Consider the following 144,179-nt stretch of genomic DNA (forward strand, 5'->3'; position numbering starts at 1 on the left):
CAGACCAAAGATTGTCTACTAGGTCAGCTCGCAATGCGGCATTTACTGCTTCTGACCTCAGCTTCGCCCAACTAACAAGTTTCTCGTCAAATGACCGTGTACATTCAGGCGGTTCAGCGCCTTCTTTGTAATTTTGACAAATCGCATTCCCCCATCCCCCAATATCATATTATGGGGTATGATGCACGTGTACATGATGTCCCTTAATGAATGCCTTGCCCACGAGCATGCCAGTTGTGCAATGATACTCCATCTTCTTTTCAACACTCCAAAGGCACGCTCAATATCTTTCCTAGCCGATTCCTGTTTTTTGTGAAATGTATTCTTTTTTCGTTGTTGGAATATGAGAACACCATCACTAAAGTTGCCCATTGTGAGTAAATCAAGTCGGTAAGATAGTACCCGTGCTTGGGGCTGTAAACGAACTGAACGAACACGAATGAAGCAATGTCCGTGCTCGTTCGTTAAGGAAATGCAAATGTTCGTGAATTGTTCACAAACACATGTTGAACAAAAGTTTATGTTCATGTTCGTTTGTTAACGAATTTCAGTGTTTACCAACAGTTCGTGAACACTTGTAGCGAACACAAACAAACGTAAACTAATGCAAACGAACATTAAACTTAAACTTGAAATTAAAAAAAAACACCATTAACCTTAAACATCCGACAATAGTAGTCAAGACACAAGAAGTCTACTGCAATCACCATACGATAAATCAAGTTTAACTAACTTAAGATATAATTATCTAAAGTTGCCTAGACGTATCTCAAAAAATGTCTTTAGTGTCCAACTTCTTCATATGTTTAGATAAGGGTTAATATTTTACTGATTTTTTAATATAATAATTAATTAATGTTTAGGAGGGAAAGTGAAAAAAGGGGTGAGAGTAAAACATAAGAGGGAAAGTGAAATATTAAAAAAAAAACATTAAAAACTTTTAAGAAATTAATATAAACGAACGAACGAACATGAACGAATGTAAACTAACATATTACCAAACGTTCACGAACGCAGCCAAATGAATGAGACCTTTGTTCATGTTCGTTCATTTAGTTAATCGAACGGAATATCTTGTTCGTATTCATTCATTAGCTAAATGAACAAACATAAACAAACTTCCCGCCAAACGGTGTACGAACTGTTTGCTGAACTTTCGGTTCGTTTACAACCTTACCCGGGCTCGTAATGAGTTCCATTAGCATAGAAAGAAGAGCCTGGTGCAACCCCATTAATCACATCGTGAAATACAGGCGACTACTCAATGACATTAATATCATTATTTGAGCCGACAGTCCAAAATATGCCTACGATATCCAAAGATCATATGACGTTATGACCTGAAGTATTAAGGTCGGGCTATCATGATCATCACGAGTATGTTCACCTTGCCAAGCACTTGCACAAGTAACCCACTTCCAACCTATGAAATCAATACTTCCAAACATTTATGGAAAGTTGTATACACTTTATGTACATTGTTGAATATCACTAAAGGTAGGCTAAATATCGCTTGCCGTATATTGCAATGATACCTTTAATTTGTTAGTAGTAATAAAAAAACATTCTTAGTTAGTAATTACATCAATAATAATATTAATATTAATATTAATAATATGTTGATCAGTTCTATAAGTATGTAATGGAAAACATGTAAATATGATACCAGTTACAGTATTCAGACATGTAGAGATCTAGAAACAGAAGTAGCCATGGAGTTCGACATGTCAATCAGCTGATCTGCTTCCCGTTTAGGATGTATATGATTGATGGTAGTTCCGCATTCGTAAGGGTGAAGAACTCGTGATTATGGAGAGAGGGAGGTCGAGATATTGTGTGATGTTATTACGAGAGTCTTACCTAAAACCCTTTCTAGTCATCTCCTTAAATACCTAAAACCCTTTCTAATTATCTTCTTCAATACACTAAAGGGGAAACCTTTATTAGTTAATAAGGGTAATAAGGTCCATCAACAATTACCAACTAATAGTATAATAAGGTATAATAATATTTTGATCCAATATTACATAAATGATTATAATAGCCACATATATTAAATATAATAAATAAATTTAATCTTACATAACAATAATAATTTCAATAATACCTTCGCAAAAATGGTGAAGACTCTCTCAAGACACATGTATTTGACATTTGAAGATATTCGTCACGAAAAATTGGACGAAACGTTGTGCGTCAGTTGACGAATTGTCGATGTGCATTTTTGTAATGTGGTGAATCCAAGTAAACACCTTGCGTCTTCCCTTTGTTGGAAAATATTAAAGCGCCCCTCTAAGTCGTTAACAATTCCTATAAATAGTTCGTCATTCATACAAAAACGTTGCCGGAATAAATCCGGGTTATATACCAGATTATTAGAAAAGTAATCATTTTACCAAATGAGTGTGAGCACTTGCACGGTCCCTTTCAAGCTTTTGTGCTCTTGTACGTGGTTGTGAACTTTCGCCTTGATAACTTAAAACTCGCATGCCTAGCTTAACGGTTTCAGTAATTATCTCGTCTTCAAGATCGAAATCGGATGAGTCGAATACATCATAACAAAAAATATATAAGTGTTTGGAGATAGAGATGGTGTGAGAGAGATGGAAGAAATGTGAATTGTGTGAAAAAAAGGGAATAGATATTTGAGTTTACATAGGGTAAGATTTAAATTAATTTATTTTTTATCTATAAACGTTCAAGGGATCGTTAGAAAGCATGCATGGCCCATGACTATCTTATCTTCCACGCTGTTCCCACATTCACACCAACCCCAACTCCAACCCCGCCCCTTGCTATGGTGTTCCCCGCCCATTCACGCCGCCAGACCCCATGCCACATGGCATGGGGCGTTGCTCCATGGGAGATGGCCTAGGAAAACAGCGGTTGTGATTTTGGTTGATTTATGGTGATACCATTTGGGTGTTATGGTTGATGATCTAATGGTGACGGTGATGGTGGCGGCAGTGCTGAACTCAACAAAAAACAATGGTTGGTGACGGAAGTGAACAAGAAAAGGGTGAGTATGAAGGTGGAGAGTAGTGATTTTATAGATTATGGACTCATACCTAAGTTCATATGACAATTTCCAATTTTAGCTTGTTTGTTAGCTCTAACATAAGATCAATTGAGATTTGGATATACCTTCTTAAATTTGAAAAAGACTAAGCTGGATAAACCACCAATTGTGCTACATATGTATAAGGTAATAGTACTAGTTTGGCTCTACAAGCTGTTATAAATACATTTATAACTGTTTAAATTTAAGATATGTTATAAAATATATACACTTCTTGCTCTTGACTAGGTTAAGTTACCTACATTTCCAAAAGATTGTACACAAAGATGTGAAGATTGAAAACGTGTTGTTGGACAAAACCAGAAACTTTAAATTTGTTGATTTTAGGGTTGCACGTGTTGAAGCCTCTAATCCAAATGACATGACCGGTAAAAGTTTAGTCGGGTCGGAAAACAAGCCAACACAACTTCAGGTAAAAAACGAGTTATTTTTAGTATCCGTTATATGGTTGAGATTGGGTCAACTTGCAATAATAATTTTCCCATTTTCCGTTTTTATAAATAATATCATTTACATTTTTAGTCTAAATCTTTGAACAATTACCCAAAACATGTTGGAATGATTCAGTTTTTGTTACTTTATAAAATCGTTAGGTTAAACTGACTTACTTTTAACCGACTTTATATTTCGTAATAAAGGTTAAAGAATTAGGATGTCAATTACAAAGTTTATGTTCATTACTAACCTGTTATCTTGATTTACATTTAGGATATTTTTGGTGACTTTCGAATTTGAGTTTATATTTTTTCCCTTTTCCCTTTCAAACAAAAGAACAAAGACGAAATTTTTGTTGATATGGCGAAAACACTTTCAATTGTTCTTATTTCTCTCTTACTTTTTTGCATATGTGCCCATCTCTGCCTACCTTTCTTGCACAATGGACTGTAAACAAAGGATAAAACAGATGTGAGCATCGAGGAACCAAAATGATTTCATATGTTTCTTATTTATTGATCATTCTCGATATGTTCCTTCCTAAGCCCATGTATCACACAGGTGCTAAACCTAGTACTAAAATATAGAAAAATGTAATAACAATTTATTTCATGTAAAACAAAATGAGCTATTTTTAGATAGGCTAAAATTCATGGGGAACACCTATGAATGACCCGCTATAATCATCAAAACCGATTAACCAAAACCGTCATAATCGATCAGTTATGGTTATAGTTATCCATTAACCGATATCGCGGTTATGATTATGGTTTTAGGCCAAAACAAACCCATACACACCCTTATTTGTGAATAACAACTTAAGATAGGATTGATGTTTGTTGTGCTAAATATATTTTCATGAGTAAAAGTTTAAAATTAATGTTTCACTTTAGTTCTTATAATATGTGATTGCCTATGCCAATATAGTCTAGTGGTATCTTAGGTGTGGGATAAGACTTAGGGATCATGAAGTTCTGGATTCGATTCCCACAATGGAGTTTTTCTCAGGTTGAGTTTCTCCTAAATTGGTGTATACGCATTATAAACTAGTGGAGATGGATAATGATCGGGTGATTACGCGGTGACACGATGATACACCAGTGGTCCGTTAGTAATCTGAATTTGTCATTCAAAAATAATATACAAGGTGACCACGGCCGCTTCTCACGTTCTTGTGGGACTTACTTTGAAAGAAGAAGTCGTTTTCCATTTTCCTATTTTAGAAAGAATTATTCAAAATGATGAACTCGTCTTAATTTGTGGAGGATTAATACATCGCTAATTTGCAACAATTTTATTTTTAATTTTGGTGTAAATGCATATCAATCGTTATCCATCTCTATTACACTTTTAATTTTCTTTTCTCCTTTTGTGATCATGTAGTTTTATTGTAAGATAAAGTGTTTTCTAAAAATGGGAACTTGTAATTTTCTTTCTCCTTTTGTGATCATGTAGTTTTATTGTAAAATAAAGTGTTTTCCATCACGTTGAGTGGATAAAGTGTTTTCTCGCTTGGTGGATTTTATTGGCGTGACAACAAAAAAAAAAGATCAAGTGGGCTGTTTGCGAGTGGGTTAGGAAAGGGATTGTGGGTTTTCGTTATAGTGACATTTCGTTATAGTGAATATCTAAACGTAGAGAAAGCACACTTAACAACGATACATTTTGAAAGCACGAAAAGCTATGTTCGTCATTCTTTAAGCAGAAGGAATTCAGTCGGTATCGTTTGGTCCGTACAGTACCAGAATTTGGTGTAGCTGTCGAAAGAGAAGATCAAATGCGGTATCGTCACACCTAGAGCAATCGAAAGAAAAACACAAAAAAAAAAGTCATAATATGACCGAAACGATATCAACGCGCGTTCTGTTCGACTCAACCAAAATAATAAAAACAGAACCGCTGCAACGCACAAACGTAACCTAAAACGTAACTTAATAGCTTGATTAATTAAAATTTTATATATATATATATATATATATATATATATATATATATATATATATATATATATATATATATATATATATATATATATATATAGGGGAAGGTTCAAATGAAAACCACTAGTTATTGTGAAAACTAGAAAACTAACTAAAACCCACTAAAAAGGAGGGAGGGAATACTTTTAATGAAGGAGGGGTAAAATTGGAACAAAAAATATATAACTTTTCAAACATTTCTCATTTCTCCATACGTTATCATTATAAAACAAAAATGGCACCATAAGATCACAAATTTTCTTATCTTTCATTCAAGTATATTCGAGCATATTTTTTATGACATAAAAAAAGATTTATGGTGTCGTCTTGTTTTCAATACTATTATTATAGTAGTGCACATGTGCAATATAACATGTACTACAATGTGCATTACATGCTTAAAATTAGTTTTTTGATTCTAGTTTAGCTTTTAGGGTTAGTTTTTTTGGAGGTTTAAGATTAGGATTAGGTTTTTGGGTGTGGGGGGGAGGGGGGTTTAGGTTTTTGGGGGGTAGGGGTGGGGGGGTTAGGTTTTTTTCGGGTTTATGTTTAGGGTTTAGTTTTAGGTTTTCGGGAGGGTGGGGGTGGGGGGTTTAGGTTTTTTTTTTTTTTTGGGGGGGGGGGGGGGTTAGGCTTTTGGTGGAAGGGTGAATTTAGGTTTTGGGGGGGAGGGGGGTGGGGGGTTTAGGTTTTTGGGGGGTGTCGGTGGGGGGTGGGTTAAGTGGTTTAGGCTTTCCGTATTAGTGCACATGTGCAGTACAACCAAAAAAATTTTTTTTTTTTTTAAATTTTTTTCCATATATAAAAAGTAGCGATTTTTCTAAAAAAATTGTAAAAAAAAAAAAAAAAAAAATTTGTATGTTTTTTAGGTTTTTTTAGGCTTTTTTAGTTAGTTTTCGAGTTTTCACAATAAAAGTGGTTTTCATTTGAACCATCCCCTATATATATATATATATATATATATATATATATATAGTGGAGGGTTCAAATGAGAAGAAATTTTTTGTAAGAATAAAAAAGAACAAACTTCAACCAATAAAAATGTTTTATTTTACTTCATTTAATTTTTGTATTTAATATGGGTGTGAGGGTATATTGGTAAAATTAGGGAGATCATTAATTGTTAGTCTTCCTTTTTAATAGCTAACTAAATTAAATTTGTAACTTATTTTCAAAAAAAATATATATCTTTTCAAAGAAGAAAAAAATTAATTTAATGTGTAGGATAAATTATGAGGTGTGTAGAATGAATTACGAGTCGTGTAGGATAAATTTCAATATGTGTATGATAAATTTCAAAAACGTGTAGGATAAATTTTGATGTGTCTAGGCAAAAATTTTAGTGTGGAGGATGAAAATCTTTATGACTAATTAATTAGTCAAAAAGAATAATAAATGAGATGAGAGAAAACTATTTAATGTTTTACAATTGCACCCTTTGTTCTTTTTCTTCTTAATTTAATTTTCTTCTCAAATGAATCCCCCTATATATATTATAACTATTTCAAGAAATAAATTACAAAAACTTATTTTTTAAACTTTACATGTTTTTCATATATCATCTAAGATAATAGCCGATGTGAGGCTAGCTCATTCGGCTCTTGCTTCTTAGTAAAAGGTCTTGGATTCAATCCCAAGTAAAGAGTAGATTAGGATTTATTTGTAGTAATTTAAGAAGTATATAAGTGTTGTCATTAAAAAAAATCTAACATAATAAATAACCTTCTAATTTAATATTTTCTTAAATGCAAATCAATGTAAACCATAGGGACAAATTTGTAAATGATAAATTGTTTATGTATCAAGACTACCAAATGCAATAATGTTTTTTCTTAAATCTTTTAAAAGTTGAATTAAAATTACATTCTTAGGGGATGGGTGGTCACTAGTGATAGATTTCTATCACTTCTAATATCCAATCAAATCATGCCATGTCATCACTCAATATTCTATCACTAGTGATAGAATTGTAGTGGGGGTGGTATCGCTAGTGATGGGATTCCAATGTACAAGTATTAATATACAATGTACAAGTCATACACATTCATTCATAATATGTTCAACGTGTGTTATTCCTATCACTCGTGACCAACATGGAAGCGGCGGTGTTAGTGATACTATCACTCGTGATGGGAAGTCCATAACGGACCGCCTCCTCCCCCTTATCCCAAAAAGATGTATTATATAGTAGTGTTGAAATATAGATAAAAAAGATGTATTATATAGTAGTGTAGAATTATAGATAGATGATTATTGGGATGTTCAGAAGCCCATTGCTGAAAATGGTTTGGCCCAAAGCCTGATGGTAGAGAAGTAAATAGTTGGGCCTGTAGAACAGAAGCTAAAAGGTGAATTTGATGGTACGTTCTTAGGTTATGGGTTTATTGGGGCAGTGGTATTCATCAAAATAAATGGAACTCCTCAATAGCCTTTTTTTTTCTCCAACTCCCTAAATCTACCAAACTTTGGAGGGTATCCATCAAATAGTGGTGCACAAATCGGGTATTTTTAAAAACCGGGTTTCGGGTAGGATCGGGTTCGGGTAGGATTGGGTTTTACAAAATCGGGTTTTTTTAAAAACCGGGTCGGGTCCGGGTCCGGGTTCTCTACCAAAAACATATACCCTATATACCCGGGTTCGGGTAGGGTTCGGGTCGGGTTTTATAAAACCCGGGTATTATAATACCCTATTTCCGGGTTCGGGTCCGGTTCGGGTATTCATCGGGTAGGGTTCGGGTATGCATCGCGTTGGGAAAAAACCCGCACCGGGTATTAAAAAAACCCGACCAGAACTATGCTTATAAAATGTATCAAACATAACTCTCACACATAGACATCAAATCTATTGATAAACAGAGGCACACTTTATAAACAGAGGCACAATTTATAGTTCTTCATGTGGTTATTCTTGAACTTTATAAACAGAGGCACAATTTATTAAATACAAAAACTAATAATGATATTAAACAAACAAAGAAAATAGAAGGGCCAACATATATTGGCATATTTGTTTCCACTTGTAATGAAATATACTAAATAATTAAGTAGCGGTAGCAAATATCATTAGAAACCTAATAATTAAACAAGATTACATCAAAGTGCATACATAATTTTGTTAAATCATAAGAACTAGAAGTCTTAATGCATACATAATTAAACAAGATTACATCAAAATCGGGTTTTTTTAAAAACCGGTTCCGGGTATTTATAAAACCCGGTTCCGGGTTCGGGTTCGGGTATTTATAAAACCGGGTTTCGGGTATAAACCGGGTATAAAAAAACCCGGTTCCGGGTTCGGGTTTTAGATCAAATATGCATACCCGGTCCCTACCCTACGGGTAGGGTCGGGTTCGGGTTCGGGTATAAAAAACCCGGGTTTTATAATACCCGGTTCCGGGTTTTTTTTTCGGGTCCGGGTTCGGGTTTTTTGTGCACCACTACCATCAAACACCACCAAAAGTAGTCAAAATAAATGGAGCTCGTCAATAGCCTTTTTACGAACAATGTATATTTAAGAATTCTCACAAATTAACACTACGAATATACTATCACATATTAGAAGCAGTCACGATAACTCGCTGGTATAACGATTGTCACACTGCAATTACTGTTACTTAGTCCTGTTACAGGTTAGGGTAACCTTCAGTTAAGCGGGGTTGTGCGTAATGATGTGTGAAAATGTGTATATTAAATTCGAATCAAGTTTAAAATGGAATCGCTAACTAAACCACAAACAATCGGCAAGTGTACTAGTCACAATGCAACAAGTAGGCAAAACCGAATATCAATCCGTGGACACTATGCTGCAACTTTTGATAATAAACCTCTATCAACTCTAAGCCTGTTTTTAAGAACTTGGTTTGTTTCTATCCAACAACTACGAAGGCAGATAAAGAAGAGAGTGGGAGAAATAATGATGGTGGGAAAAACTAGAAATAACTAAATTCGTAGACCTGTCACCTAGGTAAAGAATCCTATTGATAAACTCACAACTCTCAGAAATTGAATATCTGACTGGCTACCGGATCTAAAGATACGACAAACTTAAGCCATTATTGGAATTCATATCACCTCCCGGTCTCTTCGACAAAATCGCAATAGCATACCTAAGAAAGCATGTACAGTTCACCGGTGTAGGGGTTTAGATCTCCTCCCAGACTCACTAAATTGAGAATGATTTGGGTTGCTTACGACCCGTAAACACTTTGAGGGTTACAATCCATAATGAGCCCAATAACAACCCTGCGAACACGCCGGTAAGTTTTCGATGCTTACGGCCCATAAACAATTTGATGTGTATGGCTCGTAAGTGAAAAAATTAGTGCCCAAAACCTTGTATTTAGATTCTCCTCGTCGAGCTACCCCAAATTCATATATTATACGCCCTGTAACTCATTTTCTAACTAAAGATATGGCCTTTTGAAGTTCAGACACTTTTTTTGCGCACTGTTTTTTCTCGTGTGCTCGTTTCTTCATGATTTAGACTCGATTTCCGCTCCTTTTTGCATACAAACACATGCAAAGCATCAATTCACTAAGTACAAGCTATAAATGACCAAAAACGACTTGAAAACTATTAAAAATGGATTCAAAATATAAGGGAAATATGACATGTTTTGCAACACATCAAATATTCCCATGCTTGAACCTTTTTTGTCCTTGAAAATGAGTTATACAATAGAATCACATTCAGATTAATTTGGTTTCAAAACATTAGATTACTTAATTATATAACATTACACATTGACAACGATTATAGGTATATTTGTCCCTTAAACCCAACCACCAATTTCCAGATCCCTAATCATAATTATTTAAGTTCAAATGATTCAATCATCTATGTGTCTCACACTAAGGAAGCCACAACTCCACTTAATCCCGTGTCAAGTTTATAAGGTAAAAATATTTTCCTACCACTTTATGTAGAAACCCAAAATATTTAAAATCAATTTTTTGATGGATGATGGAGACGAGCTTAGACATGTTTTGTGTATGTTTAACTTTGAGGGTATTTCCACCCGAGTCGTCATCCCAGTGAGCAATACCATAAGCTTCAACATATATATTTTTTCTCTAACTTGGCCTAGAGGATATATCTCACCCGAGTAACCATCGCAGTGAGCAATACCATAGGTTTTGTTCTTACACATCTAGCTCAATTAGTGGATAAATGGAATAATTTTTCGGGCCCCACGAATTTTGAATTTAGTCTCCTAAAAAAGAAAAGGCAATTTATAGTGGCACGTTTATACTATTATTGACGGTTTCAGGTTTGCTATTTCTTCTAGGCAAGAACCCACAAGAATCCTGATAATTAAGGTACAATAGTACAATCCTAGGGAATCTTTTTATTGGTTGGTTCATATACTCTACAAATTGCGAGTTAACATGCTGCAATGCGCGTATGTAGTTTAACGTTTTTACGTCTATTTTTTTCGGTTTAACAGCTCTGTCAAAACTCGCGGGTCCTAAGCCGACTTAGTTATGCTTTTCTATGTTTTACTTTTTCAGTCTATCTTTTTTTTTTACGAATTAGCATGTTGTAACGTGTGCATGATTTATCAGTTTTACATTTACTTTTTATCTACCTTAACCGTTCCATCAAAGTCCTTGATACTAGTTTGTTACCATTTTTGCCGTTCAAAAAAAATAGTTTGTTACCATTTTACCATAGACGTAATATGTCCTTTGTCTTCAAAAAGTACAAAAAACGTACTCGATGTTTGCAAACCCTTGCACGTTATGTCCTTTAGCCCTAACCCAGTTATTTTTCATGGTTATTTTTGACCAATTGGACCCCACATGAGGGCATTTTGGTCATTATACCCTAAATAGACAAAAAAATAAATAAAACAATTTTGTTTAAAATATATATACACACACATAAACTCTACACACACTCGCTCAACTCTCTCTAACTACCCCACCAGCCACCATCACCACCTGACCACCAACATTCCCCACCCCCCATAGCCATCACCTGCCACCACAATCAGAACTCAAATCAAATCTCATAATCTTTCCCGTAGGTAGTATTCAAACTTCACTAAGTTAGGATTTACAAAACCTTTCTCACCTGCACAATAATAAACCAAAGTCAAAATCATCACACCTCGATAATCAAAACCAACAGGTAAAATGACCATGGGATATCTCTAGTGTGTGAAGAGAAACTAGAGATATAATCGTCGTCATCTTCATTAATCAACGATATATAATCAAATTCGAGTATTGTGCAGCAGAACTAAAGCACTCAGGCGTTGAAAGGGACAAGATTTGGTGTTTAAAGAGGTTTTACAGTGTGAAGAAAATTAATTAGGGCTAACAACAAGGAGCAAAAACAACAAGATCCGAGCCAGATCTAGTCGTATAAGTAACGCCCCGAACTGAAATCACCATCCAAGATCTGAGTCAGATCTGGTCACAGGCAGTAGTGGTTTCTCGCATGTGGCAAGGGTACTCATAGATGGTGGCGTGGTTGATGTATGCTGGTGTGGCGGAGGTGGATGGTGGTTTGCAGCGGTGATGGATACCGGTGTGGCGGGGGAATAATACGATAATTAACGATATAAAAATAATAAAGATGTGATACGATATGACACGATACGCTATAATACGATATTTAACGACATAACAATAATAAAGATGTGATAGGATACGCCACGATACGCGATAATACGATACTTAACGATAAAAAATAATAAAGATTTCAAACTCATTAAAACAAAAATAACCACTAATAAACAACAATAACAAACCCAAAACACCAAAAACCAAACACAACACACCAAAAATAAACTTCAAAAATCCAGTGCCTTAATACGCATCGTATAGGCCTATACGATGCGTATTCAAAAAGCAAAGTGTGCGGATAGATAATAAGGTGTGCGAATAGAATCTCCCTTATATTTATTTATACAAAAATTATTTCATCCTAAGTTACGCAAGGGTGTTTTCGTCTATAGCTTACAACTACCACAAATCACATGCCGTAAAAGCCGGTTGATGTACCATTTATGTTCGATTTATTTCTTTTAAAATAAGGTAAATTACATTTTTCGTCCTTTATGTTTGTATCGGATTACAATGGATCGCCTTTAACTTTAATAATTACAGTCACAATCCTTTATTTGGAAAACTCATTAAACGTTAGGTCCTTTAGCACTAACCAAGTTAAAATTTTCAGTTAGGTCTGGTCAAATAAGGGTAATTTAGTCATTTTACTAACTTAATTAGTATTCAATATAGTTTTATTAAAAAGAAACAAGTTAACAAACAATATTGTTTCCCTAAAGTGAACACCCTCTTTTTCCCTGAACTAACCTAAACTTCATAAACCATTCCAGTCACCATTCAGCCACCACTGCCACCACCACTCCGGCCACCACCTAACACCCTCACCTGCTTCTGTCCTTTGTCGGAGATTTCGAATGAAAGAAAATCCTTCTCCACTTACATATCACCATCACCACCTGCCACCACACCGCGACCCACCCTCATACCACCCCATCGCAACCACTACACACCGCCATCAAAACAAAGAAAAACGGCAGGGTCTTCAGTGAATTCCGATGCCCTCTCTGCACATCCACAAAACCTTATTATTACTCAAAGCCCAAACAAGTAAATTCAACCGGTAGTGAACCCATTTGATCACACAATTCAACACTGTACGAAGCTGAATACAGTTGAAGAGTTTGTAATCCTTGGTGTCGGCTTCGGTAGCGTATAGTTCAGATCTGTACAAACCTGGATATATCCTTCAAGGTAATTAAGCATTTTGGCACGAGCAAGATGCTTTTGAGCCAAGAATCCAGCATTGTGTAACATCAATTTCTCCACCTCCCTTGGTGACAACTTCATCTTTACATAAACATCACCATGACTGGTTTAAGATGATGATAGAATATATATATATTATACGTATAGTAATACTAATTCGAGAGATAAACTAAATAAACAGAGATTCGAAAACTGGAATGGAATTCTGACCGGCGATTGGAAGTAGACGCTGTGATAATGAGCTTCAGAGTGAAGGATGCGTTGACCTCGTGATATGAATCGAAACTGTTATGATTGAGGTGGGGGCGGTAATAGTGGTGGTGGTGTGTAGCGGTTGCGATGGGGTGGTGTGAGGGTGGGTAGTGGTGTGGTGGCAGCATGGCCGGCCCTGAGGGTGGGCGGGGAGGACCACCGGCCAGGGCCTGATATTTCGAAGGGCACGTTATTTTGAAAACAAAATTGATATGTATATGTAAAAAATAAATTAATAGGGTATACACATACAAACATCAACATAGGCCCACTTACAAAACTATTTTTAAAGTTTAGATTAGTTATTAGCCCATTTTCATTAGGTTTAGACCTCCAAATACCCAATTTCGTTAAGGCCTAAGGGCACGTTTTTTCGAGCTCGAACAGGGTACATGAATTCTCAGAGTCGGCCCTAGGTGGCAGGTTGGGGAAGAAACACTCAAACAAATTTAGGGTTTTTGGTTGGGTGTTCGTTGGGGAAGAAGCATTCAAACAGAGTTACAGAATAGAACTTTTTGTTTTTATATATAGATATATACTTTAAATAAAGAGTAAATTACAAGTTTTGTCCTTTATGTTTGTACCAAATTGCAGGTGGTGTCCTTTACCTTTAAATTTGACGAGTTTTGTTCTTAATGTTTCAAAATTCTGCACGTTATGTCATTTAGGCCTAACTCAGTCAGATTTTTTTGTTAAACATTGTCATGTGCCTTGCACATGAGGGTATTCTTGTAATTTTACCTCTCTATAAATTAATGAGTAAATAACTTACATTAAAGGACTAAATGTGTAAAAAGATTAAAAAATAAAATATTAATTAAAAATCCAGACTCGCTCTCTTCTTCATCTCTACTCTCTCTCTCTCTTCTTCATCTCTTATTCTTATCTTCTCCCAGCAGAGCACCTCCCCTTTAAATGTGCAACCACCGCCCGGACTAAATGTGCAACCACCGTCGTTTCCTCACGTCAAATTAAGTATAAAAGATTCATTAATTCAATTTTACCATCACCAACACCAGAACTAGAAACCAGTAAAGGAGTCCCTGCTTTTGTTTGTCTTGAAAATGCTATCTACAATAATCTTTAACCTAGAACGTATAAGTATAACAAGTTGAGCTAACAAACAAACAAACAAATAGAATCTGCAATAAATGCTAAACGTATGGCTCATAACTTTCCATGATCAAGAAACAAGATAAAAATCAAAACTTTATCTAAAATAAAAAATTAATAATCACTATAAACTTGTTAGTTTGAGTTGTCGTCTCAATGATCAAGAAAGAAACAAGATAATTCTTGAAACACACATCCAAACACTAGAAATTGGGTTAAAATAAAGATAATAAGAACAGTTGCAACTGTAGAAACTGATCAACCAGAAAAGCCCCAATCATCAAATTAGATAAAACCATCAAATGGAATGAATAAACACAAGTAAAGATACTTTAAAAATGGCTGAAAATAGAGGAATAATGAAGCATCCGAGGACCCATTAGCAAGAAAATTGAAGCATATGAAGAAAAGTGCAAAGGAACTTACATGAAAGGAAGCTTGAAAAATGGGTAAACTGTGAACACAGGGAAATATCATCTGAGTGACAGGATTTTGACTTCTGAGCAGAGATAGAAAGAGAGAGGGGTGTGAGTTTTTTGAGCTAAAGTTGAGAATTAAAAAGACAGACAACTGTGTTTTTTAAGTGGTGGCGGAGGCGGGTGGAGGAGGAGGGTGGTGGTCTTGCATTCTAAGTCGACAGGAGAGATGAAGAAGAGAGAGTAGAGATGAAGAAGAGAGAGAAAAAAGAGAGTCTGGATTTTTAATTAATATTTTATTTTTTAATCTTTTTACATATTTAGTCCTTTAATATAAGTTATTTACTCATTAGTCAATGGAGAGGTAAAATTACAAGACTACCCTCATGTGCAAGGCACATGACTATGTTTAACAAAAAAATCTGACTGAGTTAGCGTTAAAGGACATAACGTGCAGGATTTTGAAACGTTAAGGACAAAACTCGTCAAATTTAAAGGTAAAGGACACCGCCTGCAATTTGGTACAAACATAAAGGAGAAAACTTGTAATTTACTCTTAAATAAATAGATAAAAGACAAATTTGCCCTCATGTGAGTTCCACATGACTAGATTTAACTATGAAAATTAACTTGATTAGGGCCAAAGGACGTAGGGTGTAATGAATTTTACAAATAAAGGATTATGACTGTAATTATTAAAGTTATAGGCTATTCATTACAATCCAATACAAACATAAAAGAAGAAAAGTGTAATTCATATTATTAAAGTATACAAAAACAAAGATTCTCATTTTGTAACAATGACGTTAAATTTTATGTTAAGTTAGGTTGTTATAATTATTTTACCCTCAAAGGGGCCATTTTAGTGTAAAAATCTGTCATAGCGCTACCCCTTAACTTTTCGTAGCAATATTTTTCTTTTTTTTTTAACGTTTTTTTATTCCGTTACTCCTAAAAAATATTGTGTTACCCTTCTCATATGGAATAGTTAAAGCGAAAGAGAGAGAGAGATCGGTTTTAAATTCATCGTGTAGAGTTTTTTCTGTTCGGCTTAAGGAGGTCTGCAACAGCAAGGATAGAAGAAGTGAAGGGATTAGATGGCCCACTTATTTTTGTTTTATCTGCCTTTTCATATAACTCCATTTACTAGTATTTTATTTAGATTCAATTATTAATTAATATTTCTTTTCCTTCATGCAACACTCTCTCGCCGATGCATAAAAGACAAGATTTAATATTTTGAATCTATTAAGTTTTTTTCTTTTTAAATTTTATTTACCGTATATCAATATTAATTCAACACTTGTGATTAGTTTTGGACTCTTAATTTCAATTGATATTATGGATTATTTGACTACACTATTTGTTTATATTATGTGATCGATTAAAACATGCCTGGATATCCTTTTGACCGTGCCACGACTTTTATTTTTATGTTTCACTTTGGGTTATTATACCGAATGCCGGTACCGTAATGAACCGAAAGAATGCCGACCAAATTTCCGTCGCGTAGATTTACAAACTTTTAAGGCTTCAGTTTTTTTTCAAACACGTGTTGACATCCATTTGGGCTTATCACGACTTTATCTTTTAATTTTTGTCTTTTGGTTGATATATCGACAATTGCATAATGTACCGAACCAATATGAATGGATTGTTGTTGTTAATGATATTTTTACCATTGTATCTACGTTTCCGTTTAAAATTTGTTGAAAATCGAGTCGTCCTAGCCACGAAGCACGAATGTAACTCACTAGTTTATATATAAAATATTACTGTTAAATAGACTTTTCTATGAAATAAAACAAATATAAATTGTTATCTGCAAGAAGTTTGTAAACAGTCATAATAATATAATGGTAACTCACAAAGTCAGAAGAAACAAGATGTGAACAAATTTTGTAAAGAGCATTTATTGATCCTCACATGTGTCATTAAATGCTATTCTTTTCTTATTGCGTTGGTGAAGACGTGAAGTTATTACTCACCCAAACCCTTCAAAGATTTTGTATATGAACAAAAAAAATCTCCTCTTTTACGGGTCGAAAGCATCCAAACCCTTCAAAGGTTTTGTATAATAACTAAAATATCTCCTCTTTTACGGATCGAAAGAGGGGTCCCGGTTAAGTTTTCGATACAAGCTGGTCATAATGTGGTGTTTTATATCACATCTGATCCGCTTGGTGTCAAGAAACCTGTCTGAGACAATTTACATAGGTGGGCCTAAGGCCCATGGAGTGAAGTCCAAGCCCAAGGTGTTAGAATGGCCCCCCAACCGAAATACTCCGGGTCGAGTCTACTATTAGTCTTTTTTCACCGAAAAAATGGGCTGGAAAGTTCAGGTAGTCGATGGAGGTTTAACCGATATGTATAACAACAGTGTTCTTTTAGACGATCAACAAGTTTCGTTCTTTTGGACACTTTCGAAAAAGTCGATATCCATTACAGCCAGAGGTGAAAAGAAAAGTGGGTATTTTGCAATCGGGTTCGGGTCAAAAATGGTGAACAGTTTCGCTTATGTGGGTTGGGTTGATGCTAACGGCAAGGGCCATGTTAAAACGTATTGGATCGATGGAATGAACGCTCAAAGTTTGCATCCAACGAAAGAACACTTGACATATGTAAGATGCAAATCCGAACGAGGGATCATCACGATGGAATTCACCCGTCCATTGGATCCAAACTGTGATGGAGATAAAAAGATTGAATGTAAAAACATCGTAGACCCCACGTCGCCTTTTCCGATTATTTGGGCCACGGGGGCTTAATGGTCTTCAGACCACATGACCCAAAGCAATATGCATTCAGTAATAAACCAGTTAGAGTTTCGCTTATCTACGGTTCAGCCGAGGTTGAGGAGGATTTACGGCCCGTGTTGGCAGTACACGGGTTTATGATGTTCCTCGCGTGGGGTATGTTTCTTCCCTGTGGGATCTTGGCTGCACATTACATGAAACATGTGGACGGTGATGTTTGGTTCAAGATTCATGTTTACACTCAATGGTCGGGTTTAACAAATACTTTTCTAGGGATTCTTTTTGTTGTTGCCGAGCTTTGGGGTTTACATATAAACTTGCTACATGTAAAAATTGGGATCTTGACTGTAATCTTGGGTTGCATACAACCGATTAACGCATATCTAAGACCTAAAAAAGGCGACATTGGTGAAGAACCGTCGCCCCAACGAATAGTTTGGGGATATATACACGCGTATTGTGGAAGACTTGCGGTTTTTGTTGGCGTTTTTGCTATTTTTAGTGGGATGAAGCATTTAGGGGATAGATATGATGATGAAAACGTTAGGGGACTAATGCGCGCGTTGGTAGTTTGGATTTTAGCGGGTGTTTTGACCGTTTTATATTTGGAATATAGGCGGAAATGGCATTTAAGACAGCGAATTTCGGGTTAGGTAATTGGGTTTTGGGTGATGATGTAGATGAAGAAACTAATCTTTTACGGCGAGACAGAATACATGGAGTAAATGTGGATAAACTCGCGCTTCCTTCAGAAAGATCGGAAATTCAGCTTGAACCTTTGAGCACATAAATTTTAAAAAACCGGGCAATTTTTTTTTTCAAAAAAACATTCGGGCGGTCTTTCAAGAATATTTAAAAAAACGAGCGTTTTACAAGCGATGATGAAGGCTTCTTGAGTCAACTCATGAAGCATAACTGACTTCTGGAGAGATAAAATGATATCTCATCTGCTCCTTCTAGCTGGTACACTTATCATCTTCATGAACATATGCAAGTTCTTTTTATCTGTTGTGAAAACTTAATGTCTTTTATAAACTGAATCAAGAGGTACAAGATTATAAGCAAACAGGAAACAAAACTCGGGTAAAACAACCGATTACAGACAACCAAGAACAGAGCAGATCATCAACTAATGATTCTGCTTAATAAGATCAGCAACAGCAACAGCAACACAGGAGCACTCGAACAGCAGGAGCGAGCCAAAGCTTTGAGACGATGTTCTAGAGAGCAGGTAAGAAAGGCTGCAATTGTCGATGATCCAACTGGAGAGAAGCAAAGGAGATATAAAGGAGGCGAACCATAGAAACGAGCCCAGAGATGAGCGGCCGAGCCCAAGGAGCAGCCCAAAACACGAGCCCAATGAACCTCACAAAAATAGGACAAGAAAAAAAGGAAAGGATATTAGAGAATTGAATTGGAAAAATATAAAGGTTTTATATATTTTAAGACCCCCTCTCAATTCAATATTTGAAACAATCAAACATGTTGAGGAGAGAACAAACCTCTTCATGCGGACCTGTAGATAGGCCTTTTATGAGAATATCGGCAGCTTGATCCTCTGTTTTGATTCCCACCGTTTGAATAATACCTTTAGAGATTTTTTCTCTTAAAAAATAAAGATCTATTTCAAAATGTTTGGTGCGTTCATGAAACACGGGGTTGGCTGCTATTGATATAGCAGCCGTGTTATCACAAAATAACTGAACGGGCAGATTGACATCAACTTTCAATTCCTTTAATAAATTGGAAATCCACATAACTTCACATGTTGCAGCACACATCGAACGATACTCTGCTTCGGCAGAGGATCGAGAAACGGTGGACTGCTTTTTACTTTTCCATGAAACTAGATTGTTTCCTAAGAAAACACAAAACCCAATAATAGACCTTCGAGTCTCCAAACATTTAGCCTAATCTAAGTCAGAGAAGGCCTTCATTCCCAAAGAGTCCCCTTTTGCAAAAAGAATTCCTTTGCCAGGGGCACATTTTAGATATCTTAACAGCCTTATAGCAATTTTAAAGTGAGCTTGAGTGGGAGAATGCATAAACTGACTGAGAAAATGTACAGGATATGCAATATCCGGTCTAGTGTGAGAGATGTAAATTAATTTTCCAACCAGTTTTTGATAAACGGTTATGTTAGTTAAAGGTTGATTATCTTTTTCACACAAATGGTTTAAAACATGATTGGGTTCCATGGGATAACTAACTGGTTTACAACCAGTCATACCAAACTCAGCAAGTAAGTCCAAGCAATATTTTCTTTGAGTTAGACAAACGCCAGCAGTATTTTTAACGACTTCAAGACCCAAAAAATATTGTAGGTTTCCCAAGTCTTTTATTGAAAATTTGGACTTTAGTAACAATTTTATTTCATTAACCTGTTTAGGACAATTACCAGTTATAATAATATCATCTACATAGACAAGAAGAATAGCAAAACTAGAGTCCTTTGTCATAGTAAACATGGAATGATCGCACTTACTTTGTTCAAAACCTAGATTAAGGAGAACGGACATGAGTTTTTCGTTCCACATCCTAGGTGCTTGTTTTAAGCCATAAAGGGACTTTTTTAATCTACAAACTTTAGTCCCATTGGATTGATCATAACCATCGGGCAAACACATATAAACTTCTTCGTTGAGCTCACCATAAAGGAAAACATTATTAATATCAAGTTGGAATATTTCCCAGTCAAAGTGGACCGGTATGGACAAAACACATCTAATAGTGACCATTTTTACGACTGGTGAGAAGGTGTTAAAGAAGTCAATGCCTTCTTTTTGGCTAAAACCTTTAGCGACAAGTCTAGCTTTATATCTTTCTATTTCACCATTAGATTTGTACTTTATTTTATATACCCACTTATATCCAATAGCTTTCCTATTAGGAGATAAGTCAACAAGTTCCCATGTGTTGTTTTTATGTAAAGCTTCTATCTCTAAGTTCTTAGCATCAACCCAGTTACTATCAGTTTTAGCTTCAAAAAGGTTTTTTTGGTTCACAGCTTTTGTTAAGGACAACAGCAAAACACATCCCTTCAGGTGATAATTTAGCATAGTTTAGGACCTTTTCTAGACCATATTTAACCTTCACATCTACCACAAAATCATCAAGTTTAGAAGGACATTTGATATTTCTAGAAGATCTTCTAAGAGTAGTGCTTGGTTGATCCTGAATTCCTCCCTCAGAATTGTTGTTGTCCACATATTCAATGTCATGCTCAGCCCTGTCTTGTCCTGATTCTTCACTACTGGGTTGCTGATTATCAGCCATCCCTAAAGTAGCACTTGAATCAGTCGACTGCTCAGACCCATGTCCTGATGAGGTGCTTGATTGAATATTCTCATCATTGGGAGTTTGGTCAACATTAGGGTTTTGGGTGTAGTTTAAATCGGATAAATCAAAAAAGTTTAGAGTATTAGTCTCAGGACATCAAGATCAATAGACATTTTCTTTTCTTTAAAAGGAAAAACGGTTTCATAGAACCTAACATCCCTAGAATATAAAACATCACTTTTTGAACAAGACTCCAAAGTTTATACCCCTTTTCTCATTTGAATATCCAATCATGACACATTTTTCAGCATGTATGTCAAATTTATCAGGGTTATTTAACACAGTGCTAAAACAAATACACCCTACCACCCTATGTTGACTTAAAATAGGGACAAAACCAAACACTAGTTCATACGGAGACTTCCCATTTAAAACAGACGAAGAGGTCCTGTTAATCAGATAAGCAGCAGTTAGAACACATTCAGACCAGAATTTGAGAGGAAAACCTCCTTGAAAAAGTAATGTTCTAGCAACATTTAATCGATGTCTATGTTTTCTTTCAATAATCCCATTTTGTTGTGGGGTATAAACACATGAAGTTTGATGTAGGATACCATTTTCATAGCAGAAATTATTCATTTGTTTATTAATGAATTCTGTTCCATTGTCACTCCTGAATATTTTAACAGGTTTACTAAATTGAGTTTTTAGCATATTATAAAAGCCTTTAATATAGTAAAAAACTTCATCCTTTGACTTCATGAGATATACCCACACAGCTCTAGTGAAGTCATCCACAATCATAAGAAAGTATCTAAAACCATCCCTACTTGGAACTCTATAGGGACCCCAAACGTCTAGATGAACTAGATCGCCTAAGAATTTTGATTTGTGGTCACTTAAGGGAAATGGTTCTCTATGTTGTTTAGCCCTATGACAAGTTTCACAAGGTGCTAGCTTAGAGTTAGTTTTAATATTTAATTTATTTCTTAAAACATGCAGAACTGGTTGAGCAGGATGTCCTAACCTAGCATGCCAGAGATTAACATCACAATTAGCATTACACACCTTATTCGAAACAGAAGAACTACCACAGAAGTAAAGACCATCAAACTGATTACCAGTCACCAGGACTTTCTTTAAATGAGAATCCTGAATATAACAGTTATTTTCATCAAAAGAAACAATAAGCTTACAATCTCTAGAAAGTTTATGAACAGAGATTAAGTTAACACAATAATTTGGAACAACGAACACATCATAGAGAATGACCTTGTCACTCAATTTTATATCACCAATTTTAGTTACCAAAGCACTTGTGCCATTAGGGTGTTTAACTTTGATGTTGAATTCAGTGACATCTTTTTTATTAATAAGGCAATCATCAGTCATAACCATATGCTGATTAGCACCAGAGTCAATTATCCACCCAACCTTTTCCCCAATGTTTATAAAGTTTGAAAAACAATAGATAGGTTTAAAATCACAAATGGGTTTGGATGTAATAAAGTTATTTAGACATATAGAATTTGCACACATACCAGCAAAGTTGCTATTTTGAGTGTCACCCTTAGGTTTATCATTTAAAAGACTAAGCAACTGAGCTACCTGGTCATTAGTTAATGAACTCGCAACAGAAGATGAATCAGTAGAATCAATGGTGACATTATTACTAACCCTGTTACCCTTGTTCCCACCAGGTTTTGACTTCATCCCAGAGGGATACCCAACAAGTTCAAAACACTTCTCAATAGTGTGTCCAGTCTTATTACAATGAGAACATTTGAGATTAGGGTTAGGAGTTCTATTATTCTTTTTTCTTGAATCAATAACTTGACCAGTTTTAACCAATGTTTTAAAAACCGGTAAATACCGGCCGGTTATACCGGTATTACCGTTTTCGTATGTAAATCCGGTCCGAAACACCCCGGTAAGTAGGAGAAACGGCATAGACTTTGTACCGCCGGTAAAATCCGGTATACCGGTTTGAACCGTTATACCGGTACCGTCTCAAGTCTGTTTTTGGGTTAGGATTTTACTTTTTATCGTCCCATCTCCATGTTTACTCTTTCCTTTAACCTAACAACTTTTAATATTTTATCTCCATCGATCAAAATTCAAAACTTGCTTCATCACTCCATCATTTATGACTTATTCCAGACTAACATTACCCCATCGTTCGTTCCAGATTTCCATTTTAATCCAATTTTGGATTATTTTTTGAGTTAATGTTGTAATTTATGAAATTATACAATTAACTAGTAAACCCGGTTGAACCGCCCGACACAACCCGGTTCAACTGGTTAAACCATTTTTGTGGCTAATCCGGTATGATTAAAAAACCGGATTTTAAAACATTGGTTTTAACAGAAAAACCAACAGGATTATTAGGGGTTTTATCAAAAATATTTTTACAGTGAAGGTGAGATTCTTCTCTAGAGATGACTTAAAAGGCATCCTTCACAGAAGGAAGAGTTTCTCTAGTTAATAAATTTGTTCTCATAGACTGGTAGGAACTATCAAGACCCATTAAGAATGGCATAAGTTTAATAAGATGATTAAAGTCATGAAATTGTTTTGATGCATCACAAGAACAAGCAGGCAAAGCAAGTAACTGGTCTAATTGCTTCCACATACAGTTTAACTTATGATAATATTCAGAAACAGGCATGCCATTTTGACTAAAGGAGTTAATCTTTTGATACAGATTAAACACAATGGACCCATCTATCTTATCATAAGTATCCTTTAAGTCTTTCCACACATCCGAAGCAATTTTAGAATAAACAAGACCAAGATATAATTCCTCAGATATGGAGTTAAGAATCCAAGTAAGCACAATAGAATTGCACCTATCCCATTGCCTACCCAAAACCTCATCAGTTTTAGACCTAAGGCAAGAACCATCAACAAACCCTATCTTATTTTTTACTTGTAAGGCAAGATACATGGCATTGGACCAGATCCTATAGTTTTCTGACCCCTTGAGTTTTACACTGACTATAGATAAATTGGCACTAGGGTGAAGAAAAAGAGGATCACCAGCATCTATTTTGCTAACCAAGGTAGCACTAGGAGGAGTTATAACAGAGTCATCATCACCAGGCATATTGAAAACACAGACAAAACACAATTACCTAAAAAACAGGCAAAGCAAGAACATATAGTGCAAATAAAAACTAAAAAACACAGAGGACAACGAAGCCTGAACAGAGGTCCGATCAGAGGTTCATCACTCAATGGTGCCTCCACAGACGATATTCAGGGAGCTTTGACACACAAACTCAACAAATGCAACAGATAAGCAAATAAGACTCGATCAAGTGCCGGCCCGACTAGTCCGGTAAACAGGGGATGCCTAGACACACTGACTCAGTGATGCACGAAACAAAAAGAAATAAAGGACAGAGATAGAACAATCTCACAGTGGGTGCGTTTAACTCCAGATAATCACACTTGTAACCTTCAATTAGGGTTACAAGTCTTATTTCAAGCAAAGAAGACTAGGACAAACTCTGTTGGTTTGCTCTGAAACAGAGACCAACAAGAGCCCTTTCAGCAGCGATCCGGAGAACTTCCAACCACAACTGTTCCCAAACCCTAGATTTAGGGTTTCAGCCTTCAATCAGAGGTATCTTCAGGCGGATGATCAGGAATCGATGGATTCGAAGTAGCACCAAGATTCCTTAGACCTTTAACCACAACCCTAGATCCGAACGGATCTGTTCGTTCAATAGTAGCAGCAGCGGAAAGAGATGGGTACCAGGGAGCCGATTGGCTCTGATACCATGTGAAAACTTTATGTCTTTTATAAACTGAATCAAGAGGTACAAGATTATAAGCAAACAGGAAACAAAACTCGGTAAAACAACCGATTACAGACAACCAAGAATAGAGCAGATCATCAACTGATGATTCTGCTTAATAAGATTAGCAGCAGCAACACAAGAGCACTCGAACAGCAGGAGAGAGCCAAAGCTTTGAGACGATGTTCTAGAGAGCAGATAAGAGAGGCTGCAATTGTTGATGATCCAACTGGAGAGAAGCGGAGGAGATATAAAGGGGGCGAACCCTAGAAACGAGCCCAGAGATGAGCGGCCGAGCCCAAGGAGCAGCCCAAGACACGAGCCCAATGAACCTCACAAAAATAGGACAAGAAAAAAAGGAAAGGATATTAGAGAATTGAATTGGAAAAATATAAAGGTTTTATATATTTTAACATCTGTCTTTTAGCATTCATAGCTTCAAAACCTTTACTTTTGTTCTATTTTTTTACTGTCTTGCAGTGTAGTGCACATTTTTTCTGTTGCGGGTCAACTTAGTTCTCTAGGTAATATACTCTTTTCGTACGGATGATTTCTTCTATGGAGCAGTATTTATTTCCGTCTATCGGATACTTGATGTTTTATCCTTGCTAGTTTTGATGTAGTAGTCATATGTTGTTAATAAAGATTACCATTATTTTGAATGATCGCGTTCATGTTGCATTTTGCTATAAACTTAACAAGTACAGGGGCTAATGTTGTAATAGTTCATAGTTGAGGAAAATTATGAGCATTGGCAAGGAAAATTCTCACATATTAATATCCTCAAAGTGGCCGAAACTCGAGGCCATATACAATAAGACCAGACATAGTTCCTTCGTAACTTGTGAATTTCAAATTTACAAGAAGACAATCACTTTTAAGTTGATGATTTGAGTTATATTTCCAGACATTAACCTCCATACATCCATCTTCCCTTTGTTGTGGAACCCGAGTAATATCATGTATATTCCATGGGCTTGGGGAGGTAAAATAAATAATTTCAGCCTCTTTGTTTTCTTGCTGGAGTAAATCTCGAACTTTCACCCGATAGTGCAACCCTTGACATGTTTCCGAGAGCTTGAAAACAAGGTAACACACATACTATGTATCCTGTGACAACATTTGACTTTTAATCGTGCAACTGATATGAAATACTTGCTGCGGTAAAAGTTCAATCACTTCTTGAAATCTGCATGTATGATAAATCATGTCATTATATATCTTCGAGACAAAGTAAAACTTCATGACATGGTAAACTATAAACCACATTCAGGGAGTGAAACTTTTTTCAACCATCTATTGATGCATGCATCTTTATTTTAGTAGACAACACAGAATCACAGATAAGTAGCATCTCAAACAATGTACTATTATGGCTATAAATGTGCTAGGAGAAGTAAATGGTTAGACTAAGAAACATAAAGAAGTCGGTTTAAAAAATTAACCTTGACTGGGATGATGGTTTTATTGTAAAAAGCTTCACATTGGAGAAGTTGTACCGAGCTGCCTTAGCCGAAAGCATAAGATGTCTCTTTCCATTAACTTCACTAAGCGCGAACTGTTCATCAAAGGTTTAGAGCGAATTTGTTACAGAAATTTAAGGATTCCTTTTTTTTTTAGTTTTATTGAAGATGCATGTGTTAGAAATTAAAATGTACCTTCCCATCCTCATAGTCTATGGATCTTTTATATGTTTGTTCATAATTAGTAGACAATTGTGGCACCTGCTCATCCAAGTTTGATTTCAAGACTTGTTGGACTTCCAGCACCTTTTTGATTCCTTCATGCTTCATCTGTATAGAAACGGTAAGACCATGTTATATACATTAATATCTATTATATATTAACAAATGAAATTTCGAATGGTAAACAAAGTGTTTCCAAACTTGCATCATCAATTGCTCGAAACTCAAGGCCTTCAACATAGATGGGACAGTCTCCACAATAATATGGCGAGAAGCTCTCCAGTATAAAGTTAAAACCGGAATCATCCAGTCATTGTCTCTCCATGTTGCAAAATACGCATGTAAGGTTTCACTCCCCTTTGTGTACTTAAGGTTCACATACATATGTTTAGCTGACAATTTTCTTGAATCAGAAAATTTGAAGACTAAATAGACCCCATATGTGGTATCTTGGGATGAGAGTCGAGCTCTTGTCTTGATTTTGATCATCAGATTCGAAATATCCAACATCTCCGCTACCTTATTAAACCTGCACACATTAGAAGATGATAAAGCCCAAATTTATTTTTGTCACCTAATAGTAACCAGGTTATTTCACTATTCCACTATGAAAGTTATAATCCCTACACATCCTTAAGTTCGAGGGTTGTTCGGTAAATAATTAATAGATAGTTTATATTGTAATTAGAATAGTATACGAGTGCGAGGACTAGACGTGGCAAAAGCAAAGATTATAACATACAAAATTGATGGAGCGACACATCCCATGGGACGCACCTGTTCCAATCGTCGCCACCATCACAAGATCAAGAAGACGCGATGTTTCGCGAAGAGACTTGTCTTTCACTCGCATCTATTCAATTAGTATAAATAGGCTTGTAGTTTTCAATTGTTTTGTAATCTCTGTACACATACAATCATAGATATATATAGAAGTTCTGGTTAGTTTTCATTCTTATTCTTGTTCTTGTTTCTTGTAATCAATATCAATTGTGAAGATCCGGGGCCAAAATTGGTATCAGAGCGTCAGGCTATTGATATTGATTCACTAAACACAACAATTCGCAAGGCACTAGAGATCGCAGGAGGCATAATCATGCAATTAGGGTTCAATTGTGTGAAGGGTTGTGAGAATTTGAAGATGCGGTCAGATTAGGGTTCGTGGGTGTGTCGAACCAATCTGGAGCACAGAACAGGGCTGTGTTGTGTTCATTTAGAATGCTGCGAATTTCAGAATTCAGGAAATCAAGATTTTTCAATACAAGATTCAATTCAGGTTTGCGTATCTAATCTGACTTTTTAGTTTTTTTGTATTGGGAAGTCATAGTTTAGAAACAAGATATATACGGGAGAAAGAATGAGATCGGGGCTGTTGTGTTTTTCTTTTGGAGTGTTATCTAAATCGAATTTGAAGACCAGCAAATTGCAAGGGAATTGTGATTGTGATTGTGATTATGATTGTGATTGTAATATGTGAAGAAAAGCATTCGAGTGATTTGAAGAAAAGCGGTGATCGCTATTTAGAAAGAAACCTGTGATTTTGTTCGTGATGAACCAAAGAAAGTTAAGTGAAGCGATAGAAGGGTCAAGAGGATTGTTTACGCGTGAGGCAAAGTGAAAGTAAATTTGGAGAACAAATATGTTACCGAGTTTGAGAAACAAACGGGAAAGGAATCTCGTATTATATCCCTTGATCGGGAGTATCACAAAATGGCTGTAGATCTGATCAATATTTTGAGTGATTCACGTCATGATGACTTTGCGAAGAATACTCATATAGAGAAAAGAAAGGAAGTTGGGCTGGTGAAGAAGTCTTATGTGCATATTGGACGGAAATGAATACACAAGATCATATCTGAAGGAGAAAATCATTGTGATGATGATTGTGAATCGGTTATGGGAAAACCAGATGAAATCATGAAATAATGCAATGAGTGCAAGGAAAAATAATGGATAGGTGAGAACAAAGGAAGTCGATTCGTGATGAATCAATGGAATGTCAGAAATCGTGCGATGCGGAGAGAGCACTTGTGAAAACTACGATAAACAGTCGAGTGAGTGGGTCAGTTAAAAGCGAAGAATCCATGTGAGAAGGAATCTTTATGAAGAACCCGTTTTGAGAGACAACCATGAAGAGGATATTGAATCTGTGATAGATCAAGAAGAAGACACGCGTATCCTGTGACTGGGTCAAAAAGTTGTTGTGTGATACAACCGCAAGAGAGATCTGAGTGAGTTAGTTTATCAAAAATCTATGCGAGATGGATTCTGATCATGTGATATGATGGTGGGGAAGTTAATCAAGACCGAGTGGAGTTCGTGTTGAGACAACTACACAAGAAAAGGTTCGTGTGATACAAATCAAGTGCGGTCAAGACAAGTGTGAAGAAAAATGTTCGTGTGAAGCAAGTTTGTGTGAAGAAAGTTCGTGAGGAGCAAGGTTCATGAATAAGAAGATACATGTGAAGCGTTAAATACCGAGGAGATTTGAGAAGATAAAACTGTTCGGAGTTCAAGATCTACAACAACTCAAGGATGTTCGTGATTAGGGGGGTGAATGAAAGTTATAATCCCTACACATCCTTAAGTTCGAGGGTTGTTCGGTAAATAATTAATAGATAGTTTATATTGTAATTAGAATAGTATACGAGTGCGAGGACTAGACGTGGCAAAAGCAAAGATTATAACATACAAAATTGATGGAGCGACACATCCCATGGGACGCACCTGTTCCAATCGTCGCCACCATCACAAGATCAAGAAGACGCGATGTTTCGCGAAGAGACATGTCTTTCACTCGCATCTATTCAATCAGTATAAATAGGCTTGTAGTTTTCAATTGTTTTGTAATCTCTGTACACATACAATCATAGATATATATAGAAGTTCTGGTTAGTTTTCATTCTTATTCTTGTTCTTGTTTCTTGTAATCAATATCAATTGTGAAGATCCGGGGCCAACACACTAAAGTTAAAATTTTCTTACATTATTTTATAAAGATTAACACGTGAGAAAACAAGTCACGGAATGGTAATCTTGTGAGGGTAGACTGCAACACAAACATACATAGAATGTGTTTGTAAGAGAGAGTGAGGACACAAACCTTGATTCCGGAACAGATATCCAGTTATGTGGACTATGGTTTATGTATGAAAACTTTCTTGCCGATATCATTTCATTTCTTTCGCCATTACCTCCTAGTGAAAACCACTGCCATGCAAAACAAACAAATCAAACCCAATGTGTATTAAGCGTGAATGCATGTATGGATTTGGACCATCTATCCCTCATGATAGTGGTGCATTATCTCAAGATACGTTGTAATAACAGATTCACTAAAAACCAAAAGAACCGGGACATAGCATAAATCAATGAAAACCTAAGTTTGTCGTAAGCAAACCGAAGCTAGTTAGAAATGTTGACCCAAAGAATATGAGTGCTATTAAGTAGCCAACAAAAACCAAAAAAGCATAGCCAATTTATATTTAAAAAAAAAAAAGAAACATGGAATGCAGAAAACTTAAAAGAACTGAGATATGAGAAATGGCGGATACCACTTTGTCATCTTGAAGGAGAATTCCCTTGGAGAACATGTTGTAAAGATCTTTCTTCTTTGCGGTAGAGTAGAGTTCTGAAGATTTTGACAATTTGATTATCTCCTCATAGTCTTTAGGAAATTTAGGACCCCATATTTCATAATCCTCCTGTACAAAAATTAAACAATTAAAACTCAATATTTTGATGCTATGCACCAAAAATATATCTACATATTGCAAACTAGCCTTCATTTTCATTTTTATTTTACTATTCACTACTAAATATCCAAAACAAGACTTCCAAACAAAATAGTTAACTTGATATCATTTTATTTTGGTTGTAAAGACTTTTTTTTTGTATTGATACCTTTTGATTTACATATTCTAGTCTTGATGTACATGCATTAAAAGAAAGCCACTTTTGTACAACTATGAAAACTTACTTGAAATTCCAATGCCTTGTTGAGTTGTTGCAACACCTCTTCTGCTCTTGGTCGTTTTCTTTTAACCCTTTTTAGGTGACCCGGGGCGGTAACGTGATGGCCACCGGTCACGCGTGAAAATCAAACGGCACACCGCCGCCGCACAACATATAACGCGTTATATGTTTAACGCGTTAACCACACAACGCGTTGAAAATTTAAAAAATCGACCGTTGGCACATGACCGTTGTTGATGAACGGTAACTTTAATAAAAAAAATAATAATCCATTTTATTTATATATATATCCACATTTTAACCATTTTTTCACACACCAAACTCTATCTTTTAAACCATTTTAAACCCATTTCACACAATTTTTATATCTTTCTCAAATGGAATTCCCTACCGATTCGACGTTTCCGATGTCTAGCGATACCGATACCGAGTCGTCTTCCGACAACAACACGCTAAACTATTTTGTGTCGGTGTATAACGAGCTTGATGCCGAGTCGTCCCGCCCAAAGAAGAAGATGGTCGGCCGTGATCGTATACGTGCCAACGAAGTTTTGATGAACGATTATTTTGTGGAAAACCCGATATACAATGCCGAAACGTTTAGAGATCGTTTTCGTTTACCCAAAGAATTATTTTTAAAGATTGTTGGAGACATCGAGGCAAGCGAGGGATGGTTTCAAGAAGGTTACGATGCGAGGGGCAAACCAAGTTTCACGCCGATTCAAAAATGCACGTCCGCCATTCGCCAACTAGCGACAGGTAACCCACCCGATCAATATGATGAATACCTAGCTATGTCTGAAAGAACTTCACGTGAGTGTTTGCAATTTTTTTGCAATGCGGTCATTAAGTTGTATTCTAACGAGTTTTTACGTAAACCGACGAGCCATGACATTTCACGTATTTACGCCGCACACGAGGCTAGATGGCATTTTCCCGGGATGCTCGGTAGCATCGATTGTACACATATCGAGTGGAAAAATTGTCCAAGAGAGTTGCGAGGGGCGTATGTGAGGGGAGACATCAAAAGACCAACCATCATACTAGAAGCGGTGGCGTCGAATGATTTATGGATTTGGCATTCGTATTTCGGTGTCCCAGGTTCAAACAACGACATCAATGTGTTGCACACGTCGCCGTTGTTCCAAAGCGTAACGAATGGTACCGCACCTTCCTCTCCTTTCTATGTTAACGGTCGACATTACAGACGAGGCTTTTATCTTGTGGATGGTATCTACCCGTCTTGATCTGTTTTTGTGAAAGCTCCCTCATTTCCCGTCGAGGCTAAAGAAAAGGCGTTCAAAAAATTGCAAGAATCGGCAAGAAAAGATGTTGAGAGGGCGTTTGGTGTTTTAAAGGGTAGATGGGGTATACTACACCGATCAGTTCGTTCGATGACCAAGAAAGCAATACATAGCATAGTGTATGCGTGTATCATATTGCACAATATGTTGATCAAACACGACGGACGTGCAATATCCCCGGATTGGGTACCGGATCCTCCTACACAAGTTCAAGTTCCACAAGATATCAATTTACAATTGCGTAACGAAGAAACTCACTTTCGGTTGAGATACGATTTAATCGAACTAGTAGGTTCTCTAGGTTTGGAGTTTCCGGATTCGGACGAGGAGTAGGTTTTTTTTTTTTTAAATTGTATGTTCCTAGTATGTTAAATTCGAGGAGTAGGTTTTTTTTTTTTTTTTTTTTTTTTTTTTTTTTACAAATTGTATGTTTCTAGTATGTGAAATTGAAGTAGTATGTTTTAAAATTAATGAAATTTTTAATTTTAGTGTTTTATTGTTAATTTCTAATTTAAAATAAAAAATTAAAAAAATTGGGAGGGAGTGATAGAATTCCATCACTAGTGATTCCACCCCTCCTACATTTCTATCACTAGTGATGGAAATTAGATTGATGACATGGCATTACTTGATTGGATAGTGGGAGTGATGAAATTCCATCACTAGTGAACCACCCCTAGTCCCCTTAGGCATTGACTAGCAATCACTTGAAATACAGACAATGATTCCGGCGCAATTTGTTCCTTTATACCCTCAAACACGATCAAACCAAGTTTTCCTTCTTCATGGATGTGCTCAAGGGTCTCCCTTACACGTTGCTCATCATAATCCTTTGTATTAGGCACTAATAATTTCCCATAAAAGATTTCAAATAACACCACTCCCAATGAGTAAATGTCAGATTTCTCGGTGAAGAAACCTGTAATCTCATACACAGGATCAACATAGCCAAGTGTACCTACAAGCTTGCTGACGACTTCCTGATTTATTGCAGTTATTGCAGATAACCCAAAATCAGAAATTTTTTCCTTCCAATCAGCATTTAGTAGAATGTTGGCACTTTTGATGTCCCTGTGTATCACCATCTCTTTTGTTGGAGCACCTCCATGAAGAAAGGCTAACCCTCGCGCAACATCGATGCATATTTTGAGTCTTTTAATCCATGTAAGACTTTTGTTGTCTAGACATGGATCGAGACTTCGATTAGACGCATGCTCATAAACAATGATTTTTTCATCATTTTCATTACAATAGCCTTCAAGACCTATGATATTTTCATGTTTATACTCAAAAAGAATTTCCAGCTCTGTCAAGAAATGAAGTTCTCCCTGACCTTGACTCCTATCCTCTTACAAAATGAGAATGAGTACAAGAATATTTTGTATTGAATTGTTTTTTGGATGATTACAATGGACAGAGACAGCCTCTATTTATACTACTCTTACAAGGATCCTATAAGGAAAGAAATAACTGTTGATTGGCTGTCATTGTAAAGAGAAGGAAACCGTGTATTTTGTTCCACTGATTTTGGGATATGATGCAATTGACAGACAATCTTGCTGATCCCCTAAAATAACTTTCTTTCTTTCAACACTCCCCCTCAAGTTGAATTGTAGGATTTCCGAAATTCAACTTGTCCAAACACTTGTGTAGTATCCTTTCATTTACAGCTTTTGTTAAGATATCAGCCAGTTGTTCTTCTGATGGGACAAACGATAATGAAACAATCTCGGCTTCGAACTTTTCTTTAATGAAGTGTCGATCTACCTCTATATGCTTCGTTCGATCATGTTGAACTGGGTTCTCGGATATTTGAATAGCTGCTTTGTTATCAGTTGTAATCTTGCTAGTTTCTTGAGGTGGAAAACCTATTTCAGTAAGGAGCCTCCGTACCCATAGAACTTCAGTTATCCCCTTCGCTATTCCTCTAAATTCAGCTTCAGCACTTGATAGGGCCACCACCTTCTGTTTTTTACTTCTCCAAGTGACGAGGTTTCCACCAACTAAGGTAAAGTAACCTGAGGTTGATCTTCGGTTTCCTTTATCTCCTGCCCAGTCTGCATCGGTGTATAGTTGAGTCCCTAGATGTCCATTCGGTTTGAAAAGGACTCCGTGACCAACCGTTCCCTTTAGATATCTTAAGATTCTGAAGACTGCATCCATGTGAGCGCTTTGAGGTTGATGCATAAACTGACTTATTACTCCTACAGCGTATGCTATATCGGGTCGAGTGTGAGAGAGGTATATTAGTTTCCCCACAATCCGCTGGTACCTTTCTCTGTCAGCTGGCTCTGCTGTTTCTTCTATGTAGAGCTTCTGATTTGCAATCATAGGCGTATCGGCTGGTTTGCAATCAATCAAACCGGTTTCTGCTAGTAGGTCGAGAACATACTTCTTTTGGCACATGAAGATTCCTTGTTTTGACCTCAGAACTTCAATGCCAAGGAAGTATTTAAGTCTCCCTAGATCCTTCATTTCGAATTCTGTGAACAAGTTTTTCTTCAGCTTGGTTATCTCTTCTTTGTCATTACCTGTAATGATCATGTCATCGACATAGATTATTAGACAGGTTATGAGGTTGTTTCTCTGTTTGAGAAACAATGTATGGTCTGAGTTACTTTGTTTAAAACCATAGTTCTTCATGGCCAAGGTGAATCTTCCAAACCATGCTCTAGGAGACTGTTTTAGGCCATACAGGGATTTCTTCAGACGACATACTTCTCTTTCCCCAAAATTAACTGTGAATCCATGCGGAGCTTCCATATAAACTTCTTCTTTTAATTCTCCGTGTAAGAAAGCATTCTTTACATCAAATTGGTGAAGTGGCCACCCTTTATTTGCTGCTACAGAGAATAGAACTCTGATAGTGTTAATCTTTGCAACTGGAGAGAAGGTTTCAGAGTAGTCAATCCCGTATGTTTGAGTGTAGCCTTTAGCTACTAACCTGGCTTTATACCTTTCAATTGTACCATCAGGTTTGTACTTAATCGTAAAAACCCAACGACACCCGACTGTTTTCTTTCCCACCAGCAGGGCACATTTCTCCCACGTATTGTTCTTTGTTAAGGCTTTCATCTCTTCTTCCATTGCCTTTTTCCAGTGTCTTGATTTCAGGGCTTGTTCTGTATTGGTAGGAATTTCTTCTGAATATAAAGACGAAGAGAAGGCCTTGGCTTCCTCGGATAGATTTCCTTTGGCTATGTTAGCCACAGGATACCTACATCCCTGAGATTTCTTTTCTGGAGAATATCTTTTCGGTGGAACTCCCCGGTTGGATCTTGGTGGTAGGACATATCCTCCTTGTGTGTCTTCTTGTGGAGAATGATCCTCTTGCTCATGTTCATTTTGCTCCATTGGTGAAGTGTCTCCTTGTGTGGAAGAACTCATTTGCTCTACTGTTTCATTAGTTGTATTTTCTCGAATTTCAGTAGAATCGTGAACAGAACAAGGGTGAGTATTACTTACCTCGGGTACCAGGTTAGGAGCAACTTCAGGGGCGGCACTGATATTTGGGTTTTCTGTGGAGAAAGGAGCCTCATCGTTGGTACTGTGGCTCACCGCTTCTTCATATGGAACATACTTTAACCAACTCAGTGTGTCTTGACATTCTCTCTCCCCCTGACCACTGTGTTGGGATGTATAGTAATACTTGGTTTCAAGAAAATCACAGTTCATAGTGGTGAACATGTGTCGGGTTGTTGGATTGTAGCATCGGTACCCTTTTTGATTCATTCCATACCCAACAAAGACACATTTTTCGGCGCATGGATCGAGTTTGGTTCTGTTTGTTTTTGGTATGTGGACAAAGGCAGTGCATCCAAAGATGCGTGGTTCAAGTGTGAGATTGGAGGGGGGTTTTTTGAATTCTGAAAGGACTTGTAATGGGGTTTTTAGTTTTAGAACTTGGGTTGGGAGACGGTTAATAAGATAAGTAGCAGTAACAAGGGCTTCTGGCCAAAAAACTTTTGGAACTTGTGATTCTATTAGGAGAGCCCGAGTTATTTCTAACAGAATGCGGTTTTTTCGTTCCGCGACACCATTCTGTTCTGGAGTATGGGGGCAAGTTGTTTGATGAATGATGCCTTTGGTTTGAAAAAAGTGTTTCATACTAGTGTTAACGAATTCACCCCCATTATCTGAGCGGAAAACTTGAATGTTTTTTTGGAACTGGGTTTGGATCATGGTATAAAAGATGGTGAATTTATCGAGAACTTCAGACTTATTTTTTAGTAGGTAAACCCATGTCATTCGTGTACAATCATCCACGAATATAACGAAAAAACGAAGGTGTTGTCCCCCAATGACTGGAGCTGGGCCCCATACATCCGAGTGAATCAATGAAAAAGGTTCATCGACCCTTGTGTTATTTGGTTTAAAAGTTTTCCGATGACTCTTGGCCAACATACAAGTTTCACAATGTGTCTTGCAATTAGAAGGAAATAATTTAGGAAATAAAATATGCAAATAACCCGTGGATGGATGCCCCAATCTCCTATGCCATAACCAAGCTTCTCGTTCTACTGTTCCATGAGAGAGCAATACAGTACCACTTTGAGTCACCTCATCCACATAGTATAACCCTCCTCTTTCAGTGCCACGCCCAATGATCGCTCCCGTCCTGATATCCTGTAAGATACAAAAAGTGGGTTGCATGAGTACCGAACAATTTAATTCCTTTGTTACATGGCTTATTGAAAGGAGTTTGTGTGAAAAAGATGGAACGTAGAGACAGTTTGAGATTTTGAGTGTTGGAGAAATTTCAATAGTTCCTCCGTTTTTTACACTCATTGTCTCTCCATTTGCCGTATGTATATAGGATTTTGTAGGTTTGGTTGATGTGACAAAATCTGATTTCTCGTAGGTCATGGTATCGGTGGCTCCACAATCGAATATCCACGATTGTTCTTTTTCTTTAATCAAGTTTTGAGCCATATTGGCAAAACCACTAAAGTTTGGGTGCTTGTTGCATTTTATGAAACTTTCTATCATAAAAGGAACAACACTCGTGGCTTTTAATATTTCTAATTCTTCAGGGGTTAAAGTGAAAGTTGTTTCAAGATAAGAATGGGGTATTGAGACTTTTCTCTCAACCCCTGTACCTGTGGTTACCGAGAACACATCGTCGGTTTCCCCAATTGCTGCCGCCGCCACCCCCCCAAATCCGGTAGGGTTTCTTCCTTCCCTTGCTGCACCTTCCTGATCGCCGATGGCAGCCGCCGCTGTGCCCTTTTCCGGTCCGGTTGTCTTGCTCTTCTTATGTCCATCGGACCACCAGTCTGGATATCCGACGATCTTGAAGCACTGTGCTTTGGTATGTCTAGTCATACCGCAATGATCGCACTTCAAGTGAGTCTTGTCTTCTTTGTTTGGTGCTCCGTTCTTCTTCCCGTCAAAGCGGCGATGCCCCTTTGTTACGAGCCCTAACCCTTCTGTACCAGTGGCACTTAAGCCTGCCGCTATCCCTTGAGTATCGTCGACGGTTGTTCCCAGAATATTCTGGTGTGCCGCCTCTTTACGGACGGTGGCATAAGCCGCCTCTGCGGATGGAAGCGGATCTAGTCGGAGTATTTCCCTTTTAATTGGGTCATATTTCCGATCTAGAGCATTTAAAAACTGAAAGAGCTTTTGTTCTGACCTGATTCTTAGGTATGTTCTGATATCTTCTGGGCACTTCATGGGATTTGGATCAATCCTGTCGATCTCTCCCCAAACCCCCTGTAATATGATCCAGAAATCTTCAAGTGACTTGTCATTCTGCTTGATTTCGTTGGCTTTGACATGAAGGTTGAACGTCTGCAACTTGTCTCTGCCACTGCTGTAGGTGACCACCAAGGCATCCCACAACGATTTCGCTGTGGGAAACTCGGTAAGGTTGCCGGCCAACACCGGTTCAATGTTCTGTATAAGCCAGGAAAAAACGACTAAGTCGTCTTGTTCCCATTGCTCGTAGGTTTCGTCGTCTTGTTTCGGGGGGTTTGAGGTTAAATGTTTCAGCAGGTTTTTCGATTTGCCACCAATGGCAACCCGAATCATTCGGGTCCAAAGTGCATAATTTTGGCTGTTGAGTTTGAGGTTAATCTGTAGGCTATCGGAAAGTTTGGGACTTTTTGGTTGGGGGTTAACCCCATGTTTGAGCAGGTTGGCGATTTGTAAAGACAACTCATCCTGGTTGCCGTCTCCGGACATGGTGGCCGGTTTTGTGAGCTTGGTAGGTGATGAGCAGGTTGTGGTTAGACTAAACCATGCTCTGCTACCATCTTACAAAATGAGAATGAGTACAAGAATATTTTGTATTGAATTGTTTTTTGGATGATTACAATGGACAGAGACAGCCTCTATTTATACTACTCTTACAAGGATCCTATAAGGAAAGAAATAACTGTTGATTGGCTGTCATTGTAAAGAGAAGGAAACCGTGTATTTTGTTCCACTGATTTTGGGATATGATGTAATTGACAGACAATCTTGCTGATCCCCTAAAATAACTTTCTTTCTTTCAACATATCCAACCTTTTTGCGACAACTGTAGTATGTTGACCACCGTGTGTAACTTCTCCTTTGAATACCTTTCCAAATCCTCCCCTTCCAATAATATTCTCAGGATGGAAGTCTTGTGTGGCCAATTTAATTTCTTCAAATGACATTTGGAGTTTGTCCTTACTGTTTTCCTGTGATTCATTTAACACTCATATTAACTATATAATTCTTGAATATATTTTTATTGTTGTGCTTATATATTTACTTGTTCTTCTGCTCAAAATAAGATCCCAAACTTTGCCAGCCTCTTGGAAGAAAATTCTAAAAATATTTGTTGTATAAATACATGTATCTATTGCTTTAGCTATGATACAAAAGGCGGTTATGTAACCACATAATCACCCCTCTTTCCCTCTATATATCTTAACAAATGCCAAGCGGTTTGTCTACTTGAAAATCGTTTTTGTTATACATATACATGTACATGACTACATGTACATGTATACATATACATACACTCACATTTATATAGAGCGGGGGTGGGGGGACTCGTTCAATGTAGAACCAACCAATTTTAAGTTGCTATATGCGATAACTGCATAAACATTTTACCTATTGCTCTAACAGTGATACATAAGGCAGTTATGTAACCACAAAACCACTTGTCTATCCCTCTCCCACTATATCTTTGGAGACCTATGTACAAGTGCTAATTTGGTTCGTGCATTTCTTTAATCAAATTGGTTTTGGTTATGTAATTAATGTTCCCCTATATATGTGTGTACACACACACACACATATATATATATATAGGGGAAGGTTCAAATGAAAACCACTAGTTATTGTGAAAACTCGAAAACTAATTAAAAAAAGCCAAAAAAACATACAAAAAAATTTTTTTTTTAATTTTTTTTTTCAATCAAAATTTCGCAGGTTTTTTAATATAAAAAAGAAATTTCAAAAAAAAAAAAAAATTTTTTTGTGTAGTGCACATGTGTAATACTGCACATATGTATGTGTACTACACATGTGTATTATTACACATGTGCACTACACAAATTTTTTTTTTTTGAAAAAAGTTTTTTTTTATATATAAAAACTAGCGATTTTTATAAAAAAAATTGAAAAAAAAAAAAAAAATTTTTGTGTGTTTTTTAGGCTTTTTTTAGTTAGTTTTCGAGTTTTCACAATAAAAGTGGTTTTCATTTGAACCATCCCCTATATATATATATATATATATATATATATATATATATATGTTGCACCCAAGTAAGAAAGAATATATTTAACTTACTTGGAATGATAATGCTTTCTCAAGTTCCTGAAGGATATCATTTGCAGTGGGGCGTTCGTCTTGAGCTATTGCCACACATCTATATGCAGCTTCTAAGAATGTTCCCAAAGAATCTTGATTAGGTCCTTTATGTAGGGTGGATTTGAGTTCATCTACTTCTTCCATTATTTTAGGATCTACCATTTCACGTATTGTATTCTCTTCAAAACATCGTCGTGCAACATGTGCAATTCCGTATTCATCCTCCGCAATGTAAGTTGGATCATTGGCAAGCTTCCCGGACAAGATCTCAAATAAAACAACCCCGAAAGAGTAAATATCTATTGCTCTTTTCAACCTTCCAGTCTTCATATATTCTGGACACAAATACTCTTTTGTGCCTGCAACATTCTCTGTATAGAGAGTTTTTGCTTGTTCATTCTTATGGTGGAATCTGGAGAGTCCAAAGTCAGCAATCTTTGCCACCCAATTCTTACCCAACAAAATGTTGCCACTTTTTATGTCACGGTGAACTATCCTTTGTTCATCCTCCACCCTTGTGTGAAGGTAGTTTAGTCCACGTGCAATATCAATGCAAATCTTTATGCGTTGCACCCAGGTAAGGTTAGTCGACTTATTGGTGTATCCCAAATAATTATCAAGACTACTATTAGAAGCATGCTCGTAGACAAGGATCATCTCATTACCTTCATCACAAAAGCCAAGAAGAGAGACTATATTGTCATGCTTACACCTAGTAAGTAATTCAATTTCAGCTATGAACCCTTCTTTTCCATGCTTGTCTTCTCTAATACATTTGATGGCTACAGTTCTCCATTTCTTGGAATGTTCACCTTTCTCTTCTATGGACAGCTCAAGTTCTGCTCTGTACACCCTGCCATATGTGCCTGACCCAAGGTATCTTTTGGTAAAATTCTTGGTGGCCAACACTATATCAGTGAGTGGGATCTTTAAGTGTTCCAAGTTTTCTCCCTGCAACATTCAATTTTAAGTAAAGAAAAAGAAAACTCCTGCAAACTATAAACTATCTGTTCATGGTTTACATAAAAGGGTAAAACAGATATTTTGTACAAGTTATAACTCTAAAACAAACATGCATCCCTCCCTATGAGGAAAACCGTGACGCTCTCATAATCAGTGGACCGTGGAAACAATATCGGTAATTTCTGAAACCCGAGGACGAAAGTTGAAATTTCGGCATACCAGAACGATTTGTGTAATTTACTCTAAATTTTATCTACCTTGATGAACTCAACTAAAAGAAGTTAATTACCTTCCAGGAGTTGGATGGCTTTCCTTCAACTTCTCCAGCAACTATTGACGGCCCCTTTGAGATAATCAATAGCATCAATGGAAATAAATTAATAAAGAGACAATTAAACAGTTATTTTATAAGATGAAAAAAAAAATATATAAATGGACGATCTTACCGGATTTTCTCGTTTCATTTGTTGTACCAACGCTTTCTCAAGGTTTCTGAGAATTTGATCTATGTTGGGACGTTGTGCTCGTTGTTCCTTCAAGCAGTTATATGCTGTTTCTGAGAAAATTTTGAAAGATTCTGGGTCCATCTTATCCCTTAGATATGGATCAATTATATCATCTAGATTTTCCTCATCATAATGGGATCTGGCCAATTGAGCTAATAACTCCGGGTATGGAGCATGCGAGTACTGATCAAGTCCTTTCATGGTAAATAAGGGATTTAGTGCAAAACCCTGTTCCTTTGAGGAGTTTGGTAATTTTATTGGCATTCTGGGCGACATGATTTCACCAAATGAAGACTGCCAACTGTTGGCAAATGAAGTTGGCTCTCTGTCAACAAATGACGTTGGCTGTGCATTGTCTAACGGATGTGGTTCGTTGTCAATTAATGAGTGTGGTTCGTTGTTAAATGACTCTGGTTCGTCTGAATGTACATCGGGGAAAAGGGATAACCATTCCTGTCCATAGCAAAGCGGCGAGGAGGGTACACCGGTAAACGTGGATAACAACCGTGGTACACGGATAAACGAATAGGACTCTACATCGGTAAACGGAGACTGTTGTGTGTCGGTAGATGGTGAGAAGCAGTTAAACAATGACAACCATACGCGGGTAAACAAGGATTGCTGCGCTTGTGCTGACACCGTTGGGGGGTGAGATTGTTTATTGACATCCTCCGCCTTTTCCTCTTTGTTATCTGATTTAGCATATTGAGGTGCACGCTGCTGATCTTGCTCGTTTGGAATAAACGCTTTCCTCCCACACAGCAGTTCAAATAATACAACTCCGAAGGAATAAACATCCGACTTGTGGGTCACAAATCCAGTCTTTTCATATGTTGGATCCATGTAACCTATAGTGCCAATAACTTCAGCAAGGAGAAGACGATGTCTTCTTTCACTTGTATTTCTCATGGCAAGTTCGAAACCAGATAACTTGGGTTCCCAGTTGTCATCTAGTAAAATTTTTGAACTTTTGACATTACGATGTATGACACTGTAATTGCGTTCAGCATCATAATGGATGTAATTTAATGCCCGTGCAATGCCAACACATATTTGCAATCGTTGCAACCATGTGAGGACAGAGCCTTTAAGGTATTTGTCGAGACTTTCATGGGACTCGTGTTTGTTTATGATGATCTTCTCGTCTTTTTCATCACAAAACCCAATAAAAGAAACCAGATTATTATGCTTAAGATCAGAAAGCATCGTAATTTCGGTCCAGAACTCAAGGTCTCCTTGGCCATATTCATAATGCAACCTCCTTGCAGCGATATTGGTCCGCTGTCCTGACACCAAGAGGTTTCCTGTATAAACCTTCCCAAACGCACCTTGGCCGATGAGATTTTCATCAGCAAAGTCATTGGTGGCCTCTTGTATCTCTTCAAGTGAGATTTGTAAGTGAGCAAACTCTTGGTGTGAAGCCATTTTGATCAAGTAAAGTAGATGGCTAATTCGATCTATCGGCAGGGCCGGCTCAACCATTTTGGTGGCCTAAGGCGAAGTAAAATCTTGTGGCCTTTTTCCTAAAAAAAATGTATGTAATTGAAAGTTAAACTTGAAGGGCCCAAGTGTAATTATTTGAAAAATTGTGTTAAAATTTAAAAACAAGAAAAAAAAAATGCTGAACCAAGGATTCGAACCCATGTCTCACCAACATCCGTATATACACAAAACCACTACACTACCAACCATCAATCTTTGTTGATAACCCACACCCTAAATCTTTTATAAATGGACTGTGGTTTCATCAAATTGTGGAGGCCCTATAGTTTTGGTGGCCCAAAGCCCAAGCCTCATTTGGCTTACCCTTGGGCCGGCCCTGTCTATCGGCTACAAGTAACTGTTATGGAAGGAAATAGATATTCAACAGATATATATAGCCAGACTAATTAATTATCTACTTAATATTATTATTAGAGTTAAATGCCATTTTAGTCCCAGTGCTTTGGGTCATTTTGTCAGTTTAGATCAAAGGTTTCATTTTTCGCCTGTCCAAAAAGGTTTCATCGTTGCCATTTTAGTCCACTAGGTTAACTTCATCAATTTTTTATGTTAACGAGAAGGGCAATTCGGTCATTTTATATGTAATTCTGTTAACTAGAAGGGTAATTCGGTCTTATGAAATCACCAAATTGCCCTTCTTGTTAACAGAAAAAATAGATGAAGTTAACCCAGTGGACTAAAATGGCAACGGTGAAACCTTTTTGGACCCACTGACGAAAAATGAAACCTTTGGACTAAAGTGACAAAATGGCCCAAACCTGGCATTTAACTCTTCACTGTTATCTTTATGATGTCTATTTTCATTATCTCCTATATCTCCTTCAATCCACCCCGTGAGATCAAGACCAATTTATCCACAAGTGTTGTTTTCCGTTTAATAGATACTAGCATTCAGTAACCATGCAGCTTGTTACTGACTCCTAAATGTTATAAATTGTTACTAACACAACTACTCAAGGTCATTATTATTCATGAGCACTGCCTAAGACCATGTGTAGTGAAAGGGGAAGATAATGCCCCCACCCTAGGGCGTTTTGCGCCATGTGACGGTTCAGTCAACAAATGGGCATTATGTTAAAAGGGGTGTAGTAGGGACGTGGGTTATGGGGCGTTATGTTAAAAGGGGGTATAAATATAATTAAATAAAAAAAAACTTCAAAAAATGCTATTGGCCAAAAACCTTCGTATAATACCATTTTAGCGTTATTCAAAACACGCCGGGGTTTTTTTGCGAAAACACGCCGGATCACGCCGGAGGGGTGGGGGGAGGGCGTTTTGGGGCGTGTTTGGGGGAGAAAACGCCGGGTCACGGACCACTACGGGTGGTCTAACCAAAACTTATTTGTTGGAAGGTTATCATAAAATTCTATTCTCTACTTGTTACAACTAGGCTAGAGAATCCAAATCATGTTTTTTTTTAAAAAAAAAAAATCTTCCAGATTTTATACATAAAAATCTAACAATTCACCACCCTCTACTTCAGCCCATGCTCATATAGATGAAAATGAAAATAAAGATAACAATGAAAGTATTCTTTTCACAGGTAAATTTGTTAATCAAAGATTGATCAAGATTTATGGTATGAGGTGACAGACATAATCACCTTTAGAAAAAGGCGACGAAATTGTGTCTTATTGAGCAGACGGTTGACTCCACAGCACTGAGTTCTCTCGTTGTAGAAAAGCTGGTGTGCAGTGTTAACTCAGTTGATTGCAGAAAGTCAACTCAGTTGATTGAAGAAGGAAGAGATCGAAGTTGGTAGAAACTGGGAAATAGTTGAAAGGGGAAGATGATAATGATGAGGGAACTTTGAACACAAGTTGGCTTATATTTATACAAAAATATTTCATCCTAAATTACGCAAGGGTGTTTTCGTCTACAGCTTACAACTACCACAAATCACATGCCGTAAAAGCCGGTTGATGTATCATGTATGTTTGACTTATTTCTTTTTAAATATTAATGTATACAAAAACAAAGATTCTCATTTTGTAACAATGGTGAATACACGTTAAATCTATACTATTATAAAAAGGAGAAGTGATGGACAAAATGGTAATTTTATTTGCGTATAAATTTTAAAACATTATGTACAATAGAAAGAAGCCATTTTAAAGGGGCTAAAGGTGTAACTTTTCTAAAATTTTAAGACACCATGGGGGTGTTTTAGGGATTTGAACATGGAATAACAGTGCATTAACTTTTTAGACAATTGAATCGTTTCTCATTGAATATATAACCCTAATCACAGTTTCCTCTCATCTCTTCATCTTCATCACGACTGAATCCTCCATAACCCTAATATCCCTGTAAAGACTGCACACCAATTCATCACAACTCCGTCCACTGCCATACACCTCCGTCCACCGCCATGAGTTTTATCAATTGTGTACTTCGATCACGATTCAGGTACCAATCATCGCCTACCTGGTTTGTTTTTATTTTGTTTCTATGATTATTATAACGGTGTGATCATTAATCTGTTCCAGTTCTGGTGATCTACGCAGCCACCATCACACTTTGCCGTAAACCTTTGTTCGATGGAGCTTTCGGTCGTACCGTAACTACCATTGCGCCATCAGGTAACCAATTAATTCTAATAGATATGCACAACACATTCAATGACGTTGTTTACATCAGTTTTACTAAACTGAACTCATTCGATTAACATAAGTGTTCTTTGTAATCGGACAATTTGAAGTTTAGGTGTGCTCTGTGCTGATAAACATAACGCCACATGAAATTAGTTTGAATTCTGTGATATTCAACACACCTAGCAAGAATTTCAACGACTTAAAGCTCTAAATTGATTCACTAAGAATGGCACTGAAGAGTTCATTGATGATCGTGAATTAGCTCAACAGAAAGCTGAAGCAGCAGGTGCGTTTTTATTATATATACATATAGATTTTTCCACTTTTCAACTATTATATAAAAGAAAAATTTTGTATTGATTTCCCTCCCTTGTTTTGTAACCTTTGTTGTGACGATTGATGCCTATTACTGTGGTTTAATTTTGAAAAATAATAGTTATAACAAAGATACATTAGATTTGGTGTGTGAGTGTGAGGATCTGTTATTAAAGGAGTTTGGATTGTTGAAGAAGAACCCTTGATATAACATCCAGTGGGCGGTGGTCAAGCCTATCCGTGAGCCACATGTAGCTGTCCAGAAAGTTGTTTAGGGTAATCCTAATCCTAGGTATGTAATCATGTTATAATCAGAAAAAAAATGTAAAAATATTTTCATTCATTCTCTTTAGCTGGTGCATGGACCTTTAACAATCTCATAAAAACATGACAATATGGTCAATATAAGTGAGCTTGAAATAACCTGTTTGGTTTTTATACAGGAAACCCGAATCAAAGAACTATTTGAAAAAAATTGAAAAGCTAAGTGTAAAGTTTGATTCAATTGAAAGGCCGAATTTTGAAATGGATAATCCTGGTGAAAACATGTAAACTTTGCAAGCATTTTAACAAAAAACCCCGTTTTTAAAACCAACCCAACCCGAAACCCATTCCGACCTGGATCCGTTTCGACAAAACCCATTCTGACCTGAACTTGTTCCAACCCAAAGAAACGACCTGTTCCAACCTGAATCCGTTTTCACCCACCACCCGACTCGACCTGCCTATTTTGCCAGTATGATGTTATAATGCTTTGAACAAATTCGTATTATGATATTGTAAGAACTCGCTTCAGTCTTCAATTAAGCATGCATTTTATCTATTTTTTTAGGGGATAATTTACGAAGTATTATGTTCAGCCATATATTGAGCAGTCTGTTGTTGGTGGTTCTATGGCTGGAAATGGAGCTTTTGATGCAATTGTGAGTGATGGAACCCACACTTTTTTATGTTTAAGACGCGTTGTTTGTCACTGATGTTATTTAGGTATCTAGAATAAAGCCAAAAGTTACTATTGTTGTTGTTATTATTATTATTATTATTATTATTTGTAAATTGGATTCATATTTTGTATTTCCTTAATGTCGTTTCATATTGTATCAGGTTAGGCTGGCGAACAATACATACGCTTGGATAAGAAGAGTTTGTACAAGTATCACACACACTTCACTGTAATGGTCAGAGCTTATCTTTTATTTGGAGTATGTGGCTATGTGATGAAAATAACAGAATTCTTTCATTTGATTTTTAGACAGAAACAAGTGTCTTGATGTTACCATTTGTAAAAACTTGGATGGTTGAATTTTCCATCATCCTTAAAAATCCTGTACGATCTGAAGATCCAGATGATTGGAGCATTAGAATGGAGGTATTTTTTTAAACATTGTGCACCTAAGCTTCAAGAGGCCTGTGACTTTGATTCGCTCTTCCACGCTGCACTAACGACGGTAAAGGAGTGTTATTTTTTTTCATAACAAATGCCCCGCCGCAACGCGCGGGTCTCCCACTAGTACTATAAAAAGGAGAAGTGATGTACAATATTGTAATTTTACCATGTTTACAAGTTATAAAGCACCCTATACAAGGATGTGTAAGCCATTTTAGAGGGTTTCATCTAAAATTTTAAGACACCAAAGGGGTAAAAAGGGGATTTCAGCCTACATATTGATATTGAATGCTTCCGTTTCTAATGATTCATGTTCTGGTTCCTCATCTGCCATTATGAAAGAAAACCATAAGTCAGAAATCCTACCTTCATCGGCCGTGAAACCATCCATCATCTATCCGGCCACTTTTTCTGATTCCGATGGCTCTGCATATCGCCAAACGCCTCCTCCGCACCCGCGCCACAACCCCTGCCGTCGCGCTTTTCTCAGCCGTTGATCGGAGCTTTTCCTCCACCTCTTCCGATCTGATTCGCGCCACTCTCTTTCCCTGCGCATCAGTCCAAAGATCGCCGAATCCGTCAAACAGGTTCGACTTGTTTTTTGCGGTTTGATTTTTTTGGTCTCCGTCTCTTCTACTCTCTCTGGTGTGTGCCTGGTTTAAGGGGTTTGTTCCTCTCTATTTGCTGAAGATTTTTGATCGATTCTGTCTATTGTAGCAAGGATGCTGGTTACTTATTTTCATCTTTTTAGATTTCAACAAGTTTGTTCCTCATCAACACCTTGAATTGCATATATCGGTTCATCGTTTTATATGTTTGAAATTGAAACAAGTTCCTTTTCAATCGCAGGTTCTAGGTCTTGAAACTGAAATCAGAATGTTGAAATCGCTAATCTTCAGTCACTGGCTAGGCTTCGATGGGTGAGGTTGTGATGTATGTTTCTTGCTAATTAACGTCACATATAGTTGGTTTGGTATTTGTTTGGTTTGATTTGATTTGAATTGATAGATATGTGCTTTTTTTCTCAGTCACTCGGATTAAAATGCAGATTGGAGCATGGCACCTGACCAGAGTGTCGTTTAGTGTTGCTAGGACTGGTGAAAACGCGATACCATCACCAGCAGATTTACGTACGTCTGCCAATTTCTTGGCTAGATCACAATATTCATTTTGTTTTAACAATTGATTAACACCAGCCAGCCTCTCCGAAGCCGGAAAGCTTACATCCGAACGTGTCTGCGGCTGTAAATGGTGTCACTCTTGTTGGAACCCTATCCGACCAATTGTTCTTCGGGTGGCTCGGTGATAAACTGGGTAAGCAGAAGCTTTACGGCATCACACTTATGCTCATGTGTATTTGTTCTATCGCTTAGGGTTTGTTATTTGGTTGTTGCCCGAAATTGGTCATGAGTACGCTTTGTTTCTTTTGGTTTTGGCTCAGGTTCGGGATAGGTGGCGACTACCCCGCTTTCTGCCACCATCATGACCGCAAATTCGATGAAGATACTCAACCTGCAGGTTGGAAGGCTTTTGGAGTTTTGGGTCCTGGGTACGAGTGAAGCCCTTTAACCATACTTCTGTATATCAATTATAATTTATATCTGGCATTTTTTTTAAAATACATGGCAATGGTCTGAGCTGACCAGTTTTGGTGATTTGCCTTCACGAAGAGTTTTTGCAGTTGGTTCACATTTGTAATTGGACAATAAAACATATGCTTGGTGCAGTCTGGTTTAGGACTGAATGGATTCAGGTCAGTCCAGTTTTTGTTCTAATTTGGGTAAGAGGACCAAAAGATTAAACCATATATTATACATTTGACCTGTAGTTGTTACGTGAAAGATTATTACTATTACTATTACTATTACTATTATTTTGTGCAGGCTCTTATCCTGAAATACAATGATTTCAAGCAGCCGGGAGAGAGGTACCAATCATGGGCCCAGACATGTACAACAACTGTTTCACTTTCAATTGTGGTAAATTTTACATTCAATGGTTTCAACAACTGTTGTATCTACATTCAATAGTTAAATTGGGTATAGTATTTTTAGGCAAGAATGGTTTATCTGTTGTATGGTGAAGATGTTATCTGATGCACAGGTTACCCACGAGCTCCGGATCATCTGGATCTCATACTGGTTTCAGGTTCGTTCACCTTCTCTTCTTTGGTCCATTTCAAATAAAGGACGAGTTTTAACGCTGGAGAAAAAACTTGTTTCACATCAGAATGCTCGATCCAGTGAATACAAATTCTGACCCAACCTGATCAGTTGAGCTGGTTCTATGACGGGTTTGGGTCAAAATATGTGATATTTTTTATATGGGTCAGGTTGGGTTGACACGAAACACATTTTACGGTGCCTATCCGTGTCCCATCTAACCGGTTTTCACAAACTTTGCTTATTGAAACCATACTAATTAGATAATTGGGTATTGGAAATTTTGATTATCAAACAAATAAATGACCAAAAATGGCATTTTTGTGAAAATAGGTAATCTTGTGTGATAGGAGTAAATTTTTATAAAATTAGGTTAAAAGAAGGGGTAATTTTCCATGCGGACAGTAACTCAATACGCTTATTTCTATGCAGACCCACACCCATTAAATATTTAACCATGCCTGAAGGAAATATCGCGTTTTTTTAATTTTGGAATCGCGAGTGAGACACCTGAAGAAGCAAGATTTACAATAATTAGCCATGTGGTTTACATGGTGATCAATTGGGATTACGAAGCAATGGGCCGTGAGTTTTCCAAAACGTTTGAGGACTAGATGATGACATCCTCGATGAGGTGAAGCATTAGTTTTAGAAACGGAGATGACACGATTCTGCTATCTAAGTTGTACCCACTAGCTGAAAACGATGAATACAATTTGTATTGCAGTATTGCAAGATTGAGTTAGCAGGACTGCAATTCTAAACACCCAGTTTCTGAGATCATGGATGTTGCTGAAAGTTGCTCCTTAAATATAATCTTGTAAGCTTAAGGTCAGTGACCTTCCATATTTTTTTTTACATATGTAGCGTGACGTTAGCAAATCTAGCTTAAGCATTTTGATTTATTTTTTCATATATTTTTTACTCATTAGTTAGAAGGTCAAATGTTGATTGAATGTCTATTTTTTTTGCGTTCTCATGCATTACTGAATATTGACTGAAGCTTGCCATTTTAAATGACCTTCCATCTAAAATAGTCTGAAAGTGTGCAAACTCTCCATCATCATTAGTTTCTGTTTGCAAGAATGATAACGCAAATGCAGCTTTGTGGATTTGAGAAGCTAATAGTTATTCATCTTGAGCCATTCCATTCGACTTTGAGAGAGACTTGATATCTCGCTGAAGAGGCAGCAGTTGCTAAAATACTACCAGGTATCTTGAATCATTTGATAATCATTTTTATTAAAAATAAAAAATTGGTACAGTTTGACTATGGATTCGCAATTGATTTTGTAGGTGACCCCATTTGTATGCTCTGGTAATTTCTTTATCCTCTTTATATGAGTTTAAATATTAGGGGAGTGTTTGGGTGCATGTCTAATCTAACTATCGCGATGGAGTTGTCGATATTGTGTTTTGAGTGTTAAACATAAATGTGATTTTGATTAGCTAAAACCAAAATAATCGGATTCGAAGTGTGGATTTTCAAGATGCATATAGTTTAACAACTGTTCACATGGCAGCCAAAAAAGGTCACAAAGATGTGGTGATGTTACTGGTTGAGTTTGCTCCTGATCTGGAACACACGAGTGATTGAGAGTCGGATTTCGCTGCATATGGCAGTGGTTGGCGGCAACAAAGATGTGGTGGAGGTGCTGAACATAGACGAGCAAACTTGAATTCAACTTACTTCTTGATAGGTACATTGGCAACAACTGTTCTCTAAAACGCTGCCTATTTGTTCTATCATTGAGAATAAGCAGAATTACATGAGCACTTTAGAAGTTTAGGACATGAGCACTTAATAGTTGGCCAAAATCTTATGGATAATCAGCTTTTTATGTTGAGGTTTTTGTAAACCTACTGTTGTAATCCGTGTGAATATAAAACTGAAATCAAAAAATATCCCTTTTATGTTCATATTGTAAAACTATATTTACAAAAGCTATCATAATTTTAGAACAAATAATTATGTGAGAACAAATGCCAATTATTTATTATATATTTGTTACGATGATGGAATTATATGGGTTTACTTGTTTTTTCAAACCGAGCCGATACCATTTATTTTGAGTAATCGGTTACGAATGCTATAGAGCGTGCCAGTACCATAACGAATTGATACCGATCAAATTCCTGAATAACTAACCCACAAGACATGTCATAACTAACCCAACGTGAAACCCCTAATTCTTTTAAGTGATTCATAACCTAACATAAAACTAATGGAAATTATTTATTCCGCTGCAACGCGCGGGTTCCCCACTAGTTTTATGTTAAGTTAGGTTGTTATAATTATCTTACCCTCAAAGGGGCCATTTAAGTGTAAAAATGCCCCTTAATTTTTCGTAACAATTTTTTTTAATGTTTTTTGTATTACGCTACTCCTAAGTAACAATTTTTTTAATGTTTTTTGTATTACGCTACTCCTAAAAAATATTGTGTTACCCCTTCTCATATGGAATAGTTAAAGCAAAAGAGAGAGATCGGTTTTAAATTTATCATGTAGAGTTTTTTTCCGGTCGGCTTAAGGAGGTTTGCAACTGCCTGGGTAGAAGAAGTGAAGGTATTAGATGACCCACTTAATTTTGTTTTATCTGCCTTTTCATATAACTCCACTTACTAGTATTTTATTCGGATTCAATTATTAATTAATATTTGTTTTCCTTCTTGCAGCACTCTCTCGTAATCCGATGCATAAAAGACAAGATTTAATATTTTGAATCTATTAAGTTTTTTCTTTTTAAATTTTATTTACCGTATACCAATTTAATTCAACAATTGTGATTAGTTTTGGACTTTTAGGGTTGTTTGGTTCGCATAATGATTTGGATATGAAATTGGAATTTGTATAAGAATTAGAATTTCAAGGAATTTTATTTGAAATTTTAACATTCCATTTGGAATTGAAAATCGTTGGAATTAGAATCTCAAATCCATTTTTGTTGTGTTTGGTTGTTAAATTAATTGGAATCAATCACCCCGGCACCCACAACCACCAGTTCGGGTCGAAACAGTACGGGACGAAACAGTTTGTGTCGAAACGGTACGCGTCAAAACAGTTCGATTCAAAAAGGTACGGGTCGAAATGGTTCGCGTTGAAACCGCACGCGTCGAAACGGTTCGGATCGAAACGGTACGGGTTAAAACGGTGCGGGTCGAAACGGTTGAAGATTCCAATGAATTTACTTTAATTCCTTCACATATAGGAAAGATTTTGAATTCCTTTAGTTAAAGGAATTTGAAGGAATTCATGTCTAATTCCAATTCCAATTTTATTGTCAACCAAAGACATGAGGATTAGAATTGGAATTTCAATTCAATCAAATTCTGTTTATTCAAACATCTTAGGAGATGGAATTTGAATTTCAATTCCCTTACATTCCATTGAATTCCTGCGAATCAAACGCTCTTTTAGTTTCACATGATATTATGGATTATTTGACTACATTATTATCTTACTTAATTTATCTATTACTTTATAAAATTTAATATTTATTATTTATATAGTTATTTGTTATAGTGTCAAAAAGATATTTATGTTATGAATACAGATTATATATGTCCTGGTTTCTCTCATCTTCAGTTGTATTATTTTCTGTTACATCTTCCACTACTACATATGTACATGTATATAAAGATAGAGTTGAATAAATAACATGTACACTTCTCATATTTCTCTCATTTTCATATCACGTTATAGCACCTTAGCTCTATATCCACTCTAATTGTTGAAGATATCTCAAGTTCGGCTGTTGTTTTCATCTCCATTTGAGTTTCTGTTTCAACTAAAAATTCACCATACCAGTTAACAATCATTCACGTCTCCTGCCTTTATTTGGTAGATATACAATAGATTCACTAGAATCACAAATATCAACAATTTTTTTTTTTTTTGTGATTCTGTGTTAAATCATTGACGTAAAAACGAGATAGAATGATACATGCTATGTACAGATTATTACAGAGCACAACAGCGTGTATTTTCAGAAAAGAAAAAAATGTTTATCAAGGAAACTGGTCGAAAGATATATGCTCATTTGTTTATACGAAATTATACATAAACATCTTGATATTTTATATAATCTCTACTCTATACATATTATTACCCATCTTGTTTTTATTCAATAGATATATGCCATGTGCATCAACAAAGACATTTCTCTTGTAATCCTTGTTAATATATATATATATGATGTAAATTGTAAAACTGTTACACAAGATAGATGAAGCACCGAATCATAAAATAAGGTTTTATATGGAGTTCATACGTTTTTAGATTTGTACTTTAGGACCAACATCAACAAGCTTTTAGATCATTTTTTTAACAAGAAAAGGGGGGCTCTGCTCCGGTGGTTTCTACCACCATATATTACCTACTTACATGTGAATGCAAGATGAAGATCCCGTTTTGTCGTTGTTTCTGTGCCGGAACCCTAAGTCTTAGGTCGCTAATGAAAACCCATTGCCGGAGATTGTTAATTGCCAATGTCGTTTACCCTGTTCCAAACGGTTTGACATTTTTATACCCCCCATCGATCTCTGCTTTTCATGTTCTGTTTCTCCGGATAGTTTCCGGTAACCCGGTTATCGTTGCCGAACACTACCGATTTTTCCAGCGGCACCATATTCAACGGTGAATTCTCCGTGGTAGTTACAGTCTACACCGATTCAAATCAGAAATAAAAGGAGAGAGATGCGGATTTTGTTGTTGAAATTCTTCAAGTTATTATCTGATTTTCTTTTACTCAATCATTATTATATATTTTTTTTCTTCACTGTCAACGGCTCAGATTGCCTAATAAAATCCAACTAGTTGATGCCCCGCCCGTGTTGCGGGGCGATAGCCGAATAATTCTCAACCAATTAAAAAAACAGTATTATAGTTTTGTTAGGAAAAAAAAATAAAACGATGACAAGACCGTAGTTCTGAGCTCAGGTCAAAACTATAGTTTGTCAGGATTAATGAGCGAATGTTAGGCAGCTCCTTGACATGGAAAAAAATTTAATCCAGTCAACCAATTAAAAAACACTTTTATAGTTTTGCTAAAAAAAACTAAAACGATAGCAATACTGTAATTTGAAGTGAGGGCAAAGTTGTATTTGTTGACTTGGGTAAAATCGTAATTTGCCAAAAGTTAAAGTGATGGTAATGCTATAAATTTGAATCGGAGACAAAATCGTAATATAACTATGCACTAAAGATAAAATCGTAATTTTAAGCTGGGGACAAAACTATATTTTTAATTTAAACTCGGGCAAAATCAAAATTTTGAAATGATGGCAAAATCGTAATTTGAATTGGGGGGCGAAAGCATAGTTTTATTTTGAATCAGTCAAAAACATAAATTTAAACTTAATGCGAAATCATATTTTTTGAAAAGGGCGAAAATGCAAAGTCGTCATTTTTAGTTTGGGCAAAAGCAAAAATTTATTTTTAACCGGGGCCAAAATTGTAGTTGTAATATGGGGAAAATAATAATTTTGAACCGAGGGCAAAATCGTAATTTTGAGCGAGGGACAAAAACGTAATTTCTTTTGAAGTGGGGGCGAAAATATAATTTTATTTTAACCTAAGGACGAAATCGTAATTTTAAAGCGAATATAAAATTTTTAAACCGAGGGCAAAATCGTAATTTTGAGCGAGGGACAAAAACGTAATTTTATTTTGAAGTGGGGGCGAAAATATATTTTTATTTTAAATTAAGGACGAAATCGTAATTTTAAAGCGAATATAAAACAATAAAGCCGTTGGTCCAATAGGGAAGTGCCACACAGCTGTGTGGCAGTATTCCCCCAATCTTCCTTTTGTTATAGTAGAGAATGTTGGATTCAACTAGTTCTAGACCCTTCTATCCTTAATAGTATATTTAAGTTTTATTTTCTGGGGTTGAGATCCTGTACAAACAGTGCTAATTATAAGAACCGTAAGAACAGATCTGAACCATTGTTAATTTAAATCAAGGGTTGATATTGATTATAAATAAAACTCTTATAATTAAAAATTACTACTAACAAATTAGGGGTAATTTTGTAAAATTGCTAGTCATTTGACCATTTTCTATTAAATACAAATTCCACCAAGGTTTTTTAAACTAAAATAACTTTTATATACTTCATTATTTTTTTAAAAAATATATACCATAAAATCAAGTATTTTTTTATCTTTAATATGAGTACCATATTGCTATACCTTTTTGTATTTATAAAAGTGTTTTTTAAAAAAAAGTTAACAAAAGGTGTTTTATATTTGTGCTAATAAGGTGCTGATTATGTGTTAATTACAAAATAATACAAACAAACACCAAAAGTAGATATAATCAGCACATCTGGTGTGCTGATAATGGAGAACGATTGAAGATGTTGTGCTAATGTCGTTTATGTTGATAATGGAGAACGATTCGAGGACGATGTGCTGATAATGAAGAACGATTAATGATGTTGTGCTAATTATATAGTGTTGTGCTGATTATATTTTTTGTAATTATTTTTAATTAGTTATAAATAAATATGGTCAAAAAGTCTAAATTACCCCTAAACTAATTTTTTATTGATGGACACTTGTCAATTATGTATTGGTTCTTATGGTTCTTACAAACTTAAGTGTTTGTATTTGATCACATTCCTTATTTTCTGTGTGTTTTTTTAATAGCAATAGATATGTTTACATATATATTATTATTATATTATTAAACAATTAACAATATTAGTTGAGTATGAATTTTTTTTCTCGGGAACGATCTAGTTATGTGGGCACCAAAAGTTTCATAATTTCAATACATTTTAATTTAACTATATTATTAGTATGTCTGGTATATGATATAGGATACCTTCTATTTATGATTCAACTTTATTTAATATTGAACTAGTCAAATCAAGAAGTTTTTTTTTATAAATTCTATTCTGTATATAATTTATATATATGGTTGATAAGTCATCAGCAAATAAATTATATACATTTTGTTACATAGTAATGTTGAGAAAAAAACATTTTTTTTTCAAAGTTAGATTCTTAATTTTAAAGTTACGGATTTTTTTCTCATCCGTGTAGCTCGTCCTGGTTTACATTTTTTTTACAGACCCGTTTAAGAAACATGAATCTTTTATATCCAGATACCATGTCGAACTTGTCAAATCTTAAATTCACTGCACTTGAAATCTCGGGCAACAACTACCCTTCTTGGACTTTTGATGCTAAAACCCATCTGGAAGCAATGAGTCTGGGGGAGACAATCATTGATGGGAATAAAACGTCCCTTCAAGAAAAAGCTAAAGCTATGGCATTCATTCGCCTTCATCTTCACGAAGACCTAAAAAGGGAAAACCGTACTGTCGAGGACCCTCTCGAGTTATGGAAAAACATTCAAGAAAGATATGACCACCTGAAGTTGGTCTTACTCTCTAAAACTCGCTACAAGTGGGTTCATTTAAGGTTACGAGATCATAAGACTGTTAGTGAGTACAACTCTGCCTTTCTTCGCATCACCTCTAAGCTTAAATTATGTGGTGGACAAATCACCGACAAAGACATGATTGAGCAAACTATCTCAATGTTCCATTTATCAAACATGCTCCTGTCGCAGCAGTACAGGGAACGTAATTTTACAAAATATTCTGAGCTAATATCATGTTTGTTGGTCGCGGAACAAAACAACAAGCTCATATTACATAATCATTAAATGCGTGTTATGTGATGATTTTTTTAGACTATGTGTTTTTTCTTTGTTTGGATTTTATTTCAACTCTAGTGGTATTTTATGTTTTGAACTATTGTTATGGTTTCACTTAAAATCTTTGTGATGTTTGATTCATATTTGTGTGATGTGATTTTTTTATCATGCTCAAGCAAGTAGTTCTTTATATTAATTTATTTTATTATTTCCAGAGGAAATATGTTTACAAACTCCAATAAAGCTATCATTGGTGATGAATGTCTCGTAGATAGTGGTACTACCAACACTATTTTCAAACATAAGAAATTTTTCTCTGAGTTGTCTCCTGTAGAGACACTTGTTGGTACTATTTCTGGTGTATGTGATCTTATAGAAGGCTCTGGAAGAGTAAGCATCATATTACCATCGGGTACTAAACTAATCATAAATGATGCATTATACTCTAGTAAATCAAGACGAAATTTACTTAGTTTTAAAAGTATTCAACAAAATGGTTACCACCTCAAAACAACTTCCGCCAATAATAATGAATACTTACAAATTACTTCAAATGAAAATGGCAAAGATACCATTGTAGAAAAACTAAAAGCTTTATCCTCTGGATTATATTGTACTAATATTACTCCTATTGAATCATACATGGTGGTGAGTAACCAAAAAGTCCTAGATAAAGACACATTCACAATATGGCATGACCGACTAGGTCACCCTGGTAACATAATGATGAGGCGAATAATTAAAAGTGCAAATGGTCACCCTCTTAAGAACTTAAAAGTCTTGTTATCACAAGATGTATCATGTGCGGCATGCTCTCTAGGTAAACTCATTACTCGACCCTCACCAACAAAGTTGACACAAGAAAACCCCTCATTTTTGGAAAGAATCCAAGGGGATATTTGTGGGCCAATACATCCTCCTTGTGGTCCATTCCGCTATTTCTTAGTTTTAATTGATGCCTCATCGCGATGGTCACACGTGAGTCTTTTAGCTACCCGAAATGTAGCGTTTGCCCAACTAAAAGGGTTTTTTGAAAGTGCCCACCCTTAAGTATAAAGTTAGATGACATTATAATCTATTATATATAATAAATGAAAGTTATTTGGGCCACGTGTCAGTAGATGAGGGCTACCTTTGTTCCCTTTTCCCACCCAACAGTACCACACCCCTCTTTTTTCTATCTCATCCCTCATTTACTCATTTATTCTTCCCCACTTTCTCTCTCGCTCTGCTCTGTTCCGATCGATGTTCAGATCAACGCTCCGAATCAAGGTTAGATTATCAATAACTTCCATTCTATAAGTGTCAATTTTTGTTTTCATTGTTCACTCATTCGATCTTCATGCGTCTTTACTTATGGTTGTGCTTTGGCTAGGGTTCTGCTGGGAACTTGATGACGGAGATGATCGGAGGTTGTCGGCTCTGCGGCCTGCAGTTCTCTTGGTTAATTTTTGGTCAGGTTTGCTGTTCAATTTTGATGTTCACTTATCTAATTTTCATTTTATTTTTAGACTTATATGATTTTGAGGTCGATTGAATGGTTATGCTGTAATGGATTTGAGGTTTAGGGTTAGTTATGAATATATTTTTTCTTTTTTCCATCTTGAGTTTTAGGTTAGGGTTTGTTTTATTTTTAGGCTTCTATATGATTTTGAGGTCGATTGTTTGGTGACTTGCTATTGTTGTTTGCTATTGTTTGTTAATTAGGCTGTTGGCATCACCGACCGATTCCAACGACATCGAAAGGTTGTAGGACTATGAGGACCAACTCAAAGATTCAAATGACAAATATCAGGTGTTTGGTTTCATTTTTTCTATGTTTTACTTATTTTCGTATTATGAAATTTGTGAAATAAGGTAAAAATGGCCATTCTAATTATTTGTTAGATGTACAGATTCTACAGAATGTTTTTTGTTTGTTTCTTTGTTCTTTGATTATTTGTTAGATGTACAGATTCTACAGAATGTAGTTAAGAGCCGCACATAAATCTGACCAGTTATGGTTTCGGTAAGTATTGGTAAATTGTCTTTGATTTGTTATTGTTTATTCAGATGCTTGCATTGGTGTACCATGTGATTACGAGTAGATGGATTTTGATATGTTTGTAGTTTTTGTTTTTCACAATCTGTTTTGTTGGTTTATTTACCCATGTTTCATTCATAGATCTCTATAATCCATATTTATGGTTTCAAATCTGTTTCATGAATTATTTACAGTTGTAGCACACCAAATATTTGTTATTTGTATTGAGTTGGTATATTGGGATTAAATACTAAACTGGTGGAATTACAGCAAGTCCAGGTTATGCTTCAAGCTGTCTCGATCTCTTTGGAGGCGGATAGGTGGCTTTAGGAGGTCTGAAAAACAGAATTGATAAATTTAGGGAAAATGGGGTTGAAATATGATAACCCAACAGTTGAGGATCTCATTCTACAGCTTCGATAAATTCAGGGTTATTTTCAAATAATGCTTCCTAGATGTTTGAAGACCGACAAATGTCCAAAGAAGTAGCACTATGGACATTTGTCGGTCTTGATCGGTCTTCAAACATCTAGGAACCATTATTTGAGAATACCCCTGAATTTATCGGAGCTGTAGAATGAGATCCTCCAATGTTGGGTTATCATCTTTCAAACCCATTTTCCCTAAATTTATGGATTCTGTTTTTCAACAGGGATGTAATGTAATGATTCCTCTCAATTGAATAGACGGACACTTGCTTCCTCTCAAAGGGTTATGGAGTGGTTATAACAGCTGATCATGCTAAGGACTATAACTAACCACTGCTCCTTATAAAGACTGATGGACTTAAAGACTGATGAGACCTATCCACTGTTGAAGACAAAGCCCTGTTAAAGACAAGCACTTATGTACCTAAGGTCTGATATTCTACCTTTGTTTATGTTAACAATGTTTATATGTAACAGTATTTATCACATCAGTGTTTTATACTCTGTTAGGTTGTTAGATGTCATATCACTTCAGTGTTTATATGTAACAGTATTTATCACATCAGTGTTTAAAAGTTATCCACTGCTGAAAGACAACCTATGTTTCTTCATTCTTCATGTTGACCACTGACTGAACAAACGTCAGTGTTTCAATCACTGTTGGCTATCCACTGATAGTTTAAAAACAGCAACTGCTCACATTTTTATTGTTGACATCCACTGATATTGACCATCAGTGGTTTCCCTAAAAAACAGCCATTGCTCACATTTTTATTGTTGATGTGGTTAATTAATGATAGAATGAAATTATCAAATGAAAACTATAATTACAATGAAATTACCATTTTATCTAATCGTTACATTCCAATGAGATAAGAGTTCCTCCAACATTGTTTTGGTGATAAAAATTAAAGTTAAAATAAAAAATAAAAAAAACTGTTGATGACAATTTCTTGCATATCAAATCAGTAATTAATGCTAATTTCTTTATCTTTGGACATTGAAAATATGAAAAATGGGAATTTGAAATTGATGGTTATTTTCTCTTAATTAATGTTAAAATAAAAATTAGAAAAGTCATGATGACAATTGCTTTCAAATCAAATCAGTAATTACTGATAATATCAATAACTTTTGAAATTCAAAATATGCAATTGGAAATTTAAAATTGACGTTTTCTTTCTTTTTTTCCTACAAACGCAACATAGATTCATAAGATTAAAATTTATTCATTTATTCATGACATTAAAAGTCCAATAATTACATAACATACTGAACAACTAAACTTTTAAATCTAACAATAACCGTAAGAATTAAGAAACTTTAGCTTCAACTCCATCGATTGCTGAACCTCTCGATGTATGTCCTTCAGCATCGCCATGAACTCCATATCTCTATCCCCGCACTCTATATTACTGACAACACAAAGCTCACGAATGGAAGTTGAAGGCATTCGCATAAGATCTCTGGAAACCTGTTGTCTCGTGAACAGGCCAAGTTGCAATCCATCAAAACATCTCTTCAGCTCTTAAAGAGTAGCCATATCTTGATACACCTGTTCCTCGATTTGCCTGACAAAACGCTGCTTTAAATCATCTGATTTTACAGAAGTGAATGACGCCATTTCAATAAACTATATTACTCGACTTTGTTGAAAGTATGATATCTTCGTAGGAAAACGTGATGAAAAACAGGTGAAGTGGCTATGAGTTTATATACTTAACCAATCAAAACGTGTAGATTTAATATAAACATATTAATGTATATTTCAAAACAGCAGTCTTTAAATGCAAAAACCTTTTCAAACTCCAACTTTTATGGGAAAATTGTAAAATTAAATACCAAGAAACCCAAGGGACAAATTTTCAAAGCTCAAAGAACAAAAGCAGATTATCATAATTACAATTAACCTCTTCATTTACCATGTAGACCGACACTTGTTTCCACTCTAAGGGTTATGGGGTGGTTATAACAGCTGATCATGCTAAGAACTGTTATAACTAACCACTGCTTCTTATAAAGACTGATGGACTTAAACACTGATGAGGCCTATCTACCGTTGAAGACAAAGCCCTGTTAAAGACAAGCACTGATGTACCTAATCACTGATGAGGCCTATCAAACATCTGTTTATGGGTAAACATCTGCTTAAGGTCAAACATTTGTTTAAGGCCAAACATCTGTTTATGGCCAAACATCTGTTTATGGCCAAACATCTGTTTAAGGTCAAACATCTGTTTAAGTCCAAACAACTGATATATAAGGCGAAACATCTGTTTAAGCTCTAATATCTGTTTAAGTCTTCTCATATTTTAACACTTTTGAAAATAGTTTAAAATGATAGTTTTCATTAATCCTTAATAGTCTGTTACAACCACTGTGTTGGTTAAAACATCTGATTGTTAAAAGTTATCCACTGCTGAAAGACAACCTCTGTTTCTACATTGTTCATGTTGACCACTGATTGACCAGAATAAGTGTTTCAATCATTGTTGGCTATCCACTGATAGTTAAAAATCACCCACTGTTTTCATTTCACCACTGTAAACCACTGATATTGATCAGTAGTGGTTTCCTAAACAACTGTCCTCCATTATTCATCGGAGGTTGTCACGTGATGAATCGTCGCCCCAACGAATAGTTTGGGAATATATACACGCGTATTGTGGAAGACTTGCGGTTTTTGTTGGCATTTTTGCTATTTAGTGGGATGAAGCATTTAGGGGATAGATATGATGATGAAAACATTAGGGGGCTAATGCACGCGTTGGTAGTTTGGATTTTAGCGGGTGTTTTGACCGTGTTATATTTGGAATACAGGCGGAAACGACATTTAAGACAGCGAATTTTCGAGTTAGGTAATTGGGTTTTGGGTGATGATGTAGATGAAGAAACTGATCTTTTACGGCGAGACAGAATACATGGAGTAAATGTGGATAAACTCGTGCTTCCTTCAGAAAGATCAGAAATTCAGCTTGAACATTTGAGCACATAAATTTTAAAAAACCGGGCAATTTTTTTCAAAAAAACATCCGGGCGGTCTTTCAAGAATATTTAAAAAAAACGGGCGCTTTTCAAGCGATGAAGGCTTCTTGAGTTAACTCGTGTAGCATAACTGACTTCTGGAGAGATAAAATGATATCTCATGTGCTCTTTCTAGCTGGTACACTTATCACCTTCATGAACATATGCAAGTTCTTTTTATCTGTCTTTTAGCATTCATAGCTTCAAAACCTTTACTTTTGTTCTGTTTTTTTTTTACTGTCTTGCTGTGTAGTGCACATTTTTTCTGTTACGGGTCAACTTAGTTCTCTAGGTAATATACTCTTTTTGTACGGATGATTTCTTCTATGGAGCAGTATTTATTTCCGTCTATCGGATACTTGATGTTTTATCCTTGCTAGTTTTGATGTAGTAGTCATATGTTGTTAATAAAGATTACCATTATTTTGAATGACCGTGTTCATGTTGCATTTTGCTATAAACTTAACAAGTACAGGGGCTAATGTTGTAATCGTTCATAGTTGAGGAAAATTATGAGCATTGGCAAGGAAAATTCTCACATATTAATATCCACTCGAGGTCATATACAATAAGACCAGACATAGTTCCTTCGTAACTTGTGAATTTCAAATTTACTAGAAGACAATCACTTTTAAGTTGATGATTTGAGTTATATTTCCAATATTAATCTTCATACATCCATCTTCCCTTTGTTGTAGAACCCGAGTAATATCATGTATATTCTATGGGCTTGGGGAGGTAAAATAAATAATTTCAGCCTCTTTGTTTTCTTGCTGGAGTAAATCTCTAATTTTTCGGGCCCCACAAGAATCATGATAATTAAGGTGTAATATTACAATCCTAGGGAACCTTTTTATCGACTGGTCCCTATACTTTACAAATTGCGCAACGCGCGCATGTGGTTTAATGTTTTTACGTCCAGTGGCGGATCTAGAAGATCCGCATAGGGGTAACGTTTCAATAAAAAGGGGTAACGAAATCGAAAAAACGTCAATTTTTTCCAAAATTTACACTACCATCGGAGCGTCACCGGATCGTCAAGGAGCAACGGAGGTTACCCCTTCTATCACTCTAGGTCCGCCCCTATTTACGTCTATTATTTTACGGTTTAACAGCCCTATCGAAACTCACGGGTTCTAAGCCGACTTAGTTATTCTTTTCTATGTTTTACTTTTTCAATCTATTTTTTTACGAATGTTGTAACGTGTGTGCATGATTTCTTGTTTTTACATTTACTTTTTGTCTAGTTTGTTACCATTTTACAATATTATGTCAAGTCAATGATGGGTTAATCATAACATTTTTCTAGTTTTCTCAGCGAGATAGTTTACGGTAGAAAAGAATAGTTGATATCCCCCTGACAAATCCGGCCAAAAACGACCAATCCTACACAACTCACGAAGTAGAAAAGCAACAAGAAAAAAAAAACTAAAAACAAAACCTTAAAACCCCATAAAAATAACACGTGTATCCTTGTCATACAAAAATCCGCCGTCGACTGCTAGTCATCTGCTTGTTTTGTCTTCCGAGCAACACAACAGCAGGATATATCGGAGAGTTTGATCCAATTCACACCCAGTATCAACCAAATGGATCCCAACACCACCACTTCATCCTTGGCCAATGCCATCAACCTCAACACTGCTCACCGTCAAGTGATTCCCCTCACACTCTTCGTCGCCGTACTTTGTCTCTGTTTAGTTATCGGACACCTGCTTAACGAGAATCGTTGGGTCAATGAGTCCATCACCGCCATCATCATCGTACACTTCTTCCTTCCTTCCTTCCTTCCTTCCTGTATCTACATGAGATCGGTATCGGCATAGCACAGATTTCGAAACTTAGAGCATTCCGATCTCTTACATTTTTATATTTTTATATTATAAAAAGTGATTATGAGTGATAAAAAGTGATTGTGGGTGAGGATACATAAAATGTTCATCTCTATAATTTTTTATATATTTTGAATGAAAGTGGTTGTTGGTGGAGCAGAAAATAAATATAATGACAAAATATTATTTAATTAAAATGAGAGAGAAAATATAGTTATTTTTAGTGTAATTATAGGGTAGAATTTGATGAAAGAGATGTGAATGCTCTCAGCTAAAACCAAAACCAAATAGACCCGCATAATAGTATAGTATCGATATCAAAATTGTGCTAAATTTAAAACTGAATACCGCACATATATGTTCGGTCGATACATTATTTAAATACCAGCAATACGGTAAGTATTCAGCTAAAAAAACCGAATACCACACCATATATGTTCGGTCAGGTTCCAAATTTTTCACCATTATATGGTACTGTACCGTACCAGTAGTATCATACAGGTACGGTGGTACCATAATACCATATACTAGTATGTTACGATATCTATATTCGGTACAAAATTTCTCATACTTTTATTTAAGGTATTTACATAACTGAATTCAGTTTTCAACTAACTGCAGGGTTGTGTTGTTGGGACGATCATCTTATGTACGAGCAAATGGAAAAGCTCTCAGTTGCTGAGATTTGATGAAGAACTCTTTTTTATATATTTGCTTCCACCTATAATCTTTAATGCAGGGTAACCTTTACTGGTTTTTAAAGAATATTATCATGGTTCTGTTTGTTTTGTGTCAGGTTTTTAATTGTTCATGCTGGGGTTTGGGTTTACTTAAATTATTGCAGATTTTCGGTGAAGAAGAAACAGTTTTTTCATAATTTTTTCCCGATTATGTTGTTTGGAGTTATTGGTGTATTCATATCCACATCCATCGTTGCTGCGGGTAATTATACAATTTTATGGGTATCGTTTCATGTTAATCATTATTTTAATATGATGTTGAAATGGTTTTATGAAGGTTGCTGGTGGCTGTTCCCAAAATTGGGGTTCAAGGGTTTGACTATCAGCGAGTATCTTAGTATGATCGATGATCTTATAATTTTGTGTTTTCTTTCGTACATCATCATAATTGCAATTGTTTGAATAGAAAGGGTTCTGCTTAAGATACACTAGTGATGCTATATTGACGCTAGGCGACATCATCGTACGCGCATATGACTTTGGCAGTGGTCACGTCAGTCATTTCTTTGTCCCTCAAATGACCCATATGACCATTTCCGCTCTGTCATAAAGCCGTATGGCTTGTTGGACTAATTTGTACTGGATCAAGGAAATCAAAAGAAATAAAAAAAAAAATAAAAGATTTGAATCGGGATAAAAAGGAGCCGATAAAGATGAGAATCAAATAGATTAGTTAGAGTTTAAGTTTAAATTTAAATTATTTAAATTATTTTTTTTGGTTAGGATTAGCATAGATTTAACATTAATAGAGGGTTATTGTAATTGTTTTATTTGTGTCGAGTTAACTTTAATAAACATAGAGTTCAGATACGGATTTCGTCTCCAAAATATTATCCGGTTTGTTCTTGGGTTCGCAGCCTGGGACTTCATGACTATCATATGGCCCATTTGATCACTTTTCACCCTATCATACGACTCATATGACACACCAGAGGTGTCAATATAGTGTGTCAGTGGTGTTAGTTTAGCTCTGCCCAATAGAAAACTTACCGTCATCCACCAATTTATGCAGGTATAGGGACCATTTTCTCATCTACAGATACTGTATGTACATTACAGGTTGGTCTTAATATCCATAAACAACAGTCTAGTTAGCTTCTTATAATCTTATCCAAGTCTTTTTATAATCACTGACAAGAACAAATATGCAGGTTTTGCATCAAGATGAGACTCCTTTGCTCTACAGTCTAGTTTTTGGTGAAGGGGTTGTAAATGATGCAACATCAGTTGTTCTCTTCAATGCGGTTCGAAAGATCACTGCAAATACGCTTGGTGTCAAGGCTGCTCTTCGAATCGTATTAGATTTCTTGTATTTATTCTCTACTAGCACTCTTCTCGGAGTTACCGTAAGCAAATCATGTTCCTAAATGAGTCTTCAAATTTCAAACTAACCAATTGGAACCCATTTAACACCCCCCCCCCCCCCCCCCCCGGTTTAATTTTCTGCAGGCCGGGCTTTTGGCATCGTATATTCTCCGAGGTTTGGGCTTTGGCAGGTAAATAGAGAAACCTTAATTTAATTCATGCTTGTAGAGTTTGAAGCTAATTTGTTTATATACGAGTGATAGATTATCAATAGCTGTACATGTTGTGAAGCTACTGTGTTTATATATTATTATTTTAACAGGCATTCAAGCGTACGCGAAATTTCTTTGATGATTTTGATAGCATATTTGTCCTACATGTTAGCGGAGGTAACTAACAACCCATTGGTCGATAACTCTATGAATCTTTGGACATCAAGCGTACGCGAAATTCTTTGATGATTTTGGTTTATGCAGTTATTTGAACTCAGTGGAATATTAACAGTCTTTTTTTCTGGAGTTCTAATGTCGCACTATGCATGGCATAATGTAACCGAGAGCTCGAGAGTTACAACCAAGTATGTGTGGTTCAGATTGTATATTTTTTGTTTACCAAATGATCCACTAAACTCATTTGTATACTCCATTAGTATATTTACTAGGTCGAACTGTCATTGCCTGAATCAAAATTCTACGATTTCAGGCATGCTTTTGCAGCGATGTCTTTTATCGCAGAAACGTTCATATTTCTTTATGTGGGAATGGACGCACTGGACTATGAGAAGTGGAAAATGAGCATATTAAGGTATTATTGGTCTTCCAGTGAAGTTAATCTCCATGACCATGTGCGACGAATCATTTCATTATTAGAATTAAAGATTTTTCTTTATCGTTATTTTTTTGTTGCAGTTTTTGGACTTCAATAGGCATATACAGCACTGTGATGTTTTTGATACTGCTCGGACGAGCTGCTTTTGTGTTTCCTCTTTCTTTAATTGCTAATTACTTGCATAGAAGTGACGATCCTTCATCAAAAATCACAGGACAGCACCAGGTAACCCTGTTTTCTTGGTATTATTATTAGTCCTATTTCCGTTCACAAGAAAATAGTTCTCATAATTAACATGGCCGGAATTCGCATGGGTATACCGGTGAGGATGAGGTTTCCAAATCAAACTTTTTAATAATGTTGGAAATCATGCCCTTGATCGAACACAAAAAAAAACACGATTTGAACAAACTCGTTCGACTCTTTTATTGATTTATCAATGAAGCACACCAATACAATAACCTTAACCCTCTATTTATACTAAAACTCATTCTAATCCTAACCCGACTCAAACTCTATTTAATTAATAGGTGTGTAGACCAACGTTGTTGTTGACCCCCTAAATTATTGTAGGTGGAGTAGTTGTTGTGACACCTTAGGCAAATATAGACATAAAAAATGTCCTGCCTGTGGCACCCAAAAACAAATCAGCTAAGTAGCACTGGAACGGGTACGGGATCAGGGTACGGGGACGATACGGGAACGAGGAACGGCAAAACTCAAAATTCCAAGATACGGGTACGGCAATAAAAAATATAAAAAAATAAAAGTACATTAAACAAATTCCAAAAATACTACATCTTCCAAAGGTAATTAATTATCAATAATCAAATCATTTTCAAATTCCAGTTCATCTAGTGAGAGATCGGCAATCGATAGAGAATTAGAGATGATGAGACTTGAGAGTTTAGAGATTAGAGAAGTCGAATATGATAGGTCTATTTATTTAATGGCTGGTTGTGGAATTTGAAAGGGTAAAAACCCTAAAAATAAATGGAAACGGGTTGGATACTTCTACCAGATACGTCCCCGACATTGGGAACGTTTAGGAAACGTCCCCGACGAGTACCCATAGTGTTTCCGTCCCCGACAAGTACCCGAGACGGGTACGGACACATAAATGGAGTCCCCGTGCTACATAGCAAATCAGTAAGCTACTCGCGGGCAAACCGGATAATATTGGTTGGTATGAGGGTTGGATTTAACATCAAGCAAATGTAAATGTTTCTACTTCCGCAACTATAATGTCAAATGAGTCACTCTTCCTCTGAAGATTGGAAACTTCTTATTGAAATAAAAAATAAATACACCAATTTAAGAAACCAATATATTAGTAACAAATTTATTGTATGTTTTAGGTAGTAATTTGGTGGGCTGGTCTGATGAGAGGTGCTGTCTCTGTAGCTTTGGCATTTAAACAGGTACTTCTTTATATTATACTTTATTCCTATATAATTTTCATGAGTTAACTGTCATTTTCGTCCATATGGTTTGGTGGAAAATGCCACTTCAGTCCAAAAAAAAAATCTGCGCCAGTTCCGTCCTCAACATTTTTGAAACGTGTCACTTCAGTCCAAAAAGATAACGTCTTGCGCCAATTCCGTCCTCAACGTTTTTAACGGCGCGTTATCTTTTTGGACTGAAGTGGCACGTTTCAAAAATGTTGAGGACGGAACTGGCGCAATTTTTTTTTTTTTTTTTTTTTGGGACTGAAGTGTCATTTTCCACCAAACCACAGGGATGAATATTCTAAACTAGCACAATAAGCATCATTTCTATGGTTTTTATTTAGTTTACTCTTTCTGGTGTGACACTCGATCCAATTAACGCCACAATGATCACCACGACTACTGTCATCGTGTTATTCAGTACAGTTGTAAGTATCTATTTCCCTCTACTCACGTGTGTAAACCGATTTATCTTAAAACATTAAAAGAAGCTTTGATTTCAGGTTTTTGGTTTTTTGACAAAACCGCTTATTAGATATCTTCTTCCTACTAATACAAGAAACGCCAGTCTACCTAGATCTACGTCTCCCAAAGAGGATATTACACTTCCGTTACTTTCTTTTGAAGAATCAGCTTCTGAAAATTTCTCTAGAGCAAAAGAGAACATGTCAATGCTAATGGAAAGACCTGTTTACACTATCCACTCCTATTGGAGGAGATTCGATGACACTTATATGCGACCTATATTCGGTGGGGCCCGTAACAGTAACCTTTCGTAGGACAAAGCTCAGTGAAAAAAGGAAGTATACTACATGAAATAGTAGACGCAGCAAAAGGTCAAAGGGAATAACCGATCCAGATTACACATTTCGGTCATGATCAATTTACCGACATACCTTTTGTTCAAAGGTGTGCCACGCTATTGCATATCTTGCTTTTATTATATCGTAGTTAATCGTACTGCAAAAACTAATAAATTTAACATGCGTTTTCGGCATTTCTTCATTGACATAAACAAATACGAATCGTACAAGCTTGAGATTACAACAAGCTAAATGGAGCATAGAAGCTCACTTGATTAAGAACAAATAATATCAATCCAAATAAACAAGGGTGTGACTTAGCATCTTGGTGTAGATTTAACACCACATCTTTTGGGTACAGCCATGGCAGCTTCAGGGTTGGCTCCAAACTTAGCGAGCTGCGGCTTGTAGCGGCACAGACACGGGAGATCAACCCTACGTATTACCTTGCAACACTGGCGGGTAGGTGCTGGTGGGCGGGCGCCGGTGATTGCGGGAAGACATTCCATGAGATCTGTCAATGGGACATTGCAAACAGTGTTGGTGCAGCTAACTGATACAATGAGTGTTATTGTCAACAAACAACTTAGGAAAACATACCCTCTGATTCCTACCATGTTTGTGTGTTTAATTATGGTGTGTGTTTGTGTGTATGGGAATTTATAGAATTATGGGTGGGGTGGTTAAGTTAGCCATGTGGGGTTGGCATGTGAATTTGGTCCGTGGTGTGTGTTGTCTTTTTTAGGAGTCTTGTGAGTGAGACCTATATAGTAACTGGCCCGTGACACTAGGTTAATAAAATATACATATATAGGTTATGTAAATCTGATGTGTGTTCAAAATTGGTGGATGTTTTGCAATATTATTATCAAAAGTTGAGAACTACTTAGGGTGTCACATGAAACGCACTATATGGTTTTTCTTTTTGTTTTTCATCTTGGATGGAAAGGCACTCACCCAACACCTTTTTGTTTTTCATCTTGGATGGAAACGCACTATATACTATATAGGCGGTTGTGATGAGACGTGTTTGGGACAGGTTTATTTCATTCATGTTCTCATACCAGTGGGGGATCCGATAAGACCACCCGTAGTGGTTTAGAAAAATAATGCCCCCACCATGGGGCATTATCCGACACGTGTCATCCCAGTCAGCATCAGGCGTTATTGCAAAAGTGGCGTAGTGGGAATAATGCCTGATGATGCCTCTTCCAATCATTAAACAAAAAAAAAAGCAAACTGTTTTCTCATTGGTGGGTCAAACCCAGTCAAACCTTCCTTCTTCCAATTTAGGCGTTTTAATTATAATGCCGAAATCTTCGTTACTAAATATTTAATATATTTTTTTTATTTCAATCTTGGTTTAAAAAAAAAAAGACAATTTGGCTGGTTATTGTAGTTCACAAGAGCAATCCAGCCCAGTAAGATTAAGATCCATAGTGAAACTAACAGCCCAATCTCAAAATAAGATTTCTTAATTTTAGCCCAAACGCAATCTCAAAACTACGAAACCAGCCTTAAATATCAAGCCCAAAACCCATACCCAGTGACACAACTGAAAAAAACAAATCATTGTCCATAATAGCTATGTATATTTGGTAGATATAATATTTCCATATATGTATTGTAATTAGCCAAAGATAGGGCATTCTACATTGGCTATATATATTTATGAATGAGAAAGAGGAGGCAGTCAAGCCATTCACAATGATCAAACCTTAGTATGGTATCAGAGATCAGGCCTCCAAACAACGACTATCTTGCCGATCTCCCTTTCCACACTGGAATGGTACAATGCGATGACTAACGAATTTGATGCTCTTATTTAAAATGAGACTTGGGATCTTGTGCCTCGTCAGTCAACACATGAACATTATTCGTAGTATGTGGTTATTTAAAGACAAATTCAAGTCGGATGGCACGTTGGAAAGGTACAAAGCACGACTTGTTTGTGACGGTAGATTACAACAAGTAGGCATTGATTGTGGGGAAACATTTAGTCTAGTAGTGGAACCGGCTACTAGTTGCATAGTTTTATTTATTGCTTTGTCACAATCTTGGGCAGTACATCGACTTGATGTGACAAACACATTTTTGAGGGTTTATATTTTATTGAGTGATAATATGTTTACAAGTAGATGAGATTATTTATAAACCAGACTAATTAGAGTTAGACCCTTCTAACTTAATCAACAAGTTAAAACTAGGCCCCTTAGAGTTAGGGTCGGCCGGTCCTTTCTCCTTGTGCACTCTCCTAATCAGCGGGCTGGCCCACAAAGGGACCGAAGCCTACAACTCCAACATTTATATGTATCAACCAATGGGTTTTCGCCACAAAGGTTCTCCCGATCATGTGTGTTGACTTAAAGAGTCTTTATACGGCTTAAAACAAGCTCCAAGTGCGTTGTATCATAGGTTCACGGTTTATGCTTTAACTTTGAGTTTTCAACAAAGCAAATGTGATGCCTCATTATTCACACTTCACCATGGTAAGGATGTAGCTCATTTACTTCTCAATGTGGATGACATTCTTCTTGTACCCTCCACAAATCACTTGCGGCACCAACTCATGGCTCACCTAACTAACGAGTTCGCCATGAAAGACTTTGGCCCTCTTAGTTTCTTCCTTGGCGTCACGGTTAGTCATCAGCATGACACTATGTTTCTTTCTCAATAGTCCTATGCTACTGAAATTATTGCTCGTGCTGGCATGCAATCATGTAATCCGGTTACCACTCCAGTAATCCAGTTAACACACACTCAAAGCTAAGTGCTCTAACAGGTGATGATTTTCATGATTGCACCTTGTACCGCAACCTTGCCAGGGCGCTTCGGTACCTAACTTTTACCCGGCCTGACATCAGTTATGTGGTTTAACAAATTTGTGTGCACATGCATGCGCCAAAAACGGACCATTGGAATGCGTTAAAAATAATTATCCGATACACTGAAGGCACTGATTCGTATGGCCTTACTCTTGGTTCTTCTAAGGATCCCTCTTTACTCGCCTACACTGATACAGATTGGGCCGGTTGCCCCAACACTCACAGCTCTACGAGTGGTTACTTTGTTTACTATGAGGACAATCGTATATATCTTGGTCGTGAAAGCGACAACCAACTATCTCACGTTCTATTGTCGAGCCTGAAAACCCTAGCAGTCCACATAAGTGAGAGTTCCCGGTCCATGACTAGACCTTCCGGTGGATCAAACTTTTTATATTAACAGAAGTCGTTTATTATAATTTAACCACTCAAATTGTTCTCTATAGATAATTGTATAAGTAAAAGATAATAAGGGTGCCCGGTGTGGTGCGGCAAAGGGTGTCGGCAAAGGCTTTTGCCGCGCGGCAACACCGCCGCCGACCCCTTTGCCGCTGCGGTTTCGTTGATCACGCGGTGAAGGGATGTCACTCGGGAATCATGAGAGAGAGGGTAGTGTGAGAGAGAGAGGGTAGTGTGGGGTGGGGTCTATTCCAATCTCAACCAATCACACATTTTTCTTTTTTTTTAAATAGTTTACGACTTCACCAAATGTCTAACCATTGCCAAACACTTTTGAGCATAGTTTATCACTTTGACATGACATACTATCATTGTTTGATTTTTTAGTTTGTCATGTGTTTAACCACTCCTTACACCCTAAAGTATGATAAGTTTTGTTTGGTTGTTGGGAAAATCGTATGTGATACGGGTGGAAGATGGGTGGGTCCTAAAAACATCTAAAGATGATTTTAATGTGTCGTGCAAGCACATGTTCGTGAATGCTGGGCGGTGGCCGGATTGTTTTTTTCTACCCAATGGGGACAATCATTACTAAATTAATTTCCAGATTAATATGGAATATTATTTATAATAATCTTTTGGAGTTAAACATATATTTAGTTTTAAAATAGTAGTCACATCATTTGATCATAAACACAGGACTGTCGGCCAGATCGGATGACTGGACCTACTTCAAAACAATTCATTTTTGGTTTTCATATTTTGTTTACACTTAAAAAGTAGTTTTATATTTTAGAATGAGTTAATAGCCAAAATGGTCCCTGAAGTTTGCTCACTTTTGTCACTTTAGTCTAAAATTCAAATTTTTTATAAATCTGGGTCCCTAAGGTTTGCATTTTGTTGCCATTTTAGTCCAAATTTCAAAAAAGTCAAATTTTGTCAAATTTTTTACTGAAGTTTGTCTTTATCCTTATTTCTCATAAGGGCAGAATTGTCATTATATATTATTATAAACTAATTTATATTAAGAAAATAAAAAAACCCTCTTTAAATTACCCTAATCAATCGATCCAAACACTCACTTTCCCTATCATCTTCTTCGTGGGATTACCCTGGGATTCAACAAACTTTTGTGACAGGTGCCCTAGTGTCCAAATGTCAACAATTACAAGATTCAAATCTTAAACCAGATCATTACCAAGCTCATAATAGAAATCACCAATCCCCAACAGCTCAGCCCAAAAACCCTTATTCGACGCTAGTGGATCCACACCTACTTTAGCACACATCTCATGAAACTGTGATCTAAAAACAGGATTCTTCTTGATATCATTCTGCAGTAACCAGTATCAACAATCAGAAGAAGAAAAAAACATAATCTCTCTTAACTATTCTATCATTACAAAGAAACAATCTCCCACTCAAGCAATAATAACCTAATTATTATTAACCTATTGAAGCAGCAAATCTGAAGAAAATTATAGTAGAACAAGTAAGTACATTGTGTTTGCGAGCAAAGTCTTCTAACTGAGAACGAAAAGTGGAGAGTTGTTCTTTCATAAGATCGGTTAGTAATTTGGCGACATTATCTCCCAATAGTCTGTATTGATCCTGATGTATTGATAGATACATGAGAGAGAGTTATATAATGAATGATACATGTAAAAAGGGGGAATTGAAGTGAACCCTAGCAGCGGCGGCAGTTTGTAAACCGCCAATTCCTGGTCGTCGTCTCATCTCCGATCAACGTTCAATGATGATTTCAATTCAAGCAGATTTCTGTCTGTTGACAGAAGAAGAATTCAGGATTGCAATTTCTATAAATGAGTTAATAGCCAAAATGGATACAGGGTAATTTAAAGAGGGTTTTTTTTTTATTTTCTTAATATAAATTGGTTTATAATAATGTATAATGACAATTCTGCCCTTATGAGAAATGAGGATAAAGACAAACTTCAGTAAAAAAATTGACAAAATTTGACTTTTTTGAAATTTGGACTAAAATGGCAACAAAATGCAAACCTCAGGGACCCAGATTTAAAAAAAGTGGATTTTAGACTAAAGTGGCAAAAGTGAGCAAATCTCAGGGACCATTTTGGCTATTAACTCTTTTAGAATCGATCCGATTGAGATGGGTTGGTAAGACAACTCGTTTATGAAAATAATTTTCTTTTTTTTAACGATAAATTTGGATCACTGAGGGACCACTAGAGTATTATCGTGTCATCAGCGGAACCGTCCGATCATATCCGTCTTCATTAGGCATAATGCCTATACAGCAATTTAGAAGGAAACCCGATAAATATAATTAAAAAAGATTGATGTTGGTTATTATGAATTATTTGTAAAAATAACCTTATTCTTTTAGAAATTCATAAATAACCATACATTAAATGTTCATGAATATGGCCCATGACGCCAAACAAGACCTGCATTTTTCTACCAACTTCCATCAACATTTGTTTTGTATTTATTGTTTCGTGGTTACATGTCACGTTGTAAAATTTTGCAATAAGTTTAGAATTGGGACATCTAATTTGAAACTTTTACATGACTAACTTTAAACTTTAAAATAAATAGTTAATGGCGGTAGGGTAATGTTAATTTAGTAAATTTACATAGTATGTGTCTACTTTGTTTAAAAGTAATCCGGTAATTATTTTATTGATATAGTATCCCTTCTTTAGTAACCTAGTATGTGTCTACTTTGTTTAAAAGTAGTCCGGTAGTTATTTTATTGATATAGTATACCTTCTTTCACTTTGTGTAGAAGATAACACAATAGTTAGGTTAAAAGTTACTATAATTATTATAACTAGGACGCAATTTACCATTTTTTTGAATTAATTATAATTAGGACGCAATTTACCATTTTATTTTGAATATGTCAAAGTTTTGGACGATGAAGTTGGATTGAACCATGGAGTCGAAACAATTTTTTTTTCCTCATTTTTGTTTTTGAAAATGCAAAGGGGTACTTCTATTTAGGGATTCCCATCAAACATATGGGACTCATAGTCACAAAAGTTACTATTTTATGCTAGGAACATTCTCATCCAAGGCCATTGGACTTGAGATATCCATGATGTAACAAACTTTGTCATAATTGTCTTCTTAACAACTACAAATCATGACAGGGAGGACGTGCCTTGCAAACCCCACCACACGCATCATCCTTCATTTGTATTCCCATGATATCGACCGTAATATCTATAAGACTATAATCGACTAATATCATTCAGGTATATTCCCATGCTATCGAGTGTAACATGTATAATCAACTAAGATCTTATGCATGTTTGGCATTTTGTGATGTGAGGCCAATGGGTTAAGCATTCAAGCTCTTAATTCTCTCTATAAATACCAACAAGGGCGGAACGATAGTTATAAGAGCCGTAGCACGGGCTACGGCTCAACTTCGTATTCCTAGTTTTTTTTCCGGTTTTATACAAAGGATGCCCCTAAAAATACGAGGGTACCCCTAACAAAAAAATATACTTGATATTACTAAAATCCCATTTTTCTATAAGCCCAAACATTTTTTACAACCCAAAAACTTGTAGAATAATGCCCGAATGATAAAATAAGCCTATAAATCATAAATGTTTTATGCTTATATAAGTTAAATTTTACAAATAAGTAATAGTTTCTAGTTTTCTTTGTTATTGTTAAACTAGGTACTTGAATTCTTTAAAGTTGAAGGTTGATTACTCGAATTCCTTTATTATTGTGTGATCGAAAAAAAAACTTTTGATAAAGTATAAAACAACGATTTGATGGAACGATTTCAAGCTATGAAAAAAAGAAAATGACATATCTATTAGATATTTGTTTTACTTTATCTATTATCGTTTTTTATTACTGTATGATTGCCGGTAAAAAAATTTCAGGATACCCCTAAATTAATGGGCTAGCTCCGCCACTGTTAACCAACCTCTTTTTTCAAAGGTTATGCATAAAATATATTTAGGAGCTGTTTGACAACTTCTGAATGGTTAAGTGCTGAACCATTAAGTGCTGAACCAGTAAAAGGTCTGAACCATTAAGAGCTAGTATAATGCTTAACCATTCAGAGGCAAATGTCTGACTGTTAAAATGAGGTATTGGTTGTTACTATTACTATTAATTCATACATCAAACTGTTGGGCTTGGTTACAAGTTGTTGGACTTGTTATAAAGTTGTTATTGGGCTCTTGTTATAACCGTATGGGCTCAAGGGCTTATATGTAACTATAAGGGTTATTGTTGTTATTCTGGTGAAAGTGCAAGGTGGTTGTTGTAACAGGTTTCATATCCAGCTATATAATACAAGAGAGAGAAGGAGTTCAATCATTCACTCCAGATATTTCTTAGGGTTTCATCTGTTCATCTCCGTGTTCATCTTGTTCGTTCTACTGATCGGTTTATCAGTTGTTTAGTTCGTCTGGTGCTTGAAGAGTCTTCATTCTCCAGTGTTGTAGATCTCTGTTTAGAGATCATTGTTTGTGTTTGAGATCATATTGATCTCTGTTTCTTTTCTTGTATTTTTTGTATTTGGTTTTCATATTCAACAGATCTAATAATCTGTTGAATCTGTACTTTGTATCATACAGATCTCAGTTACTTGAGATCTAGGGTTTGGTTTGGGTATTTTTCTGGTTTGGGTCAATAATAAGATTTTGTCATGTTTTGTCGCTATATTGCTGTTATTGTTTAGATCTATACCATTTTACATGGTATCAGAGCATATTAGGCTCTGAACATCAGATCTAAGTCTTCCGCTGTTTGTTTCTGGTTGTGATTCTTGTGTACTGATTTAGTTTCTTTGTTGTAGATCTGGTGTTGTCTTTGATCTTGGGAGTATTACGGTGTAGATCTGGTTGTTTGAAGGCTGTGTTGGTCTCTGAACCCAAGAAGGTTCAGGGCAAACTAACCAGTTTAAGGTTTTTGGTATTTGTAACCCTAGAAGGTTACAATATTCTGGAAGCTGTTGCACCCACTGTGAGGATATCTTCTTCTCATTCTTGTTACTGTTTTTCTTGGTTGGTTGATTAGTTGAAGTCGGGGTAGTGAGGACCGGCACATTACTTGTTTTGTGGTTTATCTGTTGTATGCTTGTTATTGTGTTGAGTGTTTGTTTTTCTATCTGTTGTTGGCTATTTGGTGTTTGGTTATTGGTTGTTGAGAGTGTATTGACTTACATAGTTTGGCTCCTGTATTAAGACCTGTCCAGGCACTATAAGTGATGAACCTGGAATCTGGACACTGATACAGCTTCGCCCTAGGTTGTGTGTATATCTGTGATCTTGGTTATTTCTTGTGAGTTTTTTTCTGTGTTTGTTTGTTTGAGTCTATTGTGTGTTTTGCTATCATGGTTCTGCCAGAGCCAAATGCTAGCACGTCTCAGACCTTAATAAGTAAGTTGGATATAGGAGATCCACTGTATCTACATCCTAGTGATTCTAGTGCTCTTACTATTGTTAGTGTTAAATTGAAGGGTACTGAAAACTATTCTGTGTGGTCTACTTCTATGAAATTGGCTTTAGAAGCCAATAATAAGTTTGGTTTTATTGATGGTAAATGTAAAAAATCCACAGAGGATGATGTTCTTGCTAGTCAATGGGATAGATGTAATTCAGTTGTGTTAACTTGGTTATTGAATTCTGTGTCAGAGGAGTTATTTTTGGGACAAGTGTTTTCTACACTTGCCTCAGAGGTTTGGGAGGATCTAAAAGAAACCTATGACAAGATAGATGGTTCTGTGGTTTATGATTTGTTTAAAAAGATCAATTGTATTTCACAAAATGGTTCAACTGTTGCTGAGTATTATAACAGGCTTACTACTATGTGGAAGCAGTTTGATGCTATGCTCAAACTGCCTACATGTTCATGTAAGGCTGCTAAAGACTATAATGATTTTTCAATGTTAATTAAACTAATGCAGTTTCTTATGGGGTTGGATGATGTATATCAACCAGTTAGAACAAATCTTTTAACCAGAGAAGTTTTTCCATCTGTCAAGGTTGTTTTTTCTGTTGTATCTAGAGAGGAGTCTCATAGGATGTCAAGTGGTAGTGGGTCAAAAGGCCAAAGTGTTTCTTTTGTGTCTAAGTCCAATCAGTCTAGTGAATCAAGGAAGAAAGCATCTAATCAAAGGGGACCTAATTCTGTTTTTAAATGTACACATTGTAATATGATAGGTCACACAGTTGATAGATGTTTTGAACTGATAGGTTATCCTCCAAATTTTAAAAAGAAATCTAATAACTCTTCTGGTAAAACAAATATAACTAGTAAATCCAATGCTGCTGTTGGGTCTTCTTCTAGTGTATCTACTGCTGGTTTGCCTTTTACACCTGAACAGATAGCTAAGCTGTTAACCTTAGTTGGGGAAAAGTCAACTAATGTGTCAAGTACTGGGCTGGAGTCTACAAATGTAGGAGGTGAGTCATGTTTTGTTACTAGTGGTGTGAGTTGTTCTAGTTCTATGTTTTTTGAAGGTATAATTAGTTGGATAGTTGACTCTGGGGCTAGTCAACATATGGTTAATAGTGATAAAGAGATGTTTAATGTAGTTGATGTTTCTGATTTTGATCTTAAAGTTGGTCATCCTAATGGAACAAGTGTTAAAGTTTTAAAAATTGGTAATGTCAAATTAATAGATGGTATTATTTTAAAAGATGTGTTCTATGTCCCAGGTTATCATGTTAATCTTATATCTGTTCATAGATTAGCAAAAGATAATAACATTAGTGTTGTGTTTAATGAAGATAGTTGTGTGTTACAGGATTCCAAATCAAGGAAAGTCCTGGTGACTGGTAGTCAAGATAGTGGGTTGTATTTTGTGGGAAAGAATGGTAATTCTGTGAATGTTTGTTTTAATAGTTTTGTTAAATCAAGTCTGTGGCATAGCAGATTGGGTCACCCATCTGATCAAGTTCTAACTGTGTTAAAAGAGATGTTTGGTGTTAAAAGTATAGAACATGGACCTTGTGATGTGTGTCATAGGTCAAAACAGGTTAGGGTTCCATTTCCTATCAGTGAACATAAGTCTAAAACAGTAGGTGAGTTAGTTCATCTAGATCTTTGGGGTCCATATAAAGTTACAAGTTATGAGGGTTTTAAATATTTTTTAACAATTGTGGATGATTTTTCAAGAACAGTTTGGTGTTATTTGTTAACAAATAAAACTGAAGTGTTTGATAACTTGTGTAGCTTTTATGAACTTATGTTAACTCAGTTTGAAAAAAAGATAAAAGTTATAAGAAGTGATAATGGTACTGAGTTTGTAAATAATCAGATGAACTTGTTTTGTAAAAATAAAGGTATATTACATCAGACTTCATGTTCTTATACACCACAGCAAAATGGTGTGGTTGAAAGAAAACATAGACATCTCTTGAACACAGCTAGAGCATTATTGTTTCAGAGTGGTTTACCTCTTAGATATTGGTCTGATTGTATATTGACTGCTGTGTACTTAATTAACAGGTTACCTACTTCTGTGTTAGGAGGTAAATGTCCTTATGAAGTTGTGCATGGTTTTAAACCCTCATTTAGTCACTTAAGGAACTTTGGATGCTTGTGTTTTAGTACTGTTTTAAATGAAACTGATAAGTTTGCTTATCATGCTGATAAGTGTGTTTTTATTGGTTACTCTAATGTGAAAAAAGGATACAAATTGTTAAGTTTAGAAAATAGAAAAGTTTTCTTTTCTAGAGATGTAAAATTTTATGAAAGTGTTTTTCCTTTTAAAACTGTTTTAACTCAAGAACAACTTAATAAAACAGATCTAAACCATATTAATTTTTTTGATTTTACTGAAACACTATTGTCTGAAGTTCTAACTGCTCCCAATGATGAAGAGGGTACTACTGGTGCTCAAGTTCCCTATAGTGAGGGTCAGCAACCAGAGTCTCCCTCTACATCTGCTGCTGCTCAAAGTGTTGAGGATATACAACCTGAAAATGAGCAGTTAGGTAGTAGTAGTATGGGACATAATGGTGGGGCAGGCAACACTGTAGGGTCAAGTGATGATACCAACCAATCTGAGGGACAGAATACAGTTAGGAAATCTTCTAGAAAAGTGTTATTTCCACAAAAGTTTAATGAATATGTTGTTGAGGGTAAAGTTAGGTATGGAATTGAAAAGGTTGTTAATTATGCTAAGTTGTCTTTTGACAATTTTAGTTTTGTTTCATCCTTGAATAAATCTGTTGAACCTAACTCCTTTAATGAGGCTGTTAAAGACCCTAGGTGGGTTGAAGCCATGAATAGTGAAATGGAGGCTTTAAATAGAAATAACACTTGGATTGTTGTTGATTTGCCTAAAGGTAGAAAGCCTATAGGGTGCAAGTGGGTATATAAAATCAAATATAAGGCTAGTGGTGAAGTTGAAAGGTATAAGGCTAGGTTGGTAGCCAAAGGTTTTAATCAAAGAGAAGGGATCGATTTTGGAGAGACTTTTTCTCCAGTTGTTAAAATGGTAACTGTTAGAATTGTTCTTAAACTTGCTGTTAATAATGGCTGGCCTTTGTATCAGTTAGATGTAAATAACGCTTTTCTATATGGGTCTTTGTCTGAAGATGTTTATATGACCTTACCTCAAGGTTATTTTAATAATGAAAAAACTAAGGTGTGTAAGCTTGTAAAGTCTCTCTATGGACTTAAACAAGCTCCTAGACAGTGGAATGAGAAGTTGACTTCTGTTCTTGTTGATATGGGTTTTGTTCAAAGTTTGTGTGATTATTCCTTGTTTGTTATGTGTAAAAATGATGTTTTTTTGGTGTTATTGGTCTATGTTGATGATATTGTTATCACTGGTAATAATATGACTGAAATAACAAAAGTGAAACAAGGGTTAAGTGATAGTTTCAAAATAAAAGACCTAGGGGTGTTAAAGTATTTTTTGGGCATAGAAGTTTTGTATTCTAATGATTCTGTTTGTTTGTCACAAAGGAAGTATTGTTTAGACCTCCTTAGTGAGTTTGGTTATTTAGGGTGTAAGCCTGTTGGAACACCTATTGAACAATCTCATCTTGTTACTAGTAAAACTAGTAAAGATACTAAGTTTTTGGATAATATCACTGGTTTTCAAAAACTTATTGGTAAGTTAATATATTTGTCTTTAACTAGACCAGATATAAGCTACTCTGTTCAATTTTTAAGCCAGTTTATGCATAAACCAACTCAAGTTCACCTGGATATTGCTTTAAGATTGTTGAGATATTTAAAGCAATCTCCTGGGAAAGGTATTATGTTTAGGAAAACAGATAACCTGGATATTACAGGTTATGTTGATTCTGACTGGGGAAAATGTCTTGTGACCAGAAAATCTGTTACTGGGTTTGCAATTTACCTGGGTGGTACACTTGTGTCATGGAAAAGTAAGAAACAGAATGTTGTGTCTAGATCTACAGCTGAGGCTGAGTATAGGGCTATGTGTTCAGCCACATGTGAAATTATGTGGATTAAAAATGTGTTAGAAGAGTTGAAATCAAAGTATGTTTTACCTGTTAAACTCTTTTGTGATAATAAGTCAGCTATTTCTATTTCTTACAATCCAGTTTTCCATGAAAGGACTAAACATTTTGAACTTGATTTACATTTTTTGAGAGAAAAAATTGTAAAAGGCTTAATTGAACCACAGAAAATTGCTTCTGACATTCAGATAGCAGACATTTTTACTAAGGGTCTTAGTGTCAGTCAACACAATGAGATGTGTGGAAAGTTAGGTCTGTTTGACATGTTTAATGTATGAATTATGGGGGGATGTTAAAATGAGGTATTGGTTGTTACTATTACTATTAATTCATACATCAAACTGTTGGGCTTGGTTACAAGTTGTTGGACTTGTTATAAAGTTGTTATTGGGCTCTTGTTATAACCGTATGGGCTCAAGGGCTTATATGTAACTATAAGGGTTATTGTTGTTATTCTGGTGAAAGTGCAAGGTGGTTGTTGTAACAGGTTTCATATCCAGCTATATAATACAAGAGAGAGAAGGAGTTCAATCATTCACTCCAGATATTTCTTAGGGTTTCATCTGTTCATCTCCGTGTTCATCTTGTTCGTTCTACTGATCGGTTTATCAGTTGTTTAGTTCGTCTGGTGCTTGAAGAGTCTTCATTCTCCAGTGTTGTAGATCTCTGTTTAGAGATCATTGTTTGTGTTTGAGATCATATTGATCTCTGTTTCTTTTCTTGTATTTTTTGTATTTGGTTTTCATATTCAACAGATCTAATAATCTGTTGAATCTGTACTTTGTATCATACAGATCTCAGTTACTTGAGATCTAGGGTTTGGTTTGGGTATTTTTCTGGTTTGGGTCAATAATAAGATTTTGTCATGTTTTGTCGCTATATTGCTGTTATTGTTTAGATCTATACCATTTTACACTGACCAATTCAGATTAGAGGTCTTAACCATACAGACTCTGTATAATACTTAATCATTCAGAGGCAAATGTCTAAACCATTCAGACATCTGCTCCCAAAACAAACAGTCTGAACCATTAAGTGTTGAACCACTAAAAAGTCTGAACATTAAGAGGTAAACAAACAACCCCTTAGTGTTTGAAGAAACACTCAACAACATTCTTGTTCATTTCATGATAACAATGCACATCCTCTTACGTACATTGGCGAACCCAAAGAGATGGTGACAAAGCAAATAAGTGTTTTATGTAACAATACTTGAAGTTAAAAGTCAACATTTTCGAGTGAGCAAGACGACAATGTGCTGTGGAAATGCATATGACACTAAGGATACGATTAATTTTGAATCCCACCTGCCTATTAGGATGCACACAAAGAAGAAAGCTGATCCATTGTAGCTAGAACGACGAATTCACCCATTGGCATTTTAATTTCTAAATCACAACCAGGATAAACATCTAGAACAAGAAAAGACTTGCTACAAATTATCTCTACTTCCAAAAGGAATTCTAACCTTCTAATTGTTGCATGTAAATTCTTATAAAATTTTGTGACATGACTAACCACCTCGCGCCAGAAGTAAACAAATTATGAGCTAGAACATTTGTGGACAGTACCTAAAAGACCATGTGGAGTGCCTTGAGTCTCTTCAGTTGTAATTTACAAGGTCAAAACCATAGGTTTTTTGAAGATCAACCTTAATCCTATCATTAATCGATTTTAATAGCTTAACTTCAATAAACAGGAATTTAACGACTTCAACATAGGGTGTTAGTTCTTCATATGGCCATGTTCGTTGTCAAGTGAAACAAAACCACGTCAAATTTTGGTGTTGACGGATAATATGCTGATCAGAGTGCTGAAGTCCAACTCAAAAGTAGAATTGCATATTTTTTTCTACCTTATACTAGATAAGTATATGGTAAGCAAGGCGTAATGTGCACGACGAGCATGTAGAGTTGGTTTTCTAAACTAATTGTGTAAATTAGGCATGAAAATGAAAAAAAGGTTTATTATTTATTAGGAAAAATGAAACACTTTCGGTTTTGTGTTTGATTGCTTGATTGCATAACTTTCCCTGAAAACTCTTAAAAATATTTAGGCCTTGGGCGACAAAAAAAATTAGGCTCAAAATTGTAGTTAAGAGGAAATGAATTAAAAAAGTAAAACCTTAGACCATGTGTAGTGTCCCTTGGGCATTATCCGTCATGTGGTGGTCCAGTCAGCAATGGGGCATTATGTTTTTTTTTCTTTCTAAAATGGGTGTTGTAGGGATGTGGACATTGTGGGGCATTATGTTAAAGGGTAAAGTTCTTGTACAAATAATCTTAACATACTAAACATACAAATTGAAGGAAAACTCAAAAAGACAAGGTGGCATTTTTGTAATTATCAATAACTATCAAAGTTACTCTACAAATATACCTAAAAAAACCTAACCACTCCCCCCACCCCAAAAAAAAACCTAAACCCCCCACCCCCCCCCCCCAAAAAAAAAAAAAACCTAGAAAAACCTACCCCCCCCCACCCCCAAAAACCTAAAAAAACCTAACCCCCCCCCCACCCCCCAAAACCTAAAAAAAACCTAACCCCTCCCCCCCCCCCCCCCTCCCCCCCACCCAAGCTAAAATGCTAAAAACTAAACCCCCAAAAAATCTAAAAAAATAAAAAAAAAACACACAAATTATTTTATTTTATTTTTTAACATTTTTTATTAAAAAATCGCTACTTTTAGTAGCAGCAAAAAAAAAAAAAATTTTTTTTTTTGCTAACGAAATGTAGCGATTTTTTTAATAAAAAATGTTAAAAAAAATTGTGTTTTTTTTAGGTATTTTTGGTTGTAACTTTGATAGTTGGTGGTAATTACAAAAATGTCACCTTGTCTTTTTGGGTTTTCCTTCAATTTGTATGTTTAGTATGTTAAGATTATTTGTATTTGATCTTTTGCCTTATGTTAAAAGGGGTGTAAAGAATTAAATAAATAAAAAAACCATAAAAAAAGGTATTGGGCAAACAAAAAGAAGGATACATGTGATTGGCCAACAAAATCTTCATCAGGCGTTTAATTTTACACGCCCCAATCCATTTTTTTTGAAGAAAAACGCCCCCGGGGCGGTGCGCGGGCGTTTTGGGGTGTTTTTTAGGCAATTCACGCTCAAATACTGCCCCACTACGGGTGATCTTAGTGGCAGAGCAAATACTTGAACTTGAGACCTTTATGTTATCTTGAGATGGTTTTTTCCACTACACCACCAACAATTTTTTTTGCATAATAAAAGGATGAATATACTAAATATATAATTTAATAAATATATAAAAGTTTATAAAGACCCCTTTGAAAATTTTGGTCTAGGACATCAGCACGGATGGCCTGCCCTGCTTGATGGTAAAATTGGGTATTTGATAGAACATTTAATTTGTAAATAGATTTACCTCATATTATTTCAATAATTAACATTAGGTGTGGGGCTGTGGGGTATGAAGAAGCACACAAATTTTCCTTATCCTTTAACTATTGTGAAATTGACACAATTAATTAGAATCCGCGTTCGTGAATTTGATACAGGGAACTAATAAATCCTCACTTGTGGCTTAGTGGTAGGAGACTTGGGTTTTCTAATACAGACTCAAGTTTTCTCAGTTGTGTCATATTAGGGTGGATATTGGACAATGATGGTGACAAATCCACTGAGGGGGGTTCGATCCTGAGCCGCACCCCGGTTTTCATCCGGCTGTTACTTCAGTGAGGCATCTCGTGTGGAAGCAGTACGGTTCCTGGGGAACGTCGTAACCAAGTCTGACCAACCCAGCGTGGGCCCGGTTAAGACAACATAGTCTGGGCAGATCTTGGCTAGAACTGCCGTTTAGGCGGTGTGACATTGGGTCACTAAAAAAGAAAGTCACCGTTCAAAAAAACCCATAAGGGTGTACGGGGTGGGTGCGGCAAGCTCCTTTGCCGCTCGGGGAACACCACCGCCACCTTATTATGCCGCGTGGGGAAGGAGGTAAGCGGGGAAGAGTTGCCGCATGCGGGGTAATGAGAGAGAGGGGTAGTGGTGGGGACCAGTGTCCGCGCAACCAATCATGTTTTTTTTTTAATAAAATGGGTTGGGTGAAACCACCCATATAACTTTTTTTGCACCACGTCACTTTTCTGACACTTGCTAATGTGGCTGCCACATGTCGCATAATGCCCTATTTTCAAACTCTCCCACTCTGTATATTCTAATGGGTCGTAAAATATCAACAAAATGATTAAATTATTATTATTATTATGTCACAAGTACAAAAATTAAGTGGTGATTTTGTATCTCATTGGCAGATCTACTAACGGCATAGAGTCTTGGTGAAATGCAAAATACCCCTTGATGTACGGTAAATTTTTTTCTTTATTTTATGAATGTATGGTAAAAAGATTTTAGATACCTCTGAATTTTTTTTAGACACGCCACTATCCTAATGGTCTAATAATATAGCGTCTCTCTCGTAAAAGTGAAATCGTTGCAAATTTAAGATTACGTAATATTTAAATGTAAAAAATTGACGTTATTTGCATTTTTTTACAAAGTAATGAAATATTATAGGGGCATTGTGGTATATTACGAAAGTCAAGGGTGGCAAGAAGATAAACCAAGCCACTACCCACATCACACGGACCGACCATGGACCATCATGACAATGTGGTTCAAAATAATTCGCCTCAATTTCCTATCAAAAAAGATGCGTGTGCGAATCTTTCAACCAAACCAATTTACCCTTCACACAAAAAAAAAAAAAAAAAAAAAAAAAAAAAAATCCAAACTCCAAGACAGTCGTTTATTTTTTTCTTATATGGCCTGCTCATTCCCACATTCATGGCACCATGGTCCGTAGCCCATACAAAGTCGCCGCTCATTCTTTCCTCACCCTTTGCTCTCTTCACAAGCAAAATATCCCCAAATCTCTCCACTCTTTCCCCAATTTCTCATATACTTTTTTCTTCAATTATCTTCAACTTAATCAATCCAACAGTCAAAACAGAGTCTTTATCTTTAATCACCGGTACGTATTGGTTTAATCTTGTGTTCTAATTGATGGGTTTTGTTTTGATTGAGTTCTTGATTGTTAATCCTATCTTGATTTGCATTTATCCAAATGGGTTTTTTGTAGATTTTATTTTCTGATTAATTTCTTGGAGAAGGAAGTTCAGGGATATGTCTAAATTCGAAGGGGTTCTTGTGTCTGATCATTGGCTTCAAAGCCAGTTTACACAAGTTCAACTTCGTAGTCTTAAATCCAAGGTTTGTTTTCATATCCACATGTTAATCGGTCTTGATTTGGTGTTGTTATTGGAAGATTATATCGAATTTGTTTGATACCCTTTACGATTCAAGATTGATTTCGGTTGTTAATCTGTAGTTTATATCATCAAAGAATCAAAATGGTGAAGTTACAGCTGCAGATTTGCCTGTTTTGCTTGCAAAGTTGAAGCCTTTTAATGAGATGTTTAAGGAGAATGAGATTTCAGATTTGTTGTCTAAATCTGGTTTGGATATGAGTAATGGGATTGACTTTGAAGGATTCTTGAGGGTAAATAATAAGAATTTTACTCGTATTATTACATCGATATGTTATGCATAAGAATTGACTACATAGATTATATATTTACACAGGCTTACTTGAATCTACATTCACAAGCGGCTGCGAAATTGGGTAATTCGAATAACTCGTCTTCGTTTTTAAAAGCCACAACGACGACTCTACTTCACACCATTGATGAATCCGAGAAAGAATCGTATGTTGCGCATATCAATAGTTATCTTAGAGACGATCCGTTTATGAAGCAGTTTCTTCCCATAGACCCAGCTACCAATGCCTTGTTTGAGCTAGCTAGAGATGGAGTTCTTCTATGGTATTTAAACATATTTTATTTAGTTATGTTGTGGATGCACGCGCTTATCGATTACGCTGGTTTTGATATGTTGTTTTCTGTTATGATGTAGTAAACTTATTAATGTTGCGGTGCCTAATACGATAGATGAACGGGCTATTAACACGAAACGAGTGCTCAACCCGTGGGAACGAAATGAAAATCATACTCTTTGCCTTAACTCTGCTAAGGCTATAGGATGTACGGTAGTAAATATTGGCAACCAGGATTTGGTCGAGGGAAGAGTAAGTTATTATTGAAGGTTTATTTAGAGTCATATTCATAATTTCCTGCTTTTTAGTTTTGAGAATCTGACTTCTTGTCGTGTCGATTTTGCAGCCTCATCTTGTTCTTGGCCTAATTTCTCAGATTATAAAGGTGAGTTGTTCATCAAATCATCTTTATGGGCGTTCATTTTAGAACCAATAATACGTTTTGAACCACAAGCATAGTTGATAATAGCGATAAGCCACCTATACGCTACGTGGCGATAGCGATGAAATAGTGGGTGCTATTTTATGTTTAGCGACACACTAGAAGAAAATTTTAGAAATATTTTATATGTATATTATATCCAAATACACTGTTTTATTTGTATATTTAACAAAAAACCTAAAATCCTGCTATTTTATACCTGTAAAATCCCGTTATATATATATTAAAACAGACAAACAAAATAAAACCTAAAATCCTGCTATTTACCTGCCTTGGAGACGCCAAACTCAGATAGCGACACATGAGCACTTCGCTACGCTATTCGCTATGGCGCCTGCTATGAGCGCTATTAACAATTATGACCACGAAAACGGCATAATGTATGTTAACATATCGCTTTGAATTGATACATTATACACGATAGACAAGACGGTTTATGTGACCGGTTCTGTTTCTCTCTCCCACTACTTGAAATTATTTTTTTATGCATAATGCGGTTCTCAACATATTATTGGTTTCAAGACGAAAATACCCCTATATATTTTGGATTATTTGTTTGCTGATCTTAGGTTATTGTTGCTGTTTCTTTAGATACAACTCCTGGCAGATCTCAACCTTAGAAAGACACCTCAGCTTGTGGAATTGGTGGAAGACAACAATGTAATTCTTAATCTCTCATTTAATTTGCAATTTCATTTTATTTGTGAATTATAATAATAATTTAAATTGTTTCTATAATTAATGTGCAGGATGTTGAGGAGCTAATGGGATTAGCACCTGAGAAAGTCCTACTAAAATGGATGAATTTCCATCTTAAAAAAGCAGGTTACAAAAAACCTGTCACCAACTTCTCGTCTGATCTAAAGGTAACCGTGCCCTTACATTTGTGCTCAATGAAATCTAAGTCGTAATATTGGCATGGTTACGTCCCTCAACTTGTTTATATCTAACAAAACTGTGTATCTTCTTAAAAAAGTTGACCCGTAACTGGTCAAACTGTTATTCATTCGGTGGCATGACTTCCGAGGTGTGCAGGAACGCTGACACGGACAGAATGTGCAATTCACTAAGCTGATGTGGATAATATTTTTTTTTAATTTAATAATATTATTATAACGATAATTATGGTACTGTAAAAGGCTAAATGCATTACAAATATCATTTGTAGGATGGAGAAGCATATGCTTACCTGCTTAACGTTCTTGCACCAGAACATTGCAGCCCCGCCACTCTAGACACCAAGGACCCCACCGAAAGGGCAAATCTGGTACTCGAGCATGCTGAAAAAATGGACTGTAAACGTTACTTGGCTCCCAAGGATATCGTTGAAGGCTCCACAAATTTAAATCTTGCATTCGTTGCACAAATATTCCACCAAAGGTTTAAGATCGCATTATCCGTTTTCTGTTATCATAACACTCAAAAAAAATATTATTTTTTTAATTTATGGTATATTTATCTTGCAGAAATGGTTTATCTACTGATAACAAAAAGATATCGTATGCCGAGATGATGACCGATGATGAAGAAATGTCTAGAGACGAGAGATGTTTCCGACTTTGGATTAATAGTCTCGGGATTTCTTCTTACATTAATAATTTGTTTGAGGATGTCCGAAATGGGTAGGTGCAAATGTGTAATTATTGATCTTTTTTTTTTATCAACAGTTTGAATAAAATTATTTATCGGTTGTTCATGTGTTCATGCAGATGGACACTTCTGGAAGCTGTAGATAAGGTTTCTCCAGGATCGGTTAACTGGAAGCATGCAACGAAACCTCCGATCAAGATGCCGTTTAGGAAAGTTGAGAATTGCAATCAAGTTATTAAGATCGGGAAGCAGTTGAAGTTTTCGCTTGTTAATGTAGCGGGAAACGACTTTGTACAAGGGAATAAAAAACTTATACTCGGTAAATTACAGGATTAAACTTGGACTTGTTTTTTATTAGTTTGTTTTCGTTTTAAGAAAAGAATATAATTTTTGTGTGTTCATTTGCAGCTTTCTTGTGGCAGTTGATGAGGTTTAATATGCTTCAACTTTTGAAAAACTTGAGATCGCGTTCTTCACAGGGGAAGGAGATAACAGATGCGGATATTTTGAAATGGGCGAATAAAAAAGTGAAAAACACAGGCCGAATGTCGCAAATGGAGAGTTTTAAGGTTGGAAAACATCTTTTTTTTTTTTTAATCTAGAGTAAAATGCCATTTTACGCATCTGGATCCAAACGTTTTGAAATCTTGCCATTTTCATCCAACTTGTTAACTCCATCCATTTTTAACGTCAAGTCAGGGGTATATTCGTCTTTTTAGACATTTTTTTGTGATGATTAAAGGGTTTGGGTTGGGAGAAAGTTAACAGAGGTGAATCTTTATTTCTTATAGTGTTTTCCGTTTTAATAAAAAATGTCTAAAAAAGACATAAATGCCCCTCATTTAACGGAAAAAATGGATGGAGTTAACGAGTTGGATGAAAATGGCAAGATTTCAAACCTTTTGGATCCAAATGCGGAGAAACAAAGCTTTGGACGAAAGTCGCAAAAGTGGTCAAACCTCAGGGAGGAAATGGCGTTTTACTCTTTAATTTATTAATCATGATTATATACATTATAACCGATTGATTAATGGTTGTGTAGGATAAGAGCCTTTCAAATGGTATTTTCTTTCTTGAGCTTTTGAGTGCGGTGGAGCCCAGGGTGGTCAACTGGAACCTTGTAACCAAGGGTGAAAGCGGTATGTTTTTTTTTTTTTTAATCTTCAAGATTCTGTTAAATCTTCAAATACGAATACGGTATTTGGTTTCTGATTTCGTGATGTAATGGTGCTTACAGACGAGGAGAAGAAGTTGAATGCAACTTACATAATCAGTATTGCGCGAAAGCTTGGGTGCTCAATTTTCTTATTGCCAGAAGACATCATGGAGGTAAATTAAAACGGGTCGATTTGATTATGCTTTATCTCTAACTGGCAAAAACACAAAAATTAGTAGCTAAAAAAGGGTCAAATGGTTCGAATCATGGAATACATCACAAAGTGAATTTTAAAGCATATAACCTTCTAACTTATATAATGTTAATTATTAGACTGTTATATAAACTAGCAGGTACACCGCGCTACGCGGCGGGATGACATCTTTTGTTACGTTGCAGCTGGTTGTCTTTGAACAATTTTATAACTAACGCATGATATAGTAGTATAGATGTAGATTATATTATATAACTTTTTGTAATCATATTTGACACATCAATTATACCTAAAAAGATAAGTAAAAGGTGATTGACAAAAAGTGTTCAGGGTCAACCCAATCTGACCCGTTTCGGCTCACACCTAAAGCACATGTTTTGACCCGTTACTTAGCTTGTCCATGCCCATCTTAACAGGTGAACCAGAAGATGATGCTTATGCTAGCAGCCAGTATAATGTACTGGAGCCTTCTGCAATCTACAGATGACTCGGAATCATCACCTTCATCTGTTGCAGCAACACCAGAAGCATCACCAGCACCGTCTGTTAATGGAGATGCACCATCTGTTAATGGAGATGACGGCTCCGAATTCTCTATGGGTGCTGAAATTGCCAATCTGTCCATTGATGATGCAGCATCTGATACTACAGTCTCTTCAACTCATGAAAACAATGATACTCCTTTACAGTGATATATTCTTTTATTTGTAAGTAACAGAAGAGAAGGCGAGAAGAAGGTATACATAAGTTTTGGTAAGAAAAACTAGGTACAACAATGGGTTATAATTTTTTTTTTTAACTGAAATAAGTTGTACATTTTTCATGCAATTAAAGTTCAGTTAAAAGATATATGTTCTAATTTTTTTATTTGTGATGTATGATTTTCTTTCCATCTTTGAACATTCTGTTATAATTTTGTTTAAAAGTAAACAATAAAAGAATATTAATAACCAGTATATTAATAATGATAATAATAACAATAATAATTATATATATATGTATATTGTAGATGAAGGATGATGAATAGTAACTTTATTTTTATAATAATATATAGCTTTATATTATTTTTTGTTTAATATATTATAATATTTTATTATTATATTTACTTTTAGTAACATATTTGTAATTTTTTTTCCTTTTTTAAAACCATATATTTCCTTTACCATTTTTTTAATAATTCTTTTTTTAGAACATATATTAGTTTATCGATTAATTAGATACTTCTTTAGTAATTTACGTTTATAACTTTTTTCTAAAAACTTAAGTACATAGTTGCGCTTGATTTTTTTCCTGACATTCTGTTATAAGTTTTGTTAAAAACAAAGTTGTACTCAAAATGAAGTATTTATTTTGTATCATAAAACAGTACGATGATAAACTAAACCGTTCTAAAGGCTTGTTTTCTAAAAACTTGCTTTATTTTTAAGTCACGTTTGTTTTACATTATCATTTGCTCGGTTTTGTCGCAACGCGCGACATTAGAAAAACTAGTAATAATAGTAATAGTAAATATATCGTGATATTATAAAAAGAACAAGTTTTAATGTTTAGTGTTGGGAAAATTTGTGTCAGCACATGAGAAAATAGAGACAGAGATTGAGATAGAGAATGGAATGTTAAATCATTATTAACCTAATTTTAATATGTAAATGATCAAGTGAGTTATAATATCATATATAAACTTTGATCCTTTATTAAATTTGTAATTCATTTATTCTTTTATATATTTAAATAGGATCTCATGTTCCGAATTGATCTTGACAGCCGTATTAGAATCATAACATCATTTAAAATTATGGATGTGGAACCATTCATACTTTCACATAATTGACATTTTCCTCTCTTTGCTTTCACACATAATTTTGCCATGTGTCATGAGCTTTTTAAGAATGTTTATTTGCAGAACTGTATGACACTACAACTCATACTTTCACATATTTGACATTTTCCTCTCCTTACTTTCACACATAATTTTGCCATGTGCAATGAGCTTTTTAAGACTGTTTATAAGTAGAAGTGTGAACAACTCAGAAAGAAGGTAACAGAGACTTGAGATGTAGGTAACAAGAAGATGTGACGGAATTGAGAAAATAGTTTGATGGAATGAGATGCAGAGATGTGTATGTATAAAGGGCACACCGTGTAGGAAAGTGGATCATTTTTTATTAAAATAAATAGTAGAAATAAAAACGATACTCTCGTTATTTGTGTGAAGTAGACTCTACAATACAATATACATAAACAAAGGAATATAAAATACTGATTTGTATAATAAAATTGATTCAAACTAGAGCCTTTAAGAGGTTGTGTTTTTGCCTTTGTTCTTGACTGCAACAATAGTTGAACAAATAATCCACTAGCAATGGATAAAGATTCGTGTTCAACACACGTTAAACAAATTTTGTGTCTCCTCATGTACAAACATGTACGTCTCCTAAGCTATAACGAGCTGAGCAATTCTAGTGTGTGGAAAAAGATGAAGTTGTAGAAAAAATTTGAGTTGAAAATGGTTTATGTTTTGTGAAAATATTGTTTTTTTAAGCCATCTCAAAAGTGGACCCTGTCGAATCCCCAAATCCCTGATTACGTTCAAAGGGTCTTCGCTGACGTCGGAATATCCCAGCCTTCGTTTGCTACAAAAAAGGAAACCGTTAGCCTCGTCGCGGAGGGCCCCAGAGGGGGGATCCGTGACTAAGCTCCGGCGTGAGAGTAAGTAAACTTGCCGGAAAGTATGAGAAGCTTATTCCGATGAATATGATCACCGGAATATTCCTCTGTGGTGTGAATCAAGTGTATGTGAATATATTTATTGTGTGAGTATTATGGAAGTAAATGAGAGAATGAAGCATTAAGTGAGATACCTCCGACTTGTTCATTGATCGTTTCCTTACCTTCCTTATATAACCAAGAGGCCTTATCTCTCCTGCGGGATGTTTCCAAGACGATCTAACGGACTCTGATCACCTTTGGGGGACTCAGACACGTGTCTGAGCCCCAACGGGAAGATGGTCGCCTTCATTTAATGATACCGGCTCGGAGGTACTATGCCAGCCGGAGATGCCTTTCATATCATTCATTTAATGCACACTGTCTCCTCTGGTAGTTCCTTTTCCCGTCCGTTTTCATGAGAGAAACCCTAATGGGCAAGTTTTATAATGTTGGGCTTTATCTGTTGGGCCTACATGAGAGCAGCCCAAGACGGGTAAATGGGGCAACCTATGGGCCCGTCGTCAAGTCATCTTTAGTCCCTGGTTTTGAGATTCAAATCTCATGATCCGGGGCTGAATCATAACTGTCCACGGGGGTAGCTCTCTTGGGCTAAGAATGTGGGCCCACCCTTAGCTAATCATCACGCGCCCCTTCTTTTTTCGAGGCTCATTAATCGCCGAATATCAATGGCGGGGGTTTAATCCCCTTAATACACGTGCACGGTCGTTTTAAATTTGAAAGGATGGTGATGTGACAGTTTTCCCCTCTCGTCAGTTACCTTCTTTAAAACCCTCATAGCCTTTTGAATTTCCTTTCATTTCCACCACTTTTCTTCCACACTTTTATTTCACTATAACTTTCCGATCACCATTTCCCTTTTGCCATGAGCCGTACCGGCCGTTCCATGATCCGGTCTGTTCTGACGACGAAGGATTTGGAATCCTTTGTTGAAACCTACAAGATACCCGAGCGCTTTTCCCCCCACTTTACCAGGTCCTGATGACTCGGCGGAGTGCACACCCGACCAAATCGTTCTTTATACTCTGTCGTTTTCCTCTTGTGGTGTTCGTTACCCACTTTCACATTTCAAGATAAACTTGTCACGTCATTTCAAAGTTCATTTCTCTCAATTGCACCCTCTAGGGTTCATGAGGGTGGTGCATTTTGAATTGTCATGTGTGGCGGTTTCCAGCGAGCCGACAATTCCTCTGTTTTGCATGTTTTACAAGTTAATTTCGGATGGGGACTGGTTTACCTTCGCCAAACGGAAGGATAGTGTATCTCAGCCTCGTTACTCCTTTATGCCAACCTCTACCTACCCTAAAGAATGGAAAAGCCGGTTCATTTTTGTTTCTGCCGCCATGATACCAGAATCACCACCGTTGAGGGATGCCAAGGCTGCTATTGATGATAGTGTTCCAATCTTGTCTGCCGACGAGATTGTCCAGTGGAAACGTATGTACAAGAATCCAACGAGAGCTTTCACTTTCTCTGAAGGGATCTTGGCTATGGGAGGACTAAGCCCCTTCTATTCGGTTCGGCCAAAGGCTTTCTTTGGCAAGAAAGGTATTCTCTTGTTCTTGACTTTTTGTACCTATCTTTTTTCTGAAAACTTTTTAGGGATTTGTGTAGTCATCTTTAGTATTTCTTTTGTGTAGAGATGACCCTGTGGGGCTTGCTTCAGGGGGATTCCAGGGATGTTAAATTTGTGGTTGATGATAAAGTTGAACCGGGTTTGAGCCGGGGTGTAGAGACGAGGGTTACTGAGGGATCAGTTCAGGCAGGGGATTCTGCTGCCGGGGAGAAAGATGAGGGGGCTTCTTCTGGTGAGAAAGAGGATTCCCCCGGTTCCCTCCAAGTGAAGAGTTCTAGTGATGGAGACGAGGAAGACCTGGAGAGCCGTTTGGCTCGCAAGCGGAAAGTTATCAGTCCTAAGCAAGTTCCTGCCCCCACGTGGTATCCGGCTGAGACTCCGGAGTGCCAGTGGTCAAAAAACCTTCCCTGCCATAAAAGCTGCTTCCGAACTTCCCCCTACTGGGGTTAAAGGCTCCTTGTCTAAGCTTTTCCGATCTTCCAGTCTTGTGAGTGAGCCTTTGTTGGTAAGTTCTTCACTTATCTTCTGTTTTGGTGCAGCGGGTTCTTGGTCCCTTGTTTCTTTTTTGGATTAACTTTGTTCTGATAGGTTTCTAATATTCCCTCCCCTTTTTTCTTTTTTGTGTTTGGAGCAGGGAAGCTCTCATGCTCCAATTGAGATCCCTACTGCCCCTTCCTCCTCTCGTGTCCGGGACAAGACTCCTGAAGTAAGTGTTGCTCGCATTACCCCAGCTTTTGAGATTTTTCCTCACCATGCCACCGGGACTCGCAAACCTTCTCATTTTGAGGGTTTTGCTTCTCGATCCCCTCTGGCTCCTTTGTTTGCCGACGCCCTTCCAGCTCCATACGTCCCCAAGTGGAAGATCACTCAGTCTTCAGTGGTGGGGACCCCTTAAACTGCCCGGGACTTCTTGACTCATGTTGTTCCTCCCTCCCATAGATTGATGAATTTTGCCCTGAGGGATGATCTTTTCGATGATCAATATAGCATGTCACTTTGCGAAGGGCTTTTCAGGGGTATTGGCATGTTACAACGAGTTGATAATCTGAGGAGGGAGAATGCGGGGCTCAAGAGTGATCTGAAGACTTCTCAAATCGTCGCTGCCGAGCTTCAGTGTCAGGTGGTTGATGTTGAGCGCAAATTGTAGGAGGAGAAGGTGCATAATTCTCCTCCCCCCTCCTTCTTTTTTTATTTAACTTTCTTGGAGTTTTTGTAACATTTTTTCTCAGGGAGCTGGTGTCATGCTAGAGCAGAAGGAACATGCCTGGGCGAGGGAGATGGCAGCTTTGGTTAAGGAAAAGGAGGAGTTGGCCGCCGAGCTGAAGCATCAGAGGGAGCTTGACTCCATTTCTCAAAAAGATCTGGATACTATGTATGCTGAGTATGGGATGACGTCGGATGATAACCAGAGGTTAGCCAAGGAGAAGTACTGGTTGATCACCGAAGGCTTCGGGGCCTTCCTTACTGCTGTCTCCCAGTCGGAGGAATTTAAAAACAGTCTTGAACAGATTTTCAGGGCTTACCGGGACGTGGGATATCAAGCAGGCTTGAAGGATGGGTATGCTTACTCTGCTCAAGGCTTGGGTAGGAAGGAGACCCCTCTTTATAATTCCAAGGCCAAGAAGCGGCTGTCTAAACTGGACAAAGAGTTCGGGGGTAAGACCCTTGCCCTTCTCGAAAAAATCCTTGAGCGCCCCATGATGTCCATTGATGAGCTGAAAGCCTTGCTGACTCCCGCTGGTCCTTCTTCTCCGAAGTCTTTATCTGGGGATGATTCCCAGTAATTTCTGAACATCAACTATTTCGATGTGGTTGTAACTAAACAATTATGCACTCTAAAACACAGTTAACTTTTGGTGTATGGGGGAGGGCCTTTGTGTCGGGGTCCTCCCAGTATCTAACGTATGACCTGCTAGTCATCTTTTGACTGTATATTGTTGATCTGCTTTGTTGCTTTTGGTGTGTTTCCCCCCTTTTTTGCAGGTGTTCTTACCGGGAGTCAGCCTAGTTTCTACCTGGAGACTTTTGGTTATTTGTAGCATGATTACGAAAATTCCGTTAGTCTGTTTACTAGGTTCCCTAGTTTGTTGTTTGTATACTCGTTTTTCTTTTAGGGCTAGCAAGATTCCTTGTTGTATTTATGTATGCTCACTTTGCAGTTTATACACAAAAAGTTTCTTTTTTAGTTTGTGTGCGTTAACTCTTTTTGTAGTTTGCTTACAAAAGTGTGTTTTTTTTATGTTTTGCTTTGTAAACCAAGATTGTCTGTTCGAGGACAATCTTTGGACAAGTCTATAATGTCAGATTATGTTTTCTAGCTTGTTTGTCTGTTTTCTTTGGGCTAGCTAGGCCCTGTTTTGCCCCACAGCCGGGCGTTTGATATGTTGAGTATATCTTTTACACGGCATGCGTCGATAGTCCTCTATTTATACTTGTGGAGGATTGAGGAGGTGATCACTGGTGTCTAGGAGGCTTAGGAGGTGCATACAAGTGTCCTCAAACGTGTCCTAAACTAGTATGCAGCTCAGGGTTTTGAATTTGAGGTGTTTTGGTAGGTTGTGTGGCCTCCAAGCAAAATTTCGTAGCTGGTAGACACTTTCTTTCACTGGCACGCCGTCGCGGTACGCGACGAGAAATGGGGCAAGCTATCGCGGCATGCGACGCCCCTTATAAACTTTTAAAACTTAGCAGATTTAGCCCCTTGACCTCCAAACTCTTATACACTTTCATAATTGGCATAAATAGCCCCACAAGGTAAACATTTGACACACCCGACAGTATGACCGAACATCATTAAGCTCCCGGTTCATTAAAGGGTCACTCAGAGGTATAAATTAACATGTTGACGCCTTTAGTCCTTCCAATAACAAACTTTCACACCAATTCACAAACGGTTCCTCTTGTCCAACAAGCGGCTCAGTTGAGAATACGGACATTGTAAAAGGTTACTCAGAGCATAGTTTCAGCATGTTGATACTTTTAGTCCCTCCACATTCATACTTTCATCATTTGGCAAAAATAGTCCCTCCTAGCCAACACTAGGCATAATTAGGAATATGGACACGTGTCAACATATTACTGGACACGATTTTACGCGGTGTTACAGGCTGCTTATAAAGTTTGGGCTACTTATAAAGTTTAGGCTGCTTTGGATGGCTTAGGGCTCGCGTACAAGGGAATCCTTCACGTATTTATCCCTACCTTGGGATCCTGGCTGAACACACAACCAATCTCCCACATCTATGATGTCTTCATTTTCTCTCTAGAGCATTCATCTCTTAGGGTTTTTTGTCCCTTTGACTGTTCGAGAGATTCTTGGTCTTGTTTTGATCAATACTTTATGCAGATCATCAGTTGATGATATGCCCAGTTTAAGCTATGTTTCAACGGTGGTTTGTACCGTTTTTTGTTCTTTGTTTTGCTTGAAGACTTCTGTATCTACTTGGTTATTTTATAAGAAATTTCCTGTACTTGATATCGTGTTTTTCACACGGTATCAGAGCCTTATGGCTCTTGGGTGATTCATCTTCCGCTGCTGCTTCCGTTGAAGTATATCAATCGTAGATCTGTGTGCGATTCAAGGGATCCGAGGAGTCTTGGTGGTTCTTTTGATTTTGCCGACTCCGGATTGTCTTCGTTGTGCCCGTGGTGTTCGTGAAGATGTGTTTGGGGGTTCTTTCTCAAATCCAGTTGATAATTTTTTGGTGCTCGTGCATCTCAGAAGATTGAAACCCTAATCTAGGGTTTCCACGTGTCTATTGAAGGGGTCTTCGTTGGTCTCTTTTACAGGGCAAACCAATAGAACTTTCGTTGGTATTCTTAGCTTATAATCATGCTTGTAACCCTAAGTGAAGGTTACAAGTCTGGTTACTAGAGCTATATGCACCCACTATGAGATTGTTCTATCTCAGTCTTTTTATTATTTTTTTAATCTTTTTTGCATCACTGAGTCTGTGAGTCTAGGCATATTGATACTGGGTTTAGCACGTCCGGTTTGATTATTGGGATAGAGAGAGGGTCCACTCTGTTGCATTTTTTCTATTTAGTTTGTGTGTCAAAGCTCCCTGAATATTGTCTGCGGATGCACCTTTGAGTGATGAACCTCTAATCGGACCGTTGTTCATGCTCCGCTGGTCTTTGTGTTATTACTAGTGGTTTACTGTCTTGATTGTTTCTTAACTGGTTCTGTCTGCCTTACTTGTGTTTTTTTATTGTTTTTCTGTTTACTCTATTTATGCTATCTGCTTAATCTGTTTTATCTACTATGTCTGGAGATGATACTGTGATTACTACTGATACTATGTCATCCTCTAGTGCTACCCTGGTTAGCAAGATTGATGCTGGTGATCCATTGTTCCTTCACCCTAGTGACTCTACCAATTTATCTATAGTTAGTGTGAAACTTAAAGGGTCAGAGAATTATAGGATTTGGTCCAATGCTTGTATCTTGCCTTACAGGTTAAGATAAGATAGGGTTTATTGATGGTACTTGTCTTAGGTCTAAAACTAATGAGGTTTTGGGTAGACAATGGGATAGATGCAACTCTATTGTTCTCACTTGGATTCTTAACTCTGTGTCTGAGGAATTATATCTTGCTCTGGTTTATTCTAAAATTTCTTCTGATGTATGGAGAGATTTAAAGGAGACTTATGATAAGATAGATGGATCTGTTGTGTTTAATTTGTATTAAAAGATCAACTCTTTTAGTCAAAATGGCATGCATGTCTCAAAATATTATCATAAGTTGAATTATATGTGGAAGCAATTAGATCAATTACTTGCTTTACCTGCCTGTTCTTGTGATGCATCTAAACAGTTTAATGATTTTAATCATCTTATAAAGCTGATGTAGTTCTTAATGGGTCTCGATAGTTCATATCAGTTTGTGAGAACAAATTTGTTAACTAGAGAAACTTTTACTTCTGTGAAGAATGCCTTCTCAGTTATTTCTAGAGAAGAGTTTCATCTACATTCTAAAAATTTTTCTGATAAAACCCCTAATAGTGCCATTGGTTTTGCTGTTAAGGCTAATCAATCTGTTAAGTCAAAGAAAAAGGGTGGAAAACTCCTAACCCTAATCTCAAATGTTCTCATTGCAATAAGACTGGTCATACTATTGAGAAGTGTTTTGAACTTGTTGGCTACCCTTCTTGGATGAAGTCAAAACCTGGTGGGAACAAGGGTAACATGCTTAGTAATAATGTTACTGCTGATACTACTGATACCTCTTCTGTTGTGAGTTCTATAACAAATGATCAGATAGCCCAGTTGCTTAGTCTCTTGTATGATAAACCTAAGGGTGATTCTCAGGGTAGTAGTTTTGCTGGTATGTGTGCTAATTCTATTTGCCTGAATAGTTTTATTAATGTGTCATTGATGTGCACAAAATGCAACATATAAATTACATCAATTGTGACATAAAACTAACCCTTTTTTAGTACTAATGTTGGAAAAAGTGTGTTTTGTCTTCCTTTTGTATTTTCAGGATTAAATGAGCTCAAATAAACAAAAGAACTAAAAAGGCAACTAAATCTAACATAAATACAAGAAAAGGAACAAACGTGGCATGCCCGACCCCCCGACAGCATCTTCCCAAGCAAAACAAGAGAACAGAAGACTGAACACGCCCCGTGCTCAGTGAGCACGGGGGCGTGCCCAAGTGTCAGCAGAAAAGACAAAGTTGTAGAAGCTTCTATCGCCCACCACGGGGCCGTGCTTAGCGGATACGGGGCCGTGGTCAACTATAAGATTCGCAGAATCCAGGCAAATCTTGATAGTATAGATACGCTTCTACACACGGGGTCGTGCTCAGCGGATACGGGGGCGTGGTCAACTAATGCAGACAAACTGCAATTAATGAAGAAAGAGATAAGGATGGACACGGGCCGTGCCCAACGGACACGGGGCCGTGCCCGAGCTTATGTTCAGCCTATAAATAGGAGCGCTTGGATCACTTGCAACTCATCCCTTGGCACACCACCTCTCTCACACTTCACACACCACCATCACAACACCATCATCCACCACCATCATCCATTTTCCATCATAGAGTGTGTGAGTCATCTCGGGATCCAAGATTGATCGTAAGAGTTCTTAACAATCAAAGGCCATGTTTGCCTAAGTCTCTTACATCACTTGGTGAAGACAAGTGTTTAGTGTAATACTTTTTATTTTTAATCTTTTCGCACTTTTTATTTGGTTATGTATTAATGACTTTAATAACTAGTTTCTTATGTTGAAGGTGATTCTTCCTTATCGTTTGTCCGTGGTGTCTTGGCATTATTTTACTGTCTATATAAAATAAAAGATTTTCACCATTCATATCTCCACGGTCTATATGGAGATATGTTGGCTACCTGGTCGGGGGTTAAGGGAACGGTTTGGTAAGAGTCTTGCCATTATTCAGTGTATAGATCCTGCAAAGGACCTGGGTCAAATTTAGTAGGACCTCCTTCAATACCCACCGGTATCGGATGGCGGGGGTCCAAACTCTTTGATCCCTTCATAAGTTAAACTACTATTAAAACATTAACCCGACTACTTAGGACTGTATCCCTGCTGACTCAGACTACTTAGCCGAGGGTAACGTCACATTCAAAAGAGGGGCCTACCACATTATGCATTAATAACTTAATTAATTATCTTTCAATAATCCGATCCTTTAGGATTGTATCCTTGCTGACTCAAACTACTGGGTTAAGGGTAACGTCACCTTCAAAAGAGGGGCCTACTATAATAACTAAGATAATCTCTTAAAATGTGCAAAAGTGCGGAAATAATCAAAGGTTACACTACACACGAGTCGGATCCAAGTGATTCATCTTGTCTATCTGTTTTACTTTTATTTTATTTTCAGCATTTTAGTTAGTTTTGTTTTTCTAGTTTTAAAACCTTTTTTCTAACTTATTGATTTGATTAGATGTTGAGGATAAACCGGTACTAAAAGTTCTTGTGTCCTTGGACGACCTTGTTATCTTACCAACATTATACTACGTCCACGGTGGGTGCACTTGCCCATATGTGTGTTTAGTTGTCACGACCCCCGACCCCACCCTGGACGGAATCGGTAGCCGCGAGCAGTGATGTGTGTAAAATGCAACATATAAATTACATCAAATGAGGCATAAAACTAACCCTTTTTAAGTACTAATGTTGGAAAAAGAGTGTTTTTGTCTTCCTTTTGTATTTTCAGGATTAAATGAGCTCAAATTCACAAAAGAAGCAAAAAGACAGCTAAATCTAACATAAATACAAGAAAAGGAACATAAATGGATTGCCCGACCCCTCAACAGCATCCTCCCAAGCAAAATAGAGAAGGCAGAATACTGAACACGCCCCGTGCTCAGCCAGCACGGGGCCGTGCCCAAGAAGCAGCAGAAAAGACAAACCTATAGAAGCTTCTATTGCCCACCACGGGGCCGTGCCCAGTGAACACGGGGACGTGGCGAAAGTACAGCAGGCGCATTAATTGTAATTGCGAATTACAATTAATGAAGAGAGAGAGTGTCAGACAGGCACGGGGCGGACACGGGGCTGTGCCCAGCCTTCTGTTCAGCCTATAAATAGGAGTGCTTGGTTTCATTGCAACTCATCCCTTGGCACACCACCTCTCTCACACTTCATCCACCACCCACCACCACCATAACACCATCATCCACCACCATCATCCATTGTCCATCATAGAGTGTGTGAGTCGTCTCGGGATCCAAGATTGATCGTAAGAGTTCTTGACAATCAAGGCCATGTTTGCCTAAGTCTCTTACATCACTTGGTGAAGACAAGTGTTTAGTATAATACTTTTTATTTTTAATCTTTTGCACTTTTTATTTGGTTTTGTATTAATGACTTTAATAACTAGTTGCTTATGTTGAAGATGATATTTCCTTATCGTTTGTCCGTGGTGTCTTGGCATTATTTTACTGTCTATATAAAATAAAAGATTTTCACCATTCATATCTCCACGGTCTATATGGAGGTATGTTGGCTACCTGGTCGGGGGTTAAGGGAACGGTTTGGTAAGGGTCTTTCCCTTGTTCATCATTTAGAGGTCCTGCAAGGGACCTGGGTCAAATTTAGTAGGATCTCCTTCAATGCCCATAGGTATTGGATGGCGGGGATCCAAACTCTTTGACCCCCTCATAAGTTAACTACTATTAATACTCTAACCCGGCTATTTAGGACCGTATCCTTGCTGACTCAGACTACTTAGTCGAGGGTAACGTCACCTCCAAAAGAGGGGCCTACCATAATTTGCATTAATAACTTAATTCATTATCTTTCAATAATCCGACCCTTTAGGATTGTATCCTTGCTGACTCAAACTACTGGGTTGAGGGTAACGTCGCCTTCAAAAGAGGGGCCTACTACAATAGCTAAGATAATCTCTTAAACAAGTGCAAAAGTGCGAAAATAATCAAAGGTTATACTAATACACGAGTTGGATCCAAGTGATTCATCTTGTCTATCTGTTTTTATTTTTATTTTGTTTTCAGCATTTAGTTAGTTTTTATTTTCTTAGTTTAAAAATCTTTTCTAACACTTTTTGATTTGATTAGACGTTGAGGATAAACCGGTACTAAAAGCTCTTGTGTCCTTGGACGACCTCGGTATCTTACCAACACTATACTACTTCCACGATGGGTGCACTTGCCCATATGTGTGTTTAGTGTTAGTAAATATCGTGTTTTATAAATTTAAAACTTGGCTAAAAGTGTAAAAAGGGCTTAAATATACATCTAAAATATATTACACTACACACGCATCAAGTTTTTGGCGCCACTGCCGGGGACACAAGGATTTTAAGAAAGTTAGGAAGCAACGGCCTAATCATATTTTTATTTTTCTTTTTAATTTTTTTTAGGATTTTCTTAGTTTTTTCAGCTTCTGCAGAGCTCAGCACGGGCCGTGCCTGGTCGGACACGGGCCGTGCCCAGCGTTGTTACTGGCAGTTTTTAGTTTTCCAAGTTACAGAAGGCTGACCACAGGGCCGTGTCGGTGCAACACGGGGCCGTGTCCAACTCTCCAGTAACTGGGATCTGGAAAACAATCACTGTAACTCCAACCACGGGCCGTGTCCACTGAGCACGGGGCCGTGGTGAACCTTCTGACCAGCATTCTTTTTTTGTTTTTATTGCAGGACTTGGAACCAGACGCCACCCCTACGTAGTGTATGAGCTCCAGTTCTAATAAGGACATAAAAGAACCTATATAAGAACCCGAACGCTTTCTCAGAAAAAGACTAAAAGCCAAAAACCAAGAGAAGGTTTTGGGAAATCCACTTCCAATGGCGGATCAACGTACTCTCATGGATTATCTACGACCCACCGTAGGTAACCTCGGCGCCGCTATCAATGCACCGAATGTTGAAGCCAATAACTTCGAACTTCGACCGCATTTGATACAAATGCTCCAAAACTCCGCAACCTTCCATGGGCTTGCGGACGAGGATCCCCATCTACATATTACTAAGGTAGCGTTTGGTATGAAGGAATGGAAGGTGGAATGGAATGGATCATTCTGATGGAATAAAAAGAAGCATGTTTGGTTATCATGTGGTAATGGAATGGAGCATTCCAAAGGAATGTAACTCCTTCCAAATATAATAATTTCCATTCCTTGGTATGTAGGTGTTTTTTTTCTATTCCTTCAAGGAATGGAAAGAAATATGTTATTATTATTATTATTATTGTACTTATACCTTTATTTGTATTTATATTTATATTTATATTTATTAATATTCATACTAATATTAATATATATCAAAAATCTATTATTAATTTTTTATCATTAATATATTATTATTATTATTATTATTATTATTATTATTATTATTATTATTATTATTATTATTATTGAGGCAATTATATTTTTGCCGTTTTTAATACAGTTGTGTTTCGTTACTTCATCTTTTTTTGTTTATCAAATTGTACAAAGTAATGATTCATTCTATTCACATATGATTAACCAAACATCACAATGGAATGGAATGATCCATTTCATTCCGTTGTCCATTCCATTACCTCGTCCATTTCATTCTCTCATCTATTCCATTACCTCATACCAAACAGACCCTAATTTCCTAGAAATATGTGATACCTTTCGGATCAATGGAGCATCAAATGACGCCATCCGCCTTCGAATGTTTCCTTTTTCACTAAAAGACCGAGCAAAAGCTTGGCTTAACGCCCTCCCAGCTGGATCGGTAAACACCTGGGATGAACTAGCCCAAAAATTTCTATATAAGTATTTCCCTCCCGCTAAAACGGCTAAATTAATGACTGAAATTAATATGTATTCACAAGAGGACGGGGAATCCTTATATGAAACTTGGGAAAGGTTCAAGAAGCTATTGCGAAAGTGTCCACATCACGGCCTTGCGATATGGCAACAAGTATCCACTTTCTATAATGGGTTGTTGCCACACACAAGGCAGACACTTGACTCTAGCTCCGGGGGACTTTTAGGTAATCACCGCCCGCACGAAATATATAACCAAATTGAGGAAATTGCTCAAACCAATTTCCAGTGGCACACTCCCCGAGGCAATAAATCTATTGCCCCGGGCGCCCATAAGGTTGATGAAAACACTTCTTTACAAGCCCAAATCGAGGCCCTTTCTTCAAAAATAAAAAAATTGGAAATGACAAAAATGGTCTCGGTTATGGCTTGTGAAGGGTGTGGTGGGCCACATGAAAATTGGAGTTGTATGAAAGAAACGGACGATCAACAAGAGTCGGTAAGCTACATTGACAATAGACCTAGGCCGTCGGGTCCTCCAACGGGCACTTACAACCAAGGATGGCGGAATCATCCTAACCTTGGTTGGAGAGAACCCGACAATAGTAGTAACCAACAAAACCAACGAAAAAACTTTCAACAACCAAGAAATGAGTCACAAAATTTCACTCAACAACAAAGTGGATGAGAAAGGCTTGAAGATACTGTATCTCGCCTCACCTCCGACACTGAAAAGAAAAACTCGGAAAGATTTCTACAATTAGAATCAAATTTTAGAAATCAACAATCTAGCATTCAAAACATAGAAAAACAATTAAGTCAACTAGCCCAATTTTTTTCCGAGAGACCACCAGGCGCATTACCGAGCAATACCGAAACAAACCCAAAAGCGCAAGTTCATCTCATCACGTTACGAAACCGCACCGTGGGGCCTGCGGAAGCGCCACCACCGACAGAGGAGACTATACCACCGCCTCTGCAAGAAAAGGACTCCCCTCCATCATCAGAGCCTACCAAAGCTCCTCGAGTTCCGTACCCCGGTCGGTTAATTCGTCAAAAGACCAATGAGCAATTCGCAAAATTCGAAAGTCTACTAAAACAATTGCATGTCAACATTCCTTTTATTGATGTCCTCACCCAAATGCCTAAATATTCTAAGTTCATGAGGGACTTCCTCACTCATAAAAGGAAAATTGAAACATTGCAATTAGTTAACTTAGGCGAAGAATGCACCGCCCTCGTACTCAACAAACTCCCCCAAAAGAAAATCGATCCCGAAAGCTTCACAATCCCTTGCTCGATCGGGGACTCCCCCGTTCGTAATGCTCTAGCCGACCTTGGGGCTAGCATTAACCTCATGCCCTCATCAATGTTCAAAAGACTCGACCTAGGAACAACGAGTCCTACAAAAATGAGCATACAACTTGCTGATCGGTCCGTCAAAATCCCACAAGGTGTCAACGAAAATGTCATAGTAAAGGTAAACAAATTTGTCTACCCGGCCAACTTTGTTATACTTGATATGGAAGAAGACACCGAAGTCCCCCTCATACTTGGGAGACCATTTCTAGCCACCGCACAAGCAGTGGTAGACATGAATAACGGAACGCTCACCTTAAGGTACGGAGATGATGAAGCAACGTTCGGGGTTGGGAAGAGAATAGAGGACGATGATCCGGTCAACTACATGAAGGTTATTGATTCGAGTTTGGATGCTGCTCTCCGACGGTGCAACATGGGATGCAAAACATCCCACTCAGAAATTATATAACCTCACTTTGGGTCTAGCCAAGGACCCTTATAAACGTGGCGCACCACGGAGGCATTCTGCGGAACTATCCTTAGCTTAGTTTAATCTTTTAGTTTTAATTTGCAGAAATAAAACACACTCATGGTGATAAAGGATGATAAGGGAAATGAGAAACATGGCCCCATGCACAAGAACAAGGCCACACGTCGACATTTCTCCGTTACAGTAGGTTCAACACGGACCGTGCCCAGCCAACACGGCCCCGTGCTGAACCCCCTGCAGAAAAATGCCTAGTTCAGGTAACTGGACATGGGCCGTGTTCACCAGACACGCCCCCGTGTCCAGGCTTCTGTTTTTTTTTTCTTAATTATCGTTACTGGCACCTGAACACGGGGCCGTGTCTGGTCCCCACGGGGCCGTGTCCAGATTGCTAGTAACATAAATTTTTGCTTTTAAACACCAGGTTACACATTCAATCAACCTAAAAATTTATTTTTGGGACACATTGAGGACAATGTGTAATTTAAGTGTGGGGGGGGGGGGGATGCTAAAACCTTGAAATTTTGCAAGTCCTAATAACAAGCCTTACACAAAACTCTATTGGAACCGCTAATCACCCTAAATTTTGCAAGTCCTAATAACAAGCCTTACACAATATTATTATAATTAATTCAGCTGCTTTACTTATTTGGCGCGTATAACTTTTAAAATATGACGTTTTATAAAACAATGAATGTATTATTAGAACGAGAATAATCTTGTCTACATTTTGAACCATGTTTCATTAAAAACGGAGTAGGTTCAAATATATTGTATTTTTATAATTTAATTATTAAACAGTTTCTAGGCCCGTCTAGGTACTTCATATTTCTAACAGTCAACTTACCCGTAAGCTACCTGTATAAGTTTTTATAGACTTTTATTTTAATAGAAAGGTCACCCATATATAGGCCAATTAATTAATATAATATTTCAACCAACTATTTATAGAATAGTTTTTAAAACTATTTGGGTTGAATAATTTATAAAAATAAAACTAGTTACTAGTGGTTAATAAATTTAAACAACCCTAAAATTCTTATATGGTAAAAATGGGAATGTTACATTAGTGTTAGTAAATATTGTGTTTTATAAATTTAAAACTTAGCTAAAAAGTGTAAAAAAGGCTTAAAATATACACCTAAAATATATGATACTACACACGCATCAAGTTTTTGGCGCCGTTGCCGGGGTCACAAGGATTTTAAGAAAGCTTAAAATCGACAGCCTAATCAGTTTTTTCAAAACTTTTTCAAAACGCGTGCACATTTTTCTGCATTTCAGTTTAGTTTGCATTTACAGTAGCCTGAACACGGGGCCGTGTTCACTGAACACGGGGTCGTGCTGCATATTTTTCATAAAACACCCAGATATAGAGTCTGAACACGGGGTCGTGCTCACTAAACACGCCCCCGTGCTCAACAAGAAGTAACTTTTATTCGAACGCCCAGATACAGATCCTGAACACGGGGTCGTGTCCACTGAACACGGGGCCGTGTCCAGCCTCTGTTTCCATTTTTATTTTTGTTTTCTGGTCCCGAGACTCTGTTGTGGTCTGCTGAGTGATTCTTATGGATCAATACTCAGGAGGCTACAACTACACCTATGAGGAGGATGATTATAGGGGAGACTATTGCACTAATTGTGGTAACCCGCACTCGGTTCAATATTACAACTCATCTCAACCATCCACTTCATACACCTATTATGAGGAGCTCAGGTACGAGCCATCGACTTCATACACATCCTATGAAGACCAAAGGTATGAACCTTCTCCCTCATATTGATATTTTGATGAACCAAGGTATGAGCCTTCGTACTCATACTTTAAGGAACCAAGATATGAGCCACCACCTTCATACTCTTATTATGAGAAACCATGGCGTGAACAACCCACCTCATATGAGTACTATGAAGAAAAAAATTACGACCCTTATCCATCATATACTTACAATGAAGAACAATGGTATGAAACATCTACTTCATATGAGTACTATGAGGAACCAAGGATCGAACAACCGGATTCAAGCTTTGAAAATCCCGATCCTTTCTCTATCACCGAAGTGACCGATAGAATATTAGAACACCATAAAACTAACGAGCGATACATAAAAGAATCTCGCGCAAGGGAGGAGGAGTCCCGCGCGAGAGAAGAATTAAATAAAGAAAAGATAGTTGAAGAGGTAAAAATGGAAGAACAAATAAGTGAAAAACCAACACATGAGTTAAACAACGAAAAAGCTAAGTCCGATAACGTTAAAATTCAAGAAAAGTCTAATTTTGAAGAAATTAATCTCTTGTCACCTTCTTTTGAAAATCATTGTTTAGTACCCACTCATGCTAAGTTTTTAAAAGAGTTAAACGCTAGCACTAAAATTGACGAAATGGTAAGTATTAAGTTAACTAATGATCAAACTTCACTAATAAAATAAGACCCTTTTGAAATCAACATTACACCGGTTCCATGTTTTTTTCAAAATTTCTTTATTAGTAATATTACAATTGATAAAGATCTTTGTATTAACATAATGCCTAATTACATTTTCGAAAAATTAAGTATTAGTGATTTTTCTCCACTTCAAATACCCATTTTTCTATCCAATCGGAAAATAATAAAATCAATCGGTATAGTTGAGGATGTCTTGGTTCAAACAAATCAATTGGTAATCCCAACCGACTTTGTCATCCTGGATGACGCTCCTCTAGTGTTGGGACGATCTTTTGTAAAAACTTGTGAGTTCAGGATCGGATCGTAAACGATCACTAGATCTGCGATGAATTCGATTTAACGTGCGGAAATCGTTAAATCGAACCGTAATCGTGTGCGAAGACGTAATTAAACAACGTTTTATTACGTAACAACGACAACGGGACAGAGTTTCGACTCGATCTATACAACGAACACTCGAGGTCTAATCAACGTGACGTAAACGGAGGTGTTCTTGATGAAGATCTGATGAACTTGAAGAACTTCAGTTCATACGAAATTAGTTCTCTACCTTCTCTAATTCCGTGTGAAATGACTTCAGATATTTATACTTGAATGATTTCGTATGAATGCATCTTATTCCGTGCGAAATCAAATTCCACATGCGCATGCCTTTTCATACGAAAACAAATTCCATGTGTGCATGTACTACATACGAAATCAAACCTTTGCATATGATATTGTATATGATGTCATCATTATGCAATGATGACATCACTTTGGATCTTGCTCAGTTTCTTCACATCGTGTCGTACCGTATACTGACCTGACATTGCCTAACGATACCTAGTGAAACCTAGCGAAACCACTGTCCGGTACTTTACAGACTCAAGACACTAGACTTTACATGTACAGTTAGATTTCTATCTATGGCCACACACATAGTGCACTAACAATCTCCCCCTTGGACATAGCTAGAAATCTGTGATGTTTAGTCTTGAACTGCCTTGGATAACATCTTCAAGTGAAACCATAGTCTCCCCCTTGAATGATGCCCCGAATTTATAAGATTTGACGTTTAATCTTGCTCCCCCTTTCATTTAGCTTCCTGCACATTCTCTACCCAAAACATAAGTTTTTATTTATATCTCTTTGAAAAACTTACTGATAGAGAGCATTCATTCACCAAACATTAATAGTTACATCAAGTTCAAATTAATGACCTTGATTAACTAAACATGCAATCATTCTCAAAAACATTTCTCATTTAAACAAACTCCCCAACCCAATGTGGTTCATCATATTTAGCACTCGGAATTTTGAAAATCAACTCTTCAACATCAGTTGTCGAAAATAAGATAAAGTAAAATCTTTTTGAATTTTCAAAAAAATTTATGTTAAAACACACTAAACTCTTTTTGGATTTTGGGAAATAAACTATATACAGACATATTTTTGTGAGTTTGCGTTAGAGGATCATATCAGTTTAATGAGACATATCAGCTGCACCGTTGATCTAAAAATTTACCACTTAAAGCTTTTAAACAATTCACCCTAGATTATTGATATTGTGATCCACTTAAACTCCTCTAAGATGTTCGTAATGCTTACTGATACGATTAGGGTACATTAGATAGCACTAAAGTCTTATGTGCCCCACGGTCTTAGCATATCCCCTCATCATGCAATACACTGACTCACGTAATGCTTTTAAACTTTCATCATCTGTGATTTGTGCAAAAATAACACAGAATGTTTAAACATTAACAATCAGGTCGATACTTCCGTATACACAGAGAAAGTCCAATGTTTAAACAAAATAAGAAATAAAAAACAAGATGAAGTTGTTTAGGCTTTAACCACCAGATCGATACTCCCGTATACGCAGAGGTGATCCAAAGCTTAAACGAAACACCAAAGAAAATAAAGCAGAACGTTTAGGCAATAACATCCAGTTCGATACTCACGTATACGCAGAGGATGTCTAATGCTTAAACAAAATAAAGAAATCAAACAAGTTTAAATTTTTGCAAAAATGAAACACAGAATCACAGTGACTTTTCAGCAAAGTTGTGAAAGCTCACAAACTTAACCGGTTTTATGTCTTTCGACAATCAGCAATTACTGAGCAGGCACACAGTCAAGAAGGACAAAACTAAGTACTATGCGTTCGACCGTGTTTCCCACCAGACTTAGGCCTTTTGGTTTATGTTTGTATCATTTTCGCAAAACTACTAGTCTTAGCTGAGCCTATCGACACATCCTTAGTGAGACTGTTTAAAACTTTATAAAACTTTACATTTCTCTAGCGTGCACTGATAGTCCACTGATGTACTATCATTTCCTCTTTTTATACAAAACTCGTTTTGAATTTTTCAATGTTTTTTATTTTTCAAATTTTCTAATTTTTTAAAATTTTTCTCCCCCTAAAATCAAAATTATATTTCAAATTTTGATTTTCTGGGAAAATTTGAAAAATAAAGCAGTAAACTATACAAACAAAATGACAAACTGATGATAATTGCCTCAATTCGCCATCCACTTGGCTTAAACAGTCAGAACTCCCCCTGACAACAAACTATTTTCCCATTATGATTTCAAAACACTTAAGTTTGTTTTAATCAAAATGGTTTTTCCGGAAAAGTAGATTTGTTTGCGATTTCACAAACATGGGGTTTAATTCATCACACTGTTTTCAACCACTTGTAGGTTTATCACAAAAACAATATCCAACAATCATACCACTTGTAAGATAGTTAATTCAAGTACAACTTAATGTCCTTGATTAACCACTTGTAATTCGAAATATCACACTTAACAACCTGTGAATTTCTCAAGAAAGATGCTGATTCCTACTCCCCAATTACCAACCTGGGAGTTCCGGCAAGTCAGGATTTTCAAGTACAGAAAGGTGACACCCAAGCCTGACCAGTCTTGGGTGCATCTGAGTTATTTTCACTCGGTGTGTCAGTTCTCTTCTTTGATTCATAAAATTCCTTTACCCCTTTGACTGTTCCATCAACCATTTTTCCAAAAATGTTTAGAACATTGGGGTTAAAGGCTTTTTCAACATCAAAATCTTTCTTTTTAGAAAAAGGTTGATTTGAAATTTCAACTTCGTCAACTTTTTGTTTATAATTTTCAGCTCGCAATGGTGGAAAGTTGATATCATCCATTGGCGGAACTGAATTTTCTCCTTTTTGATCAACAGATGGCTCTTCTGACTTTGACGAGTCAGGATCATCGCCAGAACGTACCTTCTTTGTTTTCGAAAAAACAAATTTATCATCAGAAGGTGGCTCCTTTGTTTTTAACACAACAGATTCATCGCCGACCTTTATTGGAACTGTTTGATCAACAAATTTTACCTTTACTTTACCTTTTGTCCTCAGATTTGTATCTAATGGATTCATTTTACTTGACTGATTTTTTGTTGAGCAAAGCGATTCATCAGAACTTTTATCTGAATTAACCGTTGTACCCGAGGACAAAATCTTTTCAAGATACTCTCGAGCTTTCTTTCTTTTCTTCCCCAGTCTGTCTTTTTGCCCTTGTGAAAGCTTCACTTTCTGTTCTTTGGGCTTTTCTTCGACTTTGACTGATTTCTTCACCTTTTTCTGAGATTCAGCCCTCAATCTTCTCTTAGATTTCATTGGGTAATCTTTGGCAATATGACCTTTGATTTGGCATTCATAGCAACTTCTTGTTTCAAATCTCTGATTCTGGCAGTTAACAGCAACGTGTCCTTGAATACCACATTGGTAACACACTCTGTTATCATACCATTCTCCTTTATCAAACCACACACTCAAATCATAGGATTGTTTGGCTTTGTGGTAATCCTCACTCCTCTTGTAAGCTTGATTTGACTTTTGAGCACTGTGGTCAAACCTGCACCACTTATTACCAACTTTTTGTGAGTTTTGATTTTCAAATTTTTGTGGTTTTTTATAATGATTGGATGACTGAACTGATGAGCTTTTATTGTAATTTTGAAGATTTTTCGGCTTTTTAACATTTTGTTTTTGTTCCACATTCTTCTTTACAGGTTTTTGCGTTGAGCATTCACCTTTTTCAGTAGAATGTAAAACAATTTCTTGAAACTTTTCTTTTAATTTCAAAAATATTTTCTTATTCTCATTTTCATCATCAGTTTTATCATCACAATCCTCAATTATGACTTTGTCATAATTTGTGACATTGTCACTTATTGGAATTTCATTGATCGGTATTGGACAGATATGATCTAGTATCGCTGATGAGGTCACAAAACCTTTCAATTTCTTTTCTAAATCATTTATTTTATTGTTAGCATACTCAACTTCATTTCCAAGTTTAGTGATTTTCTCAAGATGAGAATTTATTGCTTTTTCATTTTCAATTTTATTTTTATCTAAAACAGATTTTTCGTTTTCTAAAACTTTTATTTGATTTTGAAATTCTGTTTCTTTTTCTTATAAAACTTTGTTTTCTAATTTTATCCAAACATCTTCATTTTCTAAAATTTTTATTTGATTATTAAAATCTTTCTCAATTTTTAATTTTTCATTTTCTAAAATTGTTATTTTATTTTGAAATTCTTTTTCATTTTCTTTTTCATTTTTGTTTTCTAATGTCAAACTCTCCACATCCTTCAAGAGTTTGACATTGTCTGATTCAGATTTATCACATTTTGAGCACACTGGTTCAGAACTTGAAGCTTCATTTTTATCGGATTCTTCATTTTTCGACACTACCTCTGTCTCTGTCTTGTATGTGCCTGCACAAAAAATTTTAACAAAATCAAGAGGATTCATACTTTCATCTAGATAACAACCCCTCTTAATATCATATTTCATAACATCTTTTGCTACAAGACACATATTGACTCTTCTCATTTCAATAATCACATCCAAACTTATTTTTTCCAATTCTTTTTCTATTCCATTCATCAACTCTTTCTTTTTCTTATCATTTTCGTAATTGTGTATTTTAAGCTCTCTGATAAATTCTTTTAGATAAAACTTTGAAAATCTAGAATCCTCTTTCAAGTTTTTCAAAAATTCATCCCACTCTGAAGGTAATTTGTCGGCAAATTTAGATACTTTTTCAGCATCTTACATCCTTATCTCGTACATTTTTAATTTTTCAATTAGACAATCAAACCGATTTTCCAACACATCCACTGTTTCATTTTTCATACACAAAAAAACATTCAAATCTTTTATCCCAAACATTCTTATTTTCATTCTGATATCTACTACCCCAAACCCCATCAAACCAATCATTTATCATTTCAAAGTTATCGTTTTCCTGTTCGTCAAACATTTTAACCACACTTTAAAACAACCTGATGTGATGTTTACACAATCCGTGCGAACTGATGACGATTTTCAAATGACTTGGGTCAAAAATTGTTTTTATCTCAAAGTTCACAAAATTTTAATTTCCACAAAACCCACTAAACGTTTGTATCCCAATTTAAATCCACAAGCTAGTGACCCACTAATCAAACAATCCAAAAATCACAGCCCACTAATTAAATAAACTCAGCCCAATGGTATTTAGTCCAATCCTAATGGCCCAAAAACAATGTTGTATTACAGCCCAATTACGTGCCTGGTCCACTTAGAAATTGAATTAAAATATATATCTCAAACCTAATACCAAACACAATCACTACTTTCCAAGAATTATTACCTGAGGTATTTATTTCTTGGGTTGAGATCCTGTACAAACAACACATACTGTGAGAACCATAAGAACAGATCTGAACCATCTATATTCTAGATCAACGGTTTGTGTTGATTACAATTAAAAACCTTTGAATTAATAGAGATTAATATGCAACCAGGGGTAATAAAGTAAATGTGCTATTTGTGGACCCCACCAAATCTCCGAAGTAAACGATTGTTCCCCCTTTTTACGTGACCGTATCCAACTAGAAGTACAACTCCATCTTCTTAATTCTTCCATCGATATCTGCGCTAATAAATATAAAAAGAAAACAGGCTTTATCAAACACACTTTCTTCAATCAACAAACTCTCAACATTGTGCTCTGATTGACCGAGAACGAGGTGCGAGTCGAAGTGTGTGCTGATCTACTAGAAGAGGTGCGATTTGTGAAGATAATAAGATCGAGAAAAGCTTGAATCTGGTAAGCATTTATCTCCTACTGTTTGTCTTCTCTTTTTTACTAATTTTTAGGGTTTTTTTTGGGGGGGGGCGATGTTGAAGGGTGCTGGCTGTTGTTGAGGGAGATGTTCACGGCCGGCGGGTGTTGAAAGGGTGCTGAATATGGTCTTGGCGGAGATATTTTTGGTGGGTTTTGACGGGTGTTGCCGGAGATGTGATCGGCGGGGTTGCTGACTGTTGAAGGGTGGTGACTGTTGAAGGGTGCTGACTGTTGAAGGGTGTTGATTGTTGAAAGGTTGCTGACTGTTGAAGGGTGGTGACTGTTGAAGAGTGCTGACTGTTGAAGGGTGTTGATTGTTGAAAGGTGCTGATTGTTGATTGTTAGGTTATGGTTGTGGTTTGATTAGGGAATATACTTCTTGTAGTTTGATTAGGGATTGTTGTGCTATGCTTAGGTTTATTGAAGTCAGAATATTGTGGGTTAAGCTCAGTTGAATTGGGGTTATCTTGAAAAAAAAAAGTATATGAATCATGATTGATAGACCTGTTTGTTTGATTTACATGTGCTATATATATCTTGTACTGTGGGTATTCCGGAAAAAAAAATTATGTAGTACTGACTTCAATAATGTGTGCTACCTTTAGTTTATTGTATTTGGGTTATTTTGAATAAAATAGTGTATGAATCATGTTTTAATAGTGTAGTGCTGAATTCAATTTATTGTGTCACGGATAACAGGTGCTGAACATAGAAAATGGATGATATGATTGATGCTTTTGCATTGGACTCAACAAAAAAGAGAAACAGGAGTCAAGAAAGGAATGTTATTACGACTAGAAGAGGTGTGCTATCATTGTATTTATATGGTTATTTTGATTGTGGTATTTACCTTTTTTGTTGATTAAATTGAATTTCCAGTTTCACCGAGAACCAAACATAAAAAGGATGACAAAGTTGAGGTGCTCAATGTTTTATCAAAGTCCCCTAAAGGTATACACATTGAAATCGACACTATATTTTAAAATCTTAAAAAATAAAACTGTTTTCTATGTTTTGACTTATATTCATGCAGGTCTTAAAACACCACGCTCCAATAAAGGAAAGGGATACAAGATTGATACAATTAAAGTGCCATTTAAAAAAAGTTTGAAAGCAAAAACAATGTTGAGGTTTACAAAAGGTGACAACGGCTTGTATTATTATACAATTAACATTCCTTTTGAAAGTAGTAATATATGTGATGTTCGTATATTAAAAAATGTAGGGAACGGTTCAGAGGGATACAAAGAAAGAGGAGTAGATCATAAATCAAAGATTGGTAAGCATTTTTGTTTTTGAACGCATACGGATTTATTTGGTCAACTTTATAGTGTTATTTATTGATTCCTCTTCTAACAATAAGTTATATTTTACAAGGTCATAATAAAAATAAAGAAAAAACGAGTGCCACTCAGCCACATCATGACTCTGACGACGACTTCGTTGACCCACGTCCGCGAAACAAAGTCGAGCATTCAACATGCGATAATGTCGAGGCACCATACATAGCCCTATCGACCAATAGAATTAGAATCCGAAACAGCCCAATTCATATGGATAAACTACTGAAAGGTCTTTCGGCAAAACAACGGTTAGCAGTAGAGAAAATAGGGTTTGGGGGGATATTGTATATGGATATAACAACGGTCCCTACGATGCTAGGGTTGTGGCTAGTTAATAATTATAACTATCATAGTAACACGTTAAATGTCGGTACACACAAAATTAAGATCACCCCGGAATTGATCAGGGATGTACTAGGCATACCAATGGGTGATGTAGAGGTAACCAATGTTGAAAGACCAAGTAATTCATATGCTATTATTCGTCAATGGAGGGAGCATGTTAACTTTTTTTCTACATTGCCCACCGTTGGGAAGATTGTTAATTTCATAATAGAATCACATGATTGTGGAATGATGTTTTTAACAAGTTTTTTGGTGGTATTTATTACTATAATGGGGGAGATGAAAAAATCTTCTACGTGTAATATGGCATGGTTACCATCATTGACGAGCAATGTGAGTATAAATCAGATGAATTGGTGCGCGTATCTCCTGGATTGTTTGAATAAAACTAAGCGAAAATGGAGCGGGACAGAGTGGTACAACGGTCCACTAGTACTCCTTGCGGTATTTACCTTATCCAACATTGTTTAGCAGATACAATTGATTCACTTCTTAATTATGTTAATTCTATTTGCAGCTAATATACGCTCATGAAAAAGGGAAAAAAGTGACGGTGGGATTGCCAGCAACTAAACACTACAACTCGAACCTACTTGACAAGTTAGAGATTGATTTAATCACCGATGGAGACAGTTTCATGCGTTTGTTAACCGCGGGTATGCTTACACAATATTTAAACATTTTTAATAATTTCAAAGTACATTGAAATCATATTGCACATTGATAGCACATTTAATTTTATACAAATATCTATATAGGACAGATATAACACATTGACGGCACATTGGTAGCACGAATTACAACAATTTGACTATTAATGTTGGAATTTTACCAGTAGGACATGTAAATGATTTATATAGCACCGATGTAACACGTTGATATCACACATGTATACATAGCACATTGGTAGCACGAATTACAGCTGTTTGACTTTTAATGTTGGAAGTTGACCAGTAGGACATGTAAATGTATACATAGCACATTGGTAGCACGAATTACAGCTGTTTGACTTTTAATGTTGGAATTTGACCAGTAGGACATGTAAATGTATACATAGCACATCGGTAGCACGAATTACAGCTGTTTGACTTTTAATGTTGGAATTTGACCAGTAGGACATGTAAATGTATACATAGCACATTGGTAGCACGAATTACAGCTGTTTGACTTTTAATGTTGGAATTTGACCAGTAGGACATGTAAATGATTTATATAGCACAGATATAACACCTTGATAGCACATTGGTAGCACGAATTACAACAATTTGACTTTTAATGTTGGAATTTGACCAGTAGGTAAAAAAGATGAATCCAAGATGGATGTTAAAGTTGAATCTATTTCGAGGAAGAAGAGGCTGCGAGAAAATGATATCATGGCTACTAGAGGTTTGACATATTCCATTTATCATTATGTGTATATATGAATATTTAATGTATTAATTAAGGGATTTCATAATGTACATGAAAAGTATCGCCACGTACAAAAAGGGAAAAGTCTGACGATGTTGAGGCGATAAATGCGACACCAAGAACACCGGTGGAAACAATTGGTAATCATGTACATATGTTAAAAATGTTAAGACGTGATTTTTATAAAATGATATGTAATTCTTTGTCTGACGCAGGTTGGGAAAATTTTGAAAATGAGGATGATGTTGATGAGGTTGATGGAGATTATGTACATAGCCTAATGGATCACGTTTCTGCAGCAGAAATAGATGTCATGCCAACACAAGAATTTGATAATTTCCTTGAAGGAATTGCACCCTATTTTACTCCAGAAGGTAAGTTTCTTCGAGATAAATATCGAAATTCAAAGGAGTATCGACAGTCGGTTTCGCATACTGAACCAAATGAGACAGTAAAAAGGACCAGGACCGAAGAGGTACCGTTAAATGTTATACTATATGCTTATAATTATTCATATGATTATTAGTAACTAATATTGGTTAATAAATGAATAATCTTATCTAGGAATGGAAAGAAATGATTGAAAATAAAGTCGATCAACTGGATAAGTTCGTTGAGAAGGTGCAAAAACTAATAATTGAAGCAGAAAAAGCTTACCCACAATCTGCGGGTATAAGGGAGGCAATTGCATCTTGGGACTCAAGCTTCATTAGAGAAGTTGTGGAGCCGGAGAAAGTGTTTAAGTATCAAAATCAAAAGTACACGAGAGAGGATCCGAAAGTTGTGATCGGTAAGTCTTATTAATATGTATTGGTTGGAATGATATTGATACTGCAAATCAGTTTTATATGTATTGTTAAAATATATTTACATCTAATATATAATGATTGTTATGATTTTGGTTGTTATCTATTCATTTAAATAATATCCAAGAGTTGAAGAATGTAAGTTTGATGATGAAGACGATGTTACGTGTTCATTACTGCAAGAGATAGGCGTTGCGTGCGACAAGGCGAGTTCGGAGTCAGATAAAAAGGGAAAGAAACTCCAAGTTCCAACAGCGGAAGAAATGCCATCATTTGACTTAATTCTGGCAGGTTTGTCACCAGAGAAGGATGATAAAGCATAAAAAATGGCGTTGGTGGTACATGAACCGCGTCCGTCTCGTTTAAAAACAATACCTGAAGCAATGCGATCACCTTATGCACGAAAAAAGGTGGAAATCTCAGGTGTAAGGACCAAAGTTGAAGAAAACATTGCAAAAACAATCTTTGCCGCTCACCTTAACAAATGGTACGTTTTAAATTTTGGTTGTCTACTCGCAAACTCAAATTTTACTATTATAAGTAGGTGTTTTCATCGTTTATTAAATGTAGGGATTACTTATTCGAACCGAAGGACGGAAAATGGAGGTGCCCACGGGTATCATTTGAGACATTTCATCCACAAGTTTGGCTGCACATTTCATTGTTGAATGTATGGGCATACATCCTAAACGAAGAAGAGAAATTTAGGAATAAAGTAGACCCGCCACGCCTATTTGGCTCATGTGAAATGTTGGTATGTAATTTCTGTGATATATTAGTACATATTATTATGCATATAGTTGACTTACAAAAAACAATTATGTGCTATGTTATGCAATATCATGAACTAAATGTGATGCTATCCCTAATGTGATTGATATTAGACTGCCAAAGATTTTGTGGGTGTGGGGGATGAAGTAAAGGAGGCCGCACGCGCAAAAAAATTTAGCAAGTCACTGCGAGATATATTGGAAACCACAGGAAAGAATGATCTCGCTGATACGGAACTCCTTATCATACCGATGCTACATAGTAAACATTATTACGTAATATGTTTCAACCTTAAAAAAAGTTCAATACAAGTGTTGGACAATATGAAGGGAGGAAGTTATGATAGAAGATCGTATGGCGGCCAACCACGAATGCTTGTAAGTGTAACTATTTTAAATTATAAAAAAATTGCTATTTTAGCACACTAATATTAATGCGTATTGAAACAGACAACTGCTTTATGTCAATATTTGAGAGAAACTAAACACCCAGCTGCAGAAGACATATTGAGTTGTGAACCAAATAGATTGGAACTTAAATGGAGTACAAGAAATAATTCGAATGATTGTGGTATCTTCGCGATGAGACACATGGAATATTTCAAGGGAGAAACAGCGAAAAATTGGAACTGTGGGTTACGAAAAGAATCACGAGATCAAGAATACGATTTAAATGATTTACGGTTAAAATATTTAGCCAAAATCCTACTGTCAGACCTTAACACGAACAAAGAATTTGTGTTGGATGAAGTCCGTCAATTTAAAGCGTTGGATCTAGCTTCGAAAAAAGAACACATGAAAGAAGCATATAAAAGGATAAACAGGAGGGTGACCGAATTCTAATTATTTAGTTAGGAACTTGTTTCGAACTCAGTGACTATGTTATTTTGCACAGTTAGCACTTTTTGGTTGTCACCGGTGCTGATGTATTAAGGTCAACCAGGTACAGTTGGCTTACGGGTTGGGCAGGTTTACCATTACCACCGTTTTTGTCTTTTTTTTTTCTAGCGCGTTTCCCAAAAATCGTCTTTATCAGTAGCGCGACAATGGTCAACACTTGAAATGCCATTGCCCCAAAAGAAATACTTTGACTCGTTTTTCATGAAAACGGGCCGAATAGGGACATTCTTTTACCAACAGGGGTTCATGTTAACCAAATCAAAAGTTAATAGGAAACTTTACCACATCTTGTTGTGCTATGTCAAAAACTAACACGTTTGATAAGTTATAAACATATGAATTACACCAAATTGTTAATGATATTATAAATCTTAAAGGCCAGTTCAAACAAAATACTACCGAAAAAACGCATATTGTTGTGCTATGTCGAAAACAACACAATATTTACTTATAGACGTTTGAAACACACCAAAATACTTACTGAAATAAAAAATGTTAACGTCTGGTAAAAAAAAAACAATACGATCTAACAGTTGGTAACAATAGTCATAATTTGGAAAGAAAAGCACTAGACTGAAAAAAACATAAAAACTAAAAATTTTGATCAACTTGCTTCCGGTTTTTTATCACATTTACGCTTGTCGTGCTCGTGAGAACCACATATACCACATGTCCTTTGCTTCCTTGGTTGTTTAGTAGAAACTTGCTCAAAAGTAGACTTAATCCGTTTTTTAAAACCACACCCCTTAGTTCTAATACCAACCGGAGCTCGAACAGTATCTTTATCAGGTTGCTTAAACCCAAGCAAAGTAGCAATTCTGTCCTTCTTCTGTATAGGTTGAGAAGACCCACAAATCTCATCTAGTTGAGCTATATCGCCTTTAACTTTATCTCTATACAACGCCAGCTTCTCCATGTCCTTTGACAATTTATCAACAATATACTCAGTCCCAATCATAATTTCACGTACAACTTTATTAACACCGTCCACTGTCTGATTAGCTTCGGCGTTCTCCTTAACTGACGTAACAGTCTTCCTTGGGACAGCATCTCTCGTCCATCTTCTCATAACATATTTTTTGGGAAAAGTTTCAACCTTAGACATCTTTAGCACCAAAAAAATGTGCCTACATAGCACACCATATTGTTCATACCTACCACAGCTACATTTTATTTCCATATCATCTTCTCGAAAAAGCACCTGACGAAAAAAAATATAAGAATAAATGAACATAAAATAACTATGGATGCTAGTAAATTTGAAATTTAACTAACTAACCTCACGCAAAACTGAACCTTCAACATCTAAATCCTTAATTGAAAACTTAATAAATTCACCGACTTGTTCAACGTTCATAGAGTGTGATTCTGTAACACCGAGGAGTAACTCATGCTGAAGATCGTTAAATATATTCCTGGTATATATTTCATTAGCTTCTCTCTCAAAATTTAAATCCGTAACCCAATCCGGAGTTGTATTCCTTGTGTCGTGATCATTTTTTCGGTGCTTGTATCGTTGTGACTCAATTGCCGTTTCAAAATGACTGATGAATTCAACAAGGGTATGACTACTGCTTCTAAATTGACCAAAAAAACGATTATCGCTCTCTGAACGAGATGTTGTTCGCATCAAACCTGACATGTTCTCGTGACGATAATAAGCAGGGATCCAATCATTCCTAATTGCATACATATCGGACAACCATTTGTTTCCAGTCAAATGAAAATCACTCATGATTTCTTTCCACTTTTCCTCAAAGTCCTCCGGCTGAATTGCATCAGTCCAAACAATGTCACAAATGCGTTGTCTAAAAGACTTATCTTTCTTCAACGTCGGCCCAACCTTTAAACCAAAAAATTATGTTAGGAAAATACAACTACATTAACATAGATCGAATTGTATCATCAAATAACAATTAATACCCTGTACACTTATGAATATCATTACCTTTTCGGCAACCTTTTTCATGATGTGCCACATGCACAGCCGGTGTCGACTCGTAGTAAACACCTCCCGTATCGCCTTTTTCATCGCGGGGTCTTGATCAGTAGCAACTACACGTGGTTCCCGTCCATAACATTTTTTAAAAGCCGATAATAACCAATTATATGACTCAGCAGTCTCTGATGCTAACAGAGCAGCACCAAAGGTAACGTTCTTGTGATGATTATCTATGCCGGTGAAAGGGACAAATACCATGTCATATCTGAAAAATGACCAACATTAATAAAGAACATCACTACATAATATAATACAAATAGTCAAGGATATAAAAACATAAAAAAAAACCTACTTATTTGAACGAAACGTGGAATCGAATGCGATAACATCCCCAAATTGCATATAATTAAGCTTCATTTCTTCGTCAGCCCAAAACAGACCACGAAGCTCACCTTTGTCATCATTGAGATACTCACATGAAAAATCAGGTAAATAACGTTTCTTGTCCATCAAACGAGAAACAACCATTTCAGCATCGTGTTCACCAATGTAAGCATTAATATCTCTCTTCAAGTTCTTACAATCAACTGCTGTGGCGCCAACTTCCTCAAAACCACCATAATGAGTTCTCATAATGTTGAATGCTTGAACAGGTCCAATATTCAACTTTGACAAGTTCTGAATAAAATCTTCTTGAACAACAGACAAATTTCTAGCAGCACTCAAAAACTGATAATCCCCCTCTTCCACAAGTGTATGATTATGCTCTTCGTAAAAAGAGTTTATCTTGTAGGTCATATCGTCCAATCTCTTAACAATTAGTCTTGCAAGACAACCTGTACGTATAGAAGGCCTTGTACGACATTGTTTACCTTTTACGTTATCCACATCCATATCATTGACTGTGTCAATTTTCTGATATGTTTTCTTCCCCTCCTTAGAACACGTAAAGTACTTCAGTGTAACAATACCTTTAATCATTTTTTGTGTGTTCTTGCGAATTGTAAAACCACCCAACTTGGCATAATTCTCGTAGAACGCATAAGCTTCATCAACTGTCCTAAATCGCATACCAACTTGTGGTCTTTTAGATATATTTACATCCGGAATATAACTAAGTTTACCGGTACGTGGTGATTTCCGGACAATTCCAGATCCATATCTAGCACTTCGCTCTACATATAAAATGTAAAAATTAAATTAGATTAAACATCATAGCACATTTCAAATTGCGGTTCGTATCAGCACATTGCGATTCGTTGCAGCACATTAACATAGCACATGAAACAAAATTTGAAACAAGCGTTTGACGATTCGTATCAGCAAATTAACGTAGCAAAAGAAAACAAAATTTGAAACGTGCGTTTGGCGATTCGTATCAACACATTAACATAGCACATGCAAACAAAATATGAAACCAGCGAATTGATTATTTGTAACCCCATAACTTTGTATTGCTGTAAAAAAACATATAGCACAAAAAACAATGTCGTACAAATTGAGATTCGTATTAGCACATTAATATAGCACAAATGGTTTTGAATTAAATTAATGAAACCAACCAACAAACACAACAGAAACGGATCTACGAAATTGAACCGGCTGCTATAACAGCACATGAATAAACGTAATTTTTATAACATGCAGATTAAATAACAACCTGGGGTAACTTCCATGGCTGATGATTCTTCCACTGAACTTCCTATGTTTGAATCCATCAAATTTACCTATCAAAACAAGGAGATGAACACCACGCAGATAATGGGAAAGTGAGATGGGAAGTTACGTATTATTCTTTATGTTCGTTGCCTGGGTAGATGAAGATTTCTGGAAATTTTCAAATATGATTTGAAATAGTGCATGAATGTAGGGATAATTAAAATTTAGAATTAATTAAATACAAAAAATAGAATGATAAAAGTCTAAAATACCCTTATCTAATTTTTTAAATGAAGGACACATGTCTATTTGTGGTTGGTTCTTATAGTTCTTACCAATGTTAAGGTTTGTATTTGATCCCATCTCTTTATTTCTTTTTGAAAAGTGTACACTCCATTTTTCAATAAAATTCAAATTCCAAGCAAATCATCATCTATGAAACGTCACTTCATTTTTCAAATTTTTTATAACAGCCAATATGCTACACCTTAACACATCCAGCTCTTTCTTCTTCAACTGTTTTGGAGCACAATGACACAATAGCAATACCAATACCTTCAACTCGATACAAAAACTAGAACCACAAAATTATATGCAAACTTCAGATCTGAATTATCAAAGCAATATGATAATCAATCCGAGATCACTGATAATCAATCAAAAACAATCCGAAATCGATCCGATTTAGTCCGAAACTCAATCAAATGCAGATCGAAATGAATAGAATTTGATTAAAAAACGAACCATATTAGTCCGAAATCTGTTCGAAACAAGCCACAAGTCAATCGGAACACATTCGTTTCAAGCAAACAATATCAACTCATCCAGATCTGAACAGCTTTTATACAACAATGACTTCGGAAAATCAAATTTGTTTTAAACAGCTTGGCTGTAGATCAGAATCGTTCCATAACAACTCAGATTCCGAATGATATTATGAGTAAAAAGTCTGTTTTTCAGTCAATTTAATCCATGAAAACAGTTTGTAATCGATCGAAATGTTCACAACACACCGAAAATCACTGAATCAAATCAAAAGTTGATCGAATCAGTCCGTATCTGATCTAAAATTAACAGAAATTTTCAAACTCAATCAGATATACACCGAAACAGTTCAATATCAACCGAAATCCAATTCGATATCACCGAAATGAACCAAAACTCAATCGAATAAGTCCGAAACTAACAGTATTTGATCCGAAACAGATCAAATCAACTTGAAACTCTCTGAAAATCAATCGATATAGTTGTTCAATCAGTATGTAAACAGTTTAAAATTGTCTTATAATTTTTGAAATCTCAAAACTTCGATCAGAAGCACTGATTCACACAGAAACTTGAACAAATTTGATTCGATACAAACCGAATTAGTCCGAAACTCTTAATCAACACATCGAAACAGTTCGAAAATCACTGAAACTTATTCAAATCAGTCCTAAACACGTTAAAAATCAATCGAAACTCATTCGATTTCACCGAAACAAAGTTCACTAATTATGTTCGAAAATTATGTAGAAACAACTTAGATTCGATCAAATCAGCATGTGTTTGAATGAAACAGTGATGTGTTTCAGATCTGAATTGTATATCAGATCTGAATGAAATCAGTTTGAAAAAAAAAACTTTCCGAAAACTTTGAAATTCGATGTTTAACACACTGAATCAGTTAGGAATAGGTGAACGATATATCAAACAGATCCACGAAGTATGATACTTCAACCAGAAATCATAGAACAGATCGACTATCAATCAATACACATCAAATCAGTCCGAAATACTCCTATGAATTACCAAACAGAACCGAAACAGTTCGAAATACTCTAACGACACACCGAAAACTATCGAAACTCGTCCGATTCGAATCACGATTACACGTAGAGCATCCGTAGCTCTGATACCACTTGTGAGTCCAGGATCGGATCGTAAACGATCACTAGATCTACGATGAATTCGATTTAACGTGCGGAAACCGTTAAATCGAACAGTAATCGTGCGCGAAGACGTAATTAAACAACCTTTTATTACGTAACAACGACAACCGGACAGAGTTTCGACTCGATCTATACAACGAACACTCGAGATCTAATCAACGTGACGTAAACGGAGGTGTTCTTGATGAAGATCTGATGAACTTGAAGAACTTCAGTTCATACAAAATTAGTTCTCTACCTTCTCTAATTCCGTGTGAAATGACTTCAGATATTTATACTTGAATGATTTCGTATGAATGCATCTTATTCCGTGCGAAATCAAATTCCACATGCGCATGCCTTTTCATACAAAAACAAATTCCATGTGTGCATGCATTACATACGAAATCAAACCTTGCATATGATATTGTATATGATTTCATCATTATGCAACGATACCTAGTGAAACCTAGCGAAACCTCTGTCCGGTATTTTACAGACTCAAGACACTAGACTTTACATGTACAGTTAGATTTCTATCTATGGCCACACACATAGTGCACTAACAAAACTCATGAAGCTTTGAAAAACCGGAAGTACAACAACCTACCCCTTCAATTAGGGGTATTCAAAAGGAGCATAGATCTTGAGCGCTCAATGAAATATCATTTTGGCAATAATGACCCCTAATTGAAGATGAAGATGAGCCACCCGATACAAGTGAAAAGATTGACCACTTTGTTGAAGAAGAGGACGCCATAGAACAAACTTTTAAAGTTCTTGATCAAAATGAGCAACCAAATAAGGAGTCTCCTAAAGACCCACCTCTTGAGCTCAAAGAACTTCCGAAAGGTTTGGAATATGCTTTTCTAGACAAGGATGGTAAATCTCCTGTAATTATTTCGTCTAACTTAAATAGTATAGAAAAAGAAAAATTAATTAAACTTTTGAAAAAACACAAAAATGCGATCGCTTGGAAACTTGTAGATATTAAAGGAATAAGTCCTTCCATGTGCACGCACAAAATTTTAATGAATGATGGCTACAAATCGGTAATTCAACCACAACGTAGAGTAAATCCAAATGTCCAAGAAGTGGTTAAAAACGAAGTCATCAAATTACTCGACGCCGGACTTATTTATCCTATCTCCGATAGTCCTTGGGTAAGTCCCGTTCAAGTAGTTCCGAAGAAAGGAGGTATGACGGTAATAACTAATGAAAAGAATGAATTAATATCAACGAGAACCGTCACAGGATGGAGAGTATGTATAGACTATAGGCGGTTAAATGAAGCAACAAGGAAAGATCACTTTCCTTTGCCCTTTATTGACTAAATGTTAGAAAGATTATCCGGTCATAAATTTTATTGTTTCATGGATGGTTTTTCAGGTTACTTTCAAATCCCGATAGCACCCGAAGACCAAGAAAAGACAACATTCACATGTCCCTATGGAACTTTTGCTTATCGAGCATGCCATTCGGTCTATGTAATGCCCCCGCAACCTTCCAACGTTGCATGGTGGCCATCTTCTATGACATGATAGAAAAGACAATGGAAGTCTTCATGGACGCACTACGTCAAAAATGGGCTACGGCCACACTTTTTGCAAAACAAGCCTGCCACATATTTGAAAAAATGTGTGACTAAAAGTCATTTATGACATTTTAATACACCTTTAGCCACACATTTTATTATTAATGTGACCATTATATACGAGTTCAAAACCTTTAGCCACACTTACTAGCTAAAACTCAGAAAGTGTGGCCAAATGTAAACTACGACCACTTATTTTTGTTTCATGTGACCAAAAACACATGTATTTGAAACATTTTGCCACACTTTAATAAAAAAAACTATGGCATTTATTAGCCACATTAGCAAAGTGTGGCCAAATGTAATCTACGACCACAATATTATTTTTTATGTGACCAATAAAACATGTATTCAAAACTTTTAGCCACAATTTGAGAAAAAACTGTGACATTTAATAGCCACACTAGAAAAGTGTGGCCAAATGTGATCTACGACCATAGTAGTTCTTTCATGTGACTAAAAACACATGTATTTGAAATCTTTAGCCACACGTTAAGAAAAAACAGTTACACTAAAAAATAGTGGCTAAATGTGATCTACGGCCACAATATATATCTGATAATGTGGCTAAAAGCAAATACATATGGCCACATATATTATTTTGTGTGACCAAATGCTAGACAATAGTCACACTTAAAATTTCAAATTTTCATGTTACTTTACATAAACATTCGTCACACCATCCTCCCTTTGTTTATTTTGTGTAACGGAACCATATCAAATGTCATGGAAAAAATATGTGACCAAATGTTAAACTTACTACATATTTAAAAATTTCCCACAAAATATTTAATCCTAAAACTTAAACTTCACCCCTAAATATTTCATCCAAAAACTCCCCCTAAAATATTTCATCTTAAATTTTAAACTTCCTCCCTAAATATTTCATCCTAAAACTCCCCCCAAAATATTTCATTCTAAAACTTAAACTTCCCCCCAAAATATTTCATCCTAAAACTCCCCCAAAATATTTCATCATAAAACTCCCACAAAATATTTCATTCTAAAACTTAAAAGTCCCCCCAAAAATATTTCATTCTAAAACTTAAACTTCCCCCTTAAATATTTCATCCTAAAACTCCCCAAAATATTTTATTCTAATTTAAAACTTCCCCTCAAATAATATTCTAATTTAAAAAAATTACTTAATTCAATACTAAAAATAAAAATTAAATCTTAGTACAGATTTAAAAATTCATATTGTTATTATTTATATTATATATTTTAAACCATATTCGTTATTACTCGTTTTTCTTGTAAATAATATGTTAATGTATTCATATTAGTACCATAACCGAATTGTTTTCGGTACCGTTCGGTACCAATTTTTTGACGTTTTCGATACCAGTATTTTCCATTCGCTATAGTTTCAGTATATATTTTACCGGATTTTACTTTCAATAAAGCAGTAACAGGAATCGTACACTAAAGTACCAAACATTTTCTATACCGGTACCCATATTTGGCAATTTTCGGAGCCGGTAACGATCACATCCCTAATCATATAGGTGTTAATGGACAATATTGGTCCTTAGTGGATCACAATGGACAATATTGGATCATATATGCGTTAATGAATCATATTGGGTCTTAATGGATCACAATGAACAACAATAGATCATACATGTTTTAATGGACCATATTGGACTTTAATGGATTACAATGGACAATAATGGATCATACATTCCTTTATGGGCATACTGCGCCTTAACGAATCACAATGGCCAATAATAGAGCATACATTTCTTAATGGACCGTATTTGGGGCTTAACGAATCACAATGGACGAAAGTAGATCATATATGTATTTATAGGCCATCCTAGGCTTTAATGGACTACAATGGATGGCAATAGAACATATATGTTTTGATAGATCATATTAGGATTTAATGGATCACAATGAACGATAGTAGATCATACATGTCTAAATGGACCACATTGGGTCTCGAAGGATCAGAATGGACAATAGTAGATGATACATGTCTTAATGGACCATATTGGGCCTTAATGAATCATAGTGAACAATAATAGACCATAGATGTCTTAATGGACCATATTGGATCTTAATGGATTACAATGGATAATTGTAGATCATACATGTCTCTATGGAGCATATTGGGCCTTAACGTGTCATAATAGACGATTGTATATCATATATGTCTTAATAGACCATATTGAGACTTAATGGATCTAATGGAAAATAGTTGATCATACATGTCTAAATGGACCATATTGGGTATTAATGAATTATGATGGCCAATACTAAATATATACATCTTAATAGACCATATTGGGCCTTAATGGATCACAATGGACCATAATAAATATACATATACTACACTAGACTATGATATATATACATTATATCATATACTATATTATGCTATAATATACTATATTATATACTATGTAGTGTGTGTGTATATATATATATATATACAGGGTAGGGTCCCTAAGATAATTCCACACTATTTATTTGAGAAATATTCTGGATCAAACTTTTTCCTAAGCTTTTAGTAATATACACAAATATATAGTTTAAAATTAATTAAATGCATATATGTATATTACAAAAAACTTAATTAAAAAGTGTATGGTCCAGAATACTTCTTAAGTTTTTCAATTAACCTACTGTTTTTCACACGATCCAAATCATATATATAATACTATACAATATACTGTTAAGTTTGTATACTTTTTATTTAAAAAAGTATTTTTGGTTTAAATATTATTGTTAAATTATAATTATAATTATAAGTAAAACAATAGTCCAAAGTTCATTCTCAATTTCAATTTCACATACCATACCATTCCAAAACTATTTCCCTCCCTCAAGGTTATTCAGAATTTCACTTTCCCTCTTCCCCAAATCCATTAACTCTAAACTCAAAACACCCACAACAATGGCTTCTCTAACACCGTCGAAGCCAAAGCATAGCAGCAAATCTAACCTGCAGGAGAATGTAAACCCTAATACGAGCCCTAATTTAAAAGCTTCGAGCTCTTCAGTGGTTAAATTTGCGATTAAAAGATAGAGATCTGATAAGATCTGTTCGCCTTCTCTGAAGAACAGGATCAGGAAGCTAAAATTGGTGGTTGCGAAGAAGAACTTGAAGCGAGAGAGAGAGAGAAATAAAACCCTAGGTTCAGTCAATTGGAAGTGTAAGGTCGGTGTTAATTCGAGCAGGTGTTTATGTGTTGCTTATGAGACGCTTAGGGCTCTTCAGGAGGGGTTTTTTAAGAGTAAAATTCAAGCTGCTATTGTACAAGAGGAAGATAAGGAGATTGAGAGTGAAACCCTAAATTCCGGGTGTCGAGTGAGGGGAAATCCGAAGAAGATGAAGCGGTTGAGACGTCTAATGAGAAGAGAAGACGGGAGAAGTTACATTACCAAAGGTGAATGATGATGTTGAGAAGGAGAAAGAGGAAGAGCTGGTTGAATATTGGAAGAAACGAGATTTGAAATGGGAGTTTTCTTCCTCGTCGTTCTGTTCGTGCGTTTCTTCTCCACTACATAGCAACCGTGGGAGGTTTGTTTCTGGTTAATTAAAATGAAAATTATTGCTTCATTTTGATTCCGAGTGGCTTGTTATGCCTTATACTTCTGCAAGCAGCATTTGACTGCTGACTGATTGTGGAATTACTAACGAGAGCTGTTTAGAGGAGATCAAGTTATATATGGGCCATGAGCAGGTAAAACTTGGTTCTTTTTAATTTATATCTTTATTTAATTATAAAGTAAAAGTTTACACTCCAGTATATTATTGTTAAGTGAAAAAAATTCTTGGTCGCTCACATTTACAAGAAATTTGTGCATTCGATTACTGATAAGAGCGGTTTAGACTAGTCCCATTGGTTTTTTTTTATATTCACCTCAAGTTCTTTTACAAAATGATGTCTCCAGTGATTCAATTATGGCCTCAGCAGCCGCGATGTCATCTCATGGTTCGCCGGATTTGAATAATCAGTCCAGAAACATTGCTGCAAGCCAGGTTACATTCCTCCAAGATTTAGAGTTTTTGTTTACGTTATTTGTTTGTATACTCAATTTTTTAGTTTCTTTTGGAAATTTGCAAATGCTTTGTTTTATTTGGTTGATATTCTTGTGTGTCAAGAAAATATCATAAAGGGTACAGGATATAAGTGTTCATACTGTCGGTTAGTTAATTGATGACAAACATGGTCATTATATAAGAGTGGAACAATAGATCAAACTTCATGACTTTATAGAGAAAAAAAAGATTAGTAACTTTAGTAGAATAGAGGAAAAACCTGATTAATATTATGTATACTTTTGTTTTTATTAATTGAGTCGGGGGTCTCAGTTGGAGCAACTTCTCTAAGAGTGGATATTACTGAGTAGGTTTGTTTGGTTATCATGTAATCGAATTTTTACAGTGCATCTTGGTTTTAATGTTTGAATGAAATCTCGAACATTGTGCCCTGAATAGGGTCAGGCACACAGGCAATATGATTCTTGTGGCTGTGTTTACAGGTGGATAATAATGGTGGAAGTGAGGTAGGTGGTGGGGATGGTGGGGTGAAGTTGCGGCGATAAACTGGCAAAATGCTCGGTATAAAGCAGAGTTACTATCACACCCGCTCTACGAGCAGCTGTTGGTCAGCTCATGTGTCTTGTTTGCGAATTGCAACTCCTGTGGATCAGTTGCCGAGGATTGATGCCCAGCTGGCTCAGTCGCAGCATGTGGTATCGAAGTATTCGGGGCTTGGTGGTCATGGTAATGTTGGTGATGATAAGGAGCTAGATCAGTTCATGGTATGCTTCTTAACACTTGTTTATTTAAAAAAAACGACGACTTCACTTTGCAAAATCTAGTCAAGTTCCATAATTTGTCTTCTTGTTGAAGTCACTATCTATGGCGACTTCAACAACACAAAGGCAAATTCTAGACACTTGTCTCATCTCGTTTGATTTGTGTACTCCAAGAATCTAAAGTTGCTATCTTAGATAACAACTTACCCAAATTGAAGTTAAAAAAACTACCATTTGTCATCATGTGATTTCAAAAGAACCCATTTAAAAAAAAAAAGATTCATAACCTATATTTCTGCTCATCAAAGTCTCAAAAACATTATCATAATCCTAGGGGGCATGGTTGGATATGGGTTCTAAATTTGATTGATTATATATTCTTATATCCATTGTATCTACATGTTGCAATGCAGACTCATTAGTTATGTTGCTATGCTCTTTTAAAGAACAATTACAACAACACGTTCGGGTTCATGCAATGGAAGCTGTTATGGCGTGTTGGGAGATTGAGCAGTCGTTACAAAGTTTAACGGGTTTGAACATCTGAAATTCCGTTTATGTTATGTTTTTGTTATGAGACGAAGGCTAAGTTTTGTTTTCTGTTGGTTGTGGAAATAGGAGTGTCACCCAGAGAAGGAACAGGTGCAACAATGTCTGATGATGATGAAGATCAAGTAGACAGTGATATCAATTTGTTTGATGGGAGTCTTGATGGACATGATAGCATGCGGTTCGGGCCTCTTGTCCCGACTGAGAGTGAGAGATCATTGATGGAGCGTGTGAGGCAAGAGCTAAAGCACGAGTTGAAACAGGTGAGGCTAACACGTTTAATAAAAAAATGGTTCTATTTGGGTTATGTTTTGGTTCAAATGAGTAATAAAAATCAATCAAACAGGTTGAAACAAAATAGATAAAGAGTCCAAAGTTGCATTTATCTCGGATAGAGGAAAGACCGTAAGAGTAGGGTGTCATGTTGAATCAGTGAACTCTAAAATGACTAGTATATCTGTTTGTGACAAAGATATCAGCCCATTTAAAATCACATAACCCAAACATGGATTACTTAACCTATTTATTTAAATAAGTCAAACAAGTTGATGGGTTGTTTAATTTTAAAAAGGTTGACAAATCAATATGTTTAATTGAACAGGTTACATAGTTCAACCCGCACAAAATCCGTTTAGTTAAACCTGAGCACAACTTATTTATTAAATGAGTTGGATTTGACAACCTACTTTGATCATATAATTTTCTCTTATTGTGGCGTTATTAGGGTTACAAGGAGAAGCTTGTGGACATTAGGGAGGAGATATTACGTAAAAGACGGGCAGGGAAACTGCCCGGTAACACCACTTCGGTTTTAAAATCATGGTGGCAATCTCATGCCAAATTGCCGTACCCTACGGTCAGTTTGCTTTATCTAAAACTTTTAAACGGGTCAAGTTATTCTACAAAGGCTTCTAATTGTAAGAAGTGTAAGAAGGATTTATAGAGTGACAAGTGTCCAATAACCTAAAACTAAACCCATTACATCACCACCAAAAACCTAAACACCCACCCCCACCCCACCCCACCACCACCCAAAACCTAACCCCCCCCCCCCCCCCCCCCCCCCCCGGTAAAAAAACAAAAAAAAATCTATACCTCACCAAAAAACCCCAAAAAACCTAACCCCCCCCAAAAAAAAAAACCTAAAAAAAACCTAACCCCCCCCCCCCCACCCCCCAAAAACCTAAAAAAACCTAACCCCACCCCCCAAAACCTAAAAAAAACTAAACACCCACCCCCACCCAAAAACCTAAACCCCCACCCCCCACCCCCTCGGCAAAAAAAAAAAAAAAAAAATTTTTTTTTTTTTTTTTTTTTTTTTTTTTTTTTAGGGTGGGTGATGTGGGGGGGGGTAGGGGTGGGGGTTTAGGTTTTTGGTGGTGGTGGATGTTTAAAGTTTTTTTTTTTTTTTTGTAGTGGGGTTTTTTTGTGTAGTGGGTTTTTTTAGGTTATTGGACACTTGTCACTCTATAAATCCTTCTTACACTTCTTACAATTAGGATCCTTTGTATTTGATCCTAATCCACTTTTAAACAATGTAACAATAACAATAATATTAATGTTAATGATAATAATAATAACAGGAAGAAGATAAGGCAAGATTGGTACAAGAAACCGGCCTGCAGTTAAAGCAGATAAACAATTGGTTTAATAATCAGAGAAAACGAAACTGGCACAACAATACTTCTTCAACCGTCTCGAAGAGCAAGCGTAAAAGGTATTACATGTTCAGATGATAAAATATCGAATACGAAATCATGCCTGTTAGTATATTTATAACATGTTTCTATCACAAACCCTAATCAGATAAAGAAGCAATGCAGGTGAAAAAAGTAGTGATCATAACATGTAAATCAAGAAACTACCATCTGAACAGATCGAGATGATCTTGCATGCATGCATGCAATTGCAAGATTCTGGAATGGGCTGCCATCATGAGGAGGAAAGGATGGATCAAAATGATGTTGCAGTGGACGACACTAAGACCATACGGTGGGGGCTTGAAAATGGGGCGTTATGCGACACGTGGATGACACGTAAGCACGTGTCAAAAATGGGGCGTGGTGCAAAAACACGAGGTGTGGGACAGGGCGTGGAAAAGCGGCGCTATTTGACACGTGACACACTTTTATACTTAAAAATTATATAAAATCTATTAAATTTAAATAAAAAACATTAATATTAATTGCATCAAATCACACGCGGCCATGTTGTCTCCCACTATGCCCTCCACGCCGGTGGAATTCTTGCCGCCCCTTCAACAACGCCGTTTACAACGCCGGGCCCGGTGTGGTGTGTGCGGCGTGGAAAGGCAACAACACCACCCCACCATGCTCACACCATGTGGTCTAAGGATGAGAAGTTGTAGGTATGTAAGTTTCACAAAAGCTTTGGCCCAGATGCGTGCTATGTTCTCAATGAAGCTTGATACAAGGTAAACGTAATACATGCTACTTTGTTGTGCTCTCGTATGAATAGGGGTCAATTGTATGAAATAAGTATGTAGCTTATTGTATTAATGTCCAGCATCTTTTAATATTTTGAAAAGGGATACTGTCAGATCTGTTATGCCTCCCATTGCCCAGCAACTTTGAATATTTTGAAAAGGGATGCTACTAATAATGATAAAAATATTATGTGACTGTAAATGTTGGTAGCTTTCTATTAAATTTCATGACATTTTATTCATAAGCATGCTTCTGAGTTCTCACAATTGATTATTACAGGTGGCGGAACACTACTACCAACAAACGACTCCAATCATTCTACTCTTTTTTGAGATTCAAGTAACTCACTCTTCTTTGTTATTCAGGCAAGAGTCGTTGATAATCACTTATATCTAACTTTTTGTATTATAGTAAAGCATGATCATAGTTCTTATAGTTTTCTTGGCCAGTCTATGTGACATGCTGGCATATTTTTTAAATACAGTTCAATTATAACTTAGAAGGTTGCTGCTTTAGAATTTTGATGTCAAATGAAGGCTAGACCTACTAAGGTTGCATTTTTATAATCTGCATTTAATTAATTTAAGTTCAGTGAAATACAAAACCATCATCTAATTGAAGTACTGAACATGATAGCTTCTTGTTTGTCGAGATTAATACATGAACATCTCTAGCACTAGTAGTCTTGATACTTTTATTATCTGGTAGCATTGCTTGTGACTTGCTATCATGCTAATTTTTGTTATCAGGCTATTTATTATGGTCATATTTGCAAGTATTGAAAGTGATTTCTAAATTTTAGTGTTAATAGTGGTATTTATGAATTTTGGTTTGAAACTCTCCAGGTTTCGGTTATGAATTTGGGTCACAACAGGAGATTGTTGCACACTCAATCACGTTATCGGTACATGAATCACGGGACTATGATTGTTGGCAGACATTACCTGAACAGCTGAACCGGAATGTAAGATCAAACTCGCCTAATGTTTGATGGCTGACATTACTTTTTTGGATCTTGGAGCATTCAATAGTGTGGCAAAACAATTGTTGCAAAATGGCTGGATATAATTTGCAGCACTTTCAAGAGAAATAGTTCTTAGTTTATGTGTAGAGTTGTTTTACCTTTGCAACTTTTATAGATAGTTTTTGATTAAAAGCTTGTCTTTAGTTGGTATCTAAATTGAAAACTTATGTATGGATTTTGGTTATTATTGTTAATATCATTTGGTTTTAAGATTCTCTCATGTGACTGCAGTTTTTATATTACAAAAATGGGTAATTACACGAAAATGGTCATAAAGAATCACAATAAATATGTGACCAAATGTTAGAAAATAGTCACACTTAAAATTACGATTTTTCTTTGTGTCTAAAAATAGTTTTTAGCCACAGTTATAGTAAATTCATGTGATTATATAATAGAAACGCTACACTTATTGTAAATTTGTGTGACCATTGATATCATTTAGTCACAATTAATGTATCATTTGCTTGATTACAACAACCTTTTTGCCATGGATTTTTTACATTGATGTGGCTAAAATAAATTTTTAGCGACTATATAATAGAAATGGTCATACCTATAGTATATTCATGTGACTATATAATAGAAAGGACCACACTAATAATAAATTCATGTGGCCGTTCAAACCATTTAGCCACACTTAAAAGAACATTTGCTTGATTACAACAAACTTTTGCCACTATTTTTCTAAATCGATGTGGCTAAAACATACTTTTTAGTGACTATAAAATAGAAACGGACACACTTCCAGTAAAATGAGACTGTATGATATAAACGACCACACTTATAGTAAACTCATGTGGCCGTTTATACTATTTAGCCACACTTAATGGAGCATTTGCTTGATTCCAAAAACCTTTTTGCCACAGCTTTTTTATAACTGATGTGGCTAAAGTAAACTTTTCAGTGACTAAATAATAGAAATGGCCACACTTATTGTAAGTTCATGTGACTGTTGCTACCCTTTAGCCACAGTTATTGGACAAAATGCTTGATTTCAGCAAGACCCTTTAGCCACACTTTTAAGTTGCTATGGCCACACATACGTAGGTGTGGCCATATGATGCCTACGATGACTCGACCTTTGGTCACACTTAGGCTGAAAAGAATTTGTGTGGCGGTTGGCATATGGTCACAGTTTTTTTGTGTGGCCGTAGCCCTTTTTTGACGTAGTGACGACTTTTCTATCTTTGGAGATTCATACGACCAATGCCTCGATAACCTCGAATGAATGCTATCCCGATGTGAGGAAACTAACCTCGCCCTTAATTGGGAAAAATGCCATTTCATGGTAACGAAGGGAATAGTACTCGGTCACAATATCTCAAGCGAAGGAATGGAAGTTGATCGAGCCAAAATAGACACTATTTCTCGATTACCTCCACCATCCTCCGTTAGAGCGATCAGAAGTTTCTTAGGGCATGCCGGATTTTATAGACGGTTTATCAAGGACTTTTCAAAAATTTCAAGACCTCTAACAAAATTACTTGAAAAAGATGCCCCTTTCATCTTTGACAAGGATTGCAATCAAGCATTTCTAACCCTCAAGGAAATGCTAGTCAATGCACCTATCATGATGGTGCCTGATTGGAAACTACCTTTCGAAATCATGTGTGATGCAAGTGACTTTGCAGTTGGAGCACTCTTGGGACAGAGAAAAGAAAAGCATTTTCACCCAATTTATTATGCTAGCAAAACACTTAATGATGCACAAGAAAATTACACAACAACTGAAAAAGAGTTACTAGCTGTGGTATTTGCTTTTGATAAATTTCGTTCTTATCTTGTTCTTTCTAAAACAATAGTCTATACAGATCATGCTGCCATTCGATACCTTTTCAAGAAACAGGATGCTAAACCCCGTTTGATTCGGTGGATTCTACTCCTCTAAGAATTTGATATTGAAATCAAAGAAAAAAGAGGAGCAGAAAACACCGCAGCAGATCATCTTTCACGCCTAGAAGACCCAGCTTTGGAGGCAACCAGGGACGAGCAAATCAACGAAAAATTTCCAACGGAGTCCCTGGAGATGGCGGAATATAGACAAGAACCATGGTATGCCGACTGTGCTAACTACTTAGCTAGCGGTATAGTTGCCAAAGGATGGCCACATCACCAAAGAAAAAAATTCTTTGCTGATGTAAAGCATTACTGTAACACCTCGAAAAATTTCGTCCAATAATGTCTTGACACGTGTCATAAGGTTCCGGTATGTGAAAACATACTTTAGAGGGACTAAAATCGACAAACAGTGAAAACTATGAAACGTAAGGGTCCAAAGTGTCAACAATGGATAAATAGACTCTATGATAACCCTACATAATGTTCATAACCTTAAACGGATGGTTCATGGATCATACGAAGCGGAAAATGCCCAAAAGTGAGGAATTACAAACTATAGGGGCCAAAAGTGTCAACATGTTGAATTTATACCTCTGAGTGAACTTTTGGCAGACCCGAAGCTTTACAATGCTAAAATGTACTCACTAGAATATGTGGTTAAAATTTCGTGAAGTTTCGATAATGTATGAGAAGGTTATGGCCAAAACCGTACTTGAGGGGTTAAAAGCGTCAACGTCGAATTTCATGGCTTTTCGGTTGAGCGCAAAGTTATCCGAGGACATTACCATGTTGGTAAATGTCCCAAGGTTCTTAAAAACCAAGATTTAGGGTTTACGAGTCAAGATAAGCAGCCAAAACCTCGCGTGCGAAGACAGGGACCTAAACTGCCAACGTTTGAAAGTTTTGGGCCTGCAGAACCCCAGGCGGCCCGCCTGGGATACCTTAAGCGGGCCGCGTGACCCTATCAGAAGCAGAAATTCGCGAATATTGCTGTTTGGGTCCGAATTTTGAATGGGAAACAGCTCATACCACCTCTAAAATGCACCAATGGATGGTCTTGCATGCCTAGGCTACTGGGGACTCTCTACAACCTCTGATTTCCTCTTAAAAACAGATCAATTGTTCAATTCATGAGCACTTGTGTTAGTAACAAAGAAAACCATAAACTTGCAAGAACACTCTCAAGGCTTCTGGAGCATTTCTGAACGTCAAGGCAACATCCTAGTGTTAACTAAGCTTCATTAGGACCTTTGTAAGCTTCTATATCAGTTTATAATTCGTTCTTGCATTGATTATTAGTAAAAGTCAAAACCGTTGTTCTTGTAGTTTGACTTTCTGATTAAACGAGTTTTACTCAGTCATTTCTCAAATTGAAACCACATATATGTTGGTATTTATGTGGGAAACAAACCCTCAAAAGGGTATTCTCTGATTCCCACTCTAAGCATGCTATTTGTCGAGTCAAAGTTGTTTCTAAAAAGTCAACAGAAATCGTTTTTGCGAAAAATAGCTCAAATGGTAATGTAGAGGACATGCAATCTGTTTGATCATCATAAATAACTTATAATATATATAAGAATGTGTTTTATCATAATAAACTCGACAATCTTTAGTATAGACTCGGATCGGAACCGAAAGTCTTGTAAAACGACTTTTTCATAGACTATCGATTCGGATCCGTGCATGCATGTTTGAGATCTGTATTAGAGTATATTTTGAACCATTTTTATTTTGGTTAAACTCTCTGGAATTTTTATATCTCGAGTCTACGCTTAGCCGATTCATTTGCATGTTTCCGATTTATGCTTAAAGTTGACTATTTTGCCCTTTTTGATTTAAAACGTGATTTTTGAAAAAGTGAAAGAGTAGAAATCTTTATTTCTAATATATAAACTTGCACCGAAAATTTGAGACCAGTTGGTGGTCCAGATTTTGAGTTATGGCCGATATCGTAAAACTATATCTTATTATTACATAAACGGCGCATTTCGCATATGACCCATTTCAGGCCACGTTTAATACAAAACTTTTTACCCAATGATGTTATATAATATTTTGGGATTTTTGATGATTTTTATTTGATCTTTGGCTGAACGGATCATACGTCGCTAAGTCGATTCGGTGAATGCCGGTTTTGACCGTTTAAGCCATAAAATGAGTTTTATACATTCTTTTGACCTCAAACCTTTTTCTACTGATTTTATTTGTTAAATAAAGTATTTTGAGCATTCTGGAAATAAAAAAAAAAAAAATCTCAGCTTTCTTTTAAAAACCCGGAAACGGCTCTAAATCGCATTTTTAGCATTTTTAGCGCATAGTAAGCGTTATACTCATTTTAAACATATAAGACTCATACCTACTGATGTATTTGGTATATTTTCATATAATAACAGTAAGTATAAATGTTTGAACTCAGATTTCCAGTTTTGGCATTTTTAGCCCTTGTGAAATTACTAAAATACCCCTACGGTGCATAGATTGATTTTAAATGTTAAGTTTGGTATATGGGTCATACCCTACTGTTATAACATGTTAAATGAAGTATATTTACTGTATAAACCACACCCGAAACTCAGATTTCTAATTTAGCTCTTTTATAATCTCTTAAATGACCAAAATGCCCTTCCAAGGCATAAATTGAGTTTAAACTTATTCGGGGCATAATAGAACATAACTTGCTGATATTATATCACAATTAAAGCATATTATCTCAGGGAACTTGCATATGACCCCTTTTTCCTTACCCGTAACGCTCTTTTAGCGCTCGGTTCGGTTTATGTAACTAGTTTGCATAAATTGACCGAATCGTGCCAAACGTTATCATTTTTGTCTCAAAATCCAGAATGTATTTAGTATACCCATATTATACAAGTATTCAAACTTGTCGGGTCTAGATCACGTTCTATCCGGTCTTCGCTTAATCGTGCGCTTGAACCGTATATTTCCTTAAAACTAACCGGTCTAAGCTTAGGCTTAATTAAAGACCCGTTAGTATTCTAATTGGTTATTTATACCATTATTCCAGAATAGAGCCTTCCGGTAAATTGTACCTACGCTTACTTAAGTGAATACGGCTGAGTTATTATTCTTGCTATTTAAGACAGGAGCTAGCTCAGGTAAATACTTTTAACTTATTTTCCCTTATACGGGCTTGGGATACGGTATTATAAAAATACCGTTTGGTCGGGTGTAGAAACTGTTTAATCGGAGATGATTAAATTGCATAATCCCGTTTTAATCTGTATTGATTGATAACAAATAACATTGGGGGTTAATGACCGTGTCCTGGATATCCTTGGCTCATTTTAAAAAGTGAATGGCCACGACGTAAGCACAAGGTGTAGGCAAAACACCTCCTGTTGCATATGTATAATGTATACTCACTCGTGAGAGTATCTTCTTGTGAGATTATATTTGTGGTGTGTCGATTTATCTTGTCCGGCTTGTATTGTATAATCACCGGCCCTAAATGTTGGACAACCATGTAAATCGGATACAAGATTTTTATTAATAAAATTGTCCCAAGTATAAAGATTAATTTTGCCTCTGTGCATTTTAATCAATGTGTCAAGATATTTTGTGCCGTTTGCACTCAAATCACTTTTCAAACTCTTTTTCCAAAATGAGTCAGTTAATTGTATTTACCAGTGTAAACTGACGTATTTTTCCAAAAGGTTAAGTGACAGGTACTAAGCGTAATTGGCTGGGAGCTCAGGGCGTCACTAAGGAATCTTGCAAGTTCTAGATGCCTAAAGTCTATTGAACAGTTTTCTTTTATTGATCCGCCTGTGGATCCTTTACCTTCCGTTGTAATACTTTGACATTACTTATATTCGGAATGTAATATAATTATCTTCTGCTTCCGCTGTGCATTTAGATATTGTGTTGTTTGTCTATGATGATGCCAACTACGTCACTATACTCCCCACCGGGCCCACCGGTGACACGTGGAAAATTGGGGTGTGACAATTACTTTTGGGAAGATCCTTATCTTTTCAAAATGTGTGCCGACCAACTCATCCGACGGTGCGTACATGGTAGTGAAGCAAGAAGAATTCTCCGCCATTGTCATGAAGGTCCATACGGAGGACATCATGGTGCCGCTAGTACCGCACGAAAGGTATTTGATTCAGGATTTTATTGGCCTTCCATTTACAAAGACGCCCAAAGTCTTGTTAAGACATGTGACGCCTGCCAAAGATCAGGTAATATTTCTTCCAAAAATGAAACGCCACAAAATGGCATTCTTGTTTGTGAAATTTTTGATGTGTGGGGACTCGACTTCATGGGACCCTTCCCACCATCAAAAGGAAACAAATATATACTTGTGGCAGTCGACTACTTGTCTAAATGGGCCGAGGCCGAAACACTTCCAACAAATGATGGAAGAGTTGTGGTAAGATTTCTGAAAAAACTATTCTCTCGTTTTGGAACACCTAAAGCATTAATAAGTGATAGAGGTACCCATTTTTGTAATCATCAACTTGAAAAAACATTAACAAGATATGGGGTCTATCACCGGGTCTCAACAGCATATCACCCTCAAACAAACGGACAAGCCAAAGTGACTAATAGAGGTTTAAAACGAATACTTGAAAAGACCGTAGGGTTAAATAAAAAGGAATGGGCTGATAAATTAGATGACGCTCTATGGGCTTTTCGAACTGCTTATAAAACAACAATAGGTACAACCCCATATAAGCTTGTCTATGGAAAAAGCTGTCACTTGCCGGTAGAAATAGCTCACAAGGCCTACTGGGCAATTAAAAATGTAAACTTAGATTTAGAATTTGCAGGTAAAAATCGATTTTGTCAATTAAATGAA

General features: G+C 36.4%; 5 protein-coding genes, 1 long non-coding RNA gene, 1 other non-coding gene and 1 pseudogene across 61 annotated transcripts; 5 read left to right on the top strand and 3 right to left on the bottom strand.

Moving 5' to 3' along the window:
• Positions 1-16,516: 16,516 nt before the first annotated feature.
• On the top strand, positions 16,517-18,602 carry LOC110924052 (annotated as a pseudogene).
• Positions 18,603-25,642: 7,040 nt separating this feature from the next.
• On the bottom strand, positions 25,643-44,452 carry LOC110926271. 2 transcript variants are annotated; one of them, XM_035979713.1, is made up of 10 exons: positions 44,229-44,452; positions 41,063-42,645; positions 40,906-40,959; positions 39,633-40,604; positions 30,137-30,286; positions 29,686-29,792; positions 26,788-27,111; positions 26,556-26,690; positions 26,343-26,455; positions 25,643-26,086 (listed from the first exon to the last, which is right to left on the bottom strand). In XM_035979713.1, the coding sequence occupies exons 2-8, from the start codon at positions 42,602-42,604 to the stop codon at positions 26,687-26,689; spliced, it is 3,153 nt and encodes a 1,050-aa protein (XP_035835606.1). In that variant the 5' UTR covers positions 42,605-42,645; positions 44,229-44,452; the 3' UTR covers positions 25,643-26,086; positions 26,343-26,455; positions 26,556-26,686. The 2 variants fall into 2 exon arrangements, with proteins under 2 accessions (XP_035835606.1, XP_022025716.1); XM_022170024.2 differs by lacking the exons at positions 25,643-26,086; positions 26,343-26,455; positions 26,556-26,690; ... (1 more) ...; positions 29,686-29,792; positions 30,137-30,286 and adding an exon at positions 38,134-38,529.
• Positions 44,453-44,801: 349 nt separating this feature from the next.
• Positions 44,802-51,969, top strand: LOC110920583. 50 transcript variants are annotated; one of them, XR_004872373.1, is made up of 20 exons: positions 44,843-45,034; positions 45,115-45,207; positions 45,332-45,505; positions 45,656-45,826; positions 46,367-46,457; positions 46,639-46,706; positions 46,787-46,982; positions 47,771-47,854; positions 47,950-48,051; positions 48,118-48,235; positions 48,363-48,470; positions 48,603-48,900; positions 49,025-49,069; positions 49,516-49,717; positions 49,811-49,914; positions 50,121-50,295; positions 50,380-50,401; positions 50,607-50,783; positions 51,551-51,649; positions 51,760-51,969. It is a non-coding gene; the product is annotated as an uncharacterized LOC110920583 (long non-coding RNA). The 50 variants fall into 50 exon arrangements; XR_002581777.2 differs by having other exon boundaries at positions 46,787-47,854; positions 48,592-48,900; positions 49,811-50,295; XR_002581769.2 differs by lacking the exons at positions 51,551-51,649; positions 51,760-51,969 and adding an exon at positions 47,639-47,682 and having other exon boundaries at positions 46,787-47,508; positions 48,592-48,900; positions 49,811-50,295; positions 50,607-51,003.
• Positions 51,970-63,638: 11,669 nt separating this feature from the next.
• On the top strand, positions 63,639-69,378 carry LOC110921891 (sodium/hydrogen exchanger 4). Its single transcript, XM_022166216.2, has 14 exons — positions 63,639-63,991; positions 64,682-64,800; positions 64,905-65,002; positions 65,078-65,137; positions 65,813-65,859; positions 65,952-66,146; positions 66,250-66,296; positions 66,428-66,494; positions 66,582-66,682; positions 66,808-66,909; positions 67,014-67,158; positions 68,292-68,354; positions 68,726-68,809; positions 68,885-69,378. Exons 1-14 carry the CDS (start codon positions 63,818-63,820, stop codon positions 69,158-69,160), a joined length of 1,578 nt encoding a protein of 525 aa, XP_022021908.1. The 5' UTR covers positions 63,639-63,817; the 3' UTR covers positions 69,161-69,378.
• Positions 69,379-86,586: 17,208 nt separating this feature from the next.
• LOC110926044 (fimbrin-1) lies at positions 86,587-91,997 on the top strand. The gene is made up of 15 exons (XM_022169805.2): positions 86,587-86,864; positions 86,973-87,103; positions 87,222-87,392; positions 87,476-87,714; positions 87,806-87,977; positions 88,072-88,110; positions 88,759-88,827; positions 88,917-89,033; positions 89,336-89,547; positions 89,634-89,789; positions 89,877-90,076; positions 90,166-90,326; positions 90,800-90,896; positions 90,995-91,086; positions 91,544-91,997. Exons 2-15 carry the CDS (start codon positions 87,017-87,019, stop codon positions 91,817-91,819), a joined length of 2,088 nt encoding a protein of 695 aa, XP_022025497.1. The 5' UTR covers positions 86,587-86,864; positions 86,973-87,016; the 3' UTR covers positions 91,820-91,997.
• Positions 91,998-105,698: 13,701 nt separating this feature from the next.
• LOC118484574 lies at positions 105,699-105,805 on the bottom strand. The gene has a single exon (XR_004873682.1). It is a non-coding gene; the product is annotated as a small nucleolar RNA R71 (small nucleolar RNA).
• Positions 105,806-122,218: 16,413 nt separating this feature from the next.
• On the bottom strand, positions 122,219-125,232 carry LOC110924054 (protein FAR1-RELATED SEQUENCE 5-like). The gene is made up of 5 exons (XM_022168096.1): positions 125,217-125,232; positions 123,909-124,731; positions 123,563-123,821; positions 122,894-123,457; positions 122,219-122,815 (listed from the first exon to the last, which is right to left on the bottom strand). Exons 1-5 carry the CDS (start codon positions 125,230-125,232, stop codon positions 122,219-122,221), a joined length of 2,259 nt encoding a protein of 752 aa, XP_022023788.1.
• Positions 125,233-131,518: 6,286 nt separating this feature from the next.
• Positions 131,519-137,732, top strand: LOC110920874 (homeobox protein knotted-1-like 3). Of its 5 annotated transcripts, XM_022165090.2 has the most exons (10): positions 131,519-132,411; positions 132,623-132,710; positions 133,214-133,495; positions 133,906-134,025; positions 134,111-134,304; positions 134,766-134,897; positions 135,625-135,758; positions 135,865-136,475; positions 136,768-136,853; positions 137,334-137,732. In XM_022165090.2, the coding sequence occupies exons 4-8, from the start codon at positions 133,917-133,919 to the stop codon at positions 135,866-135,868; spliced, it is 573 nt and encodes a 190-aa protein (XP_022020782.1). In that variant the 5' UTR covers positions 131,519-132,411; positions 132,623-132,710; positions 133,214-133,495; positions 133,906-133,916; the 3' UTR covers positions 135,869-136,475; positions 136,768-136,853; positions 137,334-137,732. The 5 variants fall into 5 exon arrangements, with proteins under 5 accessions (XP_022020782.1, XP_022020779.1, XP_035835607.1 ...); XM_022165087.1 differs by having other exon boundaries at positions 135,625-136,475; positions 136,768-136,827; XM_035979714.1 differs by lacking the exon at positions 137,334-137,732 and having other exon boundaries at positions 131,519-132,248; positions 132,333-132,411; positions 135,865-136,859.
• Positions 137,733-144,179: the final 6,447 nt, after the last annotated feature.

This window comes from Helianthus annuus, chromosome 11 (assembly GCF_002127325.2).
Source record: "Helianthus annuus cultivar XRQ/B chromosome 11, HanXRQr2.0-SUNRISE, whole genome shotgun sequence".
NCBI lineage: Eukaryota > Viridiplantae > Streptophyta > Magnoliopsida > Asterales > Asteraceae > Helianthus > Helianthus annuus.

What these genes read in the sequence shown, in the direction of transcription:
- LOC110926271 (XM_035979713.1), bottom strand. Translation starts at nt 42,604, where the DNA reads ATGGTTGAGCCGGCCCTGCCGATAGATCGAATTAGCCATCTACTTTAC. An exon ending in AGCCATCCAACTCCTGGAAG is followed by an intron (nt 40,605 to 40,905) that starts GTAATTAACTTC and finishes TGAATGTTGCAG; the next exon opens with GGAGAAAACTTGGAACACTT. An exon ending in TCCTTCAAGATGACAAAGTG is followed by an intron (nt 29,793 to 30,136) that starts GTATCCGCCATT and finishes TTTGCATGGCAG; the next exon opens with TGGTTTTCACTAGGAGGTAA.
- LOC110921891 (XM_022166216.2), top strand. Translation starts at nt 63,818, where the DNA reads ATGGATCCCAACACCACCACTTCATCCTTGGCCAATGCCATCAACCTC. An exon ending in ATACTGTATGTACATTACAG is followed by an intron (nt 65,860 to 65,951) that starts GTTGGTCTTAAT and finishes ACAAATATGCAG; the next exon opens with GTTTTGCATCAAGATGAGAC. An exon ending in GCACTCTTCTCGGAGTTACC is followed by an intron (nt 66,147 to 66,249) that starts GTAAGCAAATCA and finishes AATTTTCTGCAG; the next exon opens with GCCGGGCTTTTGGCATCGTA.
- LOC110926044 (XM_022169805.2), top strand. Translation starts at nt 87,017, where the DNA reads ATGTCTAAATTCGAAGGGGTTCTTGTGTCTGATCATTGGCTTCAAAGC. An exon ending in AGAGATGGAGTTCTTCTATG is followed by an intron (nt 87,715 to 87,805) that starts GTATTTAAACAT and finishes GTTATGATGTAG; the next exon opens with TAAACTTATTAATGTTGCGG. An exon ending in TGCCAGAAGACATCATGGAG is followed by an intron (nt 91,087 to 91,543) that starts GTAAATTAAAAC and finishes CCATCTTAACAG; the next exon opens with GTGAACCAGAAGATGATGCT.
- LOC110924054 (XM_022168096.1), bottom strand. An exon ending in TCCACGTTTCGTTCAAATAA is followed by an intron (nt 123,822 to 123,908) that starts GTAGGTTTTTTT and finishes GTCATTTTTCAG; the next exon opens with ATATGACATGGTATTTGTCC. An exon ending in TGAAAAAGGTTGCCGAAAAG is followed by an intron (nt 123,458 to 123,562) that starts GTAATGATATTC and finishes TTTGGTTTAAAG; the next exon opens with GTTGGGCCGACGTTGAAGAA.
- LOC110920874 (XM_022165087.1), top strand. Translation starts at nt 133,917, where the DNA reads ATGTTGCTATGCTCTTTTAAAGAACAATTACAACAACACGTTCGGGTT. An exon ending in GTCGTTACAAAGTTTAACGG is followed by an intron (nt 134,026 to 134,110) that starts GTTTGAACATCT and finishes TTGTGGAAATAG; the next exon opens with GAGTGTCACCCAGAGAAGGA. An exon ending in CCAAATTGCCGTACCCTACG is followed by an intron (nt 134,898 to 135,624) that starts GTCAGTTTGCTT and finishes TAATAATAACAG; the next exon opens with GAAGAAGATAAGGCAAGATT.